Source organism: Heterodontus francisci, chromosome 22 (assembly GCF_036365525.1).
Source record: "Heterodontus francisci isolate sHetFra1 chromosome 22, sHetFra1.hap1, whole genome shotgun sequence".
NCBI lineage: Eukaryota > Metazoa > Chordata > Chondrichthyes > Heterodontiformes > Heterodontidae > Heterodontus > Heterodontus francisci.
The window spans coordinates 37,251,411-37,395,589 of record NC_090392.1 but is presented as its reverse complement, the minus strand read 5'-3'; the positions used below and the strand labels follow the sequence as shown (position 1 = coordinate 37,395,589).

At 45.7% G+C, this 144,179-nt stretch overlaps 3 protein-coding genes, 1 long non-coding RNA gene and 1 pseudogene across 6 annotated transcripts; 3 read left to right on the top strand and 2 right to left on the bottom strand.

The window, feature by feature from the left end:
* Positions 1–16,365: 16,365 nt before the first annotated feature.
* On the top strand, positions 16,366–24,763 carry LOC137381322 (zinc finger protein ZFP2-like). 3 transcript variants are annotated; one of them, XM_068053714.1, is made up of 3 exons: positions 16,366–16,715; positions 17,940–18,060; positions 23,484–24,763. In XM_068053714.1, exon 3 carries the CDS (start codon positions 23,845–23,847, stop codon positions 24,601–24,603), a length of 759 nt encoding a protein of 252 aa, XP_067909815.1. In that variant the 5' UTR covers positions 16,366–16,715; positions 17,940–18,060; positions 23,484–23,844; the 3' UTR covers positions 24,604–24,763. The 3 variants fall into 3 exon arrangements, with proteins under 3 accessions (XP_067909815.1, XP_067909818.1, XP_067909817.1); XM_068053717.1 differs by having other exon boundaries at positions 16,366–16,768; XM_068053716.1 differs by lacking the exon at positions 16,366–16,715 and adding an exon at positions 16,776–17,076.
* A 20,121-nt stretch (positions 24,764–44,884) lies between these two features.
* Positions 44,885–51,011, top strand: LOC137381536 (jerky protein homolog; annotated as a pseudogene).
* A 755-nt stretch (positions 51,012–51,766) lies between these two features.
* LOC137381535 (gastrula zinc finger protein XlCGF57.1-like) lies at positions 51,767–58,546 on the bottom strand. The gene is made up of 2 exons (XM_068054236.1): positions 58,412–58,546; positions 51,767–56,846 (listed from the first exon to the last, which is right to left on the bottom strand). The coding sequence occupies exons 1-2, from the start codon at positions 58,544–58,546 to the stop codon at positions 55,848–55,850; spliced, it is 1,134 nt and encodes a 377-aa protein (XP_067910337.1). The 3' UTR covers positions 51,767–55,847.
* A 15,171-nt stretch (positions 58,547–73,717) lies between these two features.
* On the bottom strand, positions 73,718–119,100 carry LOC137381534 (zinc finger protein 721-like). Its single transcript, XM_068054235.1, has 20 exons — positions 119,053–119,100; positions 116,711–116,840; positions 114,353–115,663; positions 112,650–112,805; positions 109,165–109,350; positions 108,390–108,456; positions 107,847–107,982; positions 106,724–106,875; positions 105,755–105,918; positions 105,365–105,533; positions 104,211–104,346; positions 92,319–92,439; positions 87,439–87,464; positions 85,253–85,412; positions 81,312–81,392; positions 80,245–80,310; positions 79,762–79,860; positions 78,837–78,855; positions 78,245–78,329; positions 73,718–76,764 (listed from the first exon to the last, which is right to left on the bottom strand). The coding sequence occupies exons 3-20, from the start codon at positions 115,553–115,555 to the stop codon at positions 75,633–75,635; spliced, it is 4,158 nt and encodes a 1,385-aa protein (XP_067910336.1). The 5' UTR covers positions 115,556–115,663; positions 116,711–116,840; positions 119,053–119,100; the 3' UTR covers positions 73,718–75,632.
* On the top strand, positions 78,416–81,812 carry LOC137381324 (uncharacterized). The gene is made up of 2 exons (XR_010977143.1): positions 78,416–78,490; positions 79,899–81,812. It is a non-coding gene; the product is annotated as an uncharacterized lncRNA (long non-coding RNA).
* Positions 119,101–144,179: the final 25,079 nt, after the last annotated feature.

Sequence of the window (144,179 nt, the reverse complement as noted above, 5' to 3'; positions counted from 1 at the left end):
ATCTTGTACATTTTGATTAAATCTCCCCTCAATCTTCTTTGTTTTAAGGAGACAAACCCAGCTTTTCCAATCTAAACTTGTAACTAAAATCCTCCATCCCTGGAACCATTCTGGTAAATCTCCTCTGCACCATCTCAAGGACCCTCACATCCTTCCTGAAGTTTGGTGACCAGAACTAGACACAATACTCCAGTTGGGGCCTAACCAGAGCTTTATAAAGGCTCACCATAACTTCCCTGCTTTTTTACTCAATGCCTCTATTTATAAAGCCCAAGATCCCATATGCTTTACTAACCACTCTCTCAATATGTCCTGCCACCTTCAAAGATCTATGCACATGCACTACCAGGTCCCTCAGCTCCTCCACACTCGTTAGAACTGTGCAACAAGTATATTACCTCTCCCAATTCCTTCTGCCAAAATGTACCATCTCACACTTCTCTGTATTAAATTCCGTCTGTCACCTCTCTGCCCATTCTGCTAGCCTAGCCAAGTCCTTTTGCAGGCAGTTCATATCATCCTCATTGTTTGCTGCACCTCCAAGTTTGGTGTCATCAGCAAATTTTTAGATTTTACTCTGTATTCCAAGATCCAAGTCATTATATATAGCAAAAAAATCAGTATCCCAGCACTGGCCTTTGGGAAACACCACTGTCTACCATCCTCCAGTCTGAAAAGCAACCATTTAAGTTCCGAAGAAGGGTCACTGACCCGAAACGTTAACTCTGCTTCTCTTTCCACAGATGCTGCCAGACCTGCTGAGTGAATCCAGCATTTCTTGTTTTTGTTTCAGATTTCCAGCATCCGCAGTATTTTGCTTTCATTTAATATGATTTGTTGTTTTCTGTTCTCAAGCCAATTTTTTATCCAATTGGACACTGACCATCCAATTCCTCAATTTTATTAACCAGCTTTTTGTGTGGTACTTTATCAAATGCTTTCTTAAAATCCATATAAACAACGTCTACCATATTCCCTTCATTAAGTTTCTCTGTTACTTCATCAAAAAAATTCAATTAGATTGGTCAAGCATGATCGGCCTTTTACTATCCTTAATTAACTCAAACCTCTAGAACATAGAACATAGAACATTACAGCGCAGTACAGGCCCTTCAGCCCTCGATGTTGTGCCGACCTGTGAAACCATCTGACCTACACTATTCCATTTTCATCCATATGTCTATCCAATGACCACTTAAATGCCCTTAAAGTTGGCGAGTCTACTACTGTTGCAGGCAGGGCGTTCCACGCCCCTACTACTCTCTGTGTAAAGAAACTACCTCTGACATCTGTCCTATATCTATCACCCCTCAACTTAAAGCTATGTCCCCTCATGTTTGCCATCACCATCCGAGGAAAAAGGCTCTCACTATCCACCCTGTCCAACCCTCTGATTATCTTATATGTCTCTATTAAGTCACCTCTTCTCCTCCTTCTCTCTAACGAAAACAACCTCAAGTCCCTCAGCCTTTCCTCGTAAGACCTTCCCTCCATACCAGGCAACATCCTAGTAAATCTCCTCTGCACCTTTTCCAAAGCTTCCACATCCTTCCTATAATGCGGTGACCAGAACTGCACGCAATACTCCAGGTGCGGCAGCACCAGAGTTCTGTACAGCTGCAGCATGACCTCGTGGCTCCGAAACTCGATCCCCCTACTAATAAAAGCTAACACACCATATGCCTTCTTAACAGCTCTATTAACCTGGGTGGCAACTTTCAGGGATTTATGTACCTGGACACCAAGATCTCTCTGCTCATCTACACTACCAAGAATCTTCCCATTAGCCCAGTATTCTGCAATCCTGTTACTCCTTCCGAAGTGAATCACCTCACACTTTTCCGCATTAAACTCCATTTGCCATCTCTCAGCCCAGCTCTGCAGCCTATCTATGTCCCTCTGTAACCTACAACATCCTTCGGCACTATCCACAACTCCACCGACCTTCGTGTCATCCGCAAATTTACTAACCCACCCTCATCCAGGTCATTTATAAAAATGACAAACAGCAGTGGCCCCAAAACAGAGCCTTGCGGTACACCACTAGTAACTAAACTCCAGGATGAACATTTACCATCAACCACCACCCTCTGTCTTCTTTCAGCTAGCCAATTTCTGATCCAAAGCACTAATTCACCTTCAATCCCATACTTCTGTATTTTCTGCAATAGCCTACCGTGGGGAACTTTATCAAACGCCTTACTGAAATCCATATAGACCACATCCACGGCTTTACCCTCATCCACCTGTTTGGTCACCTTGTCAAAAAACTCAATAAGGTTTGTGAGGCACGACCTACCCTTCACAAAACCGTGCTGACTATCTCCAAGTGTCCATTGATATTTCCCCTGATTATTGTTTCTAAAACCTTACCCACCATTGATATTAAACTAACTGGCCTGTAGTTTATAGATTCAAAGAGTCGTACAGCATAGAAACAGGCCCTTCGGCCCACCACGTCCATGCCAACCATAATGCCTATCGATACTAATCCCACCTGCCTGCATTAATTCCGTATCTCTCTATGCCTTTCTCATTCAAGTACCTGTCCAGATGCCTCTTAAATGTTGCTACTGTTCCTGCCTCCACCACCTCCTCAGGCAGCTCATTCCAGATACCCACTATTCTTTGTGTGAAAAATTTACCCCTTTGATCCCCTTTAAACCTCCTCCTTCTCACCTTAAATCTATGCCCTCTAGTTTTAGTCACCCCTACCATGGGAAACAGACTCTGGCTATCTACCCTATCTATGCCTCTCAAAATTTTATATACCTCTATCATGTCCCCTCTCAGCCTCCTTCGCTCCAGGGAAAACAGACCCAGCCTATCCAATGTCTCTTTATAACTCAAGCCCTCCAAACCAGGCAACATCCTTGTGAATCTTTTCTGCACCCTCTCTAGCTTAATCACATCTTTCCTGTAGTGCGGCAACCAGAACTGCACACATGTTACAGTTGTACATAACGTTGGTTAGGCCGTACTCCAAATGCGGCCTAACCAACGTCATGTACAACTGTAACATGACATCCCAACTCTTGTACTCAATGCCTCGGCCGATGAAGGCAAGCATGCCATACGTTTTCTTCACCCTGTCTACCTGTGTTGCGACTTTCAGGGAACTATGTACTTGCAGCCCAAGGTCTCTCTCCTCAACAACACTCCCCAGGGCCCTGCCATTCACTGTATATGTCCTGCCCTGGTTTAACTTCCCAAAATGCATCCCTTTTCTAGGACTGTCCTTACATCCTTTCTTGAATAAGGCTGTCACATTGCCACTCTCCAGTCCTCTGGTACCTCCCCCGATTTCCAGGGAATATTGGAAGATTATGGCAGGCCCTTCTCCTTTTTCCATCTCCACTTCCTTTAGCAACCTGCGACGCAAGCCATCTCAACCAGGTGACAGCCTTTTTACTTCCTCCTGCCTCTTAATTTTTATCCTTATCTATTGCCTCTCTCTGCTTCTACTGATATTTCATCAGCCTCCGTTTCCTTAATGAACAATGAAGCAAAATACTCTTTAAGTATATTAAACTTGTCCTGTGCCTGTAAGCATATATTATCCTTTCTGTCCCGAATAGGCCCCATTCCTCCTCTTACTACTCGCTTACTATTTACATGCCAGTGGAAGAGCTTTGGGTTCCCTTTTATGTTGACTGCCATTCTATTTTCATATTGTCTCTTTGCCAGTCTTAGTTTCCTCTTCACCTCCTCTCTCAACTTATTGTATATGACCTGGTTCTCACTTCACCTGACGTGCATCACACCATCTCTTTTATTGTTTCATCATCATCTCTATCTTCCTCATTAACCAAGGAGCCCTGTTCTTGGTTCCCCTATCTTTCAGTCTTGTTGGAATGTCCTGGCCTGTACCTGAAGCATCTCTTCCTTAAATATAACCCATTGTTCCGATACAGCTCTTCCTGCGAGTCTTTGGTTCCATTCCACCTTGGCTAGATCCTTTCTCATTGCGTTGAAGTTAGCCCTCTTCCAGTCTAGAGATTCTACCTATTTTGTTCCTTGCTTTTCTGTATTACTTGCCTAAACCTTATGATACAATTCAGCACCAGACATCAGGAGTTGAGTTCTAACTGTACCACTGAGAAAGGAAGGGATTTGGTGACGTACCCAAAAGGGAACCCGAACAAATTATGGCAACAGTGGGATTTGAACTCACACCTCTGCAGAGAGTGGAACCTTAATCCAGTTCCTTAGACCACTCAGCTGTGAAACTATTGATTGCTGATTTAAAGGTACTTTTCTTCAGAATTATCCTGTGAATCAAGGTCTTTCCATTGAAAGATGGAAGTGAAATGCATTTCCAAGCCCAATTCAATCAAACAGCAGGCTGAACAGTTGCATTGTTGAATTGGTCACCCAGGGATTCTGGATAACTTGATTTTGACAACAGTAGTTAAATATAGATGTGAGTTAGCTCAGTTCGTTAGAGTAGAATGCTAATAACACTGAAGCTGTGGTTTCAATTCCTGTATATGCCAATGCCTCCTTTAAGGATGATCTGAGCTTTCAGTATCTGACTGGGGGAGTCAGTGGCAGAGTAGTAATGTCACTGAACTAGTAATCCGAGGCCAGGTCTAACACCCTGAGGACACTGATTCAAATGGCAGCTGGTGGAGTTTAAATGTAATTAATTAATGAATTTGCAGTCCTTACCTGGTCTGGCCTCCATGTGAATCTAGACCCACAGTGGTTGACTCTTATTTATATAATATAAAAGCAAAAAACTGCAGATGCTGGAAATACTCAGCAAGTCAGCTGAGTAAAGGGAAACAGAGTTAATGTTTCAGATCAATGACCTTTCATCTGAACTGGCAAAGGTCAGAAATGTCATAGGTTTTGAGCAAGTGAAAGGGGGACGGGGGTGGGGGTAGGGGGGCAGTGGAAGAAGAACAAAAGGGAAGGTCTATGGTAGGACAGAGGGTGTGAGAGATTAAATGACAAAGATGTCATGGAACAAAAGGCAAATGGAGTAGTAATAACTGTAGTAAAGTACAAAGCATTTGTCCAGAGAGAGTATTCATGGCAAAATAATGAAAAGCTGTGTCTGACATCAAAACATGAAGAACAAGTGTTAAGACTGGCTCTGGTTAAAAAAAATCACTCTTAACTGCTCTTTGAAATGGCTTAGCAAACCATTCACTTATCAAGGGCAATTAGAGATAGGCAACAAATGTTGGCCTTGCCAGTAACGCCTGCATCCCATGAAAGAGTTTTTAAAAAAAAGCTTGCGTCCATTCGGGAATTGCATTGGATGTTTTGCTGCCTTACCTCTGTTTGCTCAAATTAGCAAATAACTAATTGCTGCACATAATGATATACATAAGCTGTTGCTGGGTCGATTATGTATATAGACCTTTAGCATAATCACAGGATGTGATGACACAAGTCTGTACCTCATGCTGCTCAGTGTTCATGTAGGTACATTCGTGAGAAGACCCCTGTAAATAAACTCCTGTTACTTTGTCCCAAAGTCTACTATCCTCATTCTACACTAATAGCACACTGATAAGATAGTACATGGTGGCAGCAGTGAAAATGACTTTTGCAGCATAAGAAGAGATCGAAAAACATCAAGGAGACATGGAGAAGTATCATTACCAGAGAGCTTTGAGCGAGTGGCAGGGCCCAACCAGGCTGAAGCAGGCTGAGATGGATTCAAAGATTTGACAGGTACCATTCTGTGTCAGGTTTAACGGCACGATCTGACAAAAAACAGGTGAGTGTTTTGCTTTTTGCCATCGGAGACAGTGTGGATGACATTCTGACCACCCTGGGGATCAATGAAAAAGAAACCCCACATGGCGAAGTAATTAAAGAATTGGAGGGATACTTTCAAATCAGGAAGAATATAATCGTAGAAAGGGCTAAGTTCAACAAGCACACCCAAAATGTTGTTGAAAGTATCGATTGTTTATTAATAATCTGAGAGGAACTGATTCGGGACAGAATAGTAGTCAAGGGTTATAGACAAAGTGCTGTCAGACCAGCTTCAGTTGAAAGAGGAGTTCATTTTGAAAAAAGCCATTTTATTGAGCAGGCAGAAGTATGTAAGAGTAATCGACTACTAGTTTGGGGGGATCAAGGGAGACCAGCCTCGAAAATTCAGGAATCAGTTGAGTCCATGGAGAAGACAGAGAGTAATGGCACCAGAAAGCCCGAGAGGCGGCAAAGACACCTACAAGTAGCAACACTGAATTACAGTAGCTGTGGCCAGGAGCAGCACCAGTGGGAAAATTGCCCAGCCCAGGAAGCTGAATGCTTCAGGTGCAAAAGAAGGGGGCACCTTCAGCAGGTCTGTCACAGCAGGAAGCAAATGCTGCATCCTGGTAAAGAACATAAGAACAAGGAGCAGGAGTAGGCAATTCAGCCCTCGAGCCTGCTCCGCCATTCAATACAAACATGACTGATCTCATCTCGGCCTCAACTCCACTTTCCTGCCCGTTTTCCATAACCCTTCAACCCATTACTAATTAAAAATCTGTCTATCTCCTCCTTGAATTTACTCAATGTCCCAGCATCCACCACATTCTGAGGTAGTGAATTCCACAGACATGACAACCCTTTGAGAGAAGTAATTTCACAGGATGTGATGTCACAAGACTGTACCTCCTGCTGTTCAGTACTCATGTAGATACCTTAAAGATAAGACCCCTGTAAATAATCTACTTTACTTTAATCCAAAGTTTACTATCCTCATTCAATATGAATAACACACTGACAATATAGTACAATAGTCCCCTTAACCAAGGGGAATAGATCCTTCCTATCCATTCTATCTAGACCACTCATAATTTTATACACTTCAATTAGGTCTCCCGTCAGCCTTCCTCTGTTTCAAAGAAAACAACCCTCACCTAGCCAAGCTTTCTTCATAACTAAAATTCTCCAGACCAGGTAACATCCTCATGAATCTTCTCTGTACTCTCTTTAATGCAATCACATCTTTCCTATAGTACAGTGACCAGAATTGCAAGCAGTACTCCAGCTGTGGTCGCACCAGTGTTTTACACGGTTCCAGAATAACCTACCTGCAATAATATTCTACGCCTATGATTTCTATGATATTCCTCTCACAAGGACACAATTATCCACTGTGATACTTCACATAGCTCAGATCTTACACTCACTGCACCCCTTTGCAAGGAGCAATTTGGGCGGAAATTATGGCTTTGCAGATTTGAGCAAACAAGAGAAGGGCAACAATGTATAACTCCTCCACTGTGGCTTGGGGAAGGATGAGAATCAGATGCAGGACTCTTGAGTGGTTTGAAAAAAGGAAAAACACATCAAGTGTTAAACACAATAGCATTGAGGATGGAATTCAAAACCATGCATGCAAGTTGTAATGGATTTGTGGTCCCCAGATTTAACCTTCCGGCCACATCATCTCGGGAACACAACTTGGAAAGCTCTCTTATTTCCTTCATTCTCATAATGAAGCCCTGGACTCAGAGGGCACACAACAAGAAAGCTCGCTTTCAATTACCAGTTTTCAATGCCAGAATTTAAGCTCCATTAGCGTGGTCATATACATTTATGTTTCAGTCTTTTAAGCGATGGGAGTTCCAATCCCAATGCTGTCATAATTTGTGTTATATTGTCAGAAAAGTTGCTCAGATGGGAAGATAAAAAGAAAAACTGAAGATGTTGGAAATATTCAGCAGGTCAGGCAACTTTTGTGGAGAGATACTCTTCACCAAAAAGATCTTTCTCTAACAATCATTGCTGTGATCTATGTACGACTATCACAGCTGATTTACTGGGGCTGTGACTGTATAATGGTGAATACTCTGTGTTGTGGTCGCATCAACACCAATTCAAACCAGATCAAGGCAGAGCTTGCCTTATCCTTAAACTGGCTGCTTCATCTGTAATATAAGGGCCTGAAAGGGTTAATGTTTGATACAGTGAGAATAAACCCTCCCATTGTAGTGTTGATGATGTTTTAGTTACTTGGGTTTTAGGCTTGGAAGAAGCTGGAAGCAGCACGAGGTGTGATAGCTAGATAGGCTTGTGGAGAGTGTAAATAATTATATGTATATAATAAACAAGTTATTCTTTTGCCCTGCAAAAACTCCTGAGACTCCTTAAACAACACTTGATCTACACTACAATCAATACACAATACAGTAAACAACCAAAGAATTTAAAGAAAAATACTTGCAGGTTCATTACAGCCAGAAGACTGAAGAAAACTACTTACCTGCAGAAGAGGCAGTGAAGCGCTGCAGAGCTGCTCCAACACACAGACAGTCAGGGAGTCAGTGCACAGAAATACAGGCTGCACCACAGAAGCACAGTGGTCTGCAAGGAGAATCCAGCGATCGGGCGAGTCATGGTACCAATGGTCAGGGATTGGGCAAAAAACCTTCGAAAAAGTTGTTCAATCATTTCTAGCACAACAGTGTAGGACAGTGAAAAAAACAGGAAAAAACAAATCCTTCACGTGGGATGAACGTGTAGGTGAAGTGCGGGAACTCCCGAAAAGAGAAGGGGCACCTCCATTCAAGCAAGCAAGCCTAAAGAAAAAAAATTAAATCAATCAAGCTTAAAGAATGAAACATTCTTAAAGAAAGGGGAAAATCCTAAAAAAAGGTCTAACAAAGAACGGATTCTAAACATATATTGCCTGAAAGCTTCCAGAATTGGGGAGGACCCAATCAAATACAGAATTGGTCAATGTGGGGAATAGATTTCTAAGATATAGAATAGCTTCTCAGCTACACATTAAATCAGAGGCTGAGCATGTTAATACTCTTTTATACTCTGTGGGTGCCATTGCGGATGATGTGTTGTGAAGCAAGGCATAAATGAAGCTTCAAATATTTCAATTTGACAAATAACAAAATCCTGGAAAAATCCAGAAGATAGGCGTATCCGTGAATGCTTTCATTAATGATTTATACAGATTGGTTGAGCACTGCGAGTACGGAGAGCTGAAGTCTGAATTGATCAGGGACTGAACAATAATGGGAATAGCTGACGAGTTCTTATCAGACCTCCTGCAGTACAAAGAAAACCTAACACTGGTGAAAGCGATTCAGTTGGTGTGACAGAAAATTCTGAAGACCAAACAGAGCCATTCTGCCGCCTGAAGAGAGGCTTGGATCAGAAAAAATCTGATGATGGTTCAGTTCCTGAAGCACAGGATGGAAAAGCAATCTCAGGATAAGAAGGTACACACAGGGGAGAAGTTGCAAGACACCCAGAAATTAATGACACCAATGAGGATTTTGGATGGCAGACACCTACGTCAATGGACATATTACAAATTTCAAGCTGGACACAGGTGCAAGTGTCACAGTTCTGTCAGACCAAGAGCCATGGTTGATGAGACATTGCTTATAACCAGCGGACACACAGTTGCACGGTCCAGGAGGGATCCAACTGAAGGTCAAGGGTAAGCTTCAAGCAACTCTCTAATATAAATAAAGACAGATTATAGAAACCCTATATGTTTTGACAAACAAAGACTTTTCCCTGTTAAGCAGAAAAGCGTGCTTAGACCTACAGCTACTCAAAAAGGTGGATGAAGTCAAATAGCCAGAGTCAGTCATTGTCGAGCAGACTATCCCAAACTGTTTTAAGGTCTAGGAAGGCTGAAGACCGATATTAAAAGTACACTAAAAGATGCTCAGGGAAAGATGCAAACTTCCACTGATGCGCTATCAAGAGCAACGGTAGACCGATTCAACAGGATGTGAACTTTGTGAATGAGATAGAATCGTATTCACAATATACTGCACAACAGTGGCCAGCAAGTATACAGAAACTGCAAGAAATTCATCACACCCAAAAACAGGATGACAAATGTACTCATATACGTCAATACTGCACGCAGGGTTGGCTTCAAGAACATCCTAATGGTAAGATCATGAAAACTTCCTGTGAATTCAGAAAACAGTTCATAATTATTGATCATTTGCCTGTGTACAATTACAGACTAGTCATTCCGAATTCACTCAGATTGGATATCTTGGAACGTCTACATCTGGGCCACAGGGGCATAAGCAAGTGCAGAGCACGAGCTCAGTCATCCATGTGGTGGCCAGGAATATCCAAAGACATAGAAAACATGGTCCTGAGCTGCCTAATATGTGCAATAGACCGGAGCAGAGAGAACTTCTGATTACAACAAAACTTCCAAGCAGACTGTGGGAATGGCTAGGGATGTATTTATTTATGCACAACGGAAAATCCTATATAATCATGACTGATTATTTCTCCTGATGGATCGAAGTGAAAAGGTTGTACTCAACAACAGAATCTGTTGTCCAAGCTTTGCAGGAGATCTTTGCAATGCATGGTATCCCTGACAAAGTCGTGTCAGACAATGGACCACAGTTTGCAAATGAATACTTCTCACAATTTGTAAGAAAATGGGGATTTGAACATCTCATGAGTTCACCGCAATATTTTCAGTCAGCGGTGAAGCCAAAAGAAGAGTAAGAGTAACCATAAAAGCATTGAGAAGACGAATGAAGATCATCCAACATGCATTAATTATCTTTCAATCTACTCCATTGTTATGTAGATTATCACCTTCTGAGCTGTTGATGGGGAGGAAGATCAAAAACTCAACTTCAAATGTTGCCCAGAAAACCACTTCCGGGACTAGACGTCAAAGATAACTGAAAAGTCCAAGATAGAGAGAAGTACTACAGTAACAAACAGGCTCACAATTATAACAGAAGATTTCATGCCAGAAACTTACCTCACGTAAAGGGTTTCTGTAATGTTGTGATCATGTTCAACCAATGCACGAAAGGTCACGGGTTTGAAACTGGATAGAAACATTTTTAAAACTACTAGAACTAAGTATGAAAAAATATGGAATAATTCATATTGGCTGTTAAATGTTAACACAGCACAATCTCTCAAAGCCCTGTTACATTTGCACATGGTGTGCACAATTAAATTCTGCACAATGCCTATCCCTCGCTCCTGTTTCCAGCCCCGACGGTGCAGAAAGCTCCTTAAAATCTGGATATTCCAGTTGATTTGTGTCAGATTATAATAGAGTCCTGCAGCACTGGCTTGGTAACTAAGCAGATCTAAGCCTCATTTCAGATGGGGGAGAAAAAACATCAATTATTCGCTTTTCCCCAGCTCCACGGTGAGTGAGACAGGGACAAGCTGCAATATTTTGCCCCGCACTGTCCAATCACCCACGTTAGCAGCAAATGGCGACTGCAGCCTCAATCAGAGCGTTACTGGCCATCCCTGGGATACAAAATACTACAACATGGGCCAAATCTCCCCAGACATCAAGCACAACTCAGGAAAATGCAGACAGATTATATCCTGGTCACTACACCCCTGAGTAGCTTTTACAGAATGCCTGAGTGACTGAAACCTTCTTTCAGATTCAATGGAGAATCTCCGGCAGAAACAAGTTCTGGCAACTTGCTCCTCATGAACATTTCTTCTCGTGTGATAGGGCCTAACATCCTTTTAAATTTAACAATGGCTGCAGAAGATTCTTGGTGTCCTAAGCACCTTGATAACCCAGCTCTTAAAATACAGCCCACAATATGAGAAGGGGTAAAAGTTCATGACATGCAAAGCAGAACAAATTATTATAAGTTTTGACTGTCACTCACAGACTTATTAGCATTTCATTCAGACAGTAACAGAAGTTCATTGGTTTATTGATACAGATTAACATAATTATTCACCATCATTCAGAGTTGCTAAGAGTATATTGGCTCCCTGAAAGACGGACACAGGCGATACTGTAATTGAAGCTAAGGAAACGGGCAGACATACGAAATTATCACTTTGTATTGTTCTTCATCGGCGAGGAACAGGAAAAACTAATGAGACAATGTAAACGAGACACACTGCCAGTTTGGTTAACGTCAAAATACTCCTTTCATATTGAATAGAGGAAGAGGAGACATGAATGGGATTTAGGCGCCAGTATGCTGCATAACAAGAAGAAAGAAAGGCACAAGCTACTTTCTAAATTGATTCACTGTAAAATTCTTTCATTTAATTTAACAGCTGACTGTTATGGATCTGAAAATGAGCACCACGGGATTGTGTTGCATACTGACTTGTTTTCCTTTGTTTGCCTGTCATCTATGCAATTCATTTTGTGTTGGATATTGATTAGAATCTCATTTCAAGATGAGGGCACAAATTTTAATATATTCCTATTTCATATTGAATCCTGGAAGAAATCCTGTGTGACATGGATTGCAACGTTTGGAGGGCGGTGCAGCTAAGATGAGGAAGATGGGAATGATGTTATTGATGATTGAGTGGAATATATTGCACATTTGGGCTTACATTGGTTAATTTCATTCTATGCCTTGAAATTCAGAAGCAGGTGAGGCACCAGGTGGAAACCAACAACTGTCTCTGTGGAAGAGGGGACATGGCCTCCTAATCTAACCATTTGAACTCTGCAAACATTCTGCTGGATCTGAACTGCCCTGTTTCCAAGGCCAATTTGTATACTTTTTAAAGTGCTGCTCTCACATGTGTTCAAGTCTTCAGAAGAAGGAATTTTCCTCCACACAAGATCAGGTGGCAGGTTGTTCAACCTAGCCCGTCTAAGAGCGAAGACCAAAGTACGGAAAGTCCTCATCAGGGAACTCCACTTTGCTGACGATGCTGCATTAACATCTCACGCCTTCTTCTCATGTGAAAGGACCTAAATTCCGTTGAAATTTAACACCAGCTGCAGCAGATTCTTGGTGTCCTAAGTAGCTCGATAACCCCAACTCTTAAAATACAGCCCACAATATCAGAAGGGATAAAAGTTCATGACATTGTCACAAAAGTTTTTTTTAATTGAAATTTGGGAATTCTGTGTGTTTTTGAAAGCTGGGAAAAGGGATTTTCTGTGAAAGGTGAATGCTGAGGCTTGGTGTTTGAAGAATGCAGATGGCAAGACCTGTTTCCAAGCAATCAGGAAGATTTATGACTGTCTTGTGACTTGCCTTTCAAAAAGTTTAGTTTCATTTTGGGATTGAAAGAGACTAGTGAACTCTCAAGGAGCAGGCTTTGAAATCTTTGCTTTGCCTGGAAAGAGAGCAATACCCGAAAAGTATTACCACTGTCTGCAAAAGAAGCCTTGTATCTCTTAGAAAGAAACTCTACATTTAAGGTGTGGTTTGACCTGCCTGAAGAGAGGGAAAGACCCAGGAAAAGAGGGGTTGCTACACTCTGTGGAGAAACTCTGCTTTGGAGAGAGAGGAAGCCTTGTGTTTCAGGTATGGCAGATTACTATTGCCTCCAGTCTCTCAAGAAGCCCTCCCTCGAGTGATTCATGCGGAACTCCACTACAAACCTTCCTCCAGCTGAGGAAGCTGCTCTTTGTTTTCTGTTACTCAGCCAATTCCATATCCATGTTGTTACAAGGTTTTTATTTTTATACTAAAAACTTGGAAATCTGTGTGTTTTTATGAAAAAGGATTTTTCAGTGGACATTGAGGCACCTGCAAATAGCTGAACATTTTTCAATGTTTTGAATGGAAGTTCAAAACAAAAGCTGAACTTTACGGGTGGTTTGAAAGAAAGCTGACATTGTATCCAAGGACAGGAAAGCGAGCAATTTCAAGGAAACCAGCAAGGGGTTTGAACTCCTCAGAGCAACTCTGAATGACAGGGGAGAATCTATGTCTGGACATGCGATCTGCTCAGGAAGGTTTTGCTTTCACTTTGGACCCTTGAAAAAGTGAGTTGGACAAAGAGCAGGCATTTGAAATGTGGCTTTGGCTTGCCTGGAAATTAGAGATAGACCCATAAAAAGTGTTATCTTTCTGCAAAGGAAGCCTGCATCACTTGAGAAGAAACCCCTGTATGACAGAGGTAGAAAATTCCTATTGCCTCCTGTCACTGAAGAATCCCAGCATCAAGTGTGGTTCCTGTTGCCTCCTGTGTTTTAAGAAATCCTGAAGTCTGAAGAAATCTTCTACTGCTATACTGCTGCTGCAAGATCTGAGCAGACCTGTTATTAAACCCCTGCTGAAAGACCGATGTGAAGCCTGCTGCAGTTGAATTTCCTTGAGTGCCTACCTATCACAGACTGCTCATCAGCATCGCCTGGCGAGACTTCGAGTGGCATCCAACTATCTGACTCTGGAAGACCTCACCAAACTGAAGAATTTCCTACCAGAACGTGACAAACAGATTTATTTTATTATTTCTTCTATTCTGAAGAAACAGCTGTAAACCAAAAAATCCTTTTTCCCCAGTTAACCAGTTTTTAAAAAAAAAAGTCTGTGAGTGTGCATGAGGCCTTGGGCAATAAGGAGCTTTTTGTATATAGATTTATCTCAGTATTGGTTAAGTCTTAGATAATTAATAAATATACATATTAATAAATAATAATATATATTAATAAATCCCACACAGAAGAGTGTCTGCAGAGTCTCATCGACAGGATTGCGCTGCCTGCAATGAATTTGGCCTAACCATCAGCCTCAAGAAAACAAACATCATGGGGCAGGACATCAGAAATGCTCCATCCATCAATATTGGCGACCACACTCTGGAAGTGGTTCAAGAGTTCACCTACCTAGGCGCAACTATCACCAGTAACCTCTCGATGCAGAAATCAACAAGCGCATGGGAAAGGAGTCCGCTGCTATGTCTAGACTGGCCAAGAGAGTGTGGGAAAATGGCGCACTGACACGGAACACAAAAGTCCGACTGTATCAAGCCTGCGTCCTCAGTACCTTGCTCTATGGCAGCGAGGCCTGGACGACGTACGTCAGCCAAGAGCGACGTCGCAACTCATTCCATCTTCGCTGCCTCTGGAGAATCCTTGGCATCAGATGTATCTCCAACACAGAAGTCCTCGAGGTGGCCAACATCCCCAGCATATACACCCTACTGAGCCAATGGCACTTGAGATGGCTTGGCCATGTGAGCCGCATGGAAGATGGCAGGATTCCTAAAGACACATTGTACAGCGAGCTCATCACTGGTATCAGACCCAGCGGCCATCCATGTCTCCGCTTTAAAGATGTCTGCAAACGCGACATGAAGTCCTGTGACATTGACCACAAGTCATGGGAGTCAGTTGCCAGGGATCGCCTGAGCTGCCAGACAGCCATAAAGGCGGGGCTAAAGAGTGGCGAGTCAAAGAGACTTAGAGTTGGCAGGAGAAAAGACAGAAGCGCAAGGAGAGAGCCAACTGTGTAACAGCCCCGACAACCAATTTTATCTGCAGCGACTGTGGAAGGGTCTGTCACTCTCGAATTGACCTTCATAGCCACTCCAGGCGCTGCTTCACAAACCACTGACCTCCTCTAGGCGCTTACCCATTGTCTCTCGAGACAAGGAGGCCAAAGAAGAAGAAATCGTTGATTTTGTTGTTGATTCAAGAAACCTGGTTGGTGTGCTTTATTCTGGGGTACAAATAGAGTATGAAATTGGCTGGTTTTCGGTAGGTGGGAAAATTTATTGATATGCCGTGACCTGTGGAGAAGTGGGACTGAATTAACAGTGCACTCCTCCCACCTCAGTCGTAACAATGTTGCTACTGTCCCGTTTATGCCATGAGCTATAACTTTGTTCACTAGTCTGTTGTGTGACACTGTATCAAGTGCCTTTTGAAAGCCCATGTTCACCACAACAACTGCATTGCTCTCATCAACCCTCTGTTACTTCTTCAAAAACCTCCAGCAAGTTAGTTAAACATGATTTTCCCGAAAGAAATCCATGCTGCTTTCTTTATTTAAACCTCACTGGGCCATATAACAAGTACAGGCTCAGGAAACCCAGTTCTTAAAATATAGTCCACAAATTAAATTAGTCCCCTTCCAGGCAATGACCAATTGCCATCTGAAAGTTCCTATGGGTCTGATTATATCCTCCATTCAAACAATCCGTTCCAGATCTTAACAATCCTCAGGCTGGAGATATTTCTCCTCAATATACTTGGGGTGGCATAGTGGTTAGCACCGCAGTCTCACAGCTCCAGGGACCCGGGTTCGATTCTGGGTACTGCCTGTGTGGAGTTTGCAAGTTCTCCCTGTGACCACGTGGGTTTTCGCCGGGTGCTCCGGTTTCCTCCCACCGCCAAAGACTTGCAGGTGATAAGTAAATTGGCCATTATAAATTGCCCCTCGTGTAAGTAGGTGGTAGGGAATATGGGATTACTGTAGGGTTAGTATAAATGGGTGGTTCTTGGTCGGCACAGACTCGGTGGGCCGAAGGGCCTGTTTCAGTGCTGTATCTCTAAAAATACTTCTGGCTTCTTTGAGGAACGATTTTAAATTTAGGACACGTTTGCTGGCAGTAACCACTAGGTGGGGCACTATTGGCACATGCGCAGATGCAGCCTCATCGACTATGATGTCACTGCGACGTCACAGGCAGTTGCCAATAATAAAGATGGCGCTGCTCAATTTCACACAGAAGCCGAAATAATCCCAAACCCCCTCAATGGCCGCTACTCTTCCCCACTCCCTCTGCTCGGTGCTCCCGACCTCTTGCGCTCTTCAATAGCAATGCTTTTACCCAACCTCACAGGAGACCAGTGCGCAGGCGTACTGCTGGGAAGGGTTTGGAGCATGCGTAGTTCAAGACGCAGCTGCAACTCGGCGATAGCGATGGAGCTGGCGGGGAGGCTTCAGGAACAACCGATGTAGGCCTCAACACCCCCAGCAAGAAGCTCCCGGTCTCGCGTTTGTACCGAGCGGGCGGCAGCTGCGGGCTTCTCCCGGTGACAGGCTCGGGTAACAACCGCCGTCTTTCCAGCTGTTTTGGAGGAACTAAGGATTAATAAACAGTAACATCAAAGAGCAAAACTTTAAAGGAAACTTATCTCAGTTAAAAAGGGGTCTGGGGGAGGGAGTGAGGAACTATTTGGGACACAGCACAGGGCAGGAGGTCCCCCCTCCCTGCTTCCACAAAGACTCTCCTTGGACTGGGCCACACCTGGGCAGGGCTGGCTCAAGCTGCAGGAAGCTGCTGGGCTGAGCTGTGGACTGGGAGGAGTGGGGGGTTTGATTGACAGGCCTGGGGAGGGGGATATCAGGGCAGGTACACACACTGCTCCCCCGTTTCCTCCTGGGATGTTTTACTGGGGTTGTGTTGGTGAGTGTTTCTAAACTCTGTCTCCCTATCACAGTAATGTAGGTGGATTGGAGGTTGCTGTGAGCATTGGACTATATTGCCTTTCCTCCTCCTCCCACACCAAGTTCCGGGCTTCGGCAGCTTGATGTGCCTGAAACGTTAACTCGGTTTCTCTCTCCACAGATGCTGCCTGACCAACTGAGTATCTCCAGCATTTTCTCCTTTTATTTCAGATTTCCAGCATCCACATTATTTTGGTTTTGTTTTATTGCAGGTGTTGCTCACAGAACAGAGTAGAGAAACATATTTGGACCGATTAAGAGCCAGTTTGTATTGGGATGGGTATCGGCTGCGGAAGTCAATCCCTGACCTGCAATGTAGGTCTCTTTTGTTGCATCAGTTTGAGCTGGAGTAGAGTTGGAGGAGAAGCTGCTGGGTTTAACCCCAAGTACTTTTGAGCCCAATCGGGCCCAGCAATTTGCAGTGTGTTAAGGGACGTAGATTCCAGGGGCCATGAGGTTGCTAAACGGACACCGACCGCTCAATGTAAAAGAGTATTGTTGGACTAACAAGTATTTCTGTGGAGGCTTTTAATCCATTTTACACGTGCAAATATTTTGACATCATTCTTGGGATATGGTGTCACCAGCAAGATCAGCAGATATTGCCAATCTCCAGTTGCCCATTCAGAAGGTGACGGTGGGCCACCTTCTTGAACCAGGACACTCCCATCAAACACACCCAGGACATATTCGGGCATCTTTCTGATACCTTCCCTGGATGCCATCTTTCTAGGGAGCAATGAGCAGCAGGGCGCATGTGCGACCATCCTGAGAATGTTGTGAATTAAAATCCTAGACTGACAGTGTAAACTCCTTTTATAGGGGCTTGGAAGCAGAGGCTTTGCGGATGTGGAAACTCAAACCAAACATATCAAGATCTGACAGAGTGACTCGATTCACCAGGACCTGAATATCATTGGCCTTTGAGTGTTGAAGGAAAAAGGTTTGTCTGTGGCAAAAGATTTCAAGGGTCATTGTGACTGGAAAAGCACTGAGATACTCAATGCCCTGGTTAGATCAGACCTGGAGTACTATGTTCAGTCCTGGGTACACACCATGGGAAGGCTATATTGGCCTTGAAGGAAGGACAGCATAGATTTACCTGAATGATACCTGGACTCCAAGGGTTAAATCACAAGTTGTGATTATGCAAATCAGTCATAGAGTCATTACAGCACAGAAGGAAGACATTCAGCTTTTTGATTCCATGCCAGCTTTCTGTGGAGCAATCCAGTCAGTCCCATTCCCCCGCTCTATCCACATAGTCCTGCAGGTTTATTTCCTTCAAGTGCCAATCCAGTTTCCTGTTGAAATCATTGATTGTCTCCACTTCCGCCACCCTCTTATGCAGTGGGTTCCAGGTCATTACCACGCGCTGTTAAAGCACAAGAAATAGAAGCAGGAGTAGACCATATGGCCCATCGAACCTGCTCTGCCATTCCATACAATCATGGCTGATCTTCGGCTTCAACTCCACTTTCCCGCCCGCTCGCCATATCCCTTGGTTCCCTGAGAGATCAAAAATCTGTCAATCTCAGCCTTATGAGCATCTACAACTCTCTGGGGTAGAGAATTCCAAAGATTCACAACCCTTTAAGTGAAGTAATTTCTTCTCATCACAGTCCTCAGTGATCGGCCCTTTATCCTGAGACTGTGCCCTCATGTTTTCGCTTCCCTGACTAGCAGAAACAATCTCTTTGTCTACCCTATCCAGCCCCTTCAGAATCTTGCATGTTTCAATGAGATCACCTCTCCTTCTAAACTCCAGAGAATACAGGCCCAATTTATTCAGCCTCTCATCATTGGACAACCCTGTCATTCCAGGGACCAATTTAGTGAACCTTTGCCATACTGCCTCCAATGCAAGTATATCCTTCCTTAAATGTGGATACCAAAACTGCACACAGTTTCCAGATGTGGCCTCACCAAAACCCTATACAGTTGTAGCAAGACTTCTTTATTCCTGTACTCCAATCCCCTTGTTATAAAGGACAAAATGCCATTTGTGATCCTAATTGCTTGCTGTACCTCAATATTAAAGTTCTCCTCATTCCTTGTACAAGTACACCCAAGTCTCTTCACACATCCACACTTACAATCTTCACACCTTTTAAAAAATATTCCGCTTTTCTATTCTTATGACCAAAGTGAATAACTTCACAGTTCCCTACATTATACTCCATCTGCTATCTTGTTGCCCACTCACTTAATCTGTCTATATCTCTTTGCAGTTTCTCTGTGTCCTCCCCACAGCTTATCTTTCCACCAAGCTTTGTATCATCAGCAAACTTAGATACATTACTCTCTTTTTTTAAAAATCCTCACGCCCCCCCCGGTATCTCTTGCCCAAAACTTTAATTTGTTTCCCCTAGTCCTTGACCAATCAGCTAATTGGAACAGTTTTTGTAAACCTGTCGTAATTTTGAACACCTCTATCAGATCTCCTCTCAATCTCCTTTGCTCCAAGGTCAAAAACCCCAGCTTCTCCAACCTGCAACCTCTCCAGGACCTTCATAATCCTTCCTAAAGTGTGATGACAAGAACTGGACGCAATCCTCTGGTTGTGGCCTAACCAGAGCTTTTTACAGATTCAGCATAAATTCCCTGTTTTTGCATTCAATACTTCTCATTTCTGGAGCCCAAATTCCCAAATGCTTTGCCAACTACTCCCTCAATAAGTCCTGCCACCTTCAATGATCTGTGCACATGTATCCACAGGTCCATCTGTCCCTGCATATTCTTTAGAACTGTGCCATTAAGTATATATTGCTTCTTCCTATTCCTTCTGCCAGAATGCATCACTTCATGGTGATGGTTGTATTCCCTTGAATTTAGAAGACTAAGCAGTGATTTGATCAAAGTTTGCAACTTATTAATTGAAGCTGATAGGGTAGATAGAATATATATTTTTAAATATATATTAAAAAATAAATAGAGATAAATATTTCTAATCATTGGGGAATCTGGTAATAATGGGCATAGTCTAAAACTTAGACCCAGACCTTCCATTAATCCACCCTGGGTCTGTAAATGCGAGCATTAATCCACCCTTGAGCCCTGTCAGCCTGAGCATTAATGCAAACCAGGGCCTGTAAATCTGAGCATTAATCCACCCCTGGGCCTGTAGGCTTAGACATTAATCCACCTCTGCTGTACATGCACAGAATTACAGCCCAGAAGCAGGACATTCAGCCCCACTAGTCTGTGCTGGTGTTTATTATCCACATGTGCCTCCTCCCATTCTAATTACCTCATCCCATCCTGCCCTCATATCCCTCTATTCCCTTCTCCCTCTTAAATGTATTGAGCCTCCCCTTAAACACATCATTGTTACCTGCTTCAACCACTCCACGTGGCAGCAAGTTCCACATTCTCACTACTGAGTAGAGAAATTCTGCCTAAGTTCTCTATTTAACCTGTTAATGTCTGTCTTATATTGCTGCCCCCTTGTTCTGACTCACTGATAATTTTAAAGACCTCTCTCAGATCTCCTCGTAGTCTCTTTTCCAGAGAAAGGAGCCCCAGCCTGCTCAATCTTGCTGGATAGTAGCATCCTCTTTGGTGACATCTTTGTAAATCTATTCTGCACTTTGTTCAGTGCTTACGAACATGCAAATTAGGAGCAGGAGTAGGTCCCTCGAGCGTGCTCTGCCATTCAATAAGATCGTGGCTGATCTGATTGTAACCTCAACTCCATATTCCCGCCTACCCCCGATAACCTTTCACCCTCTTGCTTATCAAGAATCTATCCACCTCTGTCTTAAAAATATTCAAAGACTCTGCTACCACCACCTTTTGAGGAAGAGAGTTCTAAAGACTCACGACCCTCTGAGAGAAAAAATTTCTCTTCCTCTCTGTCTTAAATGGGCAACCCCTTAGTTTTAAACAGTGTCATCTAGTTCTAGATTCTCTCACAAGGGGAAACATTCTTTCCACATCCACTGTGTCGAGACTCTTCAGGATCTTGTATGTTTCTTTTTTGATATGGAGGCCAGAACTGCTCACAGTCCTTCTAAGTGAGTTTGTCTATAAATTTAACATTCCCTCCCTGCTGTTGGATTGTATTCCTCTAGAAAAGAACATCAGCTCTTTCTCTGCTCTCTTATTGATTTGTGTTGCTCCTTTTAGTGATTTATGTGACTCTGTTCCCAGATCTCTTTGCTCTTCTGCTCCATTTAATTGCTTATATTCTAATCAATAACTGGCCTCCTTATTCCTCCTCCCAAAATGAACCAGCTCACATTTCACGATGTTGAATTTCATTTTCCATTTTTCTGACCAGTCTGCCAGCCTGTTTACGTCTTCCTGAATTTCAGTGCAGTCTTCCACATTATTAGTTCTGTCACCCAATTTGGTGTCATCTGCTAATTATGAAAACATCCCTCTAATTCCTGAGTCCAAATGTGGGGAAAGAACGGAAGTTCCATTGTACTTTGCACCATAGTTGAAGGCCCGGCCACTTGAGTTTCTGCATAATTTATATAATAATTTTGTTCATTGCCTCTCCGGCCCCAATCTCGATGGGATGACATGAAAATAATTATTCATTCAACAATTGGAGCTTTCAATGGTGGATTAATTACCGGGATTTCCTGTGGGTCAGACTGTCCCTATCAATGGCTACAGGAGCTGGTGCGTGGGGTCGGACTGTGCTCTGCTCTGAGCATGTGCAGTGTGGGTGGTGGCGATAGACTGAGGCAGATCAGCCTAGAGGGGTCCGTGGGCCATGTAGATATTCAGTGGGAGAGGTTACAGCCCCTGTATAGTTTAGTTAACTGAAGGGGCTGCTCCTCAACTTAGAATCATAGATATTTATAGCACTGAAGGAGGCCATTCGGCCCATCATGTCCATGTCGACAAAGCCATCCAGCCTAATCCCACTTTCCAGCTCTTGATTTGAAGTCATTTAGGTTAGGGCACTTCAACTGCATATCCAAGTACCTTTTAAATGTTATGAGGGTTTCTGCCTCTCCCACCCTCCCAGGCAGCGAGTTCTAGATCCCACCACCCTCTGAGTGAAAACATTTCCCCTTGAATCCCCTCTAAACCTCCTACCCTAAATCTATGCCCCCTGGTTATGGACCCTTCAACAAAGGGGAATAGGTCCTTCCTATCCACTCTATCTAGACCCCTCATAATTTTATACATTTCTTTTGGCCGCCTCTGTTCCAAAGAAAACAACCCTCACAAATCCAATCTTTCCTCATAAAATTTTCCAGTCCAAGCAACATCCTTGTAAATCTCCTCTGTACCCTCTCTAATACAATAACATCTTTCCTATTGTGCGGTGACAAGAACTGCACACAGTACTCCAGCTGTGGCCTAACCAGTGTTTTGTATGGTTCCAGCATAACCTCTCTGCTGTTATATTCTATGCCTCTGCTAATAAAGGCAAGTATCTGGTATACTTTCTTAACCACCTTATCTACCTGCCAAGCCACCTTCAGGGATCTGTGGACATGCACACAAAGGTTCCTCTGTTCCTCTATACTTCTCAGTGTCCTATCGTTTATTGTGTATTCCCTTACCTTGTTAGCTGTCCCCAAATGCACTTCTCCGGATTGAATTCCATTTGCCACTGTGTTGCCCACCTGCCAATCCATTGATATCTTCCTGCAATCAACAGCTTTCTTCTTCATTATTAACCACACGGTCAATTTTTGTATCATCTGCAAACTTCTTAATCACACCTCCTACATTCAAATCCAAATCATTGATATATACCACAAAAAGCAAGGAACCCCACTGGAAACAACCTTCCAGTCACAAAAACACCAATCAACCATTACCCTTTGCTTCCTGCCTCTGAGCCAATTTCAGATCCAACTCACCACTTTGCCTTGGATCCAGTGGGTTTTTACTTTGGTGACACATCTGCCATGTGGGACCTTATCAAATGCCTTGGTTTCCATTTAGCCTCACCATCCTAATCTTTGGTCGCTTGGTGTGGAGGTGGATGAATAAGTCAGAGGATCCTCTCCTGTACCTGCTCTTGAGCCTAGTTAAACAGCAATGTGTATGTCCAAGATGAGCCGGGACTCTGTTGGGGAATGGGAGTGTCACTCTGTCTGCAGGCCTCATCCTGGGTGGCCCTGAAGAGGGAGCACACTTCTTACCTTGTGCAACCAGTGAGCACCTCAGGGTATAGAGTGTCTCATAGGCACTGGTGGTATCATTGTTCTGGTTAAGTTGGGAAGGTTCTTTTTGCTTTTGTTGCAACTTTGCTGCTTATTTTGGCTTTTAGTTTGAATGGATCAATGTTTGGGGGAACAAGAGAGGAAAGAATGTTCCATAGAAACTAGAATTATCTGTTCTGAATTTCTATCCTGTACTGACAGTGATGACTTTTGTAAACTGCTTTTACAGGATATTAGAAGGAGAGGATTTACAGACGGGAAACTGAACCAAACATCACATCAAGATCTGACAGTCACTTGATTCATCAGGACCTGAATATCATCGGCCTTTGAATGTGGAAGGAACAATGTTTGTCAGTTCTGTCTGTTGGAAAAGATTTCAAACATCAGTGTGACTGAAAAAGTACTGAGACACACACACCCAAGTGAGAGTGTTCTAGTGCACTGATTGTGAAAAGAGCTTTAACCAGCTACACAGCCTGAAAACACACCACATTATTCACAGTGGGGAGAAACTGTGCACATGTTCTGTGTGTGGATGAAGCTTCAACTGATCATCCAGCTTGGAGAGACACAAGGAGACCTGCGCCATGGAGAAACCGTGGAAATGTGGGGACTGTGGGAAGGGATTCAATTACCCATCCAGCCTGGAAATTCATCGACGTAGCCACACAGGGGAGAGACCATTCACTTGCTCAGATTGTGGGAAGGGATTTGCTCACTCATCCACCCTGCTGACACACCAGCGCGTTCACACTGGGGAGAAGCCGTTCACCTGCTCCGAGTGTGGGAAGGGATTCACTTGTTCATCACACCTGCTGACGCACCAGCGAGTTCACACTGGGGAGAGGCCGTTCACCTGCTCCGAGTGCGGGAAAGGATTCAATTCCCCATCAGAACTGGAAACTCATCGACACATTCACACTGGGGAGAGGCTGTTCACCTGCTCTGAGTGTGGGAAGGGATTCACTCGGTTATCCAACCTCACTGAACACCAACTTGTTCACACTGATAAGAGACCTTTTAAATGTTCCGGTTGTGACAAGAGCTTTAAAAGCAGAAATTATCTGATTAAACACCAACGTACTCACTCTGGGGTGAGACCTTTCACCTGCTCCGAGTGTGGGAAGGGATTCATTCGGTTATCCCACCTCACTGAACACAAAATTGTTCACACTGATGAGAGACCTTTTAAATGTTCTGATTGTGACAAGAGCTTTAAAAGCAGAAATTATATGCTGACACACCAGCGAGTTCACACTGGGGAGAGGCCGTTCACCTGCTCTGTGTGTGGGAAGGGATTCACTCGGTCATACCACCTGCTGACACATCAGCGAGTTCACAAGTGACTGCAGGGGTTGGATTCTGCTGTTATTGCTGCTGTTAATCACATCCAGGACTGAACCATGTTCATTCTGACAGTTGGGGTTTATATAAGTTGATAATCCCTGTAACTGGGTTGGAGTTTAATATTCTGGATATATGTCAAATAAATCAGCTTTGCATCAAGCACACAGTGTTCAAGTTCTTGATTTCTCTTTGATAAGAGGAGACTGATGTTCTGTTACCGACTGTTCCATTTTTTGGCCTTTTCTCCTTTGTTAATGGAAGACTTGTATTTGTATTGTGCCTTTCATGACTTCAGGATGTCCCATAGTGTTTTACAGCTAATGAAGTTCTTTTGATGTGTACTTAGTGCTGTTGGCAGCTGTGACTCAGTGGGTAGCACTCTCACCTCTGAGTCAGGAGGTTGCGGGTTCAAGTTTTCTCCAGGACTTGAGCACAAAAATCAAGGCTGACACTCCAGTGCGGTACTGAGGGAGTGCTGTATGGTCAGAGGTAGCTTCATTAAACCTGTTTTCCCCCTCAGGTGGATGTAAAAGATCCTGTGGCACTACTTCAAAGAAGAGCAGGGGAGTTATCTCCGGTGTCCTGGCCAATAGTCATCCCTTCATCAACATCAGTAAAGCAGATGCTCTGGTCATTGCTGTTTGTGGGATCTTGCTGTGTGCAAATTGGCTGCTGTGTTTCCTATATTACAACAGTGACGACACTTCAAAAGTACTTCATTGGCTGTAAAATGCTTTAGAACATCCTGAGATCATGAAAGGCGCTATATAAATGCAAGTCACTTTAATGTCAGAAATACGACAGGTAAATTGTGCACAGCAAAGTCCCACAAACAGAAAGGTGGCTATGACCACATGATCTTTTTTAGTTGATGTTGATTGAGGGGAGAACACCCCTGCTCTTGAAAATAACTTTATGGGATCGTTTGTGTCCATCTGAGAGAACAGATGGGGTCTTAGTTGAACGTGTCACCTGAAAGATGTAACCGCTGACAGTGCAGCACCCCCTCAGTACTGCATTGCAATATCAGCCGAGATTTTGTGCTCAAGTGTGTGGTTGTGGATTTGAATGCACAACCTACTGACTCAGATGAGAATGCAACCAGTGAGCCACAACTAACACCTCATCATTACTCTAGATTGTTTCAGCACTCAGACCTTTGGATATTCTCATAGACAAGTCCCAGCTCCCCTTACGTTCCCGAGTGCCTCTCCTAGTATTGGTATCCAGGGAAGGTATCGGTAACACACCCGTGTATCTGCCCTGGAAGTGTTTGATGGGACTGTGTACATGGAGCTTTATTTTATATCTAACCTATGCTGTACCTGCTATGGGAGTGTTTGATCGGACAGTGCAGAGGGAGCTTTACACTGTAACCCATTTTTAAAAATTTCCCCTTTATATACATTTTATAAATATAACTTTATTAAAATCAAATAAAACAAAAACTCAAATGAAAATGCAATCTTCTGCATCGATGATGCACCCCCCCCCCCCCCCCCCCGCCCCCCCCGCCCCCAGGTTGCGAAAGGCCTCAAGCAAACTGGTAAACACCGCATGCTCCTTCTCCAGGGACACCCGGGCAAGAACATAACCTCGAAAGAGAGGCGGGCAGACAGACCCTCCCGATGGTCCGCTGTCTAGACCTGTGAAGTGCCATCTTGGCCAGGCCCAGAAGCAGAGGGATGAGGAGATCCTCCTCCAGGCCCACCCCCCTCCACACCGGGTGCCCAAGGATCAGGAACCTGGGGCAGATGTGCAGCCTGAACATGAGCAGCAGCCCCCTCAAATACTTAAAGAGGGGCTGCAAATTGGCACACTCCATATACACGTGGAACACGGACCCGTCTCGGCCGCAGAAATTACAGGTGACCTGGGAGTCCGTGAACCTGCTTAAAAGTTTATTGCACAGTACTGCCCTGTGCAGCACCCTCCACCCCAGGTCCTGATGTAAAGGGGGAGGACTCCTATACAGAAAGACCTCCACCGGGGTATCCCCTCGCTGCAGGATGGCAACACGGACCGCCACAGCATATCTGGATGGCAGACGAGGGCGAAGAAGTGGAGAATGTGCAGGAGCAGCCTTTACAGGAATCCCTTCCACCTGGTGTGGAATGGCACAGAGGGCATTTCCAAGAGGCGGCTCAGGTTGTGTGGAATCGGCTCCCAAGGAGGTTTTCTGGGCCTGGGTCTGATGAGTAGTTGCAGCCGAGCAGGCTTCAGCTCGGCCGGGAGCGCTCCACACTCCTGAGCCCCCTCAACACCTGCAGTGAGAGGCGTCCTAGGGACTTCAGCTACTCCTCTACCTGTCGGTCCGTCCCCACAGCCGGCCACCAGGACAGCCAAGGCGCTCTCCTTTGCTGACAGGAGAGTGCCCTGACTGGAGGCGACCATGTTCCAGACTCTGAACAGATCCCGGCAAAAGACAGGCAACTCCCTCAGAGAAGTGCTGCTAACATTCGCCACCAGTAGCTGCATGTCATCTTGAAGGCAGTAGACCTGCAGGGTCTGAGAGTGGAGAGTCGCAGCTTGGGTGTGGATGCATACCAGCGACTGGCTGTCCTCCTCAATCGAGACTCAGGATCTTGGCAGAGAGCCAGTGTTTCCTCTTGCCCCAGAAGAAATTGATGAGCTTCTTCTGGATCTTGGTGGCAAATGCAGGGGGTGGGGGCCAAAGTGACCAACCAGTACTAACTACAGCATCGAGGCCACCAGTTGGTTTATGACCAGCACTCAGCCCCTGTAGGAAAGCACTCGGACCAATCCTATCCAGCACCCTAGCCAAGTGCTGACTTTCGTCTCCGACTCCTGCCAGTTTGCCGGCCAGGCTTCCACAGCGGGGCTCAGGTGGACTCCCAGTTATTGGAGGTGCGGGGTGCTCCAGCAGGGAGTCCACCCACTATTGACCCACCACGAGTCCAGAACATTTCTCCCAATTGATCTTCATGGAGGACATAGCAGAAAGGATCTGCTGGCACTCGCGCATCCTCCGCAAGTCAGCAGGATCAGTGACTGTGAGGAGCACGTCATCGGTGTAAGCCGGGAGGACGACCCACGTGTCTGGCCCACGCAGTGCCAAACCCGCCAACCTCCTGCAAAGTAGGCACAGGAATGGCTCCACGCAGATGGTATATGATTGGCTGGACATGGGGCATCCCTGATGTACTCCTCTCCCAAAGCAAAGGGGCGCCAACAAGGACCCTTAACTTTGACCACTCTGTGGCGGTGTACAAAAGTCGGACCCAGGCCATAAAATGTGGCCCAACCCAGAAGGCGCTCAGAGTCCCGAAAAGATATTGGTGATCCATCCTATTGAACATCTTCTCCTGATCAAGGGAGAGAAAGGCGACCAATACACCAGTCTGGGCAAAGATCTTATAATCCGTGCTGAGGAGGGAGACCGGACACCAGTTCTTCAGCAAACAGAGATCGCCCCTCTTTGGCAGTAGGACAATGACCGGTCGCCAGTCTTTCCCCCAGGACCCACACGTAATCGCCCCCAGGATGTCCCAGAACACTCCGAAGAACTCCATGGTCAGCCCGTCCAGCCCCAGGGATTTGCCCCTCGAGAGCTGGTGTGCGGAGTCTCCAATTCTTCGGCGGCTTCCAGGCTGACCTTTGGCAGGTCCTCCCACAAAATCTGCACGTGTCCTTGCTGGATAGATCCGGAGAGAACAATGTGCCCTAATAGGTATGGACCAAGAGGCCCATTCCCACTGGATCCGTGACGGAGGATCCGTCAACGAGCTGCTTATGGACCCCCCGCCATTTTTCCAGCTAGTAGAAGGCAGCTGAGGCGCGGTCCAAACCTTCCTGGATCTGGATCCACTACCTCACGTACGTGCCTCGGGACTCGATAAGCTGCAGGACCCTCAAGATACCCTTTTTCTCTTTGTATGTCTACTGGGTCCGTGACAGCCTGACGGAGATGGGACTACAAGTCGGACACCTCCCTCTCAGGGCCCTGATCTCGGCTTCCAGCCTCTTGGGACGACCCTTCGCGTACACCTGACAGAAGACACAGATGTGAGTCTTGCCCACATCTCAGAATAGCCTCAAGGAGGGGAAGCCCCCTGCTTCCTTCTCTAGTCAACCCAGAATTGATGGAACCAGTCCTGGAATCGCTCATCCTCTCCAACAGCAGGTGGTTGAAGTGCGAGTACACGGATCCTGGCCATGTGCGGAACGTAATGTGCTCCTCCCACGCTAGGTGGTGGAAGTGGTCTGAGCACGGCACCAGCTGCACGGAGGCCGCTGAGACGCAAGAGACATACGCCTGCGAAATGTAGAGGCAGCCAATTTGGGACCATCCTTCTCCAGACCTCCACGTAAAGGCACTGGAGTCAGGATGGAGATTCTGCCAGACGTCCACCAAGTCAAGGGAGCTGATCAGTTTCCTCAACTTCTCCACGAATGCTTGGCCGTGCTGGGGACCGGAGTGATCCCCCACCTCGAGGGTACAGTTAAAATCCTACCCACCGCCCCCCATCGACCAAGAATGATGCACTCACTGCGATCGATACAGCTTAAGAGAGGGGACACTTCTTTAAAGAAGCACGCTTGCAATGCACCAGGCCTGGGCGCGTTCATGTTCACAAAGCAGAGCAGCATGCTACCCAGGTGAACGGCGAGGTGGAGCAAGCAGCCTGGCAAAAGCTCCTTGACCCCCAAGACCTCCGGTTGAAAAATTGGGGTCAACAAGATAGCCACCCCACTAGAAATTGGAGTGAGGTGACTCGTAGACCCCACCCTGCCACTCCAGAAGCTAGGTGGCTTTGTCTCCCGGAAAGGTGTGGGTTTCCTGCAGAAAGCTCACTGCATATCTCCCTTTCCTGAAGACTGAGAGATTGTGAAATCTGCGGAGAGACCCCCTACTGCCGTTGATGTTGGCTATGTTTATGTTCATGTCAAACGTACTTTGAAACCAACACTTTATTGTGAGGGGGGTGTGGAAGTGCACCTCACCTTCCACTCCCCGAGCGATCCTTTCCTTTGAGGAATGTTTTAAGCCGGTGCCTCTCAACCAGTTTCATGCCCTCACCCTTCCCCACTTCTTGAGGGTGTCACGGATGGACCAGATGATCAGTGCCAGACTTGACCATCAGCCGAGGGACAGCTGAACTTTATTGTGGCTACCCCTGCAGTCCTCAACAAAGTCTCCAGCTTCCACAGTGGAAATGAGAGGAGACTCAGTAGGAGGCATACAAACATACAAATTGGGAGCAGGAGTAGGCCACTCAGCCCTTCGAGCCTGCTCTGCCATTCAATAAGTTCATGGCTGAACTGATTACTCCACATTTCCACCTACCCCCGATAACCTTTCACCCCCTTGCTTATCAATAATTTATCGACCTCTGCCTTAAAAATATTCAAAGACTCTGCTTCCACTGCCTTTTGAGGAAGAGAATTCCAAAGACTCATGACCCTCAGAGAAAAAATTTCTCCTCATCTCGGTCTTAAATGGGTGACCCCTTATTTTTAAACTGTGACCCCTAGTTCGAGATTCTCCCACAAGGGAAACATCCTTACCACATCCACCCTGTCAAGACCCCTCAGGATCTTATATGTTTCAATCAAGTCACCACTTACTCTTCTAAATTCCAGCAGATACAAGCCTAGTCTGTCCAATCTTTCCTCGTAAGACAGCCCGCCCATTCCAGGTATTAACCTAGTAAACCTTCTCTATACAGCCTCCAACACATTTACATCCTTCCTTAAATAAGGAGACCAGTACTGTACACAATACTCCAGATGTGGTCTCACCAATGCCCTGTATAGATGAAGCATAACCTCCCTACTTTTGTATTCACTTCCCCTCACAATAAATGATAACATTCGATTAACTTTCCTAATTACGTGCTGTACTACTAACCTTTTGCGATTCATGCATAGGACACCCAGATCCCTCTGCATCTCAGAGCTCTGCAATCTCTCACCATTTAGATAATATGCTTCTTTTTTATTCCTCCTGCTATAGTGGACAATTTCACACTTTCCCACATTATATTCCATTTGCCAGATCTTTGCCCACTCACTTAACCTATATCCCTTTATAACCCCATTATGTCCTCTTCACAAGTTACTTTCCTACCTATCTTTGTCTCATCAGCAAATTTAGCAACCATATCTTCAGTCCCTTCATCCAAGTCATTTATATAAATTGTAAAAAGTTGAGGCCCCAGCACAGATCCCTGTGACACACCACTCATTACATTTTGCCAACCAGAAATTGACCCATTTATGCCTACTCTCTGTTTCCTGTTAGCTAGCCAATCTTCTGTCCATGCCAATATGTTACCCTCTACACCATGAGCTTTTATTTTCTGCAATAACCTTTGATTTGGCACCTTATCAAATGCCTTCTGGAAATCTAAATACAACACATCCACGGTTCCCCTTTATCCACAGCACATGTAACTCCCTCAAAGAACTCCAATAAATTGGTTAAACATGATTTCCCTTTCATGAAACCATGTTGAAATCTGCCTGATTACCTTGAACTTTTCTAAATGCCCTGCCATAATGTCTTGAATAATAGCTTCTAACATGTTCCCTAAGACAGATGTTAAGCTAACTGGCCTGTAGTTTCCTGCTTTCTGTCTCCCTCCCTTTTTGAATAAAGGAGTTACATTCGCGATTTTCCAATCTAACGGAACCTTCCCCAAATCTAGGGAATTTTGGAAAATTAAAACTAACGCATCAACTATCTCACTAGCCACTTCTTTTAACACCCTAGGATGAAGTCCAGCAGGACCTGGGGACTTGTCAGCCGCAGCTCCAACAATTTGTTCAGTACCACTTCCATGGTGATTGTTATTTTCTTGAGTTCCTCCCTCCTTTCCATTTCCTAACATACAGTTAATACTGGGATGTTACTTGTATCCTCAATAGTGAAGATTGATGCAAAATATCTGTTCAATTCATCTGCCATCTCCTTATTATCCATTATTAATTACCCAGAATCACTTTCTATAGAACCAACGCTGACTTTGTTAACTCTTTTCTTTTTAAAATAGCTAGAGCAACTTTTTCTATCTGTCTTTATATTTCTAGCTAGCATTCTCTCGTACTCTAATTTTACCTTCCTTATCAATCTTTTAGTCATTCTTTGCTGTTTTTTATGAGGGATGAGGGAATCCATCACCCCACTGGCGATAAATTCAAGATCATCCTCCATCCCCACATCGTGTCCCTATCCTCCTCCGGGTTGTCACCACCAGTGGCCGACACACCCACCACCCACTGTGAAGCTGACGACCCAGCCATGCCAGTTGGTCCTGCTCCCATCACGATCCCACCCCCAGGATCAATGGCGGAGGAGTCCTCTCTGGGTTCTTCTATGGAACTGGAGTCTATGGGTGCCAGTGGTTCAGGACTCCCCCCCCTCCACCTCCGTCCCCAGGCTAATGAGTGGCCCAGGTGGGACGGTAGTCCTCAACCCCGGAAATCCAGATGGAGCCAGGACTGGAAGCAGAGAGAGGAGACCATCTCCTGCCCCGCCAGCGCCCACAGGCTCAGTGGACAAGGCAGCATTTTTAAACGCAGCTGAGGCGGGTACATCATGGTCACACTGGGCTTTAGATGGGAGGGCTGACCCTTCGGGGCCTCGCCCTTCCCTCCACCAGGGCACCTGGCCCCAGTGACAGATGGGGAGGCTTCTCCATGAGCACCCCAAGGCTCCCCCACCACAAGCAGGGCTCCACTAGCTCCTCTAGGACGGGCCACACGTATTGGGATATCCCCCTCCCCTCCATCCTGAAGGGTCGGGAGCTCCTGTCCAGGTCTTATGACCTTGGTGGTGGTGGCAGGGGTAACCTGGGGACTCGAACCAGGAGACAGCTCCCCACCGGCAGATGGGCCCCTGCACCTCAGGGCCCCTGTTTACCTCTGTGGAGGGGTGCCTTCTCTTTTTCCCACTAGGTCACAGAGGTTCAGAGACCTCCATGACGTCAGATGCCTCCGCCTCCTCATTTTGCCTGGTTACCCTGGGCCTGAGTCCACCCCTGGGGCAGGTGGGTTCCCCGGGAGTGGGCCTTGGGCTGAGCTTAGGCTCGGGTTGTGCCATGGGAGCCAGGGGACGCATCTCTCAGTGTTTATTCTTCTTCCACGCCTTCCTTCAACTCAGACAGGCTCCGCCCCCGCCTTTACCAGAGGCCATGAAAACCATCACCTCTGGAAACGCCCCTGTGGTGGCAGCTATGGGTGTAGGAGGAGTGAGGGGTGAACCGGTGCCACCCTGGGCCACTGAGGTGGAGTTGGCGACGGGGGTTTGGGGCAGTTCTTCCGAACATGCCCCACTCCCTTGCAGGCATGGCACCATGCCCCGTCCGAGGTCCAGAAGACACGGTAGGCCGTCCCCTGAAACTCTACGCTGAAGTGGCCTTCTACTATCTACTCCCACACTAGCCTCATAAACAATTGGCGGTGGAAGGAGTACACATGTCAGACGCTGTTCTCCCAAAGACCAAGTGGGACTGGGGTGATTCCTGACCTCACCTCCCCCAGATGGTGCAGGTGGGGGAGGAGCTCACTGGGGATAAAGGGCGGGACATTTGATAGCATTAATGCGCTGCACACTGGCCCCCAGGGAGTCCACTGGCAGGAAAGTCCCACCCACAGTTAGCCCCTTACTCAGAGCCAGGGACACCGCCCGTTCGCTCTTCAGGAAAAACCCTGCCTTCCCGTACATCTTTGAGGCTGCGACAATAGGCGAGGGGCCAACAACCTTGGACATTGCCTTTCCACAGGCCTCTCTAGACATATTGGGGTGGGCATAGCTCTTTACCCTGTGGCTCGACATTATTAATTTAAAAGGACTACATGGGCAGCCACAGAGACTGAAGCTGCAAAGTATTGGAGGGCCCCACCACCGGTGATGATAGGCTTGCCATGGGTTCAAGAGCTAAACCCACCCTGAATTGCAGCTTGCAAATGCCAATAATAAAAGGTTTGCAAGAAATAACAAATAAACAAAAAATAGTTTAGGGGAGAGGCTGAGGGTATACAGGAAAGGGGGAAAAACACACTGTAAATGATGACTTTGTTTTAAAGGTGGTACAAAGAGCACTTTAAACAGTTTTTAGAGATACAGCACTGAAACAGGCCCTTCAGCCCACCGAGTCTGTGCCAACTATCAACCACCCATTTATACTAATCCTACACTAATCCCATATTCCTACCAAACATCCCCACCTGTCCCTATATTTCCCGACCACCTACCTATACTAGTGACAATTTATAATGGCCAATTTACCTATCAACCTGCAAGTCTTTTGGCTTGTGGGAGGAAACCGGAGCACCCAGAGAAAACCCACGCAGACACAGGGAGAACTTACAAACTCCACACAGGTAGTACCCAGAATCGAACCCAGGTCCCTGGAACTGTGAGGCTGCAGTGCTAACCACTGCGCCACCCTTTGGTAATACTTCTGGTCTTCCAGTCATCTGGTTGTGGGGAGGCGTCTGAACCTGGGTCAGCTGAAAGCTACTCAGGCACGAGCTATCCCCTTCTGTCTCTTTAGCCAGGCAGCTTCAGCCGACCCAGGTTGGGCAATTGGGGTGGGGAAGGAGCTTCCCTGCGTGCTTGATGAAACTGCACAGCTCGCTGCAGAATTGTACAGCCACCACCCCTTCTTGTTCCAGCCTCTTCCACCTCCCCCAACTGTCCAAATCAAATAAAGGTCTGGTGCTCAACCACCCACCTCCAAACACAGCCTGATCCTTGAAAGTCTTTTCCTTCTCTGTGGCAAAAGTTGTTACAAAAATGTTGTCGCTCTCCATTTCCAGCAGCACCTCCAGCAACTGACTATAGCACTGTCAGCTGCACCTCGTTATGCACTAAGCGCTCAGTAGTCGCAATTAGGCACCGCCAAACCGTGCTGTCCCTGTTGTTACAAGGGTTTTATTTTTTTGGATTAAGAACTTAGAATTCTGTGTTTTAAAAAACTGAGAAAAGGATTTTTGCTCAGGGGACATTGACACCTATAAATAGCTGAAACTTTTGGATGTTGACTCAATACAAAGAACTGGAAAGAAGGCAATTTCAAGGAAACAAAAAGGGGTTTTGACCTCCTCAGAGCAGCACTTTGAATGACAGAGGAGACTCTGGTCATGTAATCGGCTCAGAAAGGTTTTTGCTTTCACTTTGGACACTTGTAAAAACCAGTGAGTTGGACAAAGAGCAAGCTTTTGAAATTTGGCTGTTACCTGCCTGGAGAGAGAATGACCCTCTCTATAGAGGAAGACTGCATCTCTAGAGAAGAGACCCTATATGTCAGAGGCAGCAGATTCCTATTGTCTCCTGTCTCTGAAGAATCCCTGCATTAAGTGTGGTTCCTGATGCCTCCTGTCTTTTGGGAGATCTGGAAATCTGAAGAAAGCTTCTACTGCTAAACTGCTGCTGTGAGATCTAAGCAGACCTGTTGCTGCACCCCTGTTAAAAGACCTATGTGAAGCCTGCTGCAGCCGAATTGCTTGAACGCTTACCCATCACAGACTGTTCATCAACCTCACCTGGAGAGATTTCGAGTGGCATCCGACTATTCGACTCTGGGACACCTCACTGAACTGAAAATATCCTACCAGAAGGTGACAAACTTAATTATTTTATTTTTTCCTTTTATTCCTAAGAAACTGCTATAATCCAACAAAATCCTTTTTCGCTGGTTAACCGGATTTTGGATTTATGTGTGTGTGTGTGCATGACAGCTGGGAAGAATAAGGAGTTTTAAAATCTTTTCATATGTAGATTTATCTCATTATTGTTTGACTAAGTTTATTGATAAATAGTTATTTTGTTGTTGATTAAAGAAACCTGGTTGGTGTGCTTTATTCTGGGGGACAAATAGAGTATTTAATTTCGCTATTTTCTGGTAGGTGGGAAATTTTATTGATATGCTGTGACCCGTGGAGAAGTGGGACTGAAGTAACAGTGCACTCCTCCCGCCTCGGTCGTAACTCGGTCCTGGGAGTGTTCGGTGGGACAGTGTAGAGGGACCTTTATTCCTCAGGCCCCCCCTTTATATACATTTCTATACAAATATTTTTATTTAAAAAATGAATAAATAAAACAAAAACTCAAATTATATGCAATTTTCAGCCTCTGTGATGCACTCTAGCCCCTGCGGTGCCCACTGGTCACTGAAGGCCTCAAGTAAACCAGCAGACACCGCATGCTCCTTCTCCAGGGACACCCGGGCGCGAACGTAACCTCGGAAGAGGGGCAGACAATCAGGGCGGACAGACACCCCGATGCTCGCAGCCTGGATCTGTGAATTGCTTGCTTGGCCAGGCCCAGCAGCAGACCGATGAGGAGATCCTTCTCCCGACCCATCCCTCTCTGCACCAGGTGCCCAAAGATCGGGAGCGTGGGGCTGAAGTGCATCCAAAACTTGAGGAGCAGCCCCTTCAAATACCCAAAGAGGGACTGCAACCTCGCAAACTCCATATATACATGGAACACAGACTCATCCAGGCCGCAGAAGTTACAGGCAGCCTGGGAGTCCATGAACCTGCTCTATTGCACAGGACTGTCCTGTGCAGCACCCTCCAACCCAGGTCCCTGATGTAAGGGAGGAGGACTCCCGCATAGAGAGACCTCCACTAGGGACTCGTTTTGCCACCAGATGGCAACAAGGACCACCACAGTATGTCCGAGCAGCAGATGAGGGCGGGGAAATGGAGAGTGTGCAGGAGCAGCCTGTACAGAAAACCCCTCCATATGGTGTGGAATGGCATGGAGGGCATTTCTGAGAGGTGGCTCAGGTTGTGTGGGACCAGCTTATGAGCAGAGTTTCGGGGTCTGGGTCCGATGAGCAGTTCCGAACGAGCGGGGGTCAGCTTGGCCAGAAGCGCAACACGCTCCCGAGCTCCCTCGACACCTGCAGTCCGAGGTGTCAGCTACTCCTCCACCCGTCAGTCCGCCCCAGAGCCAGCCATTCGGACTGACAAGGCCCTCTCCACCACCGGCGGGGGAGTGCCCTGACTAGAGGCGACCATGTTCCAGACTCTGAATCGATCCCGGTAAAAGACAGCCAACACCCTCAGAGAGACACGGCTAATGTTAGCCGCTGGGTGCTGCATGTCGTCTTGGAGGCAGTGTCCCAGTGGAAAAAATATGTTGCCAGTGCACACCATCTGGGAGGACGCTCGACGAACAGTTATCTCTGCAGTGTATGAAGGCGGAGAGTCGCAGCCTGTGTGCGGACACACACCAGCGACTGACCACCCTCCTCAATCGGGAGACTCAGGACCACGGCAGAGAGCCAGTGTTTCCTCTTGCCTCAGAAGAAATCGACGAGCTTCTTCTGGATCTTGGTGGCAAATGCAGGGGGTGGGGCCAAAGTGACCAACCGGTACCACAGCATCGAGGCCACCAGTTGGTTTATGACCAGCGCTCGGTCACTGTAGGAAAGCACTCGAAGCAGTCCTATCCAGTGCCCTAGCCATGTGGTGACTTACGCCTCCAACTCCTGCCAGTTTGTCGGCCAGGCTTCCTCAGCCGAGCTAAGATGGATTCCCAAATAGAGGAGGTGCATGGTGCTCCACACAAAAGGTGTTAACTCCTCCGGCAGGGAGTCCACTCGCCACCGACCCATCAGGAGTCTGGAACTTTTCTCCCCATTGATCCTCACGGAGGACACTGCAGAAAATGTCTGCTGGCACTCGCGCATCCTCCGCAAGTTCAGGATCTGTGACCGTGAGGAGCACGTCATTGGCGCAAGCCAAGAGGACGACCCGCATGCTGGGCCCACGCAGACCCAGACCTGCCAACCTCCTGCAAAGCAAGCACAGGAATGGCTCTACGCTAATGATATATAATTGGCCGGGCATGGGGCATCCCTGACGCACTCCTCTCCCAAAGCGAATTGTTAACTTTGACCAGACACTCTGCGGCAGCGTACAGAAGTCGGACCCGGGCCACAAACTGTGGCCTATGTCCGAACGCGTGCAGAGTCCCAAAAAGATATTCGTGATCCACCCTGTCGAACACCTTCTCCTGATCGAGGGAGTGAAAGACGACCAACAGACCAGTCTTCTTGGAAAGGTGGATCAGGCACCGGATGAGGTGGATATTGTCCTGGATGGACCAGCCCGGGACCATGTAGGAATGGTCGGAATGGGTTATGTGGGCAAACACGGAACCCAGGTGGGCAGGCATAGCGTGGCCAAAGTTCTTATAATCCATAATGAGGAGGGAGACTGGACACCAGTTCTTAAGTAAGCGGAGATCGCCTCTCTCCGACAGCAGGACGATGACTGCCCTGCGCCACAAGAGGGGCATCTCCCTGGTCGCCAGGCTTTCTCCCAGGACCAGCGCCCCCAGGACGTCCCCGAATGCCCTGAAGAACCCCACGGTCAGCCCGTCCAAACCCGGGGATATGCCCCTTGAGTGCTGATGGAGGGCGCCGGTCAGCTCCGCCTATGTGAGCAGGGCCTCCAATTCTTCAGCACCCTCCAGGCTGACCTTCGGCAGGTCCTCCAATAAAACTCTGCGCACATCCTCGCTGGACGGACCCATATAGAACGACATGCTGTAATATGTATGGACCAAAAGGCCCATTCCCTCCGGATCCGTGATAGAGGATCCGTTGTCGGCCAACAGCTCAACGAGCTGCTTATGGACCCCTTGCCATTTTTCCAGTGAGTAGAAGAAGGGTGAGGCGCGGTCCAAATCTTGCAGGATCTGGATCCACGACCTCACGTACACGCTTCGGGACCCTACGAACTGCAGGTCCCTCAGTGCAGCCTTCTTCTCTTTGTACGCCTGCCACAGGGCCTGGTCCACAAGGGCCTGACTGAGACGGGACTCCAAGTCGAGCACCACCCTCTCCAGGCGCCCGATCTCAGCTTCCCACCTCTTGGTCAACCCCTTCGCGTACTCCTGACAGAAGACACGGATGTGAATCTTGGCCACATCTCACCATAGCCTCAAGGAGGGGAGGCCCCCCCTGCTTCCTTCTCCAGTCGGCCCAGAATCAACGGAACGAGTCCTGGAATTGCTCGTCCTCCAGCAGCTGGTTGTCAAAGTGCCAGTACGCGGACCCAGCCCACGCGCAGAGTGGAGTGAACTCCACCACACTTGGTGGTCGAGCATGGCACCAGCCGCATAGAGGCCGCCGAGACACAGGACACATATGCCTGTGAAATGTAGAGGCGGTCGATTCGGGACCCTCCTCCTCCAAACCTCCAGGTGAAGGCACTGGAGTCGGGATGGAGATTCCGACAGATGTTCACCAAGGAGATGGAGTTGATCAGTTCCCTCAACTTCTCCACTGACGCTTGGCTGCGCTGGGGACCGGAGTGATCCCTCATATCGAGGATACAGTTAGAATCTCCCCCGAGGATGATGCACTTGCTGCTATCAATAAAGCTCAAGCGAGGGGACACTTCTTTAAAGAAGCGCACTTGCAACCCACCGGGCCTGGGCGCGTACACGTTCACAAAGTGGAGCGGCACGCTACCCAGGCGAACGGCGAGGTGGAAAAAATGGCCTGGCTCAAGCTCTTTGACCCCTAAGATCTCCGGCTGAAAAGTCGAGGCCAACAAGATAGCCACCCCACTACAAATAGGGATGAGGTGACTCATGTAGACCCCACCCTGCCACTCCAGGAGCCAATTGGCTTCGTCTCCCAGAACGGTGTGGGTTTCCTGCAGAAAGCTCACTGCATTTCTCCTTTCCCTGAGGACTGAGAGATTGTGAGAGACAACCCCTGCTGCCATTAATGTTGAGGCTGGCTATGGTTATCATTATGTCAAAAGTACTTTGATCCCATCACCGACACCTTACCGAGAGGAGGGAGCAGAAGTGCACCTCACCTTCCACACCTCCAGAAACCCTTTGAGGAACGCTTTAAAAAGGCGAATTTCAACTAGTTTCACGCCAGCGCCCTTCCCTCCCTTCTTGAGGGCGGCACAGACGGACTGGATGATCAGCGCCAAACTCGACCACTGGCTGAGGGCCAGCCGAACTTTATTTTGGCTACACGTGCATGCCGCGAGGAAGTCCCATAGTTCCGCAGTGGGGATGAGAAGAGACTTGGTGGGAGGCACGAGGTGGACTACCATCTCACTGGTAATTTCAAGGTCGTCCTCTGTGCCTCACATTGACTCCCCATCCTCCTCCGGGTCATCACCGCCAGCGGCCGATACACCCACCACACACTGTGGGGCAGACATCCCGGCCATGCCAGCTAGTCCTGCCTCCATCATAATCTCACCCCCAGGATCAATGGCAGAGGAGTCCTCTCTGGGTTCTTCTATGAAACTGGAGCCGATGGGCGCCAGCGGTTAAGAACCCTCCCTTCCACCTCCGCCCCCAGGCCAATGAGTGGCCCAAGGAAGATGGTAATTCCTGATTCCGGAAATCCAGCCGGAGCCGGGACCAAAGGCGAAGAAAGGAGACTATCTCCTGCCCCACCAACGCCTACAGGCTCAACAGATGAAGAGCATTTTGAATCACGGCTGGGTTGGGTACATCCTGGTCAGGACTGGATTTTAGCTGGGAGGGCCGACCCTTCATGGCCTCCCCCCTTCCTCTACCCAGGACACCTGACCCAATGGCAGATGGGGAGGCTTCTCTAGGAGCGTCCCAAGGCTCCCCAACACAAGCAGGGCTCCACTTGCTCCTCTAGGAGGGGCCACACGTACAGGGGTCTCCCCCTCCCCTCCATCCTGAGGGGTAGTGAGCTCCTGTCCAGGCCTTATGGCCTTGGTGGTAGTGGCAGGGGGAACCTGCAGACCCGAACCAGGAGACAGCTCCACTCCAACAGATGGGCCCTCCACTTCAGGGCCCTGTGTTAACTCTGTGGAGGGGTGCCTTCTCCTCTTCTTCCCACTAGGGCACGGAGGTGCAAAGACTTCTATGTCATCAGAAGCCTCCGCACCCCACTTTTGCCTGCTTACCCTGGGCCTGACCCCAGGCTCATGTTGTGCCATGGTATCCAGGGGACACGCCTCTCAGTGTTTATTCTTTTTCCACGCCTTCTTTCCACTCGGACGGCACCCCCTTCCCACCGGAGGCCATGAAAACCACGGCCTCCGGAACCAACGGAGTGGTGTTTGTTGCAGGCGTAGGGGGAGGTGCAGTAATGCCACCCTGAGGTGGGGTTGGTGGCCTGGAGGTTGGGGAAGCTCTTCTGAACATGCTCCACCCCCTTGCAGCATGGTATTATGCCCCGTCCGAGGTTCCGAAGACGCGGTGGGCCGACCCCTGGTACTCCCCATTGAAGTGGCCTTCTGAGACCTCCTCCCGTGCCAGCTGCATGAATAGCTGGCGGCGGAAGAAGTACACATGCTGGAGGCTGCTTTCCCGAAGACTGAGCGGGACTGGGATGATCCCTGACCTCACCTCCCTCAGATGGTGCAGGTCGAGGAGAAGGAGCTCACTAGGAATGAAGGGCGTCATATTGGACAGAATGAGCTGCTGCGCAGTGGCCTCCAGGGGTCCACTGGCAGAAAGGTCCCGTCCACAGTGAGCCACTGGCTCAGGGCTAGAGACACCATCTGCTTCAGGAAAAACACAGCCTTCCCATACATTTTAGAGGCAGCAGCAATGGCCAAGGGGCCGACAACCTCGGCCGTTGCTTTTACACATGCCTCTATTGTCATGTTTCAGCTCTTGACCCCAAGCTTAGATGTCATTGGTACAAAAGGTGACAGGCCAACAGGAGCAGCCGCAGCAGTATATGTGCAAGAGGGCCCCGCCACCAGTGAAGAAGGGCTTTCCATGAGGGTTGAAAAACCACATCCACCCCTAACAAACAAAACAAATAACAATTTTTAAAAAACCTTTAAATGATATGATGGGGGTGGGCAGGAGTAGAGGAGGATAGGGGTGCAAAGGAAAAGGAAAAGGAGAGGATAGGTGGCTGAGAGGTGGAAGGGAGAGAAAGGCTACGAGGATGTTCCCCTTGAATAGGTGGTTGGAGCATCTTACTGCAAAGAGTACAAAGTCCAGTCTTCCAGTCAGAGGAGGGTTCTTCGCCCCCGTCAGCTGCAGCCGCCCAGTTCTTTCCTCTTACTGCTGTTGTATAAAGACTTTATTCAGCCGGATGGCTCCAGCTGCGGATAACCACACAGTTGTGATGGGGAGGGAGCTCCCATTGGACAAGATTGAAGAAAGGCACAAGACCGGATACAGGGGCTCCCTATGGAATCTGGCAGCCTCCCCCCTGAATCTTCCGGTGTCTTCTCCCTCCCTCAACAGTCCAAACAAAAATAGTTCTCCGGTGCTCCAACACTCACCTCTCCTAAATAGCTTGTAGGTCTTCTTTGCTCTCACTAAATAGAAAAAGTTCTACAGTTGAAGTTGTAAATCTGTCAGCTCTCTCCACTCTCCTCTCCTTTTGCAGCTCCCATCAACCTGCATAAGTGCAGCTGTTTTGCCTGATTGCAAACAGGAAGTGCTCCAAATTCTCCAGCCAATCCCGTGCTGCCCCTGTCCTGGGAGTGTTTGATGGGACAGTGTAAAGACAGTTTTACAAAGAACAGTACAGCACAGGAACAGGCCATTCGGCCCTCCAAGCCTGCGCCGATCTTGATGCCTGCCTAAACTAACACCTTCTGCACTTCCGGGGCCCATAACCCTCTATTCCCTTCCTATTCATGTATTTGTCAAGATGCTTCTTAAATGTCGCTATCGTATCTGCTTCCACCACCTCCCCTGGCAGCATGTTCCAGGCACTCACCACCCTTATGTGTAAAAAACTTGCCTCGCACATCCCCTCTAAACTTTGCCCCTCGCACCTTAAACCTATGTCCCCTAGTAACTGACTCTTCCACCCTGGGAAAAAGCTTCTGACTATCCACTCTGTCCATGCCGCTCATAACTTTGTAAACCTCTATCATGACGCCCCTCCACCTCCGTCATTCCAGTGAAAACAATCCGAGTTTTTCCAACCTCTCCTCATAGCTAATGCCCTCCAGACCAGGCAACATCCTGGTAAACCTCCTCTGTACCTCTCCAAAGCCTCCACGTCCTTCTGGTAGTGTGGTGACCAGAATTGCACGCAATATTCCAAGTGTGGCCTAACTAAGGTTCTGTACAGCTGCAACATGAGTTGCCAATTTTTATACTCTATGCCCCGACCGATGAAGGCAAGCATGCCGTATGCCTTCTTGACTACCTTATCCACCTGTGTTGCCACTTTCAGTGACCTGTGGACCTGTACACCCAGATCTCTCTGCCTGTCAATACTCCTAAGGGTTCTGCCATTTACTGTATACCTCCCACCTGTATTAGACCTTCCAAAATGCATTACCTCACATTTGTCCGGATTAAACTCCATCTGCCATTTCTCCGCCCAAGTCTCCAACCGATCTATGTCCTGCTGTATCCTCTGACAATCCTCATCACTATCCGCAACTCCACCAACCTTTGTGTCGTCCGCAAACTTACTAATCAGACCAGCTTACATTTTCCTCCAAATCATTTATATATACTGCAAACAGCAAAGGTCCCAGCACTGATCCCTGCAGAACACCACTCGTCACATTCAGCCATTAAGAAAAACACCCATCCACTGTGGCCCTCTGTCTTCTATGACCAAGCCAGTTCTGTATCCATTTTGCCAGTTCTGTATCTAACCCGTGCTGCCCCTATCCTGGGAGTGTTTGATGGGACAGTGTAGAGGGAGTTTTACTCTGTATCTAACCCGTGCTGCCCCTATCCTGGGAGTGTTTGATGGGACAGTGTAGAGGGAGTTTTATTCTGTATCTAACCCGTGCTGCCCCTATCCTGGGAGTGTTTGATGGGACAGTGTAGAGGGAGTTTTATTCTGTATCTAACCCGTGCTGCCCCTATCCTGGGAGTGTTTGATGGGACAGTGTAGAGGGAGTTTTATTCTGTATCTAACCCGTGCTGCCTCTATCCTGGGAGTGTTTGATGGGACAGTGTAGAGGGAGTTTTATTCTGTATCTAACCCGTGCTGCCTCTATCCTGGGAGTGTTTGATGGGACAGTGTAGAGGGAGTTTTATTCTGTATCTAACCCGTGCTGCCCCTATCCTGGGAATGTTTGATGGGACAGTGTAGAGGGAGTTTTATTCTGTATCTAACCCGTGCTGCCTCTATCCTGGGAGTGTTTGATGGGACAGTGTAGAGGGAGTTTTATTCTGTATCTAACCCGTGCTGCCTCTATCCTGGGAGTGTTTGATGGGACAGTGTAGAGGGAGTTTTACTCTGTATCTAACCCGTGCTGCCTCTATCCTGGGAGTGTTTGATGGGACAGTGTAGAGGGAGTTTTATTCTGTATCTAACCCGTGCTGCCTCTATCCTGGGAGTGTTTGATGGGACAGTGCAGAGGGAGTTTTACTCTGTATCTAACCCGTGCTGCCTCTATCCTGGGAGTGTTTGATGGGACAGTGTAGAGGGAGTTTTATTCTGTATCTAACCCGTGCTGCCTCTATCCTGGGAGTGTTTGATGGGACAGTGCAGAGGGAGTTTTACTCTGTATCTAACCCGTGCTGCCTCTATCCTTGGAGTGTTTGATGGGACAGTGTAGAGGGAGTTTTACTCTGTATCTAACCCGTGCTGTATCTGACTGGAGAATGCTTCAAGCAGACACTCAGTGCTCAGAATGCCCCATTCCCATCACTGACATCCATCACCTCGACGAGAACAAAATGAAACACAGAGATGAGGGAAACCTATAAGTTTCTCCCCTGGAAAAATCAGAGGGGCAGTGAGTGTTCCGAACATTTTTGTACAGCTTGTTCGATATTTCATCCCCGGGTTGGAGTCTTTTGGTGATGATTTGAATTTGATGTCCTCTAGTTACTGACTCACTGACTATTGGAAATAGTTTTTTATCATTTACCTGATGAAATTTTGAACCACTACTTCAGATCTCCAATGACCCCCCGTTTCTCTAATCTCGCCTGATAACTAAAGCCTCTCTTCCCTGGTATCATCTCAGTGAATCTCTTCTGCACCCTCTCCATGGTCTTGACATCCTTCCTGGTGTAAGATCCACAAAACGTGACCCAATATTCTAACAGTAGCCTATCCAATAATCAGTACGCATTTACATGATCTTTGTTCTTCTGTACTCTATACCCTGAATTATAAAACCTAGGATCCCTTGTGCTTTTTAACCACTTTATCAAGTTGTCCTCCCAATTTTCAAGGTTTGTGTCTCTGAACCCATGTAGAGATTAGAGATATTGACATAACGTGGCCTGATATATTGAGATCAAATGTCTGATATAATGTGTATTATGGGATGGAAAAGTTTTGTCCAAGTTAGAAACTCAAACAGGTGCTTCACTGTAGATAGGTCACCATGGCAACACTGATAAGGTATTCCATTCCACAGAATCAGCTCATTGGAAACTCTAATCAAATCAGGAGAAAGGACAGGGTTTGTCTGTTGTTAACCACAATATAAACTTAAACAAAACTGAATAATAGAATAGATTAAATGAAATGTATGATGCATGTATGTACAATTATGAAACTATAAGAAATAACAGAATTAACAATAGGTAGGGCAGTTTAGGCATAATGAGAAAATTACTGAAGAAAAGTAACTGCTGGGAACCAGGGAATGTGTCCTTGCAAATCACAGATTAGAGGAGTTCCAGCTGTCATTTCCTCACTTCCTGCTAAAACCCAGCAGAGAAAACAAAGAAGAGTCAGGTACCAGAGCTGGATCACTACAGGGTATAAAAGTGAGGGGATACTGATGTAAGGGGGCAGTCGGGACTGGAGACCCTGCAGATCGAGCTTCGGGTGCCCGAGGTTCCATCCAGTGGGCTGACTTCGTGTAAGTGACTATGGACACGCAGGACTTGCATGTTTACTCTGATTGATGGATCAATATAAGATAAGGTTGAGGACAAAGAATCTGCTCAGCTTATATTTCTTAATAAGGAATTAAAGTTGATAAGACTGGACTCCCAAACCTGCTAATTACTAAGACAAGGTGTTAGCTAGAATATTACACCTCTTTACTGTTCTGCTCCTCTACTCCTTTTAAAGTTTTACCATTTATTTTCATTTTTTTCCTTTTCCTTCCTCCCTATCATGTCAAATTTCTCGGATAAATTCCATTTGAATCTATGTGCCCCATTTACTAATCTGTATATTCACTGAGTCACTTACATTCCTGTTCACAGTTCCCCACACTCCCTATTTTAAAGTCATCTGGAGATTTTGATCTTGTGCCCCATATACCCAGATCATTTCTCTATATTGAGAAGAGCAATGCTCCCAACACTGACCCTGGGGAACACCACTGTTTCCATCCCTCCAGTCTGAAGAACATCCATTAACCACTACTCTCTGTTTTCTGCCCTTTACCCAACTTCCTATCCACACTGCCCCACTCCCTTTAATACCGTGAGTTTTAATTTTATCAACAAGCCTCCTGTCCGGCACCTTATCAAACACCTTTTGACAATCCATCTACACAACATCCACTGCATTTCCTTTCTCACTCCTTTTGGCCTCCTTGTCTCGGGAGACAATGGGTAAGCACCTAGAGGTGGTCAGTGGTTTGTGGAGCAGTGCCTGGAGTGGCTATAAAGGCCAATTCTAGAGTGACAGACTCTTCCACAGGTGCTGCAAGTAAAGTTTGTTGTCGGGGCTGTTACACAGTTGGCTCTCTCCTTATACCCCTGTCTCTTTTCCTGCCAACTACTGAGTCTCTTCGACTTGCCTGTCTTCAGCCCCGCCTTTATAGCTGTCCGCGATTGCTGGCAACTGGCTCCCACAACTTGTGGTCAGTGTTGCAAGACTTCATGTCACGTATGCAGACATCTTTAAAGCGGAGACATGGACGGCCGGTGGGTCTGATACCAGTGACGAGCTCGCTGTACAATGTGTCCTTGGGGATCCTGCCATCTTCCATGCGGCTCACATGGCCAAGCCATCTCAAGCGCCACTGGCTCAGTAAGGCATACATGCTGGGGATGTTGGCCGCCTCAAGGACTTCTGCGTTGGAGATATGGTCCTGCCACCTGATGCCAAGGATTCTCCGGAGACAGCCAAGATGGAATGCGTTGAGACGTTGCTCTTGGCTGACATACGTTGTCCAGGCCTCGCTGCCATACAACAAGGTACTGAGGACACACGCTTGAAACACTCGGACTTTGTGTTCCATGTCAGTGCGCCATTTTGTCGCACCCTCTTGGCCAGTCTGAACATAGCCGCCTATGCCTTTACCACGCGCTTGTTAATTTCTGCATCGAGAGACAGGTTGCTGTAGCCCAGGTAGGTGAACTCTTGAAACACGTTCAGAGTGTGGTCGCCGATATTGATGGATGGAGCATTTCTGACGTCCTGTCCCATAATGTTTGTTTTCTTGAAACTGATGGTTAGACCAACCCTCACCTATCCAACTTTCCTCACAGCTAAAAATTCTCCAGTGCTGGCAACATCCTTGTAAAGGTCCTCAGTACCCGATCTCATGAAATTCCTGTAATGCAGTGAACAGAACTGTGTGCAATTCTCCAGCCCTGGCCTAACTAGTGTTTTATACAGTTCCAGGATAATATTCCAGCTCTTATATCCTATGCCTCGACCAATAAAAGCAAGCATCATATATGCCTTCTTTACCTGTCCAGCCTCCTTCAGGAATTTGTGACATGCGCTCCAAGGTCCCTCTGTTCCTCTACACTTCACAGTACTCTACCATTTATTCTGTATTCCTTTGCCTTTTTTGCCCTCCCCAAATGCTGTACTTCAGACCTCTCCAGTTTGAACTCCATTTGCCAATTTCTGCCCACCTGTCTCGTCCATTGATACCTTCCTGCAGTCCTAAGATGAGTTGGGAGTGACTGCCCTTGACATCAAGGCAGCATTTGGCCGTATGGCATCAAGGAGCCCGAGCAAAACTGCAATCAATGGGAATCAGGGGGAAAACTCTCTGCTGGTTGGAGTCGTACCTAGCGAAAAGGAAGATGGTTGTGGTTGTTGGAGGTCAATCATCTGAGCTCCAGGACATCACTGCAGGAGTTCCTCAGGGTAGTGTATTAGGTCCAACCATCTTCAGCTGCTTCATCAATGATCTTCCCTCCATCATAAGGTCATAAGTGGGGATGTTCACTGATGATTGCATAATGTTCAGCACCTTTCGGGACTCCTCAGATACTGATGCAGTCAGTGTCCAGGTGCAGCAAGACCTGAACAATATCCAGGCTTGGGCTGATAAGTGTCAAGTAGCATTCACACCACACAAGTACCAGACAATGACCATCTCAAACAAGAGAGAATCTAACAATCTCCCCTTGATGTTCAATGGCATTATCATCCCTGAATCCCCCACGATCAACATCCTGGGGGTTACCATTGATCAGAAACTGAACAGCACCAGCCACATAACTACTGTGGCTACTACAGCAGGTCAGAGATTGGAAATTCTGTGGCGAGTAACTCACCTCCTGTCTCCCCAAAGCCTGTCCACCATCTACAAGGCACAAGTCAGGAGTATGATGGAATACTCTTCACTTGCCTGGATGGGTGCAGCTCCAACGACACTCAAGAAGCTCGACACCATCCAGGACAAAACAGGTGCTTGATTATCACCCCGTCCACCACCTTCAACATTCACTCCCTTCACAACCGATGGACAGACGCAGCAGTGTGTACCATCTACAAGATGCACTGCAGCAACTCACCAAGGCTCCTTAGACAGTACCTCCCAAACCTGCAACCTCTACCACCTAGAAGGACAAGGGCAGCAGATGCATGTGAACACCACCACCTGCAAGTTCCCCTCAAAGCTGCGCACCTTCCTGACTTGGAACTATATCGCCATTCCTTCACTGTCATTGGGTCAAAATCCTGGAACTCCCTTCCTAACGGCACTATTGGTGTACCTACACCCCAAGGACTGCAGCGGTTCAAGAAGATGGCTCACCACCATCTTCTCAAGGGTAATTAAGGATGGGCAATAAATGCTGGCATAGCCAACGACGCCCACAACACATGAATGAATATAAAAAAAATCTACAGCTTTCTTCCTCACTGTCAACCACACACCCACTTTTTGTCTCATTTGTAAACTTCTTAATCACCTCCCTTGCATTTAAGTCTAAAGCATTGATATATACGGTAAAAGCTTTGTTATCCAGCACTTTACCAATGAAAAGCTCTATTTTCCAGAGTTTCCGCAAACTTCCGAGCCTTGTCTCCCAATGCTGAGTTTTCCCGAGTGCAGCTGATTGTTCTGGGATTACTCTACTGTAGTTAGTGATGCTGCCGATAGTTATCTTGGTGGCTCTGTTAGCAGTCCATTTCATTGTGTCACTGTGCTTTTGCAGCATCGCCATCCACCCAATGTGACATCCAATAAAACATTGACAGGAAAAGGGTTGTATTGATGCTACACCAGAGAACAGACATTTGCAGGTTTCTTGAAAAAGGTGAAAATCACAATGTGTTGATGAATGAATATAATGTTGGTTTGTCAACCATTTACCACATCAAGGGTCAAAAAAGATCAGTTGTTGAAATTCTTTGCTGGTTCCAAGACTAATAAAGCGGTTGAACAACACCGTACTCTACATAAACCTAAATTAGAGCAGCTAGACAGTGTATTGTAAGAATGAAACACTCCGAGGGTGCCCCAGTCTCAGGCCCAATTCTCATTCCAAAGGCAAAAGACTTTCATGAGCAAATCGAATTGACTGAACCGTGTGCATTTTCCAGTGGATGGCTTTCTTGCTTTAAACGGCAGTGTGGTATAAGAAGGCTAGATGTAACGGTTGAGCAAGAATCAGCTAGCTATGAGGCTGTATTGTGACTTCTTCAACAAATTAATTGCTGAACATGATTTATCCCCAGAACAAATTTATAATGCAGATGAAACAGGCCTATTTTGGTGCGATTCGCCTCATTCTATGCTCGCTAGTGCAAGTGACTCTAGAGCTGCAGGTTTAAAACAAAATAAAGACAAAATAACTATGCTTGCATGTGCTAATGCTGTGGGAATGCATCGAGTGAAGCCTTTGGTGGTCGGCAAATATAATCGTCCTAAAACATTTAAAGGTGTAAAACATTTACCTGTTGATTACAAAGTACAAAGTAATGCATGGAGGGACAAAAAATGTTTTCTTGTTGGTTTCACTATGTTTTTGTACCTGCAGTGAAGGAACATTTTAGAAAAATAAGAAAACCTGAAGATAGCAAAGCAAAGGTACTGACATGGATAGAGAATTGGTTGGCAGACAGGAAACAAAGAGTAGGAATAAACGGGTCTTTTTCCGAGTGGGTGGCAGTGACTAGTGGGGTACCGCAGGGATCGGTGCTAGTACCCAGCTATTCACAATATATATTAATGATATAGATGAGGGAATTAAATGTAATATATCCATGTTTGCAGACGACACAAAGCTGGGTGGGAGTGTGAGCTGTGAGGAGGATGCAGAGAAGCTCCAGTGTGATTTGGACAGGTAGAGTGAGTGGGCAAATACTTGGCAGATGCAGTATAATGTGGATAAATGTGAGGTTATCCACTTTGGTGGCAAAAACAGAAAGGCAGTTTATTATCTGAACGATGATAGATGGGGAAAGGGGGAGGTGCAGCGAGACCTGGGTGTCCTTGTGCACCAGTCGCTGAAAGTAAGCATGCAGGTGCAGTCAAGAAGGCAAATGGTATGTTGGTCTTCATAGCGAGAGGATTCGAGTACAGGAGCAAGGATGTCTTGCTGCAATTATACAAGGCCTTGGTAAGACCACATCCGGAGTATTGTGTACAGTTTGGTTTCCTTATCTGAGGAAGGATGTTCTTGCTTTGGAGGGAGTGCAGTGAAGGTTCACCAGACTGATTCCTGGGATGGTAGGACTGACGTATGAAGAGAGATTGGGTTGATTTGGCTTGTATTCGCTGGAGTTTAGAAGAATGAGAGGGGATCTCATAGAAACCAACAAAATTCTAACAGGACGGGACAGACTAGATGCAGAAGGATGTTCCCGATGGCGGGGGAGTCCAGGACTAGGGGTAACAATCTAAGGATAAGGGGTAAGCCATTTAGGACTGAGATGAGGAGGGATTTCTTTACCCAGAGAGTGGTGAACCTGTGGAATTCTATACCACAAAAAGCAGTTGAAGCCAAATCATTAAATATATTCAAGGAAGAGTGGGATATAGTTCTTATGGCTAAAGGGATCAAGGGATACGGGGAGAAAGCGGGAACAGGGTACTGAGTTTGGACGATCAGCCATGATCGTATTGAATGGCGTTGCAGGCTCAAAGGGCCGAATGGCCTACTCCTGCTCCTATTTTCTATATTTCTATTCTTTGATTAGACAATTGTTGAGCTCACCTCCATGAATCAAAGTTAGTGTCTGGTGATATTTTTACCATCTTCCTGTCTGGTAATGTTATCTCATTGATTCAATCAATGGACCAGGGCATCATCCAGAATATGAAATGTTTTTACAGGAGAGATTATCTAAAAAAGTGAATCAATCATGAAGGTAGAATCCAAAACTTTCAATCAATGAGTGATCCCAGAGTAACTGTCGGGATCGCACCCCTGTGGATGTTCCAGGTCGTGTATCCTACTGTCTAACACTGGCACATCAATAGAGAATTCCTGGAAAACCACTGCAGATCCTTCTTTATTTGGAGATTAAATGACGGTTGAATAATTGTACCAGCAGCAACTATGCAGAATTTAACCAATTTCTTTTCAACTGGACTATTTGAAACGAGTTAATGTCCGCCTTAAAATGATAGACTCAACACTGTCACAAAATCATGTTAAATACTTGTAGAATAATTACCACAGTCATGTTCAGACTGGGAACTTTCACTTTCAGTCAGGAACAGATCACAGTTTTACACCAATCTCTGACTTGACAGCACGTTTCCAGCATTCACCGTTGTTCTTCCCGACTCTAAACAAGTTACAGTTGTAAAGAAGCCTTCAGTTCCTTGCCAAGGAGCTCTGAACCGTGGAAGAGAGCGGCTGAGACACATTTCTTACATATCTCAGGAATAACCCACACGGGGACTTTGCTGTCAGTGAAGAGAGACGAGAAAGACCAAAGTGTTGTTTGTCTCTCTCAGTGTGACCCTGAAAGACTGTGTCGGGGCTGAAGTTCTGTTCCTGCCGTACGATCCTCCCCCCGATTGTCCTTTCTGAGCTCCAGCCAGGTGATGCTAAACATTCAGGTGGGAAAGACAAAAATCTATGTGTTTAAAACAAAGCTGATTTATTTGATATTTATGCAGAATATTAAACTCCAGCCAAGTTACAGGGATTTTACTATCGGCAGAAACAAACCCCAACTGTCAGAATAGAAACATCACAGATTTACAGCACAGGAGAGGCCATTCAGCCCATTGTCTCTGTACCAGCTGAAAAAGAGGCACCAGCATAATCCCACTTTCCAGTTGTTACGACCTCAGAGAGAGCGTTATCATAACAAATACGACATATGAATCTCCAGACCAATTTAACAAATTACACATTGCACGTTTTGTCTGTTATAACAACGAAACTGAAAAATCTCCAATTAACTTAACAGCACTTTGTGAAATAGCCAATTACAATAAAAGATATATTCTTTACTTATTCAACAACTTATACTGCATGAGAAGAGAGTGCTGATTGGTTGGCAAGTGGACTGAGTGGTAGAAGCATTGCCATGGAGAATGCACCAGTTTATGGTGACTGACATTTAGTCAAAGCTTGGTAGTTAACTTTTAAACCAGACTGTGATTGGTCAAGGCATTGCCCTGAGGAATGAACCAGCGAATGGCTGTCACTTATTTTGTTCAGCTGAAACAGGCGCAATGTTCTTTCTGTCTGCAAAGAACAGGGCCCTGTGTATATATGTAGCTTCCACTACGCGCAATTGCGCCACACTGCAAGCCCTGACAATCTTAAATTGGTTGTCAGCATAATTCTTAGTACACTTTGGATTATTTAGCAAATGTTGTCCAATCGCAGAATCACATCTAATGTTGGACACTGTGTTTTGAGTTTTGCAGCATGGGTTGGTTGGGAATGGCCTGTACCTTGCCCGTTGTAAACAGCTGGTTCATTCCTCAGGGCAATGCCTTGACCAGAGTCAAACTGCCTGGTTTAGATTTTAAACAAAGCTTGGCAGTTAACTGTCAGTCACCGTAAACTGGTGCATTTGCCATGGCAATGGCTCTACCAGAGTTCACTTGCCAACCAATCAGCACTCTCTTCTCATGCAATATAAGTTGTTGTTTCCCCTTACATTGGTTATTCTTGCGATTGTCCTGATGAGTGCAAGACGAAAAGCTTCGACAACATGTCTTTATTTTCAGCAATACTCAAGTTCTGTACTACTAAACGACTACATATTTAACACTTGAATATCGCACACCACACTCATATGTTACACAGTCCTTTCTGACGACGACATCCTTTGCAGTTAAAAGTCACAAATTCCTCCCCATTGTAATGGGCTGGATCTCCCAGACATTTCAAAAAACAATATTTTCCTTCGCCCACTTCTCCAAGCACTCCTGACCTGGACATCCGTGGATAATGTGATTTCTGGTGATCCTGTGGGTCCTTTACTCCTCCACAAACTTTGACTCTCAAAAAACAGGTTCAAGTTTCTACAGCCTTTCGCTGTCTATCTTCAGTGAGCAGGCGTTCACTCTCTCTCTCCAGCTGCCTCTGCTGGGTGCCTTCTCTTACAGCTTCCCTTGAGGCCTCACCCCGATGGGTTCTCCTCTTACAGCCTGTTTTTCTTCAGAAAGTCTGTTAAATTTATCTGGTCCTAGAATTCAATAGTTTATTGTTCTTTTCCAAAATGCAAAGACCAGAAATCTAGTGTCACAAAGCTACTCGGCCTTTCCATTGCCCCAGGTGTTACCACCTGCCGGTTTGTTTGCATGTTCTCAATGGCTGATTCCTTGTTTTACAACCCAAACGACTGGGAGGGCGAAACCCATTGTTCTTCAGGTGTTAGTGTTGTGACACCATGATACCTTGTGGCGATGTTGACCCTGGAAGAAGGTGTTGGTGATGCAGAGTTCATTCAGGGCACAGAGCTCAAGAAGGCGTTGTCTGTTATCATTGATCTTGCCAACCCCATGACGATTGAGGCACGTTGGCCATGAATCTGTCTGCCCCAATACATGCGTTAAAGTCACCCAGGATAAGTAGCCTCTCGCCATTTGGGATGTTCCTCAGAACATCACCTCAGAAGTCATTGAAATGTTCTTTATCGGAGATGCTGGCCCTCAGAATTGGTGTGTAGACGCATGTGATATTGACTGTGCCTCCATCAGATACTAGTCGCAGGGAGACGAGGCGCCCCGAGGTCGCTACTGGTGGCTCAATTGACTGTATGAGCTGGTTGTTTACTGCAAAGCCTACACCATGCTCACAGCGATCTTTCCCTGTCAGTAGAAGGTGTAATTAGCCTCTTGAATACAGCCTGTGTCAGTGAATCTGGTTTCTTGTACAGCAGCAATATCAACACCAAGCTTGTGTAGCTCACAGTCAATCAGGGCTGTCTTACATACAGTAGCTGTGAAGTGTGGGCCGTTGTTCATTCCAGGACACATTAGTCCTCACAATCCAGCTTCCAAGCCAAAAGGTTATCTTTCTTTGTTTGCTGTGTAGCCTAGGCGTGGTTTTTAGGAGGTTCACACTTGCCTAGCATCTGCACACTGAGCAGAGCTGGGCTCTAGAAGATTTTGGGAAAAACTGGCTGTCCACCTAAGCTCCTCAGTCTCATCCACTCCTTCTACGATAATGTGCACTGTGCAGTTTGATGGCTCCAGTTCTGACAGTTTCGGAGTGAAGAATGGAGTGAAACAGGGCTGTGTCCTAGCCCCCACTCTGTTTGGCATCTTCTCCATGCTCCTGACCTGCTCCTTTCCTGCAGATGTGGAAGGAGTCTACTTGCACACTAGGTCAGACGGCAAGCTCTACAATTTTTCAAGGCTGAAAGCGAAAACAAAAACACATCATGTCCTGATCAGAGAACTCTTCTACGCTGATGCTCAGCTGGCCACTCACACAGAAACTCAGCTACAAAGACTCATGGAATGTCTTTCCCATGCCTGTAACTCGTTCTTCTTGACTATAAGCATCAAGAACACAGTGGTCATGGGACAAGGTGTTGCATCTCCACCCCTGATCACACTAAATAACCCCCCACTGGAAGTAGTTAGCAAATTCTGCTACTTTGGGTCCACTGTGACAGACAATCGATACATGCATAGGGACAGCAGCGACCAGCGTTGGTCAACTTGTGAAATGCACATGGGATAACACCAAACTGACCCTTAGGACCAAGCTGATGGTTTATAAGGCCTGTGTTCTCAGAACCTTGCTGTATGGATATGAAACATGGGTGACTTACAGCTACCAGGAAAAGAAGCTCAATAATTTCCATCTTTGCTGTCTGCGGCACATTATGGGTATATCCTGGCAGGCCAAAAATCACAAATGTGGCAGTCCTCAAAGGCAGAGCTCCCAAGTATGTTGGCACTAATCAAACAGAGGCAGCTTCGGTGGATTGGATACTTCCACAGGATGGAAGATAGTCGCAAACCCAACTACCTTCAGTCTGGTGAGGTAGCCGAGGCCAGACGACCAGTGGGCGCCCAAAGCTCTGCTTCAGGGATGCTTGCAAGTGTGACACGAAAGCCCTAAATGTTGACTATTGCACCTGGGAGTCACTAGCTGGTGAAAGAGGGAAATAGCAACACATCCTGTGGATTGGTGTGCACTGCCATGATGACTGGTTGCTACAGCAGCTTGGCAACGGGCACCAATTTCAAAAAACAACAACTCACAGTGTCACTTGGCAGCTTTACATGCGGCACTTACGACAGAACCGCCTCTCAAATCAAAGATTGGCCTTCGTAGCCATTTGCAAAGATGCATCAAGAGAATATACCCCACATAAACGGATTGTTTGCTGCATGTCCATCATCTTTCATAGATGGAAGTATGCCAAAAAGTGCTGCAGTCTCTGTTCTTCAGAATCAGTTTTCTCTGTTGTCCTGGCAACCTTTTGTAGAGTGGAGGTGAGGTCAGCTGACCTCCTGGATTCCATCTTGAGCTTTTCAAAAAAAAAAATCACAATCTATAAAATGTAATCATGTTACAAGGTTCAATAGTCCCAACACCAGTGGAAAGTGCAGATCTTTCTTCAACCATCAAAATGAACATGGTTCATATTCCTGGATGTGATTAACAGCAGAATCCAGCCCCTGCATCACTTGTGAAGTCACTGGTGTTCCAGCAGGGTAGATGACTAAGTGAATTCCTTCCCACACACTTAGGTGAATGGCCCTACCCAGCGTGAATTCGCTGGTGCGTCAGTAGATGTGCTAACTGAGTGAATCCCTTTCCACACACGGAGCAGGTGAACGGCCTCTCCCCAGTGTGAACGCGACAGTGTTTCATCAGGTCAGATGACTGAGTGAATCCCTTCCCACACACAGAGCAGGTGAACGGTCGCTCCCCAGTGTGAACTCGCTGGTGTTTCAGCAGGTTGGATGACTGAGTGAATCCCTTTCCACACACGGAGCAGGTGAACGGCCTCTCCCCAGTGTGAACTCGCTGGTGTTTTAACAGGTCAGATGACTGAGTGAATCCCTTCCCACACTCAGTGCAGGTGAACAATCTCTCCCCAGTGTGAACCCGCTGGTGTTTTAGCAGGTTGGATGACTGAGTGAATCTCTCCCCACACTCCATGCAGGAGAATGGCCTCTCTCCAGTGTGAGTGCGTTGGTGTGTCACCATTTCACGTCTGCTTTTAAAGGTCTTCTCACATTCACAACATTTAAAAGGTCTCTTATCACTGTGTATGTTCTTGTGTCTCAGCAGTTGTGATGAACAAGTGAATCCCTTCCCACACTCAGAACAGGTGAACGGTCTCTCCCCAGTGTGAACTCCCTGGTGTGTCAGTAGATGTGATGACTGAGCAAATCCCTTCCCACACACAGAGCAGGTGAATGGCCTCTCCCCAGTGTGAACTCGCTGGTGTGCCAACAGGTTGGATGAACGAGCAAAACTTTCCCCACACTTGGAGCAAGTGAATGGCCTCTCTCCAGTATGAATGCACTGGTGTGTCAGCAGGTTGGCGGACTGAGTGAATCCCTTTCCACACCCAGAGCAGGTGAATGGCCTCTCCCTGGTGTGACTGCGTCGATGAGTTTCCAGCTGGGATGGGTAATTGAATCCCTTTCCACAGTCCCCACATTTCCATGGTTTCTCCGTGGTGTGGGTGTCCTTGTGTGTCTCCAGCTTGGATGAACAGTTGAATTCCCGTCCACACACAGAACACGTCTATGCTTTCTCCGTGCTGTGACTGGTGCTTTTTTCAGGCTGTGTAACTGGTTAAAGCTCTTTCCACAGTCAGTGCATTGGAACACCCTCACTCAGGTGTGTGTGACTCGCTGCTTTTCCAGTCACACTGATGTTTGAAATCTTTTCCCGCAGACAGAACAGACAAATATTTCTCCTTCCACATTCAAAGGCTGATGATATTCAGGTCCTGATGAATCGAGTCAGATCTTGACGTGATGTTTAGTTTGAGTTTCCCGTCTGCAAATCCTTCCCTTCTAATACCCTGCAAACGTAGTTTACAAAAGTCATCACTGTAAGTCCAGGATGGAAATTCAGAACAGACAATTCTAGTTTCTATGGAACATTCTTTCCTCTCTTGTTCCCCCTAAATGTGTGATCCATTCAAACTAAAAGAACCAAAACAAGCAACAAAAAAAAGCAAAGGGAATAAAAGCAAAATACTGTGAATGCTGGAAATCGGAAATAAAACAGAAAGTGCTGGAAATACTCAGCAGGTCTGGCAACATCTATGGAGAGAGACAGAGTTCATGTTTCTGGTCAATGTCCTTTCATCAGAACTGGCAATAGTTAGAAATGTAATAGGTTTTAAGCAAGTGAAAGTGGGGGGGGGGGGGGGGGGGGTGGAAGGGGAGAAGAACAAAAGGGAAGGTCTGTGATAGGGCAGAGGGTGGGAGAGGTTAAATGACAACGGCTCTGTCCAAAAGCAAAAATATGAAAAACAAGTTTTTACCAGCACGTGGTTTAAAAAAAAATCAAAATGGGGTTCATGGTCAGAAATTATTGAACTCAATGACGAGTCTGGTAAGCTGTAAAGTGCCTAAAGCAAAGGGAACTTCCCAACTAAACCAGAATGTTGTTACCAGTGTCTATGAGACACTCTGTACTCCAAGATGGCACAGTGGCGCGTTAGCACCGCAGCCTCACAGCTGCAGCGACCCGGGTTTAATTCTGGGTACTGCCTGTGTGGAGTTTGCAAGTTCTCCCTGTGTCTGCGTGGGTTTTCGCCAGGTACTCCGGTTTCCTCCCACCACCAAAGACTTGCAGGTGATAGGTAAATTTGCCATTATAAATTGCCCCTAGTATAGGTAGGTAGTAGGGGAATATAGGGACAGGTGGAGATGTGGTAGGAATATGGGATTAGTATAAATGGGTGGTTGATGGTCGGCACAGACTTGGTGTATCAGTGCTGTATCTCTAAATAAATACCCATCAGTTGCAGAAGGTATCTAGTGTGCTATCTCTCCAGAGCCACCCGGGCACAGACAATACCACAGAGAGGCCAGCAGCCAGAGTGACCCTCCCCCCACCCCCAACATGGCCCCTGCACATCCGAGACCTACACATTGCTGTTTTATCCAGGCCCAAAAGCAGCTCCAGAAGATTCTCTTACTCACTCCCCTCCACGCCGAGCGACCAAAGATTAGGAGCGTGGGGCTAAAGTGTAACTAAAAGTTGAGGAGCAGCCCCTTCAGGTAACTATACAGGGACCGTAACCTTTCACACTGAATACAGATATGGCCCATGGACTCCACTAGGCTGCAAACATATGTAGCCTGGGAGTGGGCGAAGCAGCTGAAAACCCTGTCGTCCAGGATGTTGGATCCCCTGGGCACTAGGACCCAGTTGGGAAGAGACCATGAAGCCCCGCCCACTTTGTGCTCACTAAAATGGCCGCGCATGATCCCTGACCCCGTCTTGTCCAAGATGGCGGCCAGTGCCTCACCCGGGGCCCGGAGCCTCTTATTTGAGGCCTCAAGCCGACCCCAGGTGTTTACGAAGCTGCCCACCCACGGTTCCAGTTCCTCCCCTATGCCCACAATCTCCTCCCGCCTCAGTCTGTCAGTGTTTTCGGTTTTTGTTCCCGGATATTCCGGGTCTCCCTTCAATCGGGGAACTGAGTCCCTCCTTTTAATTTATTATTAGTTTCAAACAGGGTCTGTCACCGGGAAAAGCCCCGCAGCTGCCGCCAAACTCAGTGCAAACGCGGATGTTGGAGCTTCTTATTCAGGGCTTGCGGCCTACACCCAGTGTTTCTGAAGCCTCCCCGCCCACCTACCGGCTCTATTCCTCCCCTATGCCCCACGATTCTCACCCGCTGCAAAACCGCACGGTTCCGCTCAGTGACACGGCGCATGCTCCAGATACAGGCCAGCAGTGCGTCTGCGCACTGGGCTCCTGCAGTGAATGGGGCACAGTCACTACCGCGTGGAATGCTGGATAATAGCCCCGCCATTGGCAGCCCCAATTAGTGACAAGCAATACAATGGTCGGATTGTGATGAAATTTTTAAATAACTCATACATAAATCCAAATACATATAGCCTCTGGGAAAGTTCAGACCTGGATTTTACTAATATAATTTTGGATATACTTGCCTGAGGAGTGCAAGAAAGGCTCTCTGGTCTGATTCTATGATTGTGCTTTGAGGAGACATTAAGTAGAAGAGGCCTATCTTCCTTCGAAGTGAGAACAGGAGTGCTGGAAATACTCAGCAGGTCTGGTAGCATATGTGGAGAGAGAAACAGAGTTAACGTTCAGGTCTGCAACCCTTCATCAGAACTGGCAACAGTTAGAAATGTAACAGTCTTTGAGGAAGTGTAAGGGGAGGGGGAGAGATTAAATGACAGATGTCATGGAACTGCATGCAAATGGAGTGCAAACATATAAGATCCTGAGGGGTCTGGACAGGGTGGATATGGAAAGGATGCTTCCCCTTGTGGGAGAATCTAGAACTAGGGATCACTGTTTAAAAATAAGGGATTGCCTATTCGAGATGAGGAGAAATTTTTTCTCTCAGAGGGCCGGAAGTCTTTGGAATTCTCTTCCTCAAAAGGCGGCAGAAGCAGAGTCTTTGAACATTTTTAAGGCAGAGGTAGATAGATTCTTGATAAGCAAGGAAGTGGAAGGTTATCGGGGGTAGTTTAGTTTAGTTTAGAGATACAGCGCTGAAACAGGCCCTTCGGCCCACCGAGTCTGTGCCGACCATCAACTACCCATTTATACTAATCCTACACCATTCCCATATTCCTACCACATCCCCACCTGTCCCTATATATTTCCCTACCACCTACCTAGATGGAAATGTGGAGTAATCAGTTCAGCCATGAACTTATTGAATCATGGAGCAGGCTTGAAGGACCAAATGGCCTACTTCTGCTTCTAATTCACATGTTCGTATGTATAAATAGTTGTAGCGAAATTCAAAGCATAAGTCCAGACAGAGTACTAATGGCTGAATAATGAATAGCTCTGTATGAAAGCAAAGACATGAAAAATAAGTTTAAGACGAGATCATGGTAAATAATTAATTAAATATATATATTACAAGTGCTTTGTTTTTAAAAATTAAACTTGGGAGTTGTGTGTTTTGAAAGACTGAGAAAATAAGGATTCTTCTCTGAGAACATTGAATGCTGAACTGGGTGGGGCACAGATTGCAAGGCAACTTCTTTCCAAAGAACAAAAACAAAAAGTGCTGGAAATATTCAGCAGGTCTGGCAGCATCTGTGGAGAGAGAAGCAGAGTTAACACTTCTGTGACCTTTCATCAGAACTACAGAACATCATGAAAGTCAGAGAGTGATGCAGTTGGATTGGCTAAAATTCAGTTAGAAACAAAAGAACTTGAGCAGGAAAAAGAAATAGAATTAAGAAGACTTGACAAGAAAAAAGAAAAACAGCAATAGCATTAGAAAAACTTAGAACAAAGAACAGTACAGCACAGGAACAGGCCATTCGGCCCTCCAAGCCTGCGCCGATCTTGATGCCTGCCTAAACTAACACCTTCTGCACTTAGGCTTGAATTTCAGAGAGAAAGTGAGAGAGAAGAAAGGGAATTTAAATTGAAAGAGATGGGAACGAAGACAGAGGGTAATCTTGACTCCAGGGAAAATTCTAGTCAGGATGAATCTCAATTCAGCCCAGGACTCAGCAAAATGCTATTTAAATGTATACAAGGTCTCCTGAAGTTTGAGGAGAGGGACATAGAGGCATTTTTCATTTCTTTTGAAAAAATAGCCAAACAAATGAAATGGCCAAAGGAAAGCTGGACACTGCTTATGCAAAGCAGGTTGATAGGCAGAGCTCAAGAAGTTTATGCCAGGCTTCCTGAAGAAGCTACTGCAAAAAAAGCTATTCTCGCTGTGTATGAGTTAGTCCCTGAAGCTTACTGACAGACGTTTTGGAACCTCTGGAGATTGGCTGGGCAGACCTAAGTAGAATTTGAGAGGGAAAAGAAAATTAATTTTGTTCGTTGGATACGGGCATTAAATATGGAAGCTACGTATGAGAACCTTAGTGAATTGATTCTCTTCGAAGAGTTTAATAATTCAATCCCACCAGTAGTGAGAACTCATGTTGAGAACCAGAAGATTTCAAAAGCGAGGCAAGCAGTGGAAATCGCTGATGAGTTTGAGCTTGTGAATAAGCCAAAAACATTTGTCTGTCACCCCCACAAACCCGAGAGGGATAGAAAATGGGAGAGTGAAAGGAAGGCAAGTAGCTGGAGACAAGAAGGAACAGATGGGAATGCCCCAGGATCTCCTCCTCGGGCCAGAAGGAAGGCGCTGAGGGTAGAAGTGAGATCCACAAGCCAAAGTGTTATCACTGCCACAGGGTGGTACATCTTCGTTCAGAATGCTGGAAGTTGCGAGGAAAACCCAATGGGACTTGCTGGGGTACACACAGCTAATGCAGAGAAAGAGGATCTGAATGAGAGTACAGCAGATCACGCTGTAGCTTCAACGGCAGCTGTACAAACAGATACAAAAACTAAAGGGAGTGTAGAGGTTGAGAATAAGATACCTGAAAGTGAGGCAGGAAGACCTATCGTTATACTTAGGGTACAGGAGCAACCCAAACTCTTTTGTTGGGAAAAGACATAACATTTCCACCAGAGAGTGCACTGAATGCTAAAGATTTAGTTAAATGTATTGGCAGGGAGTATATACCCGTATTGAGTGCACCTAGAGTGTGACCTAATGTCTGGGAGTTGTCCATGGTTTGCCAGTAGAGGGAATTGACCTACTCCTCGGGAATGATTTGGCTGGAGCAAAGGTATCAGTTTCTCCTGCAGTCACAGAGAAACCAAGTGAAGTTAAAGAAACAGAACAATTACAGGAACAAATTCCAGTAATATTTCCTGCATGTGGAGTAACCCGAGCAATGGCTAAACAAGTTCCATTGTCGGAGGTAAAATTGGCACTACAAACAGATAGCCGAGTATCTAAAACATTCCTTGGGATTTAGATAATTCAAATGAGATGTTTAACAAATCTTCTATAATTGCAGCACAGCAAGCTGATCCAGAGTTACATAAAATAACACAGTTGGCTCTGACAGAAACTGAGGCAAAAGGAATTCCAGAAGGCTATTATGTTGAAGATGTGGTTCTGAGGAGGAACTGGAGATCTGCGGATGAAGACTGGATGGTTGTTCGACAGGTAGTGGTATCAATTAAATATCGCCAGGAATTACTAAGGTTAGCACATGACATGCCTCTAGCAGGACATGTGGGGATCCAGAAGTCCAAGTTACGTATAAGTCAACATTATTTCTGGCCTGGCCTTACAAAGGACATGAAGCAGTTCTGTAGGACATGCCAAATGGTGGTAAAACTGCAACCTAAAACAAAACCGGCATCACTAATTCCCATACAAGTTATTGTGGAACCATTTAGTAGGGTATTGGTAGACTGTGTAGGACCCTTTCCAAAAACAAAAGCAGGACGTCAATATATACTCACTATCATGGATATGGCTACTCGATTGCCAGAGGCCATTCCTTTAAGGACAATTACTGCTAAAGTAGTAGCATAGAAGTTAACCCCATTCTTTATGAGATATGGATTACCACTTGAAGCTCAATTAGATTAAGGTTCTAATTTCATCTCAAGATATTTCAAGAAGTCATGGATAATTTGGGTATCAAACAGTTACTCAACATATCACCCACAGACTCAGGGAGTTTTAGAAAGATACCATCAAACACTCAAAATAATAATTAGAGCATACTGTCATGAATATCCCCATGAATGGGATAAAGGGATAGACTTTCTTTTATTTGTCACTAGAGATTCACTGAATGAGTCTACAGGTTTTAGTCCTTTCAAATTGGTTTAAGGACATGAAATAAGAGGTCCTCTAAAACTAATCAAAGACAGGTTTTTAGAACAGTGGAATGAATCTTCGGTACTAGACTATCTGTGTTCCTCAGGTCAGAAAGGAAGGTGCTGAGGGTAGAAGTGAGGGAAAGGCTCACGAAAGCTTGCAATGTGGCTCAGGAATACCTTAAAACATCCAAGACCAATATGAAAAAATGGGCAGACAAGAACGCAAAGACCCGAAATTTTCAACCAAGGGATCAAGTATTATTACCTTTACAGAGTGAACCATTAAAAGCACGGTTCAGTGGTCCGTATAAAATGGTCAAAAAAGTGGGTAAGGTAAATTATTTGATTGACACCCCTGATCACCGGAAATGGAATCGGATGTGTCATATCAATATGTTAAAGCAATATTATCGCAGGGAGGAGGATAAGCCAGTACAGGTATGTCAGGTAATGACTATTGAGAAGGACAAGGATAGTGAGGATGAGGCAGAAGGAGGCCTAAACAATTCTCAGATTGAACCTCCTACTATCCGGTTAGCTAATACAGAATGGCTAGAAAAATTGGACAACTTTGTACTTAGATGCAGAACAACGTGAAGACCTAACCAGGCTACTCACAGCATTTGAAAGAGTCTGTAGGGATAAGCCAGGATGTACAACCTTAGCCACACAGAATGTGGATATAGAAACATAGAAAAATAGCAGGAGTAGGCCATTCGGCCCTTCGAACCTGCACCGCCGTTCAATACGATCATGGCTGATCATCCAAACTCAGTACCCTGTTCCCACTTTCTCCCCATATCCCTTTAGCCCTAAGAACTATATCTAACTCTTTTTTGAATATACTTAATTATTTGACATCAACTGATTTCTGTGGTAGAGAATTCCACTCTCTGGGTGAAGAAATCCCTCCTCATCTCAGTCCAAAATGGCTTACCCCTTATCCTTAGATTGTGACCCTGGTTCTGGACTGCCCTGCCATCGGGAACATCCTTCCTGCACGTAGTCTGCCCAGTCCTGTTAGAATTTTGTAGGTTTCTATGAGATCCCCTCTCATTCTTCTAAACTCTAGCGAATATACAAACCTAATCAACCCAATCTCTCTTCATACGTCAGTCCAGCCATCCCAGGAATCAGTCTGGTGAACCTTCGCTGCACTCCCTCCATGGCAAGAACATCCTTCCTCAGATAAGGAGACCAAAACTGCACACAATACTCCAGATGTGGTCTCACCAAGGCCTTGTATAATCGCAGCAAGACATCCTTGCTCCTGTACTCAAATCCTCTCACTATGAAGGCCAACATACCATTTGCCTTCTTAACTGCCTGCTGCACCTGCATGCTTACTTTCAGTGACTGGTGCACAAGGACACCCAGGTCTCGCTGCACCTCCCCCTTTCCCCATCTATCGCCGTTCAGATAATCTATCTTCCTGTTTTTGCCACCATAGTGGATAACCTCACATTTATCCACATTATACTGCATCTGCCATGTATTTGCCCACTCACTCAACCTGTCCAAATCACACTGGAGCTTCTCTGCATCCTCCTCACAGCTCACACTCACACCCAGCTTTGTGTCGTCTGCAAACATGGATATATTACATTTAATTCCCTCATCTATATCATTTATATATATTGTGAATAGCTGGGGCCCTAGCACTGATCCCTGCAGTACCCCACTAATCACTGCCTGCCACTCGGAAAAAGACCCATTTATTCCTACTCTTTGTTTCCTGTCTGCCAACCAGTTCTTGTCCATGTCAGTACCTTACCCCCAATCCCATGTGCTTTAATTTTGCACACTAATCTCTTATGTGGGACCTTATTGAAAGCTTTCTGAAAGTCCAAATACACCACATCCACTGGTTCTCCCTTATTTATTCTACTAGTTACATCCTCAAAAAATTCCAGTAGATTTGTCAAGCACGATTTCCCTTTCGTAAATCCATGTTGACGTTGTCCAATCCTGTCATTGTTTTCCAAGTGCTCTGCTATTACATCTTTTATAATGGTCTCTAGCATTTTCCCCACTACTGATGTCAGGCTAACCGGTCTATAATTCCCTGTTTTCTCTCTACCTCCTTTTTTAAATATTGGGGTGACATTAGCTACCCTCCAAACTGTTGGAACTGTTCCAGAGTCTATAGAATTTTGAAAAATGACCAGCAATTCATCTATTATTTCTACAGCCACTTCCTCAAGTACTCTGGGACGTAGATTATCAGGCCCTGGGGATCTATCGGCCTTCAATCCCATCAATTTCCCTAACACCATTTCCCTACTAATACTGATTTCATGCAGTTCCTCCTTCTCACTAGACCCTATGTTCCGCAACATTTCTGGGAGGTAATTTGTGTCCTTCTTTGTGAAGACAGAACCAAAGTATGTATTTAATTGGTCTGCCATTCTTTGTTCCCCATTATAAATTCCCCTGTTTCTGACTGTAAGGGACCCACATTCGTCTTCACTAATCTTTTTCTCTCCACGTATTTATAGAAGCTTTTACAGTCAGTTTTTATGTTCTCTGCAAGCTTACCCTCATACTCTATTTACCCCTTCTTAATCAATCCCTTTGTCATCCTTTGTGAATTCTAAACTGCTCCCAATCCTCAGGTTTGCTGCTTGTTCTGGCCATTTCATATTTCTCCTCCTTGGATCTAATACTATCCCTAATTTCTTTTGTAAGCCATATAGGGGAATCTATTCCTATAAACAACATCCTTACCGCTTAAGTCCAGACAAACAGGCCCAAGTAAAAGCCAAAATCCAATACATGCTGGCAAACAACTTAATTGAACCTAGTCAAAGCAGCTGGAGTTCATCAATAGTGTTTGTGCCTAAATCTGATGGGTCAACCTTGCATATACTACAGAAAGGTCAATGCAGTAATGAAGGTAAACGCCTACCCAATTCCTTGCTTAGAAGATTGTATTGACAGAGTGGGCAGTGCCACGTGTCTTACAGACTCTGGCAAATTCCTTTAGCAGGCCAACCTAAGGAAGAATCAGTTTTTGTTACCCTGGACCGGGTTTTCCAGTGTCAAGTGATACCACACAGCTTAATGGATACTCGAAAAACTTTTCAGAGACAAGTGAACCCAGTAGTGGCCAGTGTTCCTAACAGTGCTGTTCACCTTGCTGAGGTACTGGTCTATAGGGACACTTGGAAGGAACACATGAACCAATTGGGAGACTATGGTTGGAAGGTTGCAATTGGCTGATGGGAATAATTTTTGTGGGAAAATTTAAAAACCGAAATGCTAGAATATTCATATGGAGTTTATTATTACAGCTTTATTATTTGAAGATTGTGCACAATTTGGAAAAAACAATGTTATTGCTGTTGCTTTGTCATGAATTTAACCTTATTGAGTTACATGAGTACAAAGAAAATTGTGTTAACTACCAGTAGAATGAATGATAGGTATGAATGCAAAAATATGTTTAAAATGTTTTTTCAATTTCTGTTTTACATTGTAATGTAGGAATTCAGGAATGCTGTTTCATTTTGCCAAGGGTGGAGTTGTTACAAGTGCTTTGTATTTGAAAAGAAAACTGGAGTTCTGTGTTTTCAAAGACTGAGAAAAAAAGGACTTTTCTGAGAACATTGAATGTTGAACTGGGTGGGATACTGACTGCAAGGCAACCTGTTTCCAAGCAACTCAGCAGAGGGAAATGACTGTCACATGACTGGATTGTTGGAGAGTTTCAGTTTCATTTTTGGCTTTGTGAAAGACCAGTGCTGGGCAGGCAGGAGGGAGAACAAACTGGCTGGAACCTGTTTTTGTTCTTGTAGACCAGATAAAAGACCTCTTTCTGAAAAGAAGGCTTGCATTTCTTGTAAAAAGGAATCCTACATTTGAGTTGTGGCTGTGGAGAGAGAAAAAGACCAGAGAAAGATGAGTTGCTGCTCTCTGTGGAGAAAGGCTTCTTTGCTGAGAGGAAGCCCTGCATTGTTCATGGTAGCAAATTCCTATTGCCTCCAGTCTCTGAAAAAGTTCTGCCTCAAGAGTGATTCCTGTTACTCCTGTGTTTCTTGAGAGATCCTAAAATCTCAAGAAAGCTTCTATTGCTCGACTGCTACTTGAAACTTTAACTAGACCTGTTGCTACACCTTTTGCTGAAAGATCTGTGTGATGCCTGCTGCAGGCAAATTGCCTTGAATGCCTACCCAAAGACTGTTCATCAAACTCGCCTGGAGAGACTTCAAGTGGCATCCAACTATTTGACGCTGGGACACCTCACCAATCCAGAAATATCCTACCAGACCATGAGCACCGACTATTTTATTATTCCTAAGAAACTGTTGACCACCAAAAAGCCTTTTCCCCCAGTTAACCGGTTTTTGAATGTGTGTGTGTGCATGAGGGTTATGAAGAATAAGAAGCTATAACATCTTTTTATATATATTGATTTATCCTATTATTGTTTAAGATTTAGTTTATTAGAACATTAGAACATTACAGCGCAGTACAGGCCCTTCGGCCCTCGATGTTGCGCCGATCATCTGACCTACACTATTCCATTTTCATCCATATGTCTATCCAATGACCACTTAAATGCCCTTAAAGTTGGCGAGTCTACTACTGTTGCAGGCAGGGCGTTCCACGCCCCTACTACTCTCTGCGTAAAGAAACTACCTCTGACATCTGTCCTATATCTTTCACCCCTCAACTTAAAGCTATGTCCCCTCGTGTTTGCCATCATCATCCGAGGAAAAAGACTCTCACTATCCACCCTATCTAACCCTCTGATTATCTTGTATGTCTCTATTAAGTCACCTCTCCTCCTCCTTCTCTCTAATGAAAACAACCCCAAGTCCCTCAGCCTTTCCTCGTAAGACCTTCCTTCCATACCAGGCAACATCCTAGTAAATCTCCTCTGCACCCTTTCCAAAGCTTCCACATCCTTCCTATAATGCGGTGACCAGAACTGCACGCAATACTCAAGGTGCGGCCTCACCAGAGTTTTGTACAGCTGCATCATGACCTCGTGGCTCTGAAACTCGATCCCCCTACTAATAAAAGCTAACACACCATATGCCTTCTTAACAGCCCTATTAACCTGGGTAGCAACTTTCAGGGACTTATGTACCTGGACACCAAGATCTCTCTGCTCATCTACACTACCAAGAATCTTCCCATTAGCCCAGTACTCTGCATTGCTGTTACTCCTTCCAAAGTGAATCACCTCACACTTCTCCGCATTAAACTCCATTTGCCATCTCTCAGCCCAGCTCTGCAGCCTATCTATGTCCCTCTGTACCCTACAACACCCTTCGACACTATCCACAACTCCACCGACCTTCGTGTCATCCGCAAATTTACTAACCCACCCTTCTACACCCTCATCCAGGTCATTTATAAAAATGACTAACAGCAGTGGCCCCAAAACAGAACCTTGCGGTACACCACTAGTAACTAAACTCCAGGATGAACATTTGCCATCAACCACCACCCTCTGTCTTCTTTCAGCTAGCCAATTTCTGATCCAAAGCTCTAAATCACCTTCAACCCCATACTTCCGTATTTTCTGCAATAGCCTACCGTGGGGAACCTTATCAAACGCCTTACTGAAATCCATATACACCACATCCACGGCTTTACCCTCATCCACCTGTTTGGTCACCTTCTCGAAAAACTCAATAAGGTTTGTGAGGCACGACCTACCTTTCACAAAACCGTGCTGACTATCGCAAATGAACTTATTCTTTTCAAGATGATTATAAATCCTATCTCTTATAACCTTTTCCAACATTTTACCCACAACCGAAGTAAGGCTCACAGGTCTATAATTACCAGGGCTGTCTCTACTCCCCTTCTTGAACAAGGGGACAACATTTGCTATCCTCCAGTCCTCCAGCACTACTCCTGTCGACAATGACGACATAAAGATCAACAACAACGGCTCTGCAATCTCCTCCCTGGCTTCCCAGAGAATCCTAGGATAAATCCCATCTGGCCCAGGGGACTTATCTATTTTCACTCTTTCCAAAATTGCTAACACCTCCTCCTTGTGAATCTCAATCCCATCTAGCCTAGTAGGCTGTATCTCAGTAATCTCCTCGGCAACATTTTCTTTCTCTACTGTAAATACTGACGAAAAATATTCATTTAACGCTTCCCCTATCTCCTCTGATTCCGCACACAACTTCCCACTACTATCCTTGATTGGCCCTGTTCTAACTCTTATCATTCTTTTATTCCTGATATACCTATAGAAAGCCTTAGGGTTTTCTTTGATCCTATCCGCCAATAACTTGTCGTGTCCTCTCCTTGCTCTTCTTAGCCCTCCCTTTAGATCCTTCCTGGCTAGCTTGTAACTCTCAAGCGCCCTAACTGAGCCTTCACGTCTCATCCTAACATAAGCCGCCCTCTTCCTCTTGACAAGCGCTTCAACTTCTTGAGTAAACCACGGCTCCCTCGCTCGACAACTTCCTCCCTGCCTGACAGGTACATACTTATCAAGGACACGCATTAGCTGCTCCTTGAATAAGCTCCACATTTCGTTTGTGCCCATCCCCTGCAGTTTCCTTCCCCATCCTACACATCCTAAATCTTGCCTAATCGCGTCATAATTTCCTTTCCCCCAGCTATAATTCTTGCCCTGCGGTATATACCTGTCCCTGCCCATCGCTAAGGTAAACCTAACCGAATTGTGATCACTATCGCCAAAGTGCTCACCGACATCTAAATCGAACACCTGGCCGGGTTCATTCCCCAGTACCAAATCCAATGTGGCATCGCCCCTGGTTGGCCTGTCCACATACTGTGTCAGAATTAATAAATCGTTAATTTTGTTGTTTTAAAGAAACCTGGTTTTGGGCGGGTGGGCGGGGGGCGGAAGAGCAGGGATAGATAAAGTGTTTAATTTGGCTGATTTCCAGTAGGTGGGGAACTTTACTAATATGCTGTGACCTGTGGAGTAGTGGTCGTGTGTGTGTGTGTATATATATGTATAAAATAAAAATAATAAAGAAACAAAATATGATGGGGCTCATGGACTGAAATTACTGAACTCATTATTGAGTTCAGAAGGCTGTAGTGTGCCAAATTGGAAGATGAGGTGCTGTTCCTCGAGCTTGCGTTGATGTTCACGAACACTGTAGCAGGCCGAGGACAGAAATGTGGGCATGGGAACAAAGTGGAGAATTAAAATGGTAAGCAACCAGCAGGTTGGGATGATGCTTGCGGACTGAGTAGAGATGTTGTTCAAAGCGGTCACCCAATCTGCGTTTGGTCCTCCCCAATGTAGAGACCGCACTGTAAGTAGTGAATATAGTATACCAAATTGAAAGAAGTAAATCACTGCGTTACCTTGAAGGAGTGTTTAGTACCTTGGATGGTGAGGAGAGAGGAGGTAAAAGGGCAGGTATTGCACCTCCTGCAATTGCATGGGAAGGTGCCGTGGGAAAGGGACAAGGTGTCGGGGGTGATGGAGTGGACCAGGGTGTTGCAGAGGGAATGGTCACTTCAGAATACCTACAGGGGAGGGGAAGAGGAAGGGGAAGATGTGTTTAGTGGAGGCATCACTCTGGAGGTGGCAGAAATGGCAGAGGATGATCCTTAGGATGTGGAGGCTAGTGGGTGGAAAGTGAGGACAAGGGGAACCCACTCACTGTTCTGTGAGGGAGGAGAAGGGGTGAGGGCAGAATTGCGGGAAATGGGTTGGACACGGTCGAGGGCCCTGTCAACCACAGTGCGGGGGAATCCTCGATTGAGGAAAAGGAAGACATATCAGAGGCACTGTTGTGGAAGGTGGCATCATCAGAACAGATGCTTTGGAGATGGAGAAACTGGGAGAATGGAATGAAATCCTTACAGGAGGCTGGGTGTGAGGAAGTATAGTCAAGGTAGCCGTGAGAGTCAGTGGGCTTATAATAAATACTAGTGGACAGCCTATCCCCAGAGATGGAGACAGAGAGTCGAGGCAGGGAAGGGAAATATCGGAGATGGACCATGTGAAGTTGAGAGAAGGGTGGAAATAGGAAGCGAAGTTGATGATGTTTTCCAGTTCAGGGTAAGAACAGGAAGCAGCACCAATACAATCATCAATGTATTGGAAAAAAGAGTTGGGGAAGGGGGCCTGAGTAGGACTGGAACAAGGAATGTTTGATATATCTCACAAAAAGACAGGCGTAGCTAGGACCCATGCGGAACCCATAGCAACACCTTTTATTTGGAGGAAGCGAGTGGAGTTGAAGGAGAAGTTATTCAATGTGAGAACAAGTTCAGACAGGCGGAGGTGGGTGGGTGGTGGATGGGAACTGGTTGTGCCTCTGTTCAAGGAAGAAGCAGAGAGCGCTCAGACCATTTTGGTGGGGTATGGAACTGACTGCATCTCCCTCAGTGCTGTGAATGACTGGTTCGCCGTTAGTGCAGTGACTGACTGCATCTCCCACAGGGCCATATTGGACGTCCATAGTGAAGAGGAGACGGTTAGGGCCAGGAAACTGGAAACTATCGAAATGAGGTGGGGCATCAGAAGAGTCATGGATGTAGGTGGGAAGAGACTGAACAAGGCAAGAAAAAATTAGAATCAAGATAGGAGGAATAAGTTCAGTGGAGCAGGCACAGGCTGAAATGATGGGTCTACCAGGACAGTCCTGTTTGTGGATTTTAGGAAGGGGATAGAAGCGGACTGTTAGGGGTTGTGGGACGAGGAAGTGGGAAGCTGTAGAGGGAAGATCTCCAGAGGAGAGGAGGTCAGTGACAGTGGCTGTTCTGATGATGCTACCTTCCACAACAGCGCCCCGATATCTCTTCCTTTTTCCTCAATCGAGGATTCCCCCGCACTGTGGTTGACAGGGCCCTCAAACGTGTCCGGCCCATTTCCCGCACCTCTGCCCTCACCCCTTCCCCTCCCTCCCAGAACAGTGACAGGGTTCCCCTTATCCTCACGTTGCACCTACCAGCCTACGCATCCAAAGGATCATCCTCCGCCATTTCCGCCACCTGCAGCATGATGCCACCACCAAACACATCTACTTCTCCCCTCCCGTCAGCATTCCGAAGGGACCATTTCCTCCGCGACACCCTGGTTCACTCCTCCATCACCGCTGACACCTCTTCCCTTTTCTCCTTCCTATGCAGTCGCAACAGGTGTAATACCTGCCCTTTTGCCTCCTCTCTCCTCACCATCCAAGGCCCCAAACAGTCCTTCCAGGTAAAGCGGCAATTTACTTGTACTTCTTTCAATTTAGTATATTGCATTCACTGCTCACAGTGCGGTTTCCCCTACACTGGGGAGACCAAATGCAGATTGGGTGACCGTTTGCAGAACACCTTTGCTCAGCTTGCAAGCATGACCCGATCTTCCAGTTGCTTGCCAGTTTAAATCTCCACCTTGTTCCCATGCCCACATTTCTATCCTCAGCCTGCTGCAGTGTTCCAGTGAACATCAATGCAAGCTTGAGGAGCAGCATCTCATCTTCCAATTTGGCACACTGCAGCAGGGTTGTCCAACCTTCTCGAGTGGGAGGTCACATTACAACTTGTCTTACATAGGGGGGCCGGTGAGACAATTCTGGAAAGATAAAAGTTATCTTATTATTGATCAAAACAACAAATGTGCATTTTTGTGAAGATTTAAATGAGAAGATTAATTTATTGACTTACTTTCTCATCACTATGATTTAGTGTGATACCTGACATTTTGTTGCTTGCACAAGTAGTCAATGTCTGCCTGCATTTGTTGTAGCGATGCCGAGTATTCCGGATAGATATCCATCTGTCAGAAGTGTTCTTGATCTCTGTCTGTCTGTCTTTGTTCCCCCTCTCTGTGTTGTAACCCCCCCGTGTCATTCTCACTCTGTGTTCCCCCCTTTCTCTCGTGTCCCCCTCTATCTGTCCGCCCTCTTTGTTCACGCCCTCTCTCACTCTCTTCCCCCCGTTTCTCTCCTCTCTTTATCACTTTGTTCCCCCCCTCTCTCTCTCTCTCTGTTTCTCTCTCCCCCCCCCCCCCCCCTTCCCCCTGGCACAGCAGCTTTGTGGTTGGTCAGTTTGTTTAAAAACATCACGCTGTCAGTTTCACAGCTGACAGTTGCTGAAGCAGAACGCACTTTCCAACTTCGGGCAGATTTGGGGTTTTTCGACTTTTTAAAAAAGCCCGCTGGAAAGCCCCGAATCTGTTCTCCAGGTTGGGAAGTATGTTCCTGCTTAAGCAGCTGTCAACTAAGAAATTGAAAGCGTGATGTCTTTAAAAAGGCTGGTCTGCAAGAAGAAAATGGGAAATTTCCATCTCCAGTCACGGACTACTGGCGAGGATGAGGAATGGCCCCGGGTACAGTGTACATTAGTGGGCTGGTGGATATCTTTGTCAGTCCGTGGGCCGTATGTTGGAGATCTCTACAGCCTTCTGGACTCATTATTAAATTCAATAATTTCAGACCATGAGCCCCATTATTTTTTGTTTGTTTTTATTTTATTATATATATACTTTAATTTATTTATACATTTTAATCATATGCTAGTCTTAAACTTATTTTTCATGTTTTTGCTTTTGTACAGAGCTGTTCATTGTTCTGCCATTAACACTCTCTGCACTCATGCTTTGTCTTTCGCTACAACTATTTAGCATTCCATTTGCATTCTGTTCCATGACACCTGTCATTTATTCTCTCCTCCTTCCCTCCTATCACAGTCCTTCCTTCTTGTTCTTCTTCCCTCTCCCCCCCTCATTTGCTCAACTTTTGCCACTTCTGATGAAGGGTCACAGACCTGAAACATTAACTCCGCTTCTCTCTTCACAGATGCTGCCAGACCTGCTGAGTATTTCCGGCACTTTCTGTTCTCATTTCAGAGTTCCAGCATCCGCAGTATTTTGCTGTTACTATATTCCTTCAGGTCTGATGAATTTGTGGTGATCTATTGAAACCTATAAAAGCCTTAAGGGACAGAGTAGATGCTGGGAAGACGTTTCCCCTGGCTGGTGAGTCTAGAACTAGCGGTAACAGTATCACAATAAGAGTTCAGCCAATTAGGGTTTTAAAATTTTTATTTTATTCTTTCATGGGATGTCGGCATCGCTGGCGAGGCCAGCATTTGTTGCCCATCCCTAATTGCCCTTGAGAAGGTGGACCCCATACACCGGAATGGTGACAGAGTATATTCAGCGATAAAAGTAATCAAGAAGTGACATCACAATGCAATAGATAAGTGGTAGTTCGGTCAGTATTTACTATTATCTTTATTTCTGTAAGGGAGGGCAGTGGGCTAAACTAAGAACTTATTGAACTATGTTTTTAAGTTTGATAAGTTTTAAATTAGGTATGTTTAAATAGGCTTAAGTCAAAGTAAATCTTTCATATTGTTTGAAATAATCTCCATATTAAATAAAGTGATGCCAGCAAAATGGAAGTAGTTGATAGTCTAATGGAGTTATGGCAGGGCACATCAGTTAGGGTACATGTGACAAAAAATGCTGTGATGTTGGATGCTTTTAAGGGGCAGCATATAGATGAAAAATAGGAGAGGGCCAAGGATAGATTTTCGGGGGACACCAGAGGTAACTGTACAGGAGCAGGAAGAGAAGCCATTGCAGGTGATACTCTGGCTACGATTAGATAGATGAGAATGGAGCCAGGACGGTGCAGTCCCACCCAGCTGGACAACAATGGAGGGGCTTTGGAGGAGGATGATGTGACCAACCGTATCAGAGGCTGCAGATAGCTCGAGGATGAGGAGGGAGTTTACCTTTGTCACAGTTACATAGGATGTCATTTGTGACTTTGATAAGAGCCATTTCTGTACTGTGGCAGGGGTAGAAACCTGATTGGAGGGATTCAGACATGGAGTTCTGGGAAAGATGGGCATGGATTTGGGAGGTGACAGCACGTTCAAGGATTTGAGAGAGAAAAAGGAGTTTGGAGATGAAACTTTAGTTTGCAAGGATTGTGGGGTCAAGGGTTGTTTTTTGAGGAGGGGGTGTTGATAGATTTAAAAAAGAGGGACAGTACCTGGAGAGAGAGAACCGTTAACAATATCAGCTAATATGGGGAAGTTGGGTGATCAGCAGTTTAGTGGGAATATGCTCGAGGGAGAAGGGGGTCTCATGGACAAGATGAGCTTGGAGAGGGCAAGAAGGGAGATAGGAGAGAAACTTGAGAAAGATGTGGGTTCCGGGCTCTGGCAGGGGGAACTTTAGAGGCAGTTTGGCCCAGTGGGCTAGAGGAAGGGAGGGAAGCAACAGAGGCAGCTGATTGGATGGTCTCAATCTTAGTGACAAAGACGTCCCTGAGCTCCTCGCACTTGTTGGAGGTGAGGATAGAGGAGACAGGAGAGAGGAAGAGCACTTCAACATTTGTGTTAGCGATATTAAAAAGACTCCACACACTGTGTGTTTAACACAAAACTGACTTATTTGACTTTTATCTGGAGTTTATCAGCAGAAACAAATCCCAATGCACATAATTCAGACCTGAATGGAATTAACAGGAGAATCCAACCACTGTAGTTATAGTCATAGAGTTATACAGCACAGAAATAGGTAATTCGGCCCATCGTATCTGTGCCAGCCATCAAGTTACCAGGAACTTGCTGGTGTCTCAGCAGGTGGAATGACCGAATGAATCTCTTCCCATATTCAGTAGTGAATGGCCTCTCCCCAGTGCAAACTCGCTGTTTCAGCAGGATGGATGACTGAATGAATCCCTTCCCTCACTCAGAGAAGGTGAACAGTTTCTCCCCCGTGTGTTTACGCCAGTGTACAGTGAGTTCAGACGATCGTCTGAACCCAGTCCCACAGTGAGAGCACCTGAACGGCTTCTCATCAGTGTGAACACGTTGATGGGACATTAGTTCAGTGGAACTTTTATAGCAATTCCCACAGTCTGGACATTTAAACGGTCTCTCTCCAGTGTGAACACGCTGGTGTGTCAGCAGGTGGGATGACCGAGCGAATCCCTTCCCACACTCGGAGCAGGTGAATGGCCTCTCTCCAGTGTGAACTCGCCGGTGTGTCAGCAGGTGGGATGACTGAGTGAATCCCTTCCCACACTCTGAGCAGGTGAACGGCCTCTCTCCAGTGTGAGTGCGCTGGTGCACAGTGAGGTGCCCTGAACGCCTGAACCCAGTCCCGCAGTAAGAGCACCTGAACGGTCTCTCATCAGTGTGAACATGCTGATGGGTCATCAGTTCAGTGGAACGTTTATAGCAATTCCCACAGTCTGGACATTTAAAAGGTTTCTCGTCAGTGTGAACAAATTGATGGGACATAAGTTCCTGGGAACTTTTATAACAATTCCCACAGTCTGGACATTTAAAAGATCTCTCCCCAGTGTGAACTCGCTGGTGTGTCAGTAGGTGGGATAACCGAGTGAATCTCTTCCCACACAATGAGCAAGTGAACGGCCTCTCCCCAGTGTGAACTCGCTGATGTGTCAGTAGGTGGGATGACCGAGTGAATCCCTTCCCACACACAGAGCAGGTGAACGGCCTCTCCCCAGTGTGAACTCGCTGATGATTCAGCAGGATGGATGAATGAGTGAATCCCTTCCCACACTCTGAGCAGATGAATGGCCTCTCCCCAGTGTGAACTCGCTGATGATTCAGCAGGATGGATGACTGAGTGAATCCCTTCCCACACTCGGAGCAGATGAACGGCCTCTCCCCAGTGTGAACGCGCTGGTGTGTCAGTAGGGTGGATGAATTGGTGAAATAGTATGGTTTCTCCCCACTGCGAAAAGTGCTTTTTCCTTCCATTTTCAAAATCCTAAGATAGGAGACAACTCCTTCAGATCCTGATGTTTGCTTTGAGTTTCCCGATTGCAAATCCTCCCCTTCTAATACCCTGTGAAATTGATTTAAAACAGAAAAAAGGGAGTGTGAGAGAACTCACAAAAACAGAAAGGCAGGTTGTGAAATGGAGCTGAATGAATCTGGTCATTTGTAGGGCCGGCACTGGAAAAATGTGACCATGAAAGTTGCCGGATTGACGTTAAAAACCCAACTGGTTCACAAATGTCCTTCAAGGAAGGGAACCTGCCACCCAGTCTGAACCTACACAAGACTCTGCCCTCTGTGGGAGGAGAGAGAGCGCGCTGGCAAGGTCAGGGAGCAAATTTTATATATCTACAACTCAACCAGAACATTAATGAACCCACCAAACCCTCAACTTCTATCACCTGGAAGGACCAGGGTAGCAGGTGTACATGAACACTATCACCTTCAAGTTCATCTCCAAGTCACACACCATCCTGACTTATCTGAAATCCAGTACTGGATGATGAGAAATTTCCTCCAATTAAATACTGGGAAGTTTGAAGCCATTGTCTTCAGTCCCTGCTCCAAACTCCACTCCCCAGCCACTGACTCTACCCCTCTCTCTGGAAACTGTCTGAGGCTAAATGAGACTGTTTATAACCTTGGTGTCATTTTTCACCCCAAGATGAACCTCCGACTACATATTGGCATCATCACTCAGACCGTCTATTTCCACCTCAGCAATATCACCCAACTTCAGCACTGTCTCAGCTCATCTGCCTCTGAAACTTACATTCATGCACTTGTTATTTCTGAACTTGACTATTCTAACACACTCCTGCCAGCCTCCCACATTCTACCCTCCATAAACTTGAAATCATCCAAAACTCTGCTGCCTGTGTCCTTACTAAAACCAAGTCCTGTTCACCCATCACCACTGCGCTCACTGACCTACATAGACTCCCAGTTAAGCGGCACCTCAATTTAAAAATTCTCATCCTTGTTTTCAGATCCCCCCCATGCCCTCACCCCTCACTATCTCTATAATCTCCATCCCTACAACCATCTGAGATAGCAGAGCTCATCTAATTCTAATCTTGAGCATCCCCCATTTTCATTGCTTCTCCATTGGCGGCCGTTGCTTCAGCTGCCAAAGCCGTAAACTTTGGAAATCACTCCCTAAACCCCTCTACCATGCTTTCCTCATTTCAGACACTCTACAACCTACTTCTTTGACCAAGCTTTTGGTCAATTGCCCTATCTCATGTGCCTCACTATCACAACTTGCTGAATAACACTCCTATGAAATGCCTTCGAACATTTTATTACATTAAAGGCGCTATATAAATACAAGTTGATGTAAACTTGGACATATATCACTGTTCCCTCATCATAGCTGGGTGAAAATCCCGTTATTCCTTCCCTAACACCATTATAGGAGTACCTTCACCACACGGACTACAATGGCTCATCAAGACATTCCCAAGGGTAATTAAAGATGCGCAATAAACTCTGGCCTAGTCAGCAACGCCCACATCCCCTGAAAAAAGGAAATAGATGCAACTCACGCACGACCTTCTCCACCACTATGACGCACTGCATCGGCTCCAAACACTATTCCGCGTTGCGCCTGCGCACGGTCTCGGACCGCCCCTCACTCGCTCCGATTGGTTGGAGGATCGACGTCTCGTGAGGGCCTCCAGGCCGTCCCCCGCTCTTCCTATTGGTGCAGAGCTGCCGTCAATCAGCCGGGAGGGATGAGCTGAGCATGCGCAGCCGGCAGGGGCTGAGGAAGAGAGCGCGATTTTGAGCAGGTGAGAGAGAGCTGGGTTAGTAAAGCACGGGATCCAGGCCGCAGACATACCGAGTGTGGAGCTAGAAGCCACGCTAATCGATCATAACAAGAGTAACTTGCAGCCGTAGCTTCCACCGCTTCCTTCTGGCCCGAATCTCAACAAAAAGCCGAGAGCAGAAATTGTCCCAAAATCCAGGAGAAGCAGGGAGCGTCTGTAAATGGAGGAAAAATGGGAACTGGGCAGGGAGCGTCTGTAAATAGAGGGGAAATGGAGACTGGGCAGAGAGCGTCTCTAAACGGAGGAGAAATGGAGACTTGTCAGGGAGTGTCTCTAATATAAATAAAACCAGAAATGCTGGAAATACTCAGCAGCTCTGGCAGCATCTGTGGAGAGACAAGCAGAGTTAAAGTTTCAGGTCTGTGACTTTCATCAGAATTGACAAAAGTCAGACGTGTAATAGGTTTAAAGCAAGTGAAGGGGGGGTGGGGGGGGGGAAGAGAGCGAAAGTGAAGGTGTGTGATCGGACAGGTGAGGTTAAATGACAAAGATGTAAAATTATTAGGTTACTAAAAGCCTGAGGGACACTGGATGCATTTACAGATTGATTTCATTGGCCCCATGCGCAAGACATCAGGAAATCACACTTGTGCTCTGGTCAAGGTGGACCATTTCTCCAAATGGATTGAGGCCTTTGCCTGTTGTTCTAACACTGCAATCACAGCTGTGAAAATATTACTGAGTGAGATAATCAGCAGGTGGGGAGTGCCATTACAGGTTGATAGCAATTAGGGAACACATTTTACTGGGAACGTTTTGACTCGCCTTCAAAAATAATGGGGATAAAACAGAGACTACACATCTCGCACCATCACCAGTGTTCGGGAGTAATGGAGAGGGGCAAAAGGACCCTGACGAACATGTTAAAAAAGCTATGTGCAGATCACCCCATTTAATGGGCTAACATGTTGCCAATGTTTGATGGCAATCTGCTCCACTCCATATAAAACAACCGGCGTGTTTCCATATCAGGCGATGACTGGGAGACTGATGAGAACTCTGGGATACCTAACATTGCCACGTGCAGGAGCTTTGTTACAAGTTCTAAGTGGCTGGAGCAGGTAATAGAACACACTAATCATATGAATTACTTGGGAAAGTCAACGCAGCAAATTAAGAAATACTTTGACAAAAAGGTGCGACCCTTTGATTATCAAGTGGGAGATATGGTCATGGTCCTAAATTATGGCAAAAAGGAGCATTTCTTTGAACCTAAATGGCAAGGACCATACCAGTTGTGGACTGCTTGAGGCCCTCATTATATTTGATTCAGTTCCCAGGGAAAACTGGTTCAAGGTGCACAAGGTGGTACCATATAAATCAGCTGAAAACTGTCAAAGAGTAAATACTTCACAATTTCTGCTTACAGATCAACATGGAGCTGACATCCAGACTCATCCCAGGACTGATAATCATCAACACCATCCAGACAACTTGTGTCGAAATCATGAGGCAAAGATCAACTGTACGATACGGAAACACATCCGCCCAAGAAAGCCAGGATCTAAAGAAACTATGGGGTTTTGACTATATATCAAATATATCCAAGGCCATTGTGTGCTCCATTTATGGGAGTTATATGCTAGATCAAATAGTGACTGGACTTGAGGATATTGGGAATAACTGCATCCCCTCTTCTAAATCATAGTATACTTAATGGACGGCTGGCAGACCATGATTATGCTTCAGGGGCCAGACAGCATAGGTTGTCATACTTGGTTAAAGGAGACAGGGATTATGGGAAAGAAGCCATAGTTCCGGTGGTATTGTGGTTGCCCCGCCTACGGGTAGAAGATGAGTGGGAGGTTTTTAATGTAGAGTCGATCGGGACTATGGACCAAGATATCCATTCCTCTTAATCAAAAGAAATCTAACATGGGACAATCCAAATATTGAGTGTTGTTCAGAAAGGGGAGGGGCATACAGTGGCGGTGGCGTAGTGGTACTGTCACACGACTGGTAGCCCAGAGGCCCAGGCTACTGCTCTGGGGACAACCACGGCAGATGGTGAAATTTGAATTCAATTAATAAATCTGGAATTAAAAAGCTAGTCCAGTGTGACCATGAAACCATTGTCAATTGTTGTAAAAACTCATCTGGTTTACTAATGTCCTTTAGGGAAGGAAGTCTGCATCCTTACCTGGTCTGGCCTATATGTGACTCCAGATCCACAGCAATGTGGTTGACGCTTAAAAAATGCCCTTTGAAATGGCCACTCAGGGCAATTAGGGATGGGCAATAAATGCTAGCCGAACCAGCGACGCCCACATCCCATGAACAAATAAAAAGAAATGACTGCAGAATTTAGGAAATACAACGACAAGGCAACCACCAATGGTGGGAGACTGTATATAATGGAGGCCAACATCCATGGCTCCGGACTCTCCGTGTTAATGATACTAACCCAGGCCATAGTGTTAGTAGTAGGACTCTTCATGCTTTGCTATTTGAGGCGACAAGTGCGTTGCAAGACACAAAGCTTAGAGTTCTCAACTTTTCTTGAAAATAGTAAAATAATTCATGAGGGGTCGATAAGGATATCTTCCCGCTCAGCTGGGAAACTATAAGATTATTAGGTTACTAAAAGCTACTAACCAGATTACTAATTCTTAAAATATAGCTATTATAAATTAATAATTGACATTATAAACTAACATTTAGCTTTATTAGAACCCTCCTTTGTAGTATGGAAAAGTGGAAAAACTTGGGAAATAGGGCACAGTATGGACAAGATGTCAAGGCAGAGGGATTCTGGGAGATTGTCAAGTTTTAAACTGCTTACTTGCAGCAAACGGGTGAGACCTTGAGAGCAGACAGTGAAAACAGCTTCTGTGTAGATTTGTCTCGTAGTGAGAAAGGCATCCTCAAAATGTAAAAGCATTGAGATAAAGTAGTCAACACAAAGGGGTACTACTAGCTCAAATCAAAAGGTTAGCAACCGTCACAAAATGATCCTTGGTTGGTTGAGAAAGGCATTCTTTAACGTGAAACTAATCACTGATTGGGAGAGGGGAGGGTTAACTGGAAAGCTGCCAGGAGAAAAGAAGTCCTGTCTTTGATACTGTATGGCAAAGAATTCTCAAACAAGAGACGAGAGAGACCGACAAGGAGAACTTGAAGACCAAAAGCTGCAAGAGAAAGAGTCGTGACCTCTGTGTCCAGTCTCTCATATGGGTAGTATGTGTTAGACTGTTAATTACTGTATGTATTTGTGACTATGGTTTATCTGAAAATTTAACAAACTTGTCCTCACCAATATCTCAATAAAGTTGATTCATAACAAGCTTTGTGCTGCCTTTGTGCCTACCTACGAAGTGGGTATAAAACACCCCTATCTTATCAAATCTTACAAAGATGTCATGGGACAAAGGCAAAGGGAGTATTAATGGTTGTGATGAAAGACAAAGCATTAGTCCAGAGAGAGTGTTAATAATACAATAATAAGCAGCTCTGTCCAAGCACAAACATGTAAAACCAAGTTTAGGGCAGGCACATGGTTTAAAAAAAATATGAAAAAAGGCCACTCATGCTTTGAAATTGTTGAACTCAATATTGAGTCTGGAAGGCTGTGAAGTGCCAAATTGGAAGATGAGATGATGTTCCTCGAACTTGCATTGATGTTTACTGGAACATTGCAGCAGACCAAGGACAGAAATGTGGGTGTGACAGCAGAGTGGTGAGTTGAAATGGCAAGCAACAGGAAGCTCAGGGTTATGCTTGCAGACTGAGTGGAGGTGTTCCACAAAGTGGTCACCTAATCTGTGTTTGATCACCCCAATGTAGAGGTGACTGCATTGTGAGCAGCAAATACAGTATAGTAAATTGAAAGAAGTACAAGCAAATTGCTGCTTCACCTGGAATGAGTGGTGAGGAGAGAGAAACTGCTGAGTATCACAGTGGCGCAGTGGTTAGCACCGCAGCCTCACAGCTCCAGGGACCCGGGTTCGATTCCGGGTATTGCCTGTGTGGAGTTTGCAAGTTCTCCCTGTGTCTGCGTGGGTTTTCTCCGGGTGCTCCGGTTTCCTCCCACAAGCCAAAAGACTTGCAGGTTGATAGGTAAATTGGCCGTTATAGATTGTCACTAGTATAGGTAGGTGGTAGGGAAATATAGGGGATGTTTGGTAGGAATATGGGATTAGTATAAATGGGTGGTCGATGTTCGGCACAGACTCGGTGGGCCGAAGGGCCTGTTTCAGTGCTGTATCTCTAACCTAATCTAATCTATTTACTGGATTTATTTCAGATTCCCAGCAATGCAGTATTTTGCTGTTATTTTAGTGTTTAATTCATTGCCACTTCTCTTCCAGGAATGCCTATCTTGAAGAGGTCCTGCTCTTCTTGTCGACAGTAAATCCATTTGTTATACCTTGCACACCTTCATTACTTTCCATTTCCCTCCTGGTGTTCGATAAGGTTTCTGCCAAAACTCATTTTTACAGCAACATCTTCCTCAGCGACTGTCTCCGGCTCTGACTTATTCCATGTGGATTCCAACTGAAGTTGCAGCCTTCATGTTTTGAATCCACCCAGGATTACAGGTATTTCTGAGACATACAACGTTCCCCGGACTGCTGTTCTCACTGCATCCTGAGATCCATACTCAGTGCCATGCACCGCCACGTGCAATTCCGACCTCTCCAGAAGCACCAACTCACCTTATCTCAAAGCTGTCCTGCTCCGCAGTTTCATTTCATCCTTTGTCTTATCTGACGCATTAACAAAAACTTTGTTCCTTTCAGCTGTTAAGGAATGCAAGCTCCAGCAGCACATGGGGACTAATGCCCCTCCAGATCCTTCTCCCCATCACTTCCCTCTGACCCCATTCCTTCTCTCTGACCCCATCCATTCTAATCTGACCGCTTACCGTGCATGCACAATACTATCTGACCTTCCCATCTCCAACACTGAATGATCTGTACTTAGCAAAGGATTCAGTTTTATCCCCTTACGTCCCCACCTTAATGAATTTCGCCCTTGGCACAACGTTGAGCTCTTCTTCCATCGCCTTCACCTATGGGCTCACCTTCTTTGACCAGGAGTCCTCCTCCCAACTAGCAGACCCATTCACCTGCCTCCAGTACTCTCCCGCCACCTGGACCACTCCCTCTGGCCTTTTACCCGGACTTGTTCTTTTCATTGAGAACTGTCAGTGAAAAATCAGCTGTCTTAATTTCTCCGTTCCCCTCACTCACTCTAACCTGTCTCCCACTGAATTTGTTGCACTCGTCTCTCAGGTCTAACCCTGACATTGTGATCAAACCTGCTGACATGGGTGGTGCTGTTGTTGTCTGACGTACTGACCTCTACCTTGCAGAGGCTGAATGCCAATTCAGGAAACAAAAGGTAATGGTCAATGGATGTTTTTGCAGATGGAAAGAGCTTTCCAGTGGCATTCCACAGGGCTCAGTGTTGGGTCCCTTGCTGTTTGTGGTATGTATTAATGATTTGGACATGAATGTGGGAGGCATGATAGGGAAATTTGCAGATGACACAAAAATTGGCCGTGTAGTTGATAGTGAAGAGGATAGCTGGAGACTTCAGAATGATATCAATGGTTTGGTTGAGTGGGCAGAAAAGTGGCAAATGGAATTCAATCCGAAGTGTGAGGTGTTGCACTTGGGAGGGCAAACAAAGCGAGGAAATACACAATAAACAGGAGAACATTGAGAGGTGTAGAGGAAGTGAGAGACGTTGAAGTGCATGTCTGCAGGTACCTGAAGATGGCAGGACAAGTAGATAGTGTTGAAGAAGGCATATGGAATGCTTTCCTTTATTGGCCGAGGAATAAAATACAAAAGCAGGGACGTAATGCTGGAACTGTATAAAATGCTGGCTAGGCTACAGCTGAGCATTGCATACAGTTCTTGTCACCACATTACAGGATGGACATAATTGCTCTGGAGAGAGTACAGAGGAGATTTACAAGAATGTTGCCAGGGCTTGAAAATTGCAGCCGTGACAAAAGATTGAATAGACTACCTATGATTTCCTTCGATCAGAGGATGCTGAGAGGTGACTTAATTGAGATGTACACAATTATGAGGGTCCTAGATAGAGTAGACAGGAAGGACCTGTTTCTCCTAGTGGAGAGGCACATATTTAAAGTGATTGGTAGAAGGATTAGAGGGGACATGAGGAAAAACATTTTCACTCATAGGGTAGTGGGTGTCTGGAATTCGTGGCCTAGATCAGTGGTGGAGGCAGAAATCTTCAGCTCATTTAAAAAGTAACTTGACATGCACCTGAAGTTCTATAACCTGCAAGGCTACAGACCAGGGGCTGGAAGGTAGAATTAGAATGGGTGACTAGTTGTTTCAGCTGATGCAGACACGATGTGCTGAATGGCTGCTTTCTGTTCCATAACATTTCTATGGTTCTTCCTTTTTTTTCCCCCAAAATATACTTTATTCATAAAAATCTGTAAAAAATACATTACAAAACAGTTCAAAACAGCACCAAGTCGACAATACAGAGTGCAAAGGAGATCAGTTTTCTTCAATACAGGAGTGAGTTGCCTCACAACCCTTCCATTTCATTTTATATGCCATGTACATTTTGCAGCAAACGCATATTTTCTGGATACAGCCCGAGGGGTTTCCATGGATCCAGCCCCTCAGTTCACCGTGGTGGGGGGACCTTTCACAGTGGTCTTTCCTCATTGATTCCCCATTGGTCTTCCTCCCTCACCCTGCATCAAGCCACTTCTCCAGGACTGTCACTGACCTCATCTCCTCTGGAGATCTTCCCTCTACAGCTTCCCACCTCATAGTCCTGCAATCCTGGACAGCCGACTTCCATCACTTTGCAAAATTCACAAACAGGACTGTCCTGGTAGACCCATTGTAGACCCAGTAAAAACACATATAGTAAAAACACATATGAACTTTGTTGAAACAAAGGGGCAAGTCACACAACAATGAACAGTGTGTTAAAGCATAGTGGGGCTGGGTAGAAATGAGGAATTATAGATGGTATAGAAAAGACATCCTGATGATCCCAGACACTGTCCTTGTATGTACCAGATAAAGGTGTTGCTATGGACACGAGATACGATTAGACTCACAGTAGCACCCACACTTTTTGGGATTTTCTTCTCCCTGCTGCTTTCACATGCGTTCAAGTCCTCTGAAGAAGGAATTTTCCTCCACACAAGATCAGGGGGCAGGTTGTTCAACCTTTCCCGTCTAAGAGCGAAGTCCAAAGTACGGAAAGTCCTCATCAGGGAACTCCTCTTTGCTGACGATGCTGCTTTAACATCTCACACTGAAGAGTGTCTGCAGAGTCTCATCGACAGGTTTGCGGTTGCCTGCAATGAATTTGGCCTAACCATCAGCCTCAAGAAAACGAACATCATGGGGCAGGACATCAGAAATGCTCCATCTATCAATATTGGCGACCACGCTCTGGAAGTGGTTCAAGAGTTTACCTACCTGGGCTCAACTATCACCAGTAACCTGTCTCTAGATGCAGAAATCAACAAGTGCATGGGAAAGGCTTCCACTGCTATGTCCAGACTGGCCAAGAGAGTGTGGGAAAATGGCGTACTGACACGGAACACAAAAGTCCGAGTGTATCAAGCCTGTATCCTCAGTACCTTGCTCTATGGCAGCGAGGCCTGGACAACGTATGTCAGCCAAGAGCGACGTCTCAATTCATTCCATCTTCACTGTCTCCGGAGAATCCTTGGCATCAGGTGGCAGGACCGTATCTCCAACACAGAAGTCCTCGAGGAGGCCAACATCCCCAGCTTATACACACTACTGAGTCAGCGGCGCTTGAGATGGCTTGGCCATGTGAGCGGCATGGCAGATGGCAGGATCCCCAAAGACACATTGTACAGCGAGCTCGCCACTGGTATCAGACCCACCAGCCGTCCATGTCTCTGCTTTAAAGACGTCTGCAAACACGACATGAAGTCCTGTGACATTGATCACAAGTCGTGGGAGTCAGTTGCCAGCGTTCGCCAGAGCTGGCGGGCAGCCATAAAGGCGGGGCTAAAGTGTGGCGAGTTGAAGAGACTTAGCAGTTGGCAGGAAAAAAGACAGAGGCGCAAGGGGAGAGCCAACTGTGTAACAGCCACGACAAACACATTTTTCTGCAGCACCTGTGGAAGAGCCTGTCACTCTAGAATTGGCCATTATAGCCACTCCAGGCTCTGCTCCACAAACCACTGACCACCTCCAGGCGCTTACCCATTGTCTCTCGAGATAAGGAGGCCAAAGAAAATGACAATGGGAAACTGTGAAGAAATGAACCAAGTTCTCACTGAGCCAAATAAGGAATTATCATTATGCCATTATACCAGACCCCTATGAGTAAGTAAGAGAGGAGGGTCTTGGAAACAAGATTTAACCCCTGACTGAAACTGGGGAAGGCACGAGAACCTGGGGAAGAACAATTGAGAAGATATCCCCGAGCCAAGGGCTCAGAGAACAGAAGAGCAGCCGCAAGGGGCGGCACAGTGGCGCAGTGGTTAGCACCGCAGCCTCACAGCTCCAGGGACCCGGGTTCGATTCCGGGTACTGCCTGTGTGGAGTTTGCAAGTTCTCCCTGTGTCTGCGTGGGTTTTCTCCGGGTGCTCCGGTTTCCTCCCACAAGCCAAAAGACTTGCAGGTTGATAGGTAAATTGGCCATTATAAATTGTCACTAGTATAGGTAGGTGGTAGGGAAATATAGGGACAGGTGGGGATGTTTGGTAGGAATATGGGATTAGTGTAGGATTAGTATAAATGGGTGGTTGATGTTCGGCACAGACTCGGTGGGCCGAAGGGCCTGTTTCAGTGCTGTATCTCTAATCTAATCTAATCTAAGTCCGAAACTGATCACCTCTTGCCTTGATGGTAGTATACTGTGCAAGTAGTGAGAGCTTGTAGTTGATGATTTAGTGTGTGAATAAAATATTGATATACCTTTTACCAATCGGATTCCGTGGATTCTTTAAGAGTAAGCGTGTATTAAGCACAACACCATCATTTCAGCCTGTTCCTGCTCCATTGAACTTATTTCTTCCTATCTTGATCCTATCTTTTCTCCCCGGTCCAGTCTCTTCCCACCTACATCATGACTTTTCTGACGCCTTACGTCATTTCGACAATTTCTAGTTTCCTGGCCCTAACTGCCTCCTCTTCACTATGGACATCCAATCTCACTACACCTCCATCCCTCACCAGGACGGTCTGAGGGCTCTCTGCTTCTTCCTTGAACAGAGGCCCAACCAATCCCCATCCACCACCATCCTCCTCCGTCTGGCTGAACTTGTTCTTACATTGAACAACTTCTCCTTCAACTCCACCACTTCCTTCAAATAAAAGTTACTATGGGTACCTGTATGGGTCCTAGTTATGCCTGTCTTTTTGTGAGATATGTCGAACATTCCTTGTTCCAGTCCTACTCAGGCCCCCTCCCTCATCTCTTTTTCTGGTACATTGATGACTGTATTGTTGCCACTTCCTGCTCTCGCCCTGAACTGGAAAACTTCAACTTTGCTTCCAATTTCCACCCTTCTCTCACCTTTACATGGTTTATCCCCAACATTTCCCTTCCCTTCTTTGACTTCTCTGTCTCCATCTCTGCATATAGACTGTCCACTATTATTATACTTCCTCACACCCTGTTTACTGCAAGAAGTCCATTCCATTCTCCCAGTTTCCCCATCTCCGATGCATCTCTTCTGATGTTGCAATCTTCCACAACAGCACTTCTGACATGTCTTCCTTTTTTCTTAACCAGGGATTCCCCGCACTGTTGTTGGCAGGGCCCTCAACCATGTCCGACCCATTTTCCGCACTTTTGCCCTCACCCTCATGTAGTGTACATAAATGATTTAGACGTGAATATAGGGGGTATGATCAGTAAGTTCGCAGATGACATGAAAATTGGTGGTGTTGTAAATAGTGAAGAGGAAAGCCTTAGATTACAGGACGATATAGATGGGCTGGTAAGATGGGCGGAGCAGTGGCAAATGGAATTTAATCCTGAGAAGTGTGAGGTGATGCATTTTGTGAGGACTAACAAGGCAAGGATGGTAGGACCCTAGGAAGTAGAGGGACCTTGGTGTACTTGTCCATACATCACTGAAGGCAGCAACACAGGTAGATAAGGTGGTTCGGAAGGCATACTTGCCTTTATTAGCCGAGGCATACAATATAAGAGCTGGAAGTTTATGATGGAGCTGTATAAAATGCTAGTTCGGCCACAGCTGGAGTACTGTGTACAGTTCTGGGCACCACACTATAGGAAGGATGTGATTGCACTGGAGAGGGTGCAGAGAAGATTCATCAGGATGTTGCCTGGGCTGGAGCATTTCAGCTACGAAGAGAGCCTGGATAGGCTAGGGTTTTTTCCCTTAGAGCAGAGAAGGCTGAGGGGGAACCTGATTGAGGTATACAAAATTATGAGGGGCATTGATAGGGTAGATAGTAAGAAACTTTTTCCCTTAGCGGAGGTGTCAATAACCTGGGGGCATAGATTTAAGATAAGGGGCAGAAGGTTTAGAGGGGATTTGAGGAAAAGTTTTTTCACCCAGAGGGTGGTTGGAATCTGGAACACACTGTCTGAAGGGTGGTAGAGGCAGGAACCCTCACAACATTTATTTAGATGAGCACTTGAAACGTCATAGCATACAAGGCTATGGGCCAAGTACTGGAAAATGGGATTAGAATAGATAGGTGCTTGATGGCCGGCACAGACACAATGGGCCGAAGGGCCTGTTTCTGTGCTGTATAACTCTATGACTCCCTTCCTCTCCCTCCCAGAACTGTGGCAGGGTTCCTCTTGTCCTCATTTTCCACCCACCAGCCTCCACATCCAAAGGATCATCCTCCGCCATTTCTGCCACCTCCAGTGTGATGCCACCACAAAACACATCTTCTCTTCCCCTCCCTTGTCAGCATTCCAAAGGGATTGTTCCCTCCGTGACACCCTGATCCACTCCTCCATCAGCCGTGACACCTCATTCTCTTCCCATGGCAGCTTCCCATGCAATCGCAGGAGGTGTAATACCTGACCTTTTACCTCCTCTCTCCTCACCATCCAAGGCCGCAAACACTCCTTCCGGGTGAAGCAGCGACTTACTTGTACTTCCTTCAATTTAGTATACTGTATTTGCTGCTCACAATGTTGTCACCTCTACAGTGGGGAGACCAAACATAGATTGGGTGACCACTTTACAAAATATCTTTGCTCAGTCCGAAAGCATGATCCCGAGTTTCCGGTTGCTTGCCATTTCAATACACCACCCTGCTCTGATGCCCACAATTCTGTCCTTGTCTGCTGCAGTGTTCCAGTAAACAAGACAAGCTCGATTGGGTACTCTACAGCCTTGCAGACTTAAAATTGAGTTGGTTACAATTGAGGTAGGAGGAGTGCGCTGTTTTTTCTAGATCCACTTCTCCACAGGTCACAACATATATTTAAATGTTTACCCAGTTACCGATACGGTCAATCATACACTCTACTCTTTATCCCTGAATAAAACACCACCAACCAGGTTTCTTTAATAAACAACAAAATTATCAGTTTTTATAAAACAAGACTTATCCAGTAACAAAGCAAAGCATTAACACACTGTTACGAGAATTTCCATTTTCTGTTAAAAATTGAGGATCTATATTTTTAAGATCTGATAACGATTTCATGGACATTAAATCATCTGGAGATTGCTGAACTTTGTGGGGGGGTTTTCAAGGAAGGTCAATAAAAAGGTTGACCAGTAAACAAGTTTTTACTGGAAAGCATGTGATTTGAAGTAAACACAGCTGGGGGTTTGACTTAAGAGCTATTTTGTGTTGTGACAAGACAGAATTTATGATTATCCTGGGACTTGCCTGGAAAAAGTTTAGTTTCATTTTGAACCATTAAAAGCCATCTGGTTTTTGGACCAAAAGAGGCAGTTGGAGATCTGCATATTGACCTGCCAGAAGATCAGAAGAAAATCCTTACCTCTCTTCCAAGAATCCTTGCTCTTGAAAAGCAAAAGCCTGCGTGAAATTGTACTGTTGCCTTCTGTATTTTGAAGAATTTCTGAATGTTTGCATGGGCAGCACAGTGGCGCAGTGGTTAGCACCGCAGCCTCACAACTCCAGCGACCCAGGCCCAATTCTGGGTACTGCCTGTGTGGAGTTTGCAAGTTCTCCCTGTGTCTGTGTGGGTTTCCTCCGGGTGCTCCGGTTTCCTCCCACAGCCAAAGACTTGCAGGTTGATAGGTAAATTGGCCATTATAAATTGCCCCTAGTATAGATAGGTGGTAGGGGAATATATGGACAGGTGGGGATGTGGTAGGAACATGGGATTAGTGTAGGATTAGTATAAATGGGTGGTTGATGGTCGGCACAGACTCGGTGGGCCGAAGGGCCTGTTTCAGTGCTGTATCTCTAAATAAATAAATAAACCTTGCATCTTCAAAAGAACTTTGCATCCAATGTGTGAGAACCGAAACCTTTGTTGCTGCACACCTGCTGTAAGACTGATGTGAAGCCTTCGGTATTTCAACCTCTTTGAACGTCTACCCAAAGCCACTGTTCATCGCCTGGAAAGATTTCTAGTGGCAGCCAACTATTCGCCTTTGGGACACTTTGCCAAAACAAAGGACTTTTGTATCTGCTTTTCAGTCTAAGTTTTTTTTTTATTCCTTCTACTTCTTTGTAACAGCTCTAAACCGAAAACTTTTTTTCCCAGTTAACCTGTTGTGTATATCAGTGTGTACGTGAGGGCTAGGATAAAATTAAGGGGCTTTAATATTTCAATTTACTTATATATTTACTTCAGTATTGGTTAAGACTTGGTTTATAATAAACTGATAGTTTTGTTGTTTATTAAAAAACCTGGTTGGTGTGCTTTATTCTGGTGACAAATAGAGTATGTGACTGACTGTTTCGGTAAGTGGGAAAATTTATTGATATGTTGTGACTTGTGGAGAAGTGGGACTGAATTAACAGAGCACTCCTCCTGCCTCAATCATAACAACAGATTGAAATAAGAAAGTTCCCTTTTACCTTGGCCTCTCTCTCTCACACACACACACAAACACACACCGGTTAACTGAAAAATAAAGATTTTCTCTGCAGAGCTCCTGTAAAAAAAAAAGGCAAAAAAGAATACTTTGGCCAAATACTTGTTAATTCTTGAAGAAAACAGGTGAGATATGTTGTGACCCAAAATGACATAAAGTCTGGCATCCGGGTAGATGTTGACTGGTTACTGGGATCTTTTCTGGAGCAGTTCTTTTCAGGTGGCGTTGTGAGTTAATCTGCCAGGCCTTCCAGGAGAAATGCGGCATCAGGGGTTTTAGATATCACACTTGATATGCAGGGTTTCACAGAGATAGGAGGAAGGAGGTAAACTGCGTATTTCTCTCTTGGCAGGTTGATCTCCAACTGCTTTTAAACATACTCCACACCCCAACTGAACCAAAACAATGGCCAGAATTTTACATTCCCCCCCAAAGAGTGGGAAGGTGGCAGGGGATGGGGTGGGGGTGTAAAATGGAGCAGGAGGCTCGGGACACCCTTCCCGACCTGCTCCCGCCGCTACTTTACACAGGGCAGCAGCGGCTAAAAATGGCCTGCCCGCCCTGGGCCAATCAAGGCCCTTAAGTGGCCACCTGTTAAAAACAGGTGGCTCTCTGACGTCCTGGGGGGGGGGGGGGGCCCTCATGATCAGGCACCCTATGCCCGTCGGAGGGCTGCCCCCACTGACCCAACAGCACCCAACACGCCCACATCTCCCCAATCGACCACCCTTGCCTCTTGGGGCCCGACCGTTCACCCCTGGCGAGGCAACAAAAACTTACCTGTGATCTGGGATTCCCTGACACCTTCCTCACGATGCTGGGCTGCAGTCCCAGCAGTCGCCACCGCCTGCCGACTATGCCAAGTTGTTGTGGGACAAACGCACTAGGAGTCTGGAGTAAGCTGAAGTCAGAAAGTTTTTATTACAAGCATCATGTAGGGAAGAGACTTAAACAAACAGAAGTCTCTTGAAATTTTTCAGTTACAGCAGATTAATTTATACAGCAGTTTCAGAAAGCAGTGCCCCTTGTTTGATCACATTTGTGTCTTTTCCTATAATCACATTTGTGTCCCTTGTATAATCACATCTGTCTTGTACACACAGATGCTTTAGCAGCTTCTCATTCATTTTATACAGCTATCAAAACTTAAAAACATCATGCAGAACCAGACCACTGAGGGTAAGTAAGCCTTTAGTTCAGTGAGATAGACAGAGCTAACACAGACAGACAAGGAATCACAGGACACTAATGTAATACACAACAGAAACTTATGCACAGACAAGTTTTCTTCCTTTTTTATCTTTTCCAACAGCATTTTAATTTACTGTGGTGCTTCCAACTTAATTCCTCCTAACCCTTCTCTGATTCCTGTCTAAGTCTGTTCCCTAAAATGGTAAAACAGCTGTTTTCTTGACCTTCGTTATTTTTTCCTCCAACTCCTGCTTGTCTTTTCCGAGCCCTATTGTCGATTTACTCAATTTACTCATGACACAGAGCTACAATTCTCTGTTCTGTTTTATCATTTATTTGTTTCCCCCACCAATCTTTTTGCTAGTCTGGGATCCACTCAGTGTCCCAAACATCTTTTCACATCTTTTTCCTTACCTTTTCATATTTTCCTAGCAGATATTCAGTGATGGGCCCCTTGGGTCTCCACTCGCTGTCCCTTTCCGTCATGACTAGATTCTCTCGGTCAAGTCTGTCTGAACCTATTTGGACATCCTTCACCCCACTGTATGCCCGGAGGTCCTTACGCATTTACCCAAGGAATGGCACCCACCTCCGTTTACCCCAGGAACACCTGTGTGTTCTGACTAAATACAACGTTGTTTTCTCACCCCTTCTTTGCTCCTTCTGTGACTCCGACTCTGTGCCAGAGCTCATGATCCCTGAGGTTCTGAGGAGACCCCAGCAGTCACTCGGACCTAACTAAACGCGGGGTGGTATGAAACAAAATGTACTCGCCCTCTGGTGTCCGCTGTCCATGGGGACTGTCCTTCAGCCGGGATCCTGCCGACTATGCCAAGTTGTTGTGGGACAAACGCACCAGGAGTCTGGAGTAAGCTGAAGTCAGAAAGTTTTTGTTACAAACATCATGCAGGGAAGAGACTTAAACGAACAGAAGTCTCTTGAAATTTTTCAGTTACAGGAGATTAATTTATACAGCAGTTTCAGAAAGCAGTGCCCCTTGTTTGATCACATTTGTGTCTTTTCCTATAATCACATTTGTGTCCCTTGTATAATCACATCTGTCTCATACACACAGATAACACATCCAGAGGGAGAAGAACAATTATAACACTATGAACTCTGGTAACCCTTCCCACATCAAGAATCCAGCACTGCAGTTACTTGTGAACTCACTGATGTCTCAGCAGGTTGGATAAATTAGTGAATCCCTTTCCACACACGGTGCAGGTGAATGGATTCTCCCCAATGTGAGTGCGCTGGTGTACAGTGAGTTCAGACGCTCACCCGAACCCAATCCCGCAGTGAGAGCACCTGAATGGTCTCTCGTCAGTTTGAACACGTTGATGGGACATCAGTTCCTGGGAACTTTTATAGCAATTTCCACAGTCGGGACATTTCAAAAGTCTCTTGTCATTGTGAACCTGCTGTTGTGTCAGCAGGTGAGATGAAGTAGTAAATCCTTCCCACATTCAAAGCATGTGAACAGTCTCTCCCCAGTGTGAAGACACTGGTGAGCCAGAAGTTCAGTGATTTAGTGAATCCCTTCCCACACATGAAGCAGGTGAACAGCCTCTCCACTTTGTGATTCTGTGGATGAGTTTCCACCTCACTGGATAATTAAATCCCTTTCCAAAGTCCATATATTTACATGGTTTTTCTGCAGTGTGACTGTGCTTGTGTTTCGACAGTCCAGATGATTGGCTGAAACATTGTCCACACACAGAACACGTGTATGGTTTCTTCCCACTGTGAACAGTGATTTTTTTTCTTGTTCAAAGTCCTACGATATTCAGGTTATGATAAATTGGGCGACTCCTTCAGATTCTGATCTAATGCTTGGCTTGTTTCTTGGTTGCAAGTTGTCCCCTTCTAATACCCTATGAGATTGATTTATTGAAATTCAGTGTGAGAAAACCCACAAAAACACAAAGGCAGGTTTGAAATGGAGCTGAATGAATCTGGTAATTTGTGGAGCCAGCACTGGGAAAAAATGACCATGAAAGCTGCTGGATTAACATACAACCCTAACTGATTCATTAATGTCCTTCAGAGAAGGGAACCTGCCACCCAGTCTGGACCTACAGAAGACTCTGTCCTCTATGAGAGGAAAGAGAGAAGGGTGGGGGTTGGGGGGGGGGCATTGCGGGGTGTGGTGGGAGAGCCAAGGAGTGAAGGAGAGGGATTTTATATATCAACAATTCCACCAGAATGTTAACAGAACCTCCCAAACCCTCAACTTCCACAATCTAGAAGGCCCAGGTTAGCAGGTGTATGTGAACACCATCATCTCCAACTTTCCCTCCAAGTCACACACCATATCCAGTACTAGATGAACAGAAATTTCCTCCAATTAAATAGTGCGAAGTCGGAATCTACTGTCTTCGCTCCTGGTGGCGCTGCCAATACTGCTGAGCTGCTGGCCCTCTGATTGGCCGGCAGCTCTTTGAGGTGGGATCCCCATCTCCATTCAGTGTTTAAAGGGACACGGAGCCAGCCTCCTTAAACTTTGACCCCAAAAGACCGGAGGATTACTCCAGGGGTCACAAGTGGGAACAGTTTCGCTTATCTACTCTGTCCAGACCCCTCTTGATTTTGAATACCTCTATTATATCACCTCTCAGCCTTCTCTTTTCCAAGGAAAATAGTCCCAACCTCTTCAATCTATCTTCGTAGCTGACGTTCCTAATCCCTGGAACCATAATTGTGAATCTTTTCTGCACCCTCTCTAATGCCTTCACATCCTTCCTAAAGTGTGGCACCCAGAACTGGATGTAATACTCCAGCTGAGCCCGAACTAGTGGCTTTTACTGGTTCAACACAACCTCGAAAATAAAACCAAAATACTGTGGATGCTGGAAATCTGAAATAAAAACAGAAAGTGCTGGAAATAATCAGCAGGTCTGGCAGCATCTGTGGAGAGAGAAGCAGAGTTAACATTTCAGGTCTGTGACCTGTCATCAGAACTGGCAAAGGTTAGAAATGCAATAGGTTTTAAGCACATAAAGCAGGATTGGGGGAAAAAGAAAACAAAAGGGAAGGTGTGTGATAGGACAGAGGGCCAGAAAGATTAATTGACAAGGAAGTCATGGGGCATAGGCAAAGAGAGTGTGCTGATGGTGTGGTGAAAGACAAAGCATTAGTGCAGAGAGGGTGTTCATGACAGAACAATGAACAGCCCTGGCCCAAAACACAAACATGAAAAAAAAAGTAGGCAGGCACATAGTAAAAGAAAACGATGAAATAAAATAAAAACAAAAAAGGGCCAGTCACGCTCTGAAATGATTGAACTCAATATTCAGTCCGGTTGGCTGTAGTGTGCCTAATTGGTAAATGAGGTGCTGATCCTCGAGCTTGTGTTGATGTTCACTGGAACACTGCAGCAGGCCCAGGGCAGAGATGTGGGCATGAGTGCAGTGGGGTGTGTTGAAATGGCAAGCGACCGGAAGCTTGGGGTCATGTTTTCGGATTGACCATTAGGCTCCCAACCAGAGTCAAATGGATTCTTTGTGTTTTTTTAAAACAGATAATGATGGTATAGCTAAAACAGGCAGAAATCCAGCAGTTTCCAAAATCTTTCAAGACAGAGTGCTTGAGAACAAGACATGCGAAGGTCATCTCTCACCTCTAAACATATGCAAGCACTTTTGTCTGATGTAAAAGCAGCAGTTAAAACCACCATGTCCGGGGAAAATCATTTCTAAAATTGGAATTGATAAAACAAATTGATATGAGTTGCTAGAGACAAATAAAATGTTAATTTTCAAAAAAATATAGTAATGCCTGGCACAATTACATGTGTGCCTGCCGGTAAACTGTTGCTGAGCAAGGGGTTGTGTAGGCGGGGACTGGCGCTGCAGTGAGATAATGATCAAGGCTCTGTTTGATCCTGTTTTAAAGATATTATGGATAGTGGACTGTAAAGTTCTCCAGGGCTCCGAAATGGAATTGTAATTAATGGGAATTGTAATTAAAGTCTGGCTGATGTGAGAACTAACAAAGGAATTTTGGGAACAGACATTGGCAGAATCAGAATTCAAAATGTTAAATTAATGTGCATAATTTCCAAGAAGTCCAGAACTTTTTAGTAAGAGTTAGGAGAGTGGAGTTAAGAATTGTAATTGATAGCTTTCTCTTGGAGATTTGTGTCCCTGCCTATGATTTTTTTTAAAGGAACTGAATTTGATATTCTGGCCACTGCCCAAGGCAATGGGTCCATGTAGGGGAAGATGAGCAATGATCTTGAGACAGACACAACCCCCACTCCCTTCTAATCTTTTGATAAGATTACCAGAGTGTCACGAATGTGTGACATGATATTGAGATACTGCTGTAAGTGTGCAAATGTGATGTGTTATATGTGAAGTAACTAACGTGGAAATGCATGGTGAAATGCACTGAAGAACGGGTCTCACACATGCTCAGCTACTTGACAGGAAATGGTTAAATGGCCAGTGGAGTATGAGAACATTTGGAATTCTCAAGGCATTGACACATGCTGCACAGAGACACTGACTTTAAAACAATTAGAATAGAATTAAAGACAGCTAATGGGCAGAGGGAATAAAATTAAAGTTCAGAGGGACAATTGAAGGGTTAGAAAAAATTAATACTTAACAAGAACTATCCACAAGATGGATACAGTTAAAAAGGGATCTGGAGAATTTTTTAAAGTCCATGTATGATCAGTTACTTGAAACAAAAGTACATACAACAGGCCAATAACTTCGAATTAACAGCACTTTGGCAAAGAATAAAGAATTGGTCTTGGGAATCTGGAATTACAGCAACAGTTGTTAAGGAGCAGATTATAATGAGGATTCACATTGTTAAGTACCAAAATCAGCCTAAGTATATCTCCCTAGTCAATGGAACCATCTGGGTTGCCCCAGACTTGACTGAGAGTCTCCAGTCAGAGGATGCCTCTGTTTGTCCTTATGATATAATAGAAAACTCTGCTCAAGCTTGTGGATTCCTGGAACAAAGACCCCCTCAACTGGACAATGGAAATAGTGAGGGGAGAGGAGATCCCTGTTCACTCTGCCTACCAAGGTAATGGAAGATACTGTGTTGTTACTACCTGCACAGAGTATACACAGTGTCAATTAGATAAGGAAGAGTTTTGCTTTAGGCTTTCTTTAACTGCTCAGATAGGAAACAAGGTTCTATTCCATATAAGGAATCATCAACAAATAAATATCACTGCAAAAGATGGCCTCAAGGAGCAGTTGCATCAATATGTTAGTAGATTTGGTTATGACATTCCCCCTTTACCTGAACATCTGACTGAGTTATTGCAAAGAATTAATACATCCAACAAACACTTTTTTGTCCTGCAACAACAAAATGAGGAAATTAGGAAGGAAATCCCTGACATAGAGTTTGACAGCTACTGGTGGGACATAGGGTTAAGCATTGAAATACCTCCTCGGATCAGGATTATTTCCCATATCTTCGTGATTGCTCAGTTGGTGATAATTTTGAATTTAATATGTACCTTAAGACAAATAAGGAGAATGATAAAGAAAATGAGAATTAGACAGGAGACCATGAAAGGGTATGCCCTCCTTAAGAAGTAATGTATAAGGGATCAATGCCATCGCATTTCACCCTCACCATGGGGACTGTAGGAACTAAGGGGTTAATAACTGCCATGTTTAATCTATTGTTGCTGTACTGCTTGAATGAAACTGTGCAGGATATGGCCTGCTGCAGTTCACATGAGGTGCTATGTTTCTGTGCTGTATAACTCTATGACTCTATATTTTTTAAAAGTAGAACACGTTTAGGGAATGCCAGGGAACAGTTAGACTTTGTATGTGTATCAATGCATTATTTTAGGATTAAGTGTGCACCTTGTGTCTGGAATCATGTTGTTATGTGAAATGTATATTCGTATGCTATACTGGAAAGATGGTGAAAGACACTGTCTGCTGTAGGATAAAGGCAGAACTGGTTTTGAGATAAGGAACGATATCTGATGACTGTTCCTCTCCATTTCAATTAAGAGAGACTCAGAGTAACAATAACTGATGGACTTACAGGCCTCATGGGGATGGAAAAGTAAGTAAAGGATAGTTTGCTGAGCAGACTGTCAAATTCATTTTGCAGAATGCCTCATCGCCAGAACTTTCAAACAAGCACCAAGACGTAGCTTGGCTGGTGGTGAGAAGGGTCCTCCCCATCAGATCCTTCCAGCACGCCCGGAGTCTCACCACCTCCGCACGCTGCCCTCAAGGCGGCTGCGGTGGGGAAGAGACTGTCGTCCACCTCCTTCTGGAATGTGTCTTTGCAAAGCAGGTCTGGAGAGAGATGCATTGTTTTTTGTCGAGATTCATCCCGAGCAGCTCCATAATGCAGGACTCAGTGCTCGGTGGACTGTTTCCAGGGACAAACACCGAGATAAACATCAACTGCTGCTGGAGGACCATCAACTCAGTGAAAGATACTCTTTGGTCTGCCCGAAACTTGCTGGACTTCCAGTGTAAACAGCTGTCCACGACCGAGTGTTGCAGGCTGGCACATTCCAAGATCCAGGACAATGTGCTGAGGGACTCATGAAAGTTTGGGGCAGCCGCCACAAAGGCTCAATGGGGAAAGGCCACTGGGTAAGGCCCTCCTGCCATAGTGCACCGAGGGGCTGGAAACTGTGTAAAACCTCTCGGGCTGCATGTAGCAAAAAATGTTTTTGCTATGTAATGTAAATATAAATTGTATAAAAAATAGAATGGCAAGTGATGTGAGGCCCCTCATGTTCTGTATCAAAGGAATCTGATCTCTATTGCGCTTTCTGTAATGTTCAATTTGAATGGTTATGTAATGTGTTTTTTTTACAAATTTTATGAATAAAGTATATTTTTGGAAAAAAAACCTATAACATTAAAGAGAGAAGACTGCGCTACAGCAGCTCAGGAAGCAAGAACCGAGGACACTGTGCACTCTGCTGTTGAACTATTGCAATTTTTAATTATTGTTTTGCAAATCCTTACTATGCTATATCTTGATTTAAGAATACCAGAGTCTGTACCTTGTGGGTCCAAGACTAGTCTACGTCCCTTCCCCCCCCACCCCACCCCAACACAAAGAAATCTTACAATGCCATTTAAGACATGAGATGAGGTGGAATTTGGGGAGACTGGTGTGGATTCCAGTACAGTGAGGATGTAGGTGGAGGGAGATTGTGTAGGGCCGCGATTTGAAGTGTAAAAGGGTCAAAAAAGGAAAGGTCAGAGGAGCAATTACTGCAGCAGTGCCCATAAACAGTGAGAGAGAGAGTGGGGGTTAGAGTGGACCATGGACAATCTGTTAAATTGTCTGTTCGCTGTAACTAGTTTTCCTTCTGTTAAAAATAGCCTTCTGTAGCCCAATGACACAAACAGCCCATTAAACTCCACCAGTGTCCTTTGGTCTGGTGAGGTCTTCCTTTGTGAAACATCAGCTGTTGTTAAAACTTTTCATTCTGACACACTCAGTGTGAAATGAGCTGCAGAACTGCCGACACTGTCAACTTTAAGGAGACGTTTCCCTTTGGAGATGGGATTGTTCATTGAGTTTGATCAGGGTGATATTGGAGAGGAAGCAGACAACACGGACATTCCACTACAGCTGGGAAATGTGAGAGTGTTACAGTGAGGCTTTCAGGCACTTCATTAAACACACACACAGCAGAAGCACATTAATCTAATAGGAGATCACTTACACACGAGCAGCCAGCGGTGTGGAGCCTCCTGAGAGTCCGCTCCCTTTACACCCAGTATTTACAGGAGCTGAGACACGGAAAAGAGACTCAGTAAAATCAGGGAGATATTTGTTCACACAAACCAACCTCCCAAAAATATTGAGTTATTTCCCCTTCATTTACAGACACTCCGACTGCTCCGGAGATTGGAATGAGCGCCGGACCAATAGATGAACGGGCTGATGGTCCTCCAACCAGAGTGCGCGAGGGGCGGGGCCTGCGCCACCGAGTAGGCGGGGCTAAACCCGGATTTCCCTCATTGGCTGCAACTGTATCATTTTGAAAGCTGATTTGTCTCAAACTCCAGCAGCAAACTGGCCCTTTCTGTTGTGGTTTTAAACAGCTGAAACCCTGTGGGTGTGGAGCAAATATTTCAACATTTGTTAGTGAAATGGATTCATTCAGGACAGACAGCAGGGATTATTTGACAGAATAATACAGTGTAGTGAGAAAGGAAATGCAGTGGATGTTGTGTAGATGGATTGTCAAAAGGTGTTTGATAAGGTGCCGGACAGGAGGCTTGTTGATAAAATTAAATCTCAAGGTATTAAAGGGAGTTGGGCAGCGTGGATAGGAAGTTGGGTAAAGGGCAGAAAAGAGAGTAGTGGTTAATGGATGTTCTTCAGACTGGAGAGATGGAAACAGTGGTGTTCCCCAGGGTCAGTGTTGGGAGCATTGCTCTTCTCAATATAGAAAAATGATCTGGGCTTGGGTATATGGGACACAAGATCAAAATCTCCAGATGACTTTAAAATAGGGAGTGTGGGGAACTGTGAACAGGAATGTACCTGACTCAGTGAATACACAGATTACAAAATGGGGCAAGTAGATGCCAGATTAAATTTAACACAGGGAAATTGTAAGGAAATTCTAGCCAACACGTTGTCTTATTAATTCACAAGTTTGAGTCCAGTCTTAGCAACTTTAATTCTTTACCAAGAAATATAAACTGAGCAGATTATCTGTCCTTTACCATATCTTATATTGATCCATCAAGCAGAGTAAACATACAAGTCCTGCGTGTCCACAGCCACTTACACGAGGTCAGCCTGCTGGATGGAACCTCAGGCACTATGAGCTGGATCTCCACTGTCTATAGTCCTGACTGCCCCCTTACATCAGTATCCCCTCACTTTTATACCCCGTAGTGATCCAGCTCTGATACCTGACTCTTTGTTTTCTCTGCTGGGTTTTAGCAGGAAGTGAGGAAAAGACAGCTGGAACTTCTCTAATCTGTGATTTACAAGGACACATTCCCTGGTTCCCAGCAGTTACTTTTCTTCAATAATTTTCTCACTACTCCTAAACTCAGACTAACCTTTTCTATCCCATAATACATATATCAGACATTTAATACCAATGTATTTTGGCCATGTTAATATCTCTAAACCAACAAGGGGTTCAGAGATCCAAACCTTTAAAAGTGGGAGGACAATTTGATAAAGTGGCTAAAAAACACATGGGATCCGAGGTTTTATAATTCAGGGTGTTGAGTACAAAAGGACAGAGGTCATGTAAACCTGTACAGATGATTGGTTAGGCTGCAATTAGACTATGAATTGGATGTTTTGAGTCAAGTTTTGGGATTTTACACCAGGAAGAATGTCAAGGCCATGGAGAGGATGCACAAGAGATTCACTGAGATGATACCAGGGAAGAGAGTCTTTCATTATCATGAGAGATGAGAGAAACTGGGGTTCTTTTCATCAAACAAAGGGTCATTGGAGTTCTGAGGTTCAAAATTTCATCAGGTAAATGAGGAAAAACTGTTTCCACCAGTGAGTCAGTAACTAGATGACATCAAATTCAAATCAATACCAAAGACTCAGACCCAGGGATGAAATATCAAGCAGAATGTGAAAAAATGTTCAGGACACGCACTGTCCTTCTGGATCTGTGTCCAAGGGAGAAACTGATGGGCTTGTCTTAACTTTGGGTTAAGTGTTTTTATCATCAGGGTGATGGATGTCAGTGATGAGGAATGGGACATTTTGAGCACTGAGTGTCTGCTTGAAGCATTCTCCAGTTAGATACAGCATGAGTTAGAGGGTTAGCACCCTCTATGCCAGAGGTGTCCACTTTTTTCGTGTGAGGGACCACATGACAATTTTTATCCTACATAGGGGGCTGATGAGACAATTTTGGAAAAATAAAGGCATTAGAAATGTATTTTACTATTAATCAAAAAAAATTAAAATGTGCATTTATTTGAAGAAGCTTTAAATGAGAAGACTAATCTATTAACTTACTTTCTCCCCAATATGCTGAACACTGATTTAGTGGGATACCTGGCATTGTTTTTGTCCACACAATTGATGTAGCGAAGCAGAGTATTTTGGATAGATTCCATCTGTCAGGTATTATCTTGACCTGTTTCTCCCTCTCTTTATCTCCCCTCTCTCTCTCTCAATCTCTCTCCCCTTCCTGTAGCTATCTGCCCTTCACTCTTTGTCTATCTCTCTCCCCTCTCTCTCTCTGTCTATATCTCTCCCCCTCTATCTATCGCTCTCCTGCCTCCTCTCTGTGTCTATCTTTCTCTCCCCTCTCGCTCCCCCCTTCTATCTGTCTCCCTTTCTCTTTGTCTATCTCTCTTCCCTCTCCCTCTTTGTGTCTATCTCCCCCCCTTCCCTCTCTGTGGCTATCTGTCTCACTCCCCTCTCTCCCCCCCCCCCCCTCCCATTTCTGTATCTCTCCCCAGTCTCTTCTTCCCTCTCCCTGTCTGTCTCTCTTCCCTCTCTGGGTCTATCTCTCTCTCCCCCTCTCTGTGGCTATCTGTCTCACTCCCCTCTCTCCCCCCCCCCCTCCCTCCCTCCCTCCCATTTCTGTATCTCTCCCCAGTCTCTTCTTCCCTCTCCCTGTCTGACTCCCTCCCCTCTCTGTGTCTATCTCTCCACGCGCCCCCCCCGACCACTCTGTCTCTCTCTTCTCCCTGGGCCGGTGGTAGTTTAAAGGGCTGCCCGACTCTCTGTCTGTAATCCCTCAGTGCTGCTCTGGCTGTGCACTGGCCCACTTCCTGTTTACCCCTCTGCCTCTCTCACCCTCGCCTCTGCCTCTCCCTCGCCTCTCCCGCATCTCTCTCTCACCTTCCTCTCAGTCTCTTTCTGTCCCCCACCTCTCCATCTCTCTTGCCCCCCGCCCCCCACTCCACCCCATGCCTCTGGCTGTGTGCTGGCCTGCTTCCTGCTCTCCCCTCAGCCTCTCTCTCTCGCTCCCCACTTCCTCTCTCCATCCTTCTCTGTTTCTCCTCCTCCTCTTGGCCCGTGCCTCGGGTTGAGTGATGGCCCACTTCCTGCTCTCCCCTCAGCCTCTCCCTCCTGATACTGGTGTGAATTGTACTTCTGGCATATTACCTGAGTGAACTTACTTGGACACAGTACTGATAAACTCCAGCTCCTTGAATGATGGATGGATTCTTTATGATAGATCAGAGATCAATGTTTCATTTGATCAATAACTCTCTCTCTCTCGGTATTTATTTTCTGAGAGTTGCTTGGTGATTGCTTTAACCTGTTGACTGCTTGGAGAATGACCCACTCGGTAACAATGAGAGCAGCCATTGCCATTCACTCGCTCACTCCCTGATCCACACATAAACAGCAGGGGCGGCCGGTCCCAGCGCGCCTGCGCCACAAACCGCCAATCAGTGCTCACCCTGCCCGGGAAGCCCGCTGTCAGTCACAGACAGTGACCAATCACAGACAGGCATCCACCATCCGTCAAAGTCATTTGGCAGAATGCCTCATTGCCAGAACTTTCCAACAATCACCAAGACATAGCTTGGCTGGTGGTGAGAAGGAAGATCCTTCCTGCACACCCGGAGACTCGCCCTCGAGGCGGCTGCAGTGGGGAAGAGACCATCATCCATCTCCTTCTGGAATGTGCCTATGCAAAACAGGTCTGGAAAGAGATCCATGAGACACAGGTCCCACCTGCCCCCTCGCCTGACGTACTTTAATAGGAGAGCCATCAATCAAAGCCAATCCTGCTCCTCCTCCAATAGTAATTGGCCAATCCCAGAGATCCTGCTGTCAATCAACGCCAAGCCACGGGCAGCCTGCTGTCAATTACACAGGATTGGCTGAAAGGACTGAAACCTTTGGCGGGCTAGATTCTGGCCCACGGGCCAACCCCACTGTACACTGTCCCATCAAACACTCCCAGGGCAGATTTATGAGTGTATTACCAATACCTTCCCTGGATACCAAGGCTAGGACAGGCACTCTGGAATATATGGGGAACTGGAACTTGTCCTTGAGAATATCCCACGGTCTGAGAACTGAAATAATCTACAGTAATGATGAGGTGTTAGTCTGGAGTTGGCGATTCACCCTGATCAGACCTGTATTGTACCCAGCAGGAAGATCCCTGATAGCCTCGCGCTACTCAGGGATACGATCGTCTATGTGCGGGACAGGAGGGTGGACACCTGCCTCATCAACCCGGACCAGGAGAAGGTTTTTGACAGGATATCGCACACCTACATGATGGACGTGCTTTCCAAAATGGGGTTTGGGGAGAGAATCCGCAATTGGATCAAACTGCTCTACGTTTTCTCCGGGTGCTCCGGTTTCCTCCCACAAGCCAAAAGACTTGCAGGTTGGTAGGTAAATTGGCCATTATAAATTGCCCCTAGTATAGGTAGGTGGTAGGGAAATATAGGAACAGGTGGGGATGTGGTAGGAATATGGAATTAGTGTAGGATTAGTAAAAATGGGTGGTTGATGGTCGGCACAGAATCGGTGGGCCGAAGGGCCTGTTTCAGTGCTGTATCTCTAAACTAAACTAAACATAAACATCAGTAGCGCAGTCTCAGTCAACGGGTGGGAATCGGAAAGTTTTCCAATCAATCTGGAGTCAGACAGGGCTGTCCTCTCTCCCCTGTCTTGTTTGTTTGCTGTACTGAACCCTTTGCTGAGTCCATTAGGAAGGATACGGACATTAGCAAGGTGACAATTCCAGGCAGCGGAGGCATTCAGGTCAAAGCCTCCACGTACATGGATGACGTCGCTGTCTTCTGCTCGGATCTGCTGCCCGTTCACAGGCTGATGAACATCTGTGACCAGTTCAATCTGGCATCGGGAGCCAAAGTAAATCACGGCAAAAGCGAGGCCATGTTCTTTGTGAACTGGGCTGACTGATCCTTTGTTCCCTTCACCGTCAGGTCAGACTATCTGAAGGTGCCGGGGATATGATTCGGAGGGGCCAGGGCATGCACCAAAAACTGGAAGGAGCGAGTAGCCATGGTAAAACTGAAACTGGGCATGTGAGAGCAGCATTTCCACTCTATTGCCGGTAAGAACCTGGTCATCAGATGCGAGGCGCTCTCGTTGTCACAGTATGTGAAGCAGGTCTGGCCCATACCCCACTCCTGTGCCATGGCGGCCACCCGTTCCATCTTCCGCTTTATCTCGTGGTCGAAAATGGACCAGGTCTGCAGAGACATGATATTCAAACCTCTGGATAAAGGGTGTAAAAAGATACCCAATGTCACCCTCATCCTGATGGCCACCTTTGTGTGCGGCTGCATCAAGCTGTGCGTAGAGCCCCAGTACGTAAACACCAAGTGTCACTACATGCTGAGGTTCTATCTGTCCCCGGTGTTGCGAAGGATGGGTCTGGTCACATTACTGCCGAACGCTCCATCCAGCTGGACCGTGCCATACCACCTGTCCCTCGTGGAAAAGTTTATGCAGAGAAACATCTTTGACCACAAGTCCATTAGGCAGTGGTCTGCAGGGAATGTCCTCAAGGTCCTGCGGTAAAAGATGGTGGATCCTGTTGGATGGTTCTCCAAGCAGACTGTCAAAGTCATTTGGCACAACGCCTCATTGCCAGAACTTTCCAACAAGCACCAAGACGTAGCATGGCAGGTGGTGAGAAGGGCCTTCCCTGTCAGATCCTTCATGCACGCCCGGAATCTCACCGCCTCTGCACGCTGCCCTTGAAGCAGCTGTGGTGGGGAAGAGACTGTTGCCCACCCCCTTCTGGAATGTGCCTTTGCAAAGCAGGTGTGGAAAGAGATGTAATGGTTTTTCTCGAGGTTCATCCCGAGCAGCTCCATAATGCAGGTCTGAATTCTGAAGAAGGGTCACTGACCTGAAACATTAACTCTGTTTCTCTCTCCACAGATGCTGCCAGACCTGCTGAGTATTTCCAGCATTTTTTGTTTTTATTCCATAATGCAGGACTCTGTGCTTTACTGGCTGTTCCCAGGGGCGCACACTGAAACAAACATCAACTGCTGCTGGAGGACCATCACCTTGGTGAAAGACGCTCTTTAGTCTGCCCGAAACTTGTTGGTCTTCCAGTGCAAACAGTTGTCCACGACGGAGTGTTGCTGACTGGCACATTCCAAAGTCTAGGACTACGAGCTGAGGGATGCACGAAAGCTTGGGGCAGCCGCTGCAAAGGCTGAATGGGGAAAGGCTGCTTTAGAACATTAGAACATTACAGCGCAGTACAGGCCCTTCAGCCCTCGATGTTGCGCCGACCTTTGAAACCATCTGACCTACACTATTCCATTTTCATCCATATAAGGTATAAGGTCTTCCCGCCATAGTGAGCCAAGGGACTGGAACCTGTGTAAAACCCCTCAGGCTATATGCACCAGAAAATGTTTTTGTGTGATGGAAATGTACATTGCAGATAAAATGGAATTGCAAGAGTTGTGAGGCAATTCGTTCTGCATTGAAGGAATCTGATCTCTACTGCATTTTGTAAAATGTCAAATTTGAACTGTTTTGTAATATAATTTTTTACAAATTTTTATGAATAAAGTATATTTTTGGGCAAAAAAAATGATGAGGTGTTAGTCATGGCTCAGTGATAGTCAGTCGGTTGTGGGTTCAAATCCACATCCAGAGACAATCTAGGCTGATGTTCCAATGCAATACTGAGGGGGTGCTGCACTGTCAGAGGTCCTACCTTGCAGATGACACCTTCAAACAAGACCCCATCTGTTCTCTCAGATGGACACAAACGATCCCATAAAGTTATTTTGAAGAGCAGGGGTGTCCTCCCCAGTGCTGCCAATATTTATTCCTCAACCAACATCACTAAAAAAAGATTATGTGGTCGTAGCCACCTTTCTGTTTGTGGCACTTTGCTGTGTTCAATTTTCCTGCCGTATTTCTGACATTAAAAGACTTGCATTTATATAGCACCTTTCATGACCTTTATCTGGAATATTACAGCCAATGAAGTACTTATGAAGTGTCATCACTGTTGTAATGTAGGAAACACAGCAGCCAATTTGCACACAGCAAGCTCCCACAAACAGCAATGTCATAATGACCAGATATCTATTTTACTGACGTTGATGAAGGGTAAATATTGACCAGCACACCGGGGATAACTCCCCTGCTCTTCTATGAAATAGTTACCCGAGGGGGAAAGCAGGGTGTTGGTTTAATGTGTCAACCTTGATTTTTGTGCTCAAGTCCTGGAGAAAACTTGAAGCCACAACCTTCTGACTCAGAGGTGAGAGTGCTACCAACTGAGTCACAGCTGTCAACAGCACTGAGAACACATCAAAAGAACTTCATTAGCTGTAAAACACTGTGGGACATCCTGAACTTATGAAAGGCGCTGATGAAATACTAAACCAACATGAAATACAAATACAAGTCTTCCATTAACAAAAGAGAAAAGGCCCAAAAATGGAAGAGTCAGTAACAGAACATTAGTCTCCTATCTTAGAGAAATCAAGTATTTGAAAATTGTGTTTGATGTAAAGCTGATTTATTTGACATATATCTACAATATTAAACTCCAGCCAAGTTATAGGGATTATTAACATCAACTGAAATAAACCCCAACTGGATGTGATTATCAGCAGATATAACAGCAGAATCTAATCCCTGCAGTCTCTCGTGAACTTGATGTCTCAGCAGGGTGGATGACTGAGTGAATCCCTTTCCACACACAGATGAACGGCCTCTCCCCAGTGTGAGTGTGTTGGTGTTTCATCAGATCATTTCTGCTTTTAAAGCTCTTCTCACAGTCAAAACATTTAAATGGTCCCTTATCAGTGTGAACATGTTGGTGTTCAGTGAGATGGGATTAATAAGTGAAGCCCTTCCCACCCACTGAGCAGGTGAACAGTCTCTCCCCCCTGTGACTGCATTGATGAATTTCCAGCTTGCATAGGCAATTGAATCTCTTCCCATAGTCCCCACATTTCCACAGTTTCTCCATTGTGCAGGTGTCCCTGCCATTACTCCAGGGCTGTCGGTAAGTGTTTTAATGCAGGCTGATTAACAGTCAGCAAAGCTGTCTGACCTGCCAAGCAGTTGCAGCATTTTCTCTTTTTATTTCAGATTTCCAGCATCTGCAGTATTTTGCTTTTGTTTTATTGCAGGCGTTGCTCACAGAACTGAGTCTAGGGACACAGACGGACCAATTAAGAGCCAGTTTGTATCGGGGTGGGTGTTGGATGTGGAGGTTGGTCCCTGACCTGTGTAGGTCCTTTTTGTTGCATCAGGTTGAGCTGGAGTGGAGATGGAGGAGAAGCTGCTGGGTTTAACCCGAGTAAATTTGAGCCCAGTCGGGCCCAGCAATTTCCAATGCGAGACTGTCAAGGGAGGTAGATTCCAGGGGAGATGAGGTTGCTAAACAGTCACTGTCTGTGCAATGTATAATGTATAATGTAAAAGAGTTTCAGGAACATTTATTTCTGTGACAGCTTTTAATCCATTTTACATATGCAGATACTTTTAATTCCATGTGGCAGAGTTCGCGGTTTTGGGAAGTTCCATTAAAGTTCTTGTTGAGTTGAAAATGTAAACAGTGCCTCTCCTTTGCCTCCTTCCTCTTCCCACCTCTCTTTCTCCTCCCATAGAGGCTGGAGTCTTGTGTAGATCCAGACCGGGTGGCAGGTTCCCTTTCCTGAAGGACATCAGTTGGGTTTTTACAACAATCCAGCAGCTTTCATGGTCACTTTTTCCTAGTGCCGACCCCACAGATTACCAGATTCATTCAGCTCCATTTCACAACCTTTGTGTTTTTGTGGGTTCTCTCACACTCTTTTTCCCTGTTTCTATTGTGCGCGTACAGTGATGGCTTTTGCAAATCCCTTCTACAGGGGTTAGAAGGGGAGGATTTGCAGACGGGAAGCTCAAACCAATCATCACATCAAGATCTGACAGAGTCACTCGATTTATTGGCACCTGAATAATCATCAACCTTTGAACATGGAAGGAAAAAACACCATTCACAGTGGGGAGAAGGTGTGTACACCTGTTTTCTCTCCCTGTGGATGAGGTTTCAGCCAATCAGCTGGTCTGTCGAGACACAAACTCAGTGACAATGGAGAGAAGGCTTTGTGTGTGGGAACAGATTCACCTGTTCATTCAACCTGCTGACACACCAGCGGATTCAGATTGAAGAGAAACCTTTTAAATGTCTGAACTGTGGGAAATGCTATAAAATTTCTGGGGAACGGATGTCCCATCAACATATTCACACTGACGAGAGACCGTTCAGGTGCTCTCACTGTGGACTGGGTTCAGATGATCATCTGACCTGCTCTGTGTATGGGAAGGGATTCACTCAGTCATCCACCCTGCTGACACACCAACAAGTTCACAAGTGACTGCAGGGGTTGGATTCTGCTTTTATCGCTGCTGTTAATCACATCCAGGACTGAACCATAATAATAAAAGCAAAATACTGCAGATGCTGGAAATCTGAAATAAAAACAAGAAATGCTGGAAATGCTCAGCAGGTCTGGCAGCATCTGTGGACAGAGAGGCAGAGTTAACGTTTCAGGTCAGTGACCCTTCATCAGAACTGAACCATGTTCCTTCTGACAGTTGGAGCTTGTTTCTGTTGATGTTAATAATCCCTTTAACTGATTTGGAGTTTAATATCCTGGGTAGAGTCATAGAGAGATACAGCACTGAAACAGGCCCTTCGGTCCACTGAGTCTGTGCCGACCAACAACCACCCATTTATACTAATCCTACATTAATCCCATATTCCCTACCACCTTCCCTCAATTCTCCTACCACCTACCTACACTAGGGGCAATTTACAATGGCCAATTTACCTATCAACTTGCAAGTCTTTGGCTGTGGGAGGAAACTGGAGCACCTGGCAGAAACCCACGCGGTCACAGGGAGAAATTGCAAACTCCGCACAGGCAGTACCCAAAACCGAAGCCGGGTCGCTGGAGCTGTGAGACTGCGGTGCTAGCATAATTCCATCAGAATTCTAAATTATTTGGGAACTATCGTTTATTGCAGATCAATTTCTTACAACAGCATGCTCAGCACTGGCCTTTACTCTGAGCATGTGCAGTGTGATTCTCACTCTCCTCTCAGGGGATGTACAGTCAAAACCAATTAGAGCAGAGGGAGGGAGAAAACTGGGAGTGGAGGAAAGAAATGATGGAGATGGTGTGATGGGTTTGGATTTCAGCACAGGGAGGAGGGACAGTGTGTGGGACAGGGATTTACAGCTTTGGGGGAACAAGACAGGAAAAACTAAGATAAGAAACAAGAACTGCAGTAGGCCATTCGACCCCTCAAGCCTGCTTCATCATTCAATAATGTCATGGCTAATCTGATTGTGGCCTGAACTTCACTTTCCTGTCAGCCCCCATAACCCTTGTCTCCCTTATGGATCAAAGGTCTAACTCAGCCTTGAATATATTCAATGATCCGGCCTCCACTGCTCTCTGCAGAAGAGAATTCCAAACATTAACAACCCTCTGAAAGAAGAAATTCCTTAACTCCATCTTAAAAGGGAGACATGTTATTTTGAAACTGTGTCCGAGTTCTAGATTCCCCTATGAAGGGAAACATCCTCTCAGCATCTACCCTATCAAGCCCCCTCAATAAAATCACTTTCAATAAGATCACTTCTCATTCTTCTAAACTTCAATGAGCATATGCCCAACCTGCTCAACCTTTCCTCATAACACAACTCCTTCATCCTAGGAAGCAGTCGAGTGAACCTTCTCTGAACTGCGTCCAATGCAGGTATAGTGCCAGATTAAGTAAGGAGACCAAAACTGGACACAGTACTCTAGGTGTGGCCTCACCAATGCCCAGTACAATTGTAGCAAAACTTCCCCACTTTTATATTCCATGCCCCTTGCAATAAAGGTCAACATTCCATTAGCTTTCCTAATTACTTGCTGTCCCTGTATGCTATCTTTTTGATTCACGTACAAGGATACCCAGGTCTCTCTGTCCTGCAATATTCTGCAGTCTGCCTTCATTTAAATAAGTGTTTTTCTATTCTTCCCACCAAAGTGGACATCACATATTCCTACATTATACGCAATCTGTGAAATTTTTGCCCATTTACTTAACCTATCTATATTTCTTTGCAGACTCTATGTGTCCTCCTCACAACTTGCTATCCTTTCTTTGTATTGTCCACAAATTTGACTACAATACACCCTGTATTTTTGGAGAAGTGACTAAAGTAGTGCACAGGGGAACGACTATGGATGTTATTTATATGGACTTCCAGAAGGTACTTGATAAAGTCCGTCTTAAAAGACTGTTTGAAAAAGTGGAAGCCCATGGAATTGAAGACAAATTATTGACCTGGTTAGGAAATTGGCTGAGCAGCAGGAGACAGAGAGCAGGAATAATGGGGAGGGACTCTAATCGACAGGATGTGACTCGTGATGTCCCACAAGATCTGAGCTGGGGCTTCAACGGGTCACATATTTATTAACGATTATCGGTGATGGGACAGAAAGCCACATATCCAAGTTTGCTGATGAGACAATGATGGGTGGCATTGTAAACAGTGGATGGAAGCGTAAAATTATAAAAAGATATTGATAGATTAGGTCAATGGGCAGAACTGTGGCAAATGTATTTCAATGTAGGCAAACATGAGGTCATCCACTTTGGAACAAAAGAGGGTAAAACAGAGCATGTTTTAAATGAAGAGCTAGAAACAGTGGCGGCTGGTCTCAATCTTAGTGACAAAGAAGACCGTGAACTTCTCACAGCTGTTGTTGGAGGTAAGCATGGAAGAGACAAGGAAGAGGGAGAGCACTTCAACAGGAACTAACTTGTGTTAGAGATACTGTGTTTAACACAAAATTGTTTTATTTGATATATTTTAAGAATATTAGCCCCTATAATTGGGCTGGAGTTTATCAGCAGAAAAAGACCCCAATGAACATAGTTCAGCCTTGGACGTGATTAATAGAATCCAACCACTGTAATCAATTCTGAACTCGCTGATGGGTCAACAGGTGGGATGACCTTCCCACACACGGAGAAGGTGAACAGCTTCTTCCCAGTGTGAACTCGCTGGTGTACAGTGAGGTTGCCTGATTGCTTGAATCCAGTCTCGCAGTGAGTGCATCTGGTCTCTCATCAGTGTGAACACATTGATGAGGCATCAGTTCATCGGAATATTTATTGCAATTCATATCTGGACATTTAAAATTCTCGCCCCAGCGTGCCAACAGATGGGATGCTTGACCAGAAGCTAAAGTAGTCCTGCAAGCACAAAGGGGCTAAGTGCACAGGATTTGGTTCAAAAGCAGCAGTTTTGGATGACCTCAAGTTTACGGAGGGTAGAATGTTGGAGACTGGCCAGGTGTGTGATGGGATAATCAAGTCTAGAGGTAACAAAGGCATTGATGACAAGGGTTTCAGCACCAGATGAGCTGAGAGAGAGGCAAAGTTGGGCAATGTTGCAGAGATGTAAATAAGCTGTCTTAGTGATGGCACGGATATGTAGCGGGAAGGTCATCGTGGGGTCAAATAGAGCACCAAGGTTGCAAGACATCTGGTTTAGTCTCAGTTGCCAGGGAGACGGATGGATTCAAAGGCTAACATAGAAACATAGAAAATAGGCGGAGTAGGTCACATGACCCTTTGGGCCTGTTGTGCCATTCAGAAAAGATAATGGCTGATCGTTTAATTCAGTACCCTGTTCCCACTTTCTCCCCATATCCCTTTGGCATTAAGGAACTGGAGTGGAAACTGAAGACAAAGGCTTCAGTCTTCCCAATATTTAATTGGAAGAACTTTGAGCTCATCCATCACTGGGTATCAGATAAGCAGTGTGATAATTTAATCGAGAGTGATGATGGTGAGGTAGAACTGGGTGCGATCAGTGTACATGTGAAAACTAACACTGTGAAGGATGAGGAGGGAAAGTTTACTTTGGTCTCAGTTACATAAAGATGTCATTTGATAAGAGCTGTTTCTGTAATATGGCAGGGCAGAAACCTGATTAGGCCGATTCAAACATGGAGTTTCAGGAAAGATGGGCATGGATTTGGGATGCGACAAAACGTCCAAGGATTTTAGAGAGAACTGGAGGTTGGAGATGGGGCTTTAGTTTGCAAGGATGGTGGGGTAGAGGGCTTTTTTTTGAGGAGGTGGTGATGATGGCAGATTTAAAAGGAGGGACAGTACCTGAAGAGAGAACCGTTAACAATATCAGATAACACAGGGAAGTTGGGTGGTCAGCAGTTTAGTGGGAGTAGGGTCAAGGGTGAAGGAGGTGGGTCTCATGGATAAGATGAGCTCGGAGAGGGCATGAGGGGAGAAACGAGAGAAAGATGTGGGTTCAGGGCTCCTGGAAGGGAGGGAAGCAGCAGAAGCAGCTGATTGGAGGGTCTCAATCTTAGTGACAAAGACATCCATGAGCTCCTCGCACTTGTTGGAGGTGAGGATGGAGAAGACAGGGGAGAGGGAAGCACTTCAAAAGGAACTAACTTGTGTTGGAGATAATAAAAAGACTCCATACACTGTGTGCTTAACACAAAACTGATTTATTTGACTTTTATCCAGAATATTAACCCCTATAACTAGGCTGGAGTTTATTATTAGCAACAGCAGAGCTCAATGAACATCGTTCAGTCTTGAATATGATTAACAATAGAATCCAACTAATGTAGTTACTTGTGAACTCGCTGGTGTTTCAGCAGCCGGGCTGACCGAGTGAATCCCTTCCCACACTCAGAGCAGGTGAATGGCCTCTTCCCAGTGTGAACTTGCTGGTGTATCAGCAGGTTGGTTGACTGATTGAATCCCTTCCCACACTCTGAGCAGGTGAACGGCCTCTCCCCAGTGTGAACTCGCTGGTGTCTCAGCAGGGTGGATGACTGATTAAATTTCTTCCCACACTCTGAGCAAGTGAATGGCCTCTCCCCAGTGTGAACTCGCTGGTGTCTAAGCAGGGATGATGACTGAATGAATCCCTTCCCACACACAGAGCAGGTGAACGGCCTCTCCTCAGTGTGAAGTTGCTGGTGTTTCAGAAGTTGCGATGAATGAGTGAATCCCTTCCCACACACAGAGCAGGTGAATGACCTTTCTCCAGTGTGCACTCGCTGGTGTCTCAACAGGGTGGATGACTGGGCAAATCTCTTCCCACACATGGAGCAGGTGAATGGCTTCTCCCCAGTGTGAATGCGCTGGTGAACAGTGAGGTTGCCTGATCGGCTGAACCCAATTCCACAGTGAAAACACTTGAACGGTCTCTCGTCAGTGTGAACACGCTGATGGGACATCAGTTCAGCAGAACTTTTATAGCAATTCCCACAGTCTGGACATTTAAATGGTCTCTCCCCGGTGTGAACTCGCCGGTGTGTCAGAAGTTGGGATGACCGAGTGAATCCCTTCCCACACTCGGAGCAAGTGAATGGTTTCTCCTGAGTGTGAACTCGTCGGTGAACCAGAAGGTCAGTTGATTTTGTGAATCCCTTCCCACACTCAGAGCAGGGGAATGGCCTCTCCCCAGTGTGAACTCGCTGGTGTGCCTGCAGGTGGGATGAAATAGTGAATCCCTTCCCACACACGGAGCAAGTGAACGGCCTCTCCCCTGTGTGAATTCGCTGGTGAACCAGAAGGTCAGTTGATTTAGTGAATCCCTTCCCACACTTTGAGCAGGTGAACAGCCGCTTTCTGGTGTGACTATGTGGATGACTTTCCACCTCAACTGGATAATTAAATCCCTTTGCACAGTCCCCATATTTACATGGTTTCTCCCCAGTGCGACTGCACTTGTGTTTCGACAGGCCAGATGATCGCCTGAAACCTCTTCCACACAGAGAACATGTGTACGGTTTCTCCCCATTGCGAACAGTGCTTTTTCCTTCCATGTTCAAAATCCTATGGTGTTCCACTTACATTAAATTGGGTGACTCCTTTAGCTCCTGATGTGATTTGGTTTGAGTTTGAGTTTCCAGTTGCAAATCCTCCCCAATACCCTGTGAAATTGATTTAAACAGAAAAAAAAAAGTGAGAGAACCCACAGAAACACAAAGACAGGTTGTGAAATGGAGCTGAATGAATCTGGTAATTTGTAGGTCTGGCACTAGGAAAAAGTGAATATGAAAACTGCTGGATTGTTGTAAAAACCCAACTGATGTCCTTCGGGAAGGGAACCTGCCACCCAGTCTGGACCTACACAAGACTCTGGCTTCTATGGGAAGGGAAAGAGGGAGGGAGAGGTGGAGGTACAGGGAGCGAAGGAGAGGAATTTTATATATCGACAACTCCACCAGAACTTTGAACCTCACAAACCCTCAACTTCCACCGCCTAGAAGGACCAGGGTAGCAGGTGTATGTGAACACCGTCACCTCCAAGATCCTCTCAAAGTAACACAACATCCTGATGTGACATCCAGTACTCAAACAGAAATTACACCAATTAAATATTCAGCGGTCTGAAGCCATTGTCTTCAGTACCCACTACAAACTCCACTCCCTATCAACTGACTCCATACCTCTCCTTGACAACTGTCTGAAGCTAAACCAGACCATTAATAATCTTTGTGTCAGTCATATTTGACCCCAAGATAAGCTTCAGACTGCCTATGTCCACCTCAGTGACATCACTTGACTTCTCCGCTGCCTCAGCTCCTCTGCCTCTGAAACTTATATCCATTGTTATGACCAGGTGAGAAAGGTGTCTAGGGGTCTCTTTCAGCCTTCACCTGGTCTTATTGTAACAGGATTTAATTTTTAAGCACATTGTGTTTTGAGCTCCCCCTTGGTGAATCTTTGTTCACCACTTTCCAATTATAAGGCAAAGAAATGAGCACAAACAGGCCTTCTTAGGTTTAAAGAAAAAAAGTGAAAGTTATTAAAACTTAAACTCTAATTCAGGTGACGCCCACGGATACACGCTGTGCACCATGTTAGCATGCATATGTGATACGCACATGCAAATAGAGACAGAAAAGGTAAGAAAAATAGTGGAGAGGTTTGAAGCAATCTCTGAAGAGTTTCTTGTTACTGTGCTTCCAACTCACTGTAGTCCTTTTGTAGGTAGTTCTTGCTTGCAGGTAATTCTTGCTTGTCGTTGGGTATTCTTCTTCAACCTTGTTCACTGTTGGAGACTTTTCTCTCTTGGGGTTCATGTGACTTCAATGGTTTCTGAAGCTGGAGAGAACGAGATGACAGCAGATAGGAGAGAGGTCTTTTCAGTCCAGGAGCAAACAGCTTTCTGAGTTTTAAAACTCTGTGGCAAGTTCAAATTCAAAAAACTCCAACAGCCAGTCAGTCATGTGACAAAACTGGTCTGACCACGTCTTCTGTGTATTGGGGAAGTAGGGACTGGGTCCTTTGATCCAACGCTGTCTGCTAGTACGCAAAAAAAGTCTTTCTGGCGAGGGGCCTGGGAATTCCTTGTGCTAAGCCCTGTTTTCTTCCCAGCAACAATTTTAAGTTTTGATGTTCATGTGGCGAAATTAAGGTGTCTCATTCTTGGCAGGTGGGGGCCTGCATGATACTTTGCATTTGTTACCTCTCAACTTGACCAATCCATTGCACTCCTAGCCAGCCTCCCACATTCTACCCTCCGTAAACTTGAGATCATCCAAAACTCTGCTGCCTGTGTCCTTACGCAAACCAAGTCCTGTTCACCCATCATCACTGTACTCGCTGACCTATATAAGCTCCCAGTTAAGCAGCATCTCAATTGCAAAATCTCATCCTTGTTTTCAAATCCCTCCTTGTCCTCGCCCTCACTATCTCTATAATCTCCTCCAGCCCTACAACCCTCCGAAATATCAGGGCTAATCTAATTCTGGCATCTTGAGCATCCCCAATTTTCATTGCTCTATCAGTGGTGGTCGTGCCTTCAGCTGCCAAGGCCATAAGCGTTTGGAAATTCCTCCCTAACCTCTCCTCCTCTTTTTCCTCATTTCAGACACTCCTTAAAAATTACCTCTTTGATCAAGCTTTTGGTCATCTGTCCCATATCTCCTTATGTGGCTCAGTGTCAAATGTTGCTTTATAACACTCCTGTGAAATGCCTTGGAACATTTTATTACATTAAAGGCGCCATATAAATACAAGTTGTTGTTGACATGGTCCTTCACCGTCACTGGGTGAAAATCCTGTAACTCCTTCCCTAACACCATTGTGGGAGCACCTTCATCACACGGACTGCAGCAGTTCAAGATGGTGATTCAACATCACCTTCTCAGTGGGCAATTGGAGATTGGCAATATATACTGGCCTGGTTAGTGACGCCCATATCTCAAGAACGAAGTAACAAAAAACTGTATAAGTAAAATGGATTAAAAGCCTCTACAGAACTACTTGTGACAAAAATTTACATTCAATGGTTGGTGTCCATTTAACAACCTCATCTCCCCTGGAATCTACCTCCCTTGACAGTCTCACATTGGAAATTGTTGGACCCGACTGGGCTCAAAAGTACTCAGGGTTAAACCCAGCAGCTTCTCCTCCATCGTCACTCCAGCTCAAACTGATGCAGCAAAAAAGACCTGCACAGGTCAGGGATCGACTTACGCATCCAACACCCACCCCCACCCCAAAACAAACCGGCTCTTAATTGGTCTGTCTGTGCTTATTGACTGAGTTCTGTGAGAAGCATCTGCGATAAAACAAAATACTGGGGATGCTGGAAATCTGAAGTAAAAGGTGAAAATGCTGGAAATACTCAGCTGGTCAGGCAGCATCTGTAGTGAGAAATGGATTAACGTTTCAAGTGCATCAAGCTGCCGGAGCAAGCAGCCTGGAACACGGAGTGGGAAAAGGAGGAAGAATGAGGACCGGCAATATAGTCTGACACACACAGCAACTTATAACCCGCATACATTACCAGGATAGGGAGACAGAGTTTAGAAACACTCATCAACACAACTCCAGTAAAACATCCCAGGAGGAAAAGGGGGAGCAGTGTGTGTACCTGCCCTGATATCCCCCTCCCCAGGCCTGTCAATCAAACCCCCCACTCCTCCCAGTCCACAGCTCAGCCTATCAGCTTCCTGCACCTTGAGCCAGGTGTGGCCCAGGCCAAGGGGAGTCTTTGTGGAACCAGGGAGTGGGGACCTGCTGCCCTGTGCTGTGTCCCAAATGGTTGCTCCCTCCCTCCCTCCCCCAGACCCCTTTATAACTGAGTGAAGTTACCATTTAAGTTTTGCTTTTTGATGTTACTGTTTATTTATCCTTAGTTCCTCCGGGAAAGCTGGCGGCCGTCACCCGAGAGAAGCCCCGCAATTACCGCCCGCTCGGTGCAAACGCGAGACTGGGAACTTCTTATTGGGGGTGTTGAGGCCTACACCGAGCGTTTCTGAAATCTCCCCGCCCACCCGCCGGCTCCATCGCTCCCGCCGCTGCTTACCGGCTACAAATGCGCGACAACAGCATCTCGCCACCGCCATCACTCGCACTGCGCATGCTCCAGACTGGTGTTTTTCCCCCGCCCCCCCCCCACTGCGCATGCCCATTGGTTTCCCGTGGTACGATCAGGAAACGGAACATAGGAGCATACGCGCGAACATCGGAATTAGGAGCAGGAGTAGGCCATTCGGCCCCTCGATTTTGCTCCGCCATTCAAAAAGATCATGGCTGATCTGTTTGTGTCTTGAATTCCACAGTCCCATGCACTCCAAAAACCCTTTGATTCTTTTGCCTAACAAGTATCTATGTACCTCCGCCTTAAAGATATTCAATGATCCCACCTCTACCACATTCTGAGGCAGAGTTCCAAAGTCGCACAACCCTCTGAGAGAAAAATTTCTGCTCATCTCTGTCCTAAAAAGGTGACCCCTAATTTTAAAACAGTGCCCTCCCCTGAAACATTCTCCACCGCCCTTGAAGGTCCCAATACGTTTATTGTGTCAAAGTTCCGAAGATGAGCAGCAGAGCAAGTGGGTGATGAGGCGGGAGGGAATGGCGCGCAGATGGGAAAAGAAGCGGCAGTTGGACAGGGAACTGAGGCCGGAATTTTACGCACCCCCCCCCCCCCCCCATACCAGCAGGCGGGAGGCGGTGGTGGGAGCCGTTCCTAAACCCCTTCCCATCTCCGTTGACAAATTATGTGGGGCGGCAGCGGGGAGAATTGACCAGCCTGCCCCAGGCCAATCAAGGCCCTTAAGTGGCCAATTAACTGCCACTTAAGGGCCTCCACCCACCACCACGGCTGTTTTACCCTTGGATGGCGGGCGGCTGAGGCCTCGGAAACCCTGCCGAATGAAACTAGGCAGCCTTCCTGCCAACTGGGGGAGGGGCGTGGGGGGGGGGGCGCCCTCCTGATCATGCACACCATTCCCCACAGGGGCCGCCCCCCCGAAGCCTCAACTGCCTCCAATGCACAACATTCCCCTCGCCCCCATAACCACTGTTACAGAACTGTATTTTTTTTCTCCTCTGTTTGAAACAGTGCGCCTTTAAGACAGAGAAGTTTGAGGTTTCTGAGTGTGCTGCAGCTTCCCTTGTTGCCTAGGCAACAGCAGGAGAGTGATGAGGTCACATGCTATAATGTTTCAATTTGACTGCGTAAAACCAGCTAAAACCAGTTTTGAGAGACACCAGCGAAGCATGCTTACTGGAAGAAGGAACTGTCTATTTCTCACCGCAGAAATTCTGCAATGAGCTACAGGCCATGTTAATTGCTTAAAGAAGAAAAAACACTTTGAAGAGACCATTTGTATTGCTAGAGGTAGCAACGTTTCTTTACTTCCAATCCAAGAAGTCTTTGCTTCAAGACTGAATCTCTCTTGACTGATTGTGTTTTCTGGAATTCACAGTAAAGTTTTGGCTGAAAAACTGCCGGTTTTAAAATTCGAATGGGCCCATTGCTATACTCCTTGTTTAAAGAGCTGTTTGATGCTTGCTGCAGCTGAAGTGCTTTGAATGTGGATCTACTGAAGGACTGTTTCATCAAATCCGCATGGAGACTTCAAGTGGCATTTAATTATTTTTACACTAGGATACCTCACCCATCAGGAACGTACCCCACAAAGACTTATAACCCAGTTATCTATTCTTAAGAAACAGCAAATTTTTAAAAGCCTAAGTTTTAAAAAAAACAGTTAAACGTTGATTTTTAAGTGTATGTGTGTGAATGGGGGAGTTAGGATAAAATAAGAAGTTATAAGGTCTTTAGACATAGGTTTATCTTAAAAGTGTTGCAAGATTTAGTTTTTAATATATAGTTAATTTGTTGTTGTTTAAAGATACCTGGTTTGGTCTGTTTTATTCTGGGGGTTACTAGAGTGTTTAATTTGGCAGTTTTCCAGTTGGGTGGGAAAACTTTAATAATATGCTATGACCTGTGGAATGATGGGACTGAATTGACAGTGCATTGCTCCCGTCTTGGTCGTATCACTGCCTCCCCCAACCCCCCCGCCTCGACGGGGCCTGGCCGATTGTCCCTGGGAAGGCCCTAAAAACTTACCTTTTTTCCGTGGCCGTTTTTTCTCATCTTCTTCCGAGGGCTGGGTGTAGTTGCAGCAGTGGCTACCGCTGCTGATAGCACTGCTGGGACTAAGAACTGCTGGTCCGCTGATTGGCTGGCTGCTCCATTAGGTGGGACCTGCTGCCTCAAGGAGCTGGAACTCCTGCCCAAGACCATTTAAGGGCCTGGGGAGTGGAAAATCTGGTCTGGATCCCCAGACCCAGCGGAGGCAGGCTCGCCACCGACTTTTTTGGCTGGTAGGCAGGGCGCCCCCCCAGTTCAACAGAAAATTCCGATCTGAATGCAGCCAGAGGTGGCGATCGCAACCATTGACAGGGTTTAATTTAATGCAGTGTCTCCTGACAACGCAGAACATGTGCAGAATAAAGACGTACTACAACGTCCCCCTTTTTTGTAAAGTTGAGATTACACACTTATAATAACTAAACAGATAATAACAAGAACAGAAAGTGCCAGAAATACTCAGCAGATCTGGCAGCATCTGTGTAGACAGAAATGGAGTTAACATTTCAGGTTTGCGACCCTTCATCAGAATTTTAGGAATGTAACTGCAAGGCATACAAGTACAGCTTTGCTGAATATAATAATAGAGAGCTATGATAACTTAATTTATGTTTTATTTATGAATAACTTTGTATTGTAATAGCAGAAGATTTGACTGCACGGCACAATGGGTAGGCTTTTCTGAAAACGGTCAATGTATAGCTGTTTAATGCTGAATTGACATTTGTAGAGTCTGGAATACATGTTTTTCTGCACTTGTGTAAAAACAAGGATAAAGAAGGTCGAAGTGTCCAGCTGTTAAAACTCCAAAGTTGCAGAAATAGAGCTATCTCAGAAAAAAGGGGACCTTTAGGTATGTGGCAAGGGTTGGAAAACAAGAACCATCTGTGAGGGTCTACATGCTAAGCCATCGTAAGACTAGGGACATACGATGATGTGATTTTAACCCAATCATGTTAGTTGAACCAAGCCACGGCCTTATATGGTAAGGGGTCAGTACCCGAATGAAGGATAAAAAATGGGAGAATTTTGGACATCATTGGTGACAAAGGCGAAGAAACAAGAAGTGAAGAGAGACTACGGTCAACAAACATACCCAGAAGAAGACGCCCCTGTGCCTGTAGGAAGCAAGGACCAAAGCTTGCTGCTTTGCTTCTGTCATTGTTAAGTATCAATTTTGTGTTTGCTAATTGAGCTTAATAAACTCGTGCTGATAATCAAAGCATTTAGTGTCTGTACCTGTAGGGCTCAGAGTGGTCAAGATCCCCTTATTCCAATATCTTACATCAATGGCCCATTTCACACAAATGTCTCGAAATGGCTTGCCCGTGTACGGAGGACCATTATCCGAGGCAACTTCTTGTGGCGTCCCAAACTAACTGAAAATGGCACTCAGTGTACTGGCAACAGCTGCACCTGACATATTGTGTAGTTGTCAAAATATCAGAAACTTGGAAAAATAGTCCATCACAAGTAGAAAATCGTCACTACAAACACTAAATAGGTCTGTTGCAATTCTGGTCCACGGGTATGATGAAATCTCGTGAGGTATCAATGGCACCTTGTGCTGGCTTGACTGGTGTGCCTGACATGTCTCGCACATTCTCACAGTCTTCTCTATATCACTGCTGATCCCTGGCCAGTATATGGTTTCCCTCGCCAGACATCAAGTGCGCTTAATGCCCATGTGAGCCTGGTGTAATTGCGTCAGAATTGGAGTGTCTCAGGTATTAGAACCAGTCTACCCTTGAATATAACACCTCTGGATATTCCTAATTAATCTCAGTAGGTCCAAAATTGTCTTAAGGTTTCCTGGACTTCTTGTAGTGCATCAGGCCAACCTTCGATTATGGTTTTCCATAGTGCCTGGAAAACTGGATCTTTGGATGTTTCTTCTTGCAATTGTTGACATTTGTGTTGCCCAAAATTCATCAAATCGACTTGTAACACATCTTTGACTTTGTAGCTAGTGAATCGACTTGCATATTCAATGAAACATCCTCATTCTTTGTTGGATTCTGCAACCTGCTCAAGCTGTCTGAAGTAACCATCAAGTTGCCTGGCTTGTAGTGAACATCGTAATTGTATCCTTGAATTTTGATTAACAATTGATGCAACCTAGACAGTGCACTTGCCAATAGTTTTCACCATTTCGTTACAAGGGGTTCCTGGTCTGCTTCCACAATGAATCTCTTTCCAAACACATATGTATGAAATTGTGTTATTTCAAATACTAGAGCCAGTGTCTCTCGCTCTATATTGGAATAGTTTGCTTGCGCTGCAGATAAGCTCTTCAATCCAAATGCAATGGGTTTTCCATCCTGCAGAATGCAAGCTCCAAGCCCCCTTCTGTGATGCGTCTACCTTCAAGGTAGTTTCCTTCCTTGGGTCGTAAAACTGGAGTAAGGACATTGACTCTGACAGTGACTTTTTTAATAGCTCAAACATGTACTGATGGTCCTGTTGCTTCCTTCCTCAATAGCTCCCTGAGCGACAATGCTTTCTCAGCAAAGTTGGAATGTATGGTGTGAGGAAGTTAAACAATCCCAGATAATGCTGTAGATCCTTCCTGCCCTGTGCAGTAGGCATGGACTGCATGTCCTCCAATTTGCTGGGACCCAATTATCGTCGTTTGAATATATAGAACCGAAAAATTTAATGTGAATCATTTTGCATTTTCGACTATTGAAAGTGTTTCCACCATTAAAAGGTGTAAATTGAGATTCTGTTTTTCCTTCATCATGACAACCACGGCATTCTGGCACCTCTCCAGTGATTTGGTCCACGTGCAGTTGGAACAAGTCCTGGCTGATTGATAATCCAAAAGGCAACCTTTGAAAACAGTACTTTCCGAATGGTGTCTGAACTGTTGTCACCTCCTGTGAGCCTTCTGCCAGATAGACAGACGAGTAACCGTTTTTAGTATTGAACTTGGAGAACAATTTCGCACTGACAAATTTTGGATTCAATTCCTCCAATGCTGGAATCTTGTGTGGGCATCTTTTCAATGCTTAGTTAAGATGTCTTGGGTCTAGACATAGCCTAACCATTCTGTCCGTGTTTACCACACACGTAATTGAACTGCACCAGCCCATGTGTTGTTGTACTTTACAGATAATACCATCTTGCTCCATTTTGTCCAGTTCAACTTTTAATTTGCCTTGAATATGAATGTTGCATTTTCTCAGAGCATCTATTGACGGAATTGCATCCTCTCATAAGACTGCATTCCCTTTAAAACTGCTGGTTGTATCGAACTGGTCTGGGTATTTAGATTTCAAGTGGAGGACTGACTCAGTGGAGTTGTTCTTAATATCTGATATCCCCACTGGAACTTTGTTGATTTGATGAATAGTAATGAACTTAAGGTCTCTACCTGCTGATAGGCCTGCTATAGCTGGAAGTTGTGCATCAATGAGATAAAAGACATATGACAACCATGCTGATTGATTGTAGCTGCATTTCAGCATTATCGTACCAATGCAATGAATCAACAATTCATTATGTGCAGTTAACTATAGTTGGCTGTACCATTGCCATCCAATGTTGAAGGTGCATATCCTTCAGTATCCTTACAGGAAGGATATTGACACACGCCCCAGTGTTAATTTTGGCCTTCAATGTGTGCTTTCCATTCTTCCAAGGACACACAATATGAATGGTTGAAAATGCTTCCACTGCTGTGATTGCATCTATAGATTTGGTAATGTTTACAATGTGGAACGCTTGCTTGCTCTCCTTTCCAAGAACTTGGCCATCATCATTGTGAGAAACGTAGCCCACTTAATAATAATTTACACCAAGTCAAACTCTGAAGAAGTAAGTTTATTTAACGTTCTTGCAAGATCGGGTGTCCAACAAGCAGGCACACCGATCAACATATTCAGTTCATGTTTATACAATACAAATCCATTTGTCCACGCCTTTATTTTACATTATTGGTTATAACATATTATGACACTAACCTATCCTATGGTTGCTACAGTCTCCTCCTCTGTTTACTTCTCCCCCTACTCTAACTTTCTAGCCCCTAACTCTTGTTTTTGTTTTACCTTATTTGGCTCTCCATTGTGTGTTTTAGCTTGCAGCTGTCAGCCTTTATCTTAGTGGGGCAGTTTCTTATTCACTACATCCTTTGTTCTAACTCTTGCTGTTTCTCTGTTATCTGCCTAAGCACAATTTTTAAGTGATGTACTGTCCCAAGGTCTGTACTTACATACCCTTATCAATTCTCTTTGTCAGTGATGTACTGTCTTAAGGTCTCCACATACCCTTATCAGTTCTCTTTGTCAGTGATGTACTGTCTTAAGGTCTCCACTGACATATCCTTATCAGTTCTCTTTTTCAGTGATTTCATTATGTTGTGCACAAATGACTTCTTGGTAACTTTCCACAAGCTGTAGAAACAACATTTCAGTATTTCTTATTCTCACAATCATTTTCCATGCTGTCTGCAGTGTTGTGAACATTGTATCTGCGCTCGCGTCCATGCCTAGCACCCAAAGTGTTGTCGCCAGTATGCTGCATATGTTTTCTACTTGGTCGTGGCTTCTGGTGACTTCTTGCTACAGCTTCTGAACTGGGTTTCTTACATTAGCGTGCCCAATGCCCTTTAATACCATTGCCTTACTGTGATCCTGGTATGCTGGACAGCTTCTTGGTGGATGAAGAAGTCCACATCTTCCATAAGGCTTGTTCAGTTTTGTCATCTTGGCTTCTGTGCCAATATTTAAAGCTGCACCTAGTGCTTGCAAACTCTGTCAGCCTGCAAGGATAGCTTCGTATTTATGCCCATCTTTTAATAAAGCTTCAATGTCAGGACCTTTGGCTTTTCTAGCAGTTCATTTTGAAAAGCTTCAATGGGTGTTGATGCTATTACCAGCTCTGCAATTCTTTCAGATAACTCAGCTTCAGTCAAGTCACAGTCCCTGCCTTTGTCCCTACAGCGACTGACAAATTGGTCGATTGACTCTTTTGGTTGTTGCCTATATGACATAAATTCCAATCGATCTATCCTGAAATTGACTTTCACACAGAGTTGGCAGTCCAGTGTAGTCTACATTTTCTTAGGGTCTTTCTGATCATCATCTGATAAGCCTGAAGTTTTCAGCCTATGAAGTTCTTCGATTCTGATAGCTATCTTAATTTTGATTGCTTGTTTATCTAACCTGATACATTAAAATCAAGGAATCACAGCTCTTTGTTTGAAAAGTTTGAATTTGAAAAGAAGATTTGCTGCTTTCCAATTCATACACAGGAATTCAACTGACATCTTGCTGACATTCCCAGGACTTTCCATGATTTCCTAGGTAGGAAGAAGCTTTCCTGCTTTCCTCCACAGGAAGGTTTCAATGTGTTGCGGATCTGGTAAAGCGGGAGAAGATTTCTTCAGATTCCAGGATTTCTTAAACACAGCTGGCAGCGGGAACCACACTGGAGGCAGGGATTCTTCAGAGACAGGAGGCAATAGGAATCTGCCAGCTTTCAAATACAGGTTTTCTTCTCAAGAGATGCAGGATTCCTTTACAGAGAGAGGTAACACTTTCTCTGGGTCTTCCTCTCACTTTCAGGCAGGTCAAAGTTAAATTTCAAATACCTGCTCTTTGTCCAACTCAACTGACCTTTTAAAAAATCCAAATTGAAAGCAAACTTCCTGAACATGGTCACATGTCCAGACATAGAGTCTCCCTTGTCATTCAAAAGGTTGCTCTGAGGAAGGTCACCCTTGCTGGTTTCCTTGAAATGACAGACTTTCCTGTCCTTGTTTACAAGTTCAGCTTCCTTTCAAAGCACCCATAAAGTTCAGCTTTTATTCTGAACTTCCTTTCAAACACTCAAAAATTTCAACTATTTGCAGGTGTCTTAAATGTCCACTGAACATCCTTTTTTAGTTTTTAAATCTTAATACAAAAACAAAATCTTGTAACACTATATTGTGAAGTCTTTATTCGAGGATTACAGTTGTATATAAATATTGCTGGAGAGCTCTTACCAGTACATCTCTTGCTTGGTCAACTAACACAGTCCAACTATTGTGTCAGGTGACAGACGACATCATATCCTGTCTGATTATATATACAGATTATGGACATACCCACTTAAAGACATACTACAACACCAGCCACCTTCAGGAATCTGTGGACATGCACTCCAAGGTCCCTCTGTTTCACTCCTACCATTTATTGTGTATTCCCTTGCCTTGTCAGCCTTCCCCAAATACAGTACCTCACACTTCTCCTGATTAAATTCCATTTGCTACTGTTATGCCCAACTGACCAGTCCACTGATATCTTCCTGCAATCGACAGCTTTCTTCTTCATTATTAACCACAAGACCAAGCCTCCTCCAACAGCACCTTCCAAACCTGTGACCTCTACTAGGGCAACAGACGCATGGAAACACCACCACCCACAAGTTCCCCTCTATGCCACACACCAACCTGACTTGGAATTGTATCAACGTTCTTTCAGTGTCACTGGGTCACAAGACTGGAATTCCCTCCCTAACAGCATTGTCATTGACCTACACCACATGGACTGCAGCGGTTCAAGAAGGTGCCTCACCACCACCTACTCAAAAGCGATTATTGATGGGCCAGTGACACTCACATCCCATGAAAAAATACAAAAGGGATCATCTTAGAATCTCAATTCTCCTGGGTGTCAATCAGTCATTTGCTAATTTCAGCAAACATAAGCCAGCAAAAACATTCAACGCAATTTCCAAATCGACGGAAACTTTTTTTTATTCTTTTATGGGATGTGGCCGTCACTGGAAAGGCCAGCATTTGATGACCATCTCTAAATGCCCTTGAGTTGAGTGGTTTGCTAGGCCATTTCAGAAAGCAGTTCAGAGTCAACCACATTGCTGTCACATGGAGGCCAGACCAGGTAAGGATGGCAGAGTTCTTTCCCTAAAGGACATTAATGAACCAGATGGGTTTTTACAACAATTGAAAGATAGTTTCATGGCACCATTACTGAGACCAGCTTTCCATTCCATTGTATTAATTAATTAAATATAAACTCCAGTAGCTGCTATTTGAACCTGTGTCACCAGGGTATTAGCCCGGGCCTCACGATTACTAGCTCAGTGACATCACCACTACACCACCATCTCCTCCAATCAGATACTACCAGCTCACATCTTTGTTAAGGATAAGCTGGGACCAGACAGAAATTGAACCCACAGCCTTGGCATTATTAGCACCATGCCATAACCAACTAAGCCAACAAGCCTCGATGCTTAAAACGTTTTGTAAAAGTTAATTTATCCAGGATCCCTGGATGACCAATTCAACAATGCAACCACTTGACCTGCATGAATTGTGCTTGAAAATTCATTTCACTTCCATCTTTCAATGCAAAGACCTCCATTCACAGGATAATTCTGAAGAAAAGCACCTTTAAATCAGCAAACAAAAGTTTCACAGCTAAGCTTACAGCATTGCAGTAGCGAGGCTGAGCAGTCTAAAGCGCTGGATTACAGTTACAGTTACAGTGGACACGTGGATTTGATTCCCGCTGTTGCCATGACTTGAGTCACGTACCCTTCTGAGCACGTCACCAAATCCCTTCCTTTCCCAGTGGTGCGGTTAGAGCTCAACTCTTGATGTCTGGCGCTGAATCCAGGAACTAGTCCCTGTGGAAATTTATGTGACCCCCCCAAGGTGACTTTAACATGTAGTTTCTGTCTGGAGTGAGACGCACTAATGCTGCACCATGAGGTCCTCACTGAGAAGATAAAACCCAACCCCGGGAATGGGATTGATACAGAACACTGCCAGGGCTCTCGGAGTTAGAGGTGGAAGCAGCAGCAGCCAAACCACCTCAACAACAGCTCAGGATCCCTGGTCCCTCATCCAGCCGCTACCGGTGGAGAGCTGCCGGTTCCAGCCTTAGCTGTCCCTGGTGGTGTCTCTTTACTGAACAGAAAAAGGAGTTGGTCGATTCCGAGTCTAACTGAAGGACGTGGCTCCACAGATATCCCCATCCTTAATGATGGGGGAGCCCAGCACATCAGTAAAAAAGACAAGGCTGAAGCATTTGCAACAATCTTCAGCCAGAAGTGCGAGTGGATGATCCATCTCAGTCTTCTTCCCAGCTTCACAGATGCCAGTTTTCAGCCAATTCGATTTACTCCACGTGATATCAAGAAATGACTGAAGGCACTGGATACCGCAAAGGCTATGAGCCCTGACAACATTCCAGCAACAGGACTGAAGACCTGTGTTCCAGAACTTGCTGCACCCCTAGCCAAGCTGTTCCAGTACAGCTACAACACTGGCATTTACCTGGCAATGTGGAAAATTGTCCAGGTATGTCTGTACACAAAAAGCAGAACCAATCCAACAAGTGCGGCCCCATCAATCTACTCTCAATCATCTGAAAAGTAATGGAAGGTATCGCCAACAGTGCTATCAAGTGGCACATGCTTAGCAATAACCTGCTCAGTGACGCTCAGTTTGGGTTCCGCCACTCAGCTCCTGACCTCATTACAGCCTTGGTTCAAACATGGACAAAAGAGCTGAACTCATGAGGTGTGATGAGAGTGACTGCCCTTGACATCAAGGCAGTATTTGACCAAGTATGGCATCAAGGAGCCCTCGCAAAACTGGTGTCAACGGGAATCAGGGAGAAAACTCTCCACAGGTTGAAGTCATACCTAGCGCAAAGGAAGATGATTGTGGTTGTGGGAGGTCAATCTGGAGTACCCATATTAGTACCATAGCTACAAGAGCAGGTCAGAGGCTGGAAATTCTGCGGTGAGTAACTCACTTCCTGACTCTCCAAAGCCTGTCCACCATCTACAAGGCACAAGTCAGGAGTGTGATGGAATACTCTCCACTTGCCTGGATGGGTGCAACTCCAACAACACTCAAGAAGCTCGACACCATCCAGGACAAGGCAGCCCGCTTGATTCGCACCCCATCCACAAACATCCCTTCACCAACGCACAGTGGCAGCAGTGTGTACCATCTACAAGATGCACTGCAGCAACGCACTAAGGCTCCTTAGACAGCACTTTCCAAACCCACGACCTCAAACACTTAGAAGTACAAGGGCAACAGATGCATGGGAACACAACCACCTGCAAGTTCCCCTCCAAGCCACGCACCTTCCTGACTTGGAATTATATCGCCGTTCCTTCACTGTTGCTGGGTCAAAATCCTGGAACTCCCTTCCTTCAGCACTGTGGGTGTACCTATCCCATATGGCCTGCAGCGGTTCAAGAAGATGGCTCACCACCACCTTCTCGAGGGCACTTAGGGAAAGGAAATAAATGCTGGTCTAGATAGTGACGCCCACATGCCATGAACGAATAAAAAATGTCATCAGAGTGAAATATTTCAAAATCTATCTGTGATCTACCTGTCCAGCCCAGTTTCTAAAACCGGTCTAATTGTCTCTTGCAGAAATGGTGAAAAGTGAAGGTTTGTCATTTATCCCTTAATCAGCTTCACTGAAAAAAAAACATATTATCTGCTTACTGAGTTGGATGATCAGCCATGATCATAATGAATGGCGGAGGAGGGCTGAATGGCCTACTCCTGCTCCTACTTTCTATGGTCATTATTACATTGCTGTTTGTGGGATCTCGCTGTGCACAAATTGGCTGGCACTTTTCTAAATTTACAACAGTGACTGCATTCAAAAGCACCTCATTGGCTGTAAAGCACCTCCTGATGTCACAAAAGGCACTATATAAATGTAAGTCTCTCTCTATATATTAGTCGTAGAGAGATACAGCACTGAAACAGGCCCTTCAGCCCACTGAGTCTGTGCCAACCATCAGCCACCCATTTTATACTAATCCTACATTAATCCCATATTCCCTACCACATCCCCACCTTCCCCTACCACCTATCTACACTTGGGTCAATTTACAATGGTTAATTTACCTATCAACCTACAAGTCTTTGGCTGTGGGAGGAAACCAGAGCACAGCGGAAACCCACGCGGTCACTGGGAGAACTTGCAAACTCCGCGCAGGCAGTACCCGGAATTGAACCTGGGCCACTGGAGCTGTGAGGCTGCAGTGTTAACCACTGCGCCACTGTGCCACCCACATTGTTATGTGCTTCTATTTTTCTTTGCAAAAAGTGCATTAAAAGCTGATATTTGCATTGCAGACTGCTGAAGTATGCACAGACTGTAAGGCACTTGTTTCCAAGTAGCTCGACAGGGAAATGACAGGAAGATTTATGATTGTCACATGACTTGATTGTGGGTTTTAATTTCACTTGCACTTTGAAAGAAGTGTGGGCTGGACCAGCAGCATGCAGTGAGCTGGCTGGGACCTGTGTTTGCAGACCAGAAAAAAGACCTATTCTCTGTAAAAGAAGACTTGCCTCTCTTGGAAAAGGAAATGCTACATTTGAGGTGTGGCTTGGGTCTGCCTGGAGAGAGGAAAAGACCCAGGAAGAGAGGAATTGCTACTCTGTGCAGGAACACTGCATTGCAGAGAGAAAGCCCCTGCAATTTGAAAGGAAACAAATTCCTATTGCCTCCAGTCTCTGGAAAATCTCTGCCTCAAGAGTGATTCCTGTTGTCTTTTGTGTTTTGGGAGATCCTGAAATCTCAAGAAAGCTTCTATTGCTAGACTGCTACTTCAAAACCCAAGTACACCTGTTGCTACACCCTTTTGCTGAAAGATCTGTGTGACGCCTACTGCAGACGAATTGCCTTGAACACCTACCCATCACAGACTGTTAAACAACCTCGCCTGGAGAGACTTTGAGTGGCATCTGACTATTCGACTCTGAGACACCTCACCGCCCCAGAAATATCCTACCAGACTGTGATAACCCAATTATTTTATTATTCCTAAGTTGTAAACCAAAAAAGCCTTTTTCCCTGGTTAACCATTTTCTTTTTCAATGTATGTGTGTGCATGAGGGTTAGGAAGAATAAGAAGTTTTAAGAGAATCCTTTCACATATAGAGTTATCTCATTATTGTTTAAGACTTAGTTTATTAATCAATAATTAATTTTGTTGTTTAAAGAAACCTGGTTTGTTGTGCTTTATTCTGCGGGACAAATAGAGTGTTTAATTTAACTACTTTTGGATAGGTGACAAACTTTACTAATATGCTATGACCTGTGGAGTAGTGGGACTGAATTAACAGTGCTTTACTCCTGCTTTGGTCATAACAATATATATCGTGCCTCTGCCCTCTCCTCCCTTGCACCATCAAGTGCAGAGGTTTTACCTTCTCTAGTTTATTCAATTGTCAACAAACTCTCCCTTTTTATCTTCAATGCCTTTATTTCTTTGTTGATCTTGTCTGAGAATCTCATGTCCACCCTGATAAATATGGAGGTAAATTAATTATTCAATATAACGGTCATATCACTGCCATTACCTGTGAGTTTATCCTGCGCATGCCAGAGTGTCCTTATCCCTATCCTGATTTTTCCTGTATTGTTCAAACGTGTGTAGAGTGCTTTATTATTTCTAGTTATCCCTCCCTGTTCAGAACTCCACAATCAGATAGTTTCACTCTATCAATCCAATCAATCCAGTAAATCTTAAATGCCTCAATGATATAACACTTGAAGCTTCTGTACTAAAGGGACTGAGCTAAGGAGTTGGGGTGTGTGAGTGTCCTTTACATTCTGTGATATATCCTGAGTGAAACATACTCTGTCTGACACATTCTGAGCGTCTCTTACACCCTTGGATTTGACCTTAGCGTTCCTTATCCTCACCGATACATCCTGAGCGTTCCTTATCCTCACTGATACATCCTGAGCGTTCCTTATCCTCTCTGATACATCCTGAGCGATCCTTAGACACTTTGATTCTCCTTCAGCTCATGATCTTCTCTAATACACTCTGTGTCTATTTCTTCGATATACACTGAGAGTCCCTAACTCTCACTGGTACAGGCTTATAGCCTTCAGATCCCCTGGATAGCATATTAACCCCTTATATTCCCTCACAGCCTCTGTGATCCCCGTGCCCATGCGAATTCACTAAGGAATACTTAGACTCCCTGAAACCATGAGAAAAGGTTTTTGAAAGCCATGGCGCAGGCTGATGTTTGTGGAAACGGCTGAATTTACAGCATGTGCAGGAAAATAAAGAGATAACTTGTGTGTGAGAAGTGCACAGAAAAGTTGTGCCTGGAGCTTCGCCCTTGAGGCAAGTTAAAAAAAAACTGTTATCATGAAAGAATAAAATTAAAAACAAACAATGCTGGAAACATTCCAGGGTCACTCAGCTCCTGACCTCATTACAGCCTTTGTCCAACCATGAACAAAAGGGCTGAATTCCAGAGGTGTGGTGATAGTGACTGCCCTTGACATCAAGGCAGCATTTGACCGAGTATGGCATCAAGGAGCCCGAGCAAAACTGGAGTCAATGGGAATCAGGGGAAATCTCTCCGCTGGTTGGAATTGTATTTAGCGCAAAGGAAGATGGTTGTGGTTGTTGGAGGTCAATCATCTTAGGCCCAGGACATCACTGCAGGAGTTCCTCAGGATAGTGTCCTAGACCCAACCATCTTCAGCTGCTTCACCAATGACCTTCCCTCCAACACAAGGTCAGAAGTGGGGATGTTCACTGATGGTTGCACAATGTTCAGCACCATTCACGATTCCTCAGATACTGAAGCAGCCAGTGTCCAGATGGAGCAAGACCTGGACAACATTCAGGCTTGGGGTGATAAATAGCAAGTAACATTTGCACCACACAAGGGCAATTAGGGATGGGCAATAAAATGTTGGCCTAGCCAGTGACACCTACATCCCATGAACAAATATATAAAAAAAGTGCCAGGCAATGACAATCTCCAAGAGAGAATCTAATTATCTCCCCTTGACATTCAATGGCATTATCATCGCTGAATCCCCCACTGTCAACATTCTGGGGGCTTACCACTGACCAGAAACTGAACTAGACCAGCCATATAAGTACTCTGGCTACAAGAGCCAGTCAGAAGCTTGGAATGCTGCTGTGAGTAACTCACCTCCTGATTCCCCAATGACTGTCCACCATCGACAAGGCACAAATCAACAGTGTGATGGAATACTCTCCACTTGCCTGGATGGGTGCAGCTCCAACAACACTCAAGAAGCTCAACACCAGCCAGGACAAAGCAGCCCACTTGATTGGCACCCCATCCACCACCTTCAAGATTCTCTCCCTCCACCATCGACCAGTGGCAGCAGTGTGTACCATCTAGATGCACTGCAGCAGCCACTGAGGCTACTCAGGCAGCACCTTCCAAAGCCGCGACCTCTACCAGCTAGAAGGACAAGAGCAGCAGATGCATGGGAACACCACCACCTGCAAGTTCCCCTCCAAGTCACACACTATCCTGACTTGGAACTATATCGCCATTCCTTCACTGTCGCTGGGTCAAAATCCTGGAACTCCCTTCCTAACAGCATTGTGGGTGTACCTACCCCACATGGACTGCAGCGGTTCAAAAAGGCAGCTCACCACCACCTTCTCATGGGAAATTAGAATGGACAATAAATGCTGGCCCAGCCAATGATGCTCACATGCTGTGAAAGAATATATAAAAAAAAATTCAGCTGGTCAGGCAGCATCTGTGGAGAGATATTCCTCTCACCAGGACACAATTGTCCACTTTGATACTTCACATAGCTCAGGGAACCGTTTGGGCGGAAATTATGACTTTGCAGATTTGAGCAAACAGGGTAAGGCAGTAATGCATAACTCCTCCACTGCGACTTGGGGAAGGATGGGACTCAGATGCTTGACTCTTGGGTGTGTTGATAAAAGGAAAAGCACATCGAATCTTAAACTCAATAATGATGAGGATGGAATTTAAAACCATGCCTGCAGGGCTTAACGGATTTGTGGTCCATTGACTTAACCTCTCAGCCACATTGTTCTGGAAACACAACTCAGAAAGCTCTCTTATTTCTTTCAGTCTCATTATGAAGACCTGGACTCAGAGTACACACAGCAAGAAAGCTCGCTTTCAAATACCAGTCATCAATATCACAAGTGAGGCTGTGTTAGTGTGGTCGTGCAGTTTAAGGCAGTGAATTCTGTGCCTGCTGCTCACCAACCTTATTTACCACATTCTGCACATTCACAGACACGCACAGTAAACCTCATTTAGACCTTATTAGAAGTGTACAAAATTATGACAGGCTTAGATAAGTTAGACAAGGAAAAACTGTTGCCATTAACAAATGGTACAAGGACTAGGTGACACAGATTGAAAGTTTTGGGCAGAAAATGCAGGAGGAATATGAGGAAGCACTTTTTTGCGCAGCGGGTGGTAATGACCTGGAACTCGCTGCTCACAAGGGTGGTGAAAGCGAAGATGACTAATAACTTCAAGAGGAAGTTGGATGCCACCTGAGGGAAATAGACGCGCAGGGCTATGGGGATCGAGCTGGGGAGTGGGGCTGACAGCATAGCTCTTTGGAGAGCCAGCATGGGCTCGATGGACCAAATGGCCTCCTTCTGTGCTGTAAATGACTCTCTGACTTATTACATTCCCTTGCAGAATGGCCAAGCGGTCGAAGGTGCTGGATTAAGGCTCCACTCTCTGACTAGGTGTGGGTTCAAATTTGTTATTTACATTACAGACAGCTTGCACTTAAAGCTTTATCTAATTTCAGAGATTTTAAAAAATGTTTTAGTCGAATATGCAATTAGCATTGGCTGGGAATCCAACCCACGTCTCCAGTGTGAGAAGTGAGAATTCTACCATGAACCATCAATACTCAAACTTATGCTGAATGTAATTCCCCAGCCTCTACAATTTATTTATCCATTTTGATAACACAAGGCAATAATACTGCAATTAAATAAAAAGCAAACTGCAGCTTGTGCTGGTTTATGGAATAATTGGGAAAATGCTGGAAACACTCCACAGACCCAGAAATACCTGTGGAGAGACAAACACAGGGATAATGTTTCAGGTTGACAAGCTCAAGAGAACTGACGTTTTGCAGCAGAGCTTCAAGATATTGTGAATTACCTTCCAAACTTTTTTGAGGCTGTTCACAGGTAATATTGGAGGACAAGAAACTCGCATCATACTTTAAAAAAATAATTGGCTCACACAGGCAACAAATTCAGAATTTTGTTTTATTTTAGCAGCACACTATAACCAACGAAGCTAAGCAGCCATTAGACTTTAACTGCGGTCGTCAAACTCAATCTACCTTTGCCTTCCAGACTTAGATGTTCAAAATATCCTGAAAACCTATGTTCTTTGATGAAGTAACGGAGACAGTTGATGAGGGGAGTGGTAAAAGATACACACTGGCCTCGGATACAGGGCAGTTCAGATCCAGCAGAATGTTTGCAGAGTTCAAATGGTTAGATTAGGAGGCCATGTCCCCTCTTCCACAGAGACAGCTGTTGGTTTCCACCTGGTGCCTCACCTGCTTCTGAATTTCAAGGTGCAGAATGATATCAACCAACGAAAGCCAAGTGTGCAATGTACTCCGCTCAATCATCAATAACATCATTCCCGTCTTCCTCTTCTTCGCTTCATCTCCCTCCAAACATTGCAGTCCATTTGACTCAGTATTTGTTTCGGGATTCAATATTTAATATTAATATTTTAATATTTGAGTATTGCTGAAAATAGAGACATGTTGTTGAAGCTTTTCATCTTGTACTCATCAGGACAAGAATACCATTGTAAGGGAAAACAACAACTTTATAATGTATGAAAAGAAAGAGTGCTGATTGGTTGGCAAGTGAACTCTGATTGGTAGAGGCTTTGTCACGGAGAATGCACCAGGCAGCTTGACTCTGATTGGTCAAGGCATTGCTCTGAGGAATGAACCAGCAAATGGGTAGGGGCTGAGGTGGGGAAACGAATCCAGTGGGTAGGGTCTGCTGTCAAGGATGGAAGGTAGAATTATAGAATCGCACAGCAAAGAAGGAGGCCATTCATGTCTGTGTGGCCTCTTTGAGAAGGAGCTATCTAATTAATTCTACTCAACTGCTCTTTCTCCATTGCCCTGCAATGTTTTTCTTCTTTTTTATTTGTTCATGGGATGTGGGTGTCACAGGCTAGGTCAGCATTTATTGCCCATCACTAATTGCTCTTGAGAAGGTGATGGTGAGCTGCCTTCTTGAACACTGCAATCCTTGGGGTGTTAGGAAGGGAGTTTCAGGATTTTGACCCAGCGACAGTGAAGGAACGGTGATATAGTCCCAAGTCAGGATGGTGTGTGACTTGGAGGGGAACTTGCAGGTGGTGGTGTTCCCATGCATTTGCTGCCCTTGTCCTTCTAGTTGGTAGAGGTCGTGGGTTTGGAAGGTGCTGTCGAAGGAGCTTTGGTGTGTTGCTGCAGTGCATCTTGTATATGGTACACACTGCTGCCACTGCATGTTGATGGTGAAGGGAGTGAATGTTGAAGGTGGTGGATGTGGTGCCAACCAAGCGGACTGCTTTGTCCTGGCTGCTGTCGAGTTTCTTGAGTGTTGTTGGAGCTGCACCAGTTCAGGCAAGTGGAAAGTATTCCATCACACTCCTGACTTGTGCCTTTAGATGCCTTGATGTCACTCTCACCTCACCTCTTGAGTTCAGCTCTTTTGTCCATGTTTGGACAAAGGCTGTTATGAGGTCAGTAGCTGGGTGGCCCTTACAGAACCCAAACTGAGCATCACTGAGCAGGTTATTGCTAAGCAAGTGCCGCTTGATAATACTGTCGACAACCCCTTCCATCACTTTGCTGATGATTGCGAGTAGATTGATAGGGCAGTAATTGGCCAGTATGGATTTGTCCTGCTTTTTGTGTACAGGACATTCCTGGGCAATTTTCCACATTGCTGGGTAGATGCCAGTGTTGTAGCTGTACTGGAACAGCTTGGCTAGGGTGTGGGAAGTTCTGGAGCACAAGTCTTCAGTACTATTGCCGTAATGTTGTCAAAGCCCAAAACCTTTGCAGTATCCAGTGCTTTCATCCATTTCTTGATAGCATGTGGAGTGAATTGGACTGGATGAGGACTGGCATCTGTGATACTGGGGACCTCAGGAGGAAGCCGAGTTGGATCATCCACTTGGCATTTCTGGCTAAAGATGGTTGCAAATGCTTCAGCCTTGTCTTTTGCACTGATGTGCTGCACCCCCCCCCCCCACCCCAGCAATTTGTTGAGGATGGGGATATTTATGGAGCCTCCACCTCCTGTTAGTTGTTTAATTGTCCACCACCAGTCACGACTGGATGTGGCAGGAATGCCGAGCTTAGATCGGATTTGTTAGTTGTGGGATCGATTAGCCCTGTCTATTGCATGATGCTTCTGCCGTTTGGCATGCAAGTAGCCCTGGGTTGTAGCTTCACCAGGCTGACATCTCATTTTTAGGGATGCCTGGCGCTGCTCCTGGCATGCCCTCTTGCACTCTTCATTGAACCATGGTTGGTCCCCCGGCTTCATGATAATGGTAGAGTGGGGAATATGCTGGGCCATGAGGTTACAGATTCTGCTGATGCTGATGGCCCACAGTGCCTCATGGATGCTCAGTTTTGAGTTGCTAGATCTGTTTGAAATCTATCCCATTTAGCACGGTGGTAGTGTTACACAACATGATGGAGGGTATCCCCAATGTGAAGATGGGACTTTGTCTCCACAAGGACTGTGCGGTGGTCACTCCTACTAATACTGTCATGGACAGATGCATCTGCGACAGGTAGATTGACGAGAACGAGGTCAAGTAGATTTTTCCCTCTTGTTGGTTCCTTCACCACCCACACAGACTATGTCCTTGAGAACTCAGCCAGCTCAGTCAGTAGTGGTGCTACCGAAACACTCTTGGTGATGGGCATTGAAGTCCCTCACCCAGAATGATTGATTGGAGAAGCTGGGACTCTTTCTTTATAGAAGAGAAAGTTGAGAGGAGATTTGATAGAGGTGTTCAAAATCATGAGGGATCAGGACAGGGTAGATCGGGAAAAACTGTTCCCATTGACGAAAAGGTCGAGAACAAGAGGGCACAAATTTAAGGTAATGGGTAAAAGAAGCAACTGTGACATGAGGAAAAACTTTTTCACACAGTGAGTGGTTGAGATCTGGAGTGCACTGCCTGAGAGTGTGGTGGAGGCAGATTCAATCGAGGCTTTCAAGAAGGAATTGGATTGTTATCTGAAAAGGAAGAATGTTGCAGGGATACGGAGAGAAGGTGGGTGTATGGCACAAGATAAATTGCTCCTTCAGAGAGCCAGCACAGACATGATGGGCTGAATGGCCTCCTTCTGTGCTGTAACAATTCTGTGATTAGAAATAAAACGTCTAGAGCCTGAGATGTTGCTCCACGAAAATCACTAACCATTGCTTTGAAATATAACAGACTGAATAAGGAATGGGACTGCCATTAAGATTATAGATGATCTTTGACCTCAACTCCACCTGTCCACACTGTTCACATATCACTCGATTCCCTCAGAGTCCAAAAATCAAAAAGGTGATTACAATCCTTAGTTATTCACTCTGTTTACATAGCGAAATACTTTCCATGGTTACAGATCTATGCTGTTACAGTCAGACCATTGTGAGGTCACTGGCACAACATAGGGAACTGCCATTGGGTCTCATTGCTTTTTCTTTTTTAAAAAAGCCCTTGCAAACATTAAAACAAAGTATATTTAAGTAGCTATATGTTAGAAAGGCTGATGGAGTATTCACTTCATCGCAGATTACGTCTGATAGAGGATCCTGTTCAAGTGTCCAGTTAGAGGGCTCTATGTTTTACCAGGTAATGACACTCAATGCTACCAAGACTTTTGTCACAATTGCCAAAAGCAAAAATAAATGAATGAATAGAACTGTCCTCCTTTGCCACAGATATAAAGATAGACACATATGTATCTGTCAATTTAAAAATGTTATGTGAGGTATAATATTTTAGATTCAAACATTTATTATCACTATCAAAAAAAAAGTCAAGACTGTAGCAAGTAACTGGCTAATTTTGTGCTCATTGTTTGTGTGCATGAATGTGACTTGTGTTTAGTTCGACAACCATAGCTGTGAAGCGCACAAAAGTGCTCCGTTGAGAAAACAAACATTTGTGTAGCAGCAGCAGCAGGGAGGGACGGCAGTGGTGAACTTGTTTGCCTTTTGGCTTTTTCTGCTTCCAGCCCTGACCATTACCACAATACCACGACAACAATGCCAGAAGTAGGTTTCACTCTTGCATCAGTGGCAGCAACCTTCGCCTCTGAGTCAGAAACTCATGAGTTCTAAGGGCGGCACAGTGGCGCAGTGGTTAGCACAGCAGCCTCATAGCTCCAGTGACCCGGGTTCATTTCTGGGTACTGCCTGTGTGGAGTTTGCAAGTTCTCCCTGTGTCTGCGTGGGTTTCCTCCGGGTGCTCCGGTTTCCTCCCACAGCCAAAAGACTTGCAGGTTGATAGGTGAATTGGCCATTGTAAATTGCCACTAGTATAGGTAGGTGGTAGGGGAATATAGGGACAGGTGAGGATGTGGTAGGAATATGGGATTAGTGCAGGATTAGTATAAATGGGTGGTTAATGGTCGGCACAGACACGGTGGGCCGAAGAGCCTGTTTCAGTGCTGTATATCTAAATCTAAAAATCTAAAGATTTGCATGACTGTCATGTGACAAGCTCCTCCCCATCTGTGGTTTTTACGCTTGTGTCTTTCTGCAGCAGAGAGAGGAGAAGCATCTGGACTCTGACAGGTGCAGACCCAAGAGGGGGTCGCTCTCTCTCTCTCTCTGTCTCTGCATTCCAGTTTGCCAGCATTCAAATCCTGCTTGTTGACTGATCACCTTTGCATACTCCTGCTCCTAATTTGTATGTACAATCAGAAACCCTTGGAGGAAATCATCTGTATTGCTGACTCTGAGAGACCCACAGAACCAGTCATCTACCTCTTCAAACGAAAAGCCTCAGGATAACCAAATTCAGCTAGGAGCCAGCCAAATCATCAAATGCTTCAAACTTCTTCTTCTCCTTCTTTTGCCTCCTTGTCTCGAGAGACAATGGGTAAGCGCCTGGAGGTGGTCAGTGGTTTGTGAAGCAGCGCCTGGAGTGGCGATAAAGGTCAATTCTAGAGTGACAGACTCTTCCACAGGCGCTGCAGATAAAATTGCTTGTCGGGGCTGTTACACAGTTGGCTCTCCCCTTGTGCTTCTGTCTTTTTTCCTGCCAACTGCTAAGTCTCTTCGACTCGCCACACTTTAGCCCCGCCTTTATGGCTGTCCACCAGCTCTGGCGAACGCCGGCAACTGACTCCCACGACTTGTGATCAATGTCACAGGACTTCATGTCGCGTTTGCAGACGTCTTTAAAGCGGAGACATGGACGGCCGGTGGGTCTGATACCAGTGACAAGCTCGCTGTGCAATGTATCCTTTGGGATCCTGCCATCTTCCATGCGACTCACATGGCCAAGTCACCTCAAGCGCCGCTTGCTCAGTAGGGTGTATATGCTGGGGATGTTGGCTGCCTCGAGGACTTCTGTGTTGGAGATTCGGTCCTGCCACCTGATGCCAAGGATTCTCCGGAGGGAGCGAAGATGGAATGAGTTGAGATGTTGCTCTTGGCTGACATACGTTGTCCAGGCCTCACTGCCATAGAGCAAGGTACTGAGGACACAGGCTTGATTAACTCGGACTTTTGTGTTCCGTTTCAGTGCATCATTTTCCTACACTCTCTTGGCCAGTCTGGACATAGCAGTGGAAGCCTTTCCCATGCGCTTGTTGATTTCTGCATCGAGAGACAGGTTACTGGTGATAGTTGAGCCTAGATAGGTGAACTCTTGAACAACTTCCAGAGCGTTGTCGCTGATATTGATGGATGGAGAATTTCTGACGTTCTGTCCCGTGATGTTCGTTTTCTTGAGGCTGATGGTGAGGCCAAATTCATTGCAGGCAGCTGCAATCCTGTCGATGAGTCTCTGCAGACACTCTTCAGTGTGAGATGTTAAAGCAGCATCGTCAGCAAAGAGGAGTTCCCTGATGAGGACTTTTCGTACTTTGGTCTTTGCTCTTAGATGGGCAAGGTTAAACAACCTGCCACCTGATCTTGTGTGGAGGAAAATTCCTTCTTCTGAAGACTTGAACGCATGTGAGAGCAGCAGAGAGAAGAAGATCCCAAACAGTGTAGGTGCGAGAACACAGCCCTGTTTCACGCCACTCAGGATAGGAAAGGGGTCTGATGAGGTGCCACTATGCTGAATTGTGCCTTTCATATTGTCATGGAATGAGGTGATGATACTTAGTAGCTTTAGTGGACATCTGATCTTTTCGAGTAGTCTGAAGAGACCACATCTGCTGACGAGGTCAAAGGCTTTGGTGAGATCAATGAAAGCAACGTAGAGGGGCATCTGTTGTTCGCGGCATTTCTCTTGTAGCTGGCGAAGGGAGAACAGCATGTCAATGGTGGATCTCTCTGCTCAAAAGCCACACTGTACCTCAGGGTAGACACACTCAGCCAGCTTCTGGAACCTGTTTAAAGCGGCTCGAGCGACCTTCCTCACTATGCTGAGCAGGGAGATTCCACGGTAGTTGTTGCAGTCACCGCGGTCACCCTTGTTCTTATAGAGGGTGATGATATTGGCATCACGCATGTCCTGTGGTACTGCTCCCTCATCCCAGCACAGGCAAAGCAGTTTGTACAGTGCTGAAAGTATAGCAGGCTTGGCACTCTTGATTATTTCAGGGGTAATGCCGTCCTTCCCAGGGGCTTTTCCGCTAGCTAGGCTGTACGTCCAGCTCATCCATGACTGGCAGAGACTGAGGGCAGTCTCAGTGACAACATTTTCCCTGGAGTACAGTTCTAGGTAGTGCTCCACCCAGTGGTCCATTTGCTTGCGTTGGTCAGTGATTGTGTCCCCTGATTTAGACTTGAGGGGGGCAATCTTCTTGATGGTTGGCCCAAAAGCTCTCTTAATGCTATCATGCATTCCTCTGATGTTTCCGGTGTCGGAGGCCAGCTGAATATGACTGCATAGGTGTTGCCAGTAGTCGTTTGCGCAGCGCCTGGCTGTTCTTTGTGCAGCGCTTCTGGCTGCTTTAAGTGCTACGGATGTTAACTCGCTGGGGGCTTTCTTGTAGTTCAACAGTGCAATGCACTTAGCGGCTATGACAGGTTCCAGCTCTTCAAAGTGAGATTGAAACCAGTCTGCATTCTACTTCACACATTTGCCAGAGGTGGCCATTGCTGAGTCATAGACGGCGTCTCTGATGTGGGCCCACTTGGTCTCTGCATCCCCTGTAGGAGTGTTTTGAAGGGCTTTTTCAAGTGAATTTAGAAACTTATGTAACAGCTGTGGATAAGAAATTCTGCTCGTGTTGATACACGGGCGGCCCCTCTGCTTGGAGTGATGCAGCTTCTTTGGTTTGAGTCTAACCTTGCTGCACACCAGGGAGTGGTCAGTGTCGCAGTCCGCACTGTGGAAGCTGCGTGTGATTTGAACGCTGTTTAAAGAGGCTCGCCTTGTGACAATGAGGTCCAGCTGGTGCCAACGACGCGATCTTGGGTGCCTCCAAGAAACTTGGTGACAGGGTTTAGTATGAAAGAATGAGTTGGTGATGCAGAGGTTATGATAGGTACACAACTCCAGCAGTCTCTGTCCATTCTCATTCATCCTACCAACGCCATCGCGCCCAAGGCAGGAGGGCTATGAGTCACTGTCAGCCCCAACCCTGGCATTAAAGTCCCCCAGCAGGAACAGATGTTCAGTATTGGGGATGCTACTAATGATATTATGGAGTTCCTCGTAGAACTGGTCTTTAGCTTCAGGTAAGAAGCAGAGTGTTGGAGCATAGATGATGAGTAGGTGTACTGGACCAGAGGTGGTGAGCAGTTGGATGGACAGTATGCGTTCCGAGCCATTTGAGGGTGGCTCTATCATGCTGAGCAAAGAGTTTCTGATGGCGAAGCCCACTCCATGCTGTCTTGGTTCTTCAGGATCCCTACCCTGCCAGAAGAAAGTGTAGTCTTGCTCTCTTAGAGATCCGCTCGCAGGGAGGTGTGTCTCCTGAAGTGCTGCAATGTCCACCTTGAGTCTACTGAGCTCATTGTTAATGATGGCAGTCTTCCGAGAATCGTTGATTTGTGTTGTCGTGCTG

What these genes read in the sequence shown, in the direction of transcription:
- LOC137381535 (XM_068054236.1), bottom strand. Translation starts at nt 58,546, where the DNA reads ATGCGCGGCCATTTTAGTGAGCACAAAGTGGGCGGGGCTTCATGGTCT. An exon ending in CCCACTCCCAGGCTACATAT is followed by an intron (nt 56,847 to 58,411) that starts GTTTGCAGCCTA and finishes GAGAAAGCATAG; the next exon opens with ACGTGTTCTGTGTGTGGACG.
- LOC137381534 (XM_068054235.1), bottom strand. Translation starts at nt 115,555, where the DNA reads ATGGAAGGAAAAAGCACTGTTCGCAATGGGGAGAAACCGTACACATGT. An exon ending in CACCCTGCTTTCCCCCTCGG is followed by an intron (nt 106,876 to 107,846) that starts GTAACTATTTCA and finishes TTCCCCATTCAG; the next exon opens with CCTTTGCAGCGGCTGCCCCA. An exon ending in AAAGAGCGTCTTTCACCAAG is followed by an intron (nt 105,919 to 106,723) that starts GTGATGGTCCTC and finishes CTTTATCCAGAG; the next exon opens with GTTTGAATATCATGTCTCTG.
- LOC137381322 (XM_068053714.1), top strand. Translation starts at nt 23,845, where the DNA reads ATGGAGAAACCGTGGAAATGTGGGGACTGTGGGAAGGGATTCAATTAC.